The 144,179-nt window shown below is 35.3% G+C and overlaps 7 protein-coding genes and 1 long non-coding RNA gene across 10 annotated transcripts in view; 3 read left to right on the top strand and 5 right to left on the bottom strand.

The window, feature by feature from the left end:
* The first annotated feature begins 98,043 nt into the window (after positions 1-98,043).
* LOC135643450 (protein STAR1-like) lies at positions 98,044-100,999 on the top strand. Its single transcript, XM_065160426.1, has 4 exons — positions 98,044-98,371; positions 98,478-98,819; positions 100,242-100,429; positions 100,544-100,999. The coding sequence occupies exons 1-4, from the start codon at positions 98,356-98,358 to the stop codon at positions 100,793-100,795; spliced, it is 798 nt and encodes a 265-aa protein (XP_065016498.1). The 5' UTR covers positions 98,044-98,355; the 3' UTR covers positions 100,796-100,999.
* Positions 101,000-103,394: 2,395 nt separating this feature from the next.
* LOC135642296 (pentatricopeptide repeat-containing protein At2g35030, mitochondrial-like) lies at positions 103,395-108,661 on the bottom strand. 3 transcript variants are annotated; one of them, XM_065158315.1, is made up of 3 exons: positions 108,571-108,661; positions 104,770-108,483; positions 103,395-104,689 (listed from the first exon to the last, which is right to left on the bottom strand). In XM_065158315.1, the coding sequence occupies exons 1-2, from the start codon at positions 108,610-108,612 to the stop codon at positions 106,651-106,653; spliced, it is 1,875 nt and encodes a 624-aa protein (XP_065014387.1). In that variant the 5' UTR covers positions 108,613-108,661; the 3' UTR covers positions 103,395-104,689; positions 104,770-106,650. The 3 variants fall into 3 exon arrangements, with proteins under 3 accessions (XP_065014387.1, XP_065014385.1, XP_065014386.1); XM_065158313.1 differs by having other exon boundaries at positions 104,770-108,658; XM_065158314.1 differs by having other exon boundaries at positions 105,436-108,658.
* A 5,588-nt stretch (positions 108,662-114,249) lies between these two features.
* Positions 114,250-115,927, top strand: LOC135642477 (transcription factor MYB36-like). Its single transcript, XM_065158659.1, has 3 exons — positions 114,250-114,436; positions 114,868-114,997; positions 115,109-115,927. The coding sequence occupies exons 1-3, from the start codon at positions 114,301-114,303 to the stop codon at positions 115,866-115,868; spliced, it is 1,026 nt and encodes a 341-aa protein (XP_065014731.1). The 5' UTR covers positions 114,250-114,300; the 3' UTR covers positions 115,869-115,927.
* Positions 115,928-118,990: 3,063 nt separating this feature from the next.
* LOC135642581 (uncharacterized) lies at positions 118,991-123,800 on the bottom strand. The gene is made up of 7 exons (XM_065158837.1): positions 123,579-123,800; positions 123,333-123,453; positions 122,256-122,404; positions 120,833-120,940; positions 120,588-120,707; positions 119,580-119,753; positions 118,991-119,431 (listed from the first exon to the last, which is right to left on the bottom strand). The coding sequence occupies exons 1-7, from the start codon at positions 123,684-123,686 to the stop codon at positions 119,330-119,332; spliced, it is 882 nt and encodes a 293-aa protein (XP_065014909.1). The 5' UTR covers positions 123,687-123,800; the 3' UTR covers positions 118,991-119,329.
* A 3,372-nt stretch (positions 123,801-127,172) lies between these two features.
* On the bottom strand, positions 127,173-127,890 carry LOC135643206 (uncharacterized). Its single transcript, XR_010498173.1, has 2 exons — positions 127,752-127,890; positions 127,173-127,638 (listed from the first exon to the last, which is right to left on the bottom strand). It is a non-coding gene; the product is annotated as an uncharacterized LOC135643206 (long non-coding RNA).
* A 247-nt stretch (positions 127,891-128,137) lies between these two features.
* On the top strand, positions 128,138-130,976 carry LOC135643205 (probable xyloglucan glycosyltransferase 5). The gene is made up of 5 exons (XM_065159901.1): positions 128,138-128,878; positions 128,960-129,268; positions 129,348-129,638; positions 129,724-129,837; positions 129,917-130,976. The coding sequence occupies exons 1-5, from the start codon at positions 128,138-128,140 to the stop codon at positions 130,565-130,567; spliced, it is 2,106 nt and encodes a 701-aa protein (XP_065015973.1). The 3' UTR covers positions 130,568-130,976.
* A 9,881-nt stretch (positions 130,977-140,857) lies between these two features.
* Positions 140,858-142,109, bottom strand: LOC135642070 (uncharacterized). Its single transcript, XM_065157861.1, has one exon. The coding sequence runs from the start codon at positions 141,990-141,992 to the stop codon at positions 141,039-141,041; it is 954 nt and encodes a 317-aa protein (XP_065013933.1). The 5' UTR covers positions 141,993-142,109; the 3' UTR covers positions 140,858-141,038.
* A 1,992-nt stretch (positions 142,110-144,101) lies between these two features.
* The window catches only part of LOC135643434 (RING-H2 finger protein ATL13-like), a 1,695-nt gene continuing 1,617 nt past the window's right edge, over positions 144,102-144,179 (bottom strand). The window contains exon 1 of the mRNA XM_065160372.1: positions 144,102-144,179. This exon is cut by the window's right edge and continues 1,617 nt beyond it. The gene's annotated coding sequence lies outside the window, so the exon portion shown is untranslated.

The following is a 144,179-nucleotide window of genomic DNA, read 5'->3' as shown; positions in this document are numbered from 1 at the left end:
GCCAAAAGTGGAGTAGGTCAAGATTGACCGAACCACTTTAAATCTCGGTTTGCATTTACTTTGAAAATTTTATCTTTACTGCAAACCTCCTTAATAGCTTACTGCCCTCTGAGCTCTTAACGAACGAGTTTCTAAGTTCAGAGCTTTTCGAATCTGCGTTTAGACGTAAATCGACTTTTTCGTACGAGCATCATATTTCAGTTTACGTTTACGTTTAGACTTCAATCATAACTGCAAACTGCCTTCTGTGCATTTATAAAACATATCTCAAAGTTCAGTATCTTCAGAATCGGCATTTAGACGTAAATTGGTTTTATCGTACGAACATCGCATTTCAATTTGCGCTTGCATTCTGATTTCCATCATAAACTGCAAACTGCCTTCATAGATCTACTTTAACGTCATCTCGCTTAATCTTAAGTTAAAGTAATCTTAGAATCGGCTTTTACTTCGAAATCGTTTTTATGGAACGAACGCAGCTTTCGAAGTTTTAATCGTCGAAAGATTTCCGCTGCACTAATTCACCCGCCCCCTCTTAGTGCTCTTGATCCTAACAATTGGTATCAGAGCCCGATATTTCTCATTTCGGACTTACACCCGAGAGAAATGGCTCTTCATGGCTTTCAAGAGGGCTTTTCGGTTTTTTGTCCACCGTTGTTTAACGGATTGGACTACACCTATTGGAAGACCCGAATGAGGATCTTTCTTATTTCTATAGATGTTGAACTTTAGAATCTTGTCGAAAACAGTTTTTCAAAGTCTTCTCTTCCAATGATCGAATGGTCGGATTTAGAGAAGAAGCATTTTTCTTTAAACGCAAAGGCTATGAATGCCTTATTTTGCACTTTGGACAAAAATGAGTTCAATCGAGTTTCTTTGTGCGAAACGACTTTCGATATTTGGCGCACTCTTGAAATCACGCACGAGGGAACTAGTATAGTCAAAGACTCGAAAGTTAATATTTTACTGCATGATTTCGAGCTTTTTCAAATGAAGCCAAGCGAAACCATTGGTGACATGTACACCCGTTTTACGGATGTCGTCAATGGTTTAAGAGCTCTTGGCAAATGTTTTTTGAATTTTGAACTTGTGAATAAGATTTTGCATTCTCTATCTAAGAAGTGGGATTCAAAAGTAACGGCTTTACAAGAAACAAAAGATTTAAATATTTTTCCACTTGAAGAACTAATTGGTTTATTGATCACATATGAAATGACGTGCAATGCACGTGAAGAACATGAGAACCACCTTCCAAAGAACAGGAAGGATTTGGGACATAGAACATTTGAAGACCACTCGAGCATAAGCTTAAGTGATGGTGAACTTAAACTACAAATGAAACAAAAATTAAAAAGTAAAAAGAACGGAACTACTTGCTTTGAACGCAAGAAGAAGAACAAAAATTGGGATGAATCAAGCTCCTCCGAAGACGAGGAGAAAATCAACAAAGGCGAGGTGGCAAACTACGCCTTTACGCCTTTCGACGCTGAGGTAATCAAAATGCCTTTAATTTACTTTAAAATTACATGATGCTTTTCATAAAGCATTTTTCTTTTTTATTTAATTTTCTTGAAAATTGCATGTTTAATAATTTTATAATGAAAATACAAACAATTAGGAATCATGCTTATCAATCTAGTAATTTTGAAAATAATCATGAAAATTGCATGTTTATGATAAACAAAATGATTTTGATTAAAAATACCTTATGAAATCATGCTATATGTGGTTGAGAAGTAATAATGTGTATCATGTTGATTTCCATTGTTATTTCTCGATTTTGAGTATATGAAATCATGTTTAATTTGAAGTTACGATTAATGAGTATATATTTTTGAAATTATGTATGATGATTCTTGATATTTATGGATTATCGATTTTCATGATAATAACAGTGGCTTTAAAAAAATTGATGCATGTTTTCATAAATGAAAAAGCATGCTAACATGAAATCGACCACTTAAAATGAAACACCTAAAAAGGGGGAAAATATATTATCAATGAAATCATGAATCTATTTATGTTATAAATTTTGTGAGCCATAAAAATGATTTTGATGATTTAAATTTGAAATGAGTTTTATCAAAATCATGATCTTGATTTATCAAATTGAATGAATTGAAAATGAATGATGATTTTTCTCTTGAATGATTGTGACTTGTATGTATTCCTTGTATTCATGATATGATTTTTATGCAATTCTTTGTATTCATGAAATATTTATCTCATCACCCAATTATTTCTTTTCAATATTCCTCAAGTGATGATATGAATTCATGAGATATTCATGAATTTATTTTGATGTATGCAAATGAGAAGTTTCGATCATGCATGGTAGGATGCAATGTGACAAATTAATACCATGATGATTTGAAATATTTATGATTTGGAATGATGCATATGCTTTTTATTATGATAATGTATGATGTATATCATGAATGCTTAAAAAATTAAATAAATAAATGTTTATATCATGTTAGATGGTTTTACATATTATGCATGATAAGCTATAGTGATGAGTGAAACAATGATTGAAATAATATGAATGATGATTTGGAATCATGCATATAATAATGAGTTTATATGTTTTGAAAATGTGCATGTTTTAATTTGAAAATATATTGATGCACAAATGAGATTGATACTAACCTTTGTCATGATTTAAAAATTGATGTAAAGGGTTTTTCCCTTCTTTTTGACAATGACAAAAGGGGAGATAGCTAGCTTGCACAATTCAAGAAGAAAGCAAAAATTGTACTTCTCAAAAGAGAAGAAATTGCTATCTTGAACATCACCATGAAGTGCTATCTTGAAAATCTCAAGACACACAAATGCAATCATGCAAAATTTGTAATTTTGGACATCATTAAAATTTATGATGCTTTGGTGATTATGCATGTTCTAAAATGTTATAAAATTCACTAGCTTGCATGATGTAGAACTTAGCTATATTGAACATCACCAAGGAATGCTATCTTGCCTATCTCAAGAAGCAAAAAAGTTAACTTGCACATCTAGCAAAACTTATATTTCAAGAAGCAAGAGTTGCTTTCTTGAACATCTCAAAATTGCTAGCTTGCGGGCCTTAAAATGTAGAAATTTTTTGCTAGCTTGTATATGGTAAACTTGCTATCATACTACCATGATGATGAGCATGTCTTATCTTCATGATTATATTTGAAAAACTATGGTAAAAATATGTCTGAATGATTAAACGTGTTAAAATTATTTTTCGGACTTTTTTGATTGAATGATCAAATCACTTGATTGCCATAATGATTTTACACAATTACTTGCCATGATTACATGTTGGAAATTATGTGCTTGAATACAAAAAATTCCATGATAATAATCATGTTTTACCTTCATGATTGTAATTGAATATCTCTAGTAAAACCCTGTCCGAATGTATGAAAGTGTCAAATTTCATTTTCGAATTTTCTTGATCCTAACAATTGGATTTTCTTGATACATTATCCTCTTCCGAACTTAACAAGCATATGTCATATCAAGTTTAATTCACATCATTGATTTTTGACATATGGAATCATCTAGCAAATGCACTTATCATGTGAAAAATATTTTTCGAGAAACATATTTGATGATTCCCTCTTATAAAAGGAAGATATTTTTACATACAAAGATTTGACTCACTTACATATCTTAATCCTTGCAAAAATGAAGTGTGCTTTAATATCTTATCGATTTGAACTTCACATATAGCTTTCCTCCTTCATGTAAAAAGATAACAAATAAAAAGGAATAAGCAATAAAAGCTATCTCCATGTCATGTTTTCCTCGAGATGTTTGCATAATTGGTATCCTATCACTCACTATTGGAAAATGACATGAACCAACTTATGGCATCGCACTTATATTTAAAATTTGCTTATATCGTTCTCCTTGTTGTTGATGACAAAGGGGGAGAAATATATAAATTGATACTATGAGTGCCATATTTGAAGAATATGAATAGATGTTATGAATGTCATATTATGATGAGATATCAAAAGCAGCATTCATATGAATAGGTGCTATGAATGTCATATCATGTTAAGATATCAAGAACTTGAATCGTAATTTTACATATTGATATCTTACCATTTGATGATAGCAAACTTGCATGATGGCAACAATAGATATTATGTTTCTCATTCAATGAGTTAAACTTACATCACAAACACTTGATTATAGTACTTGTGATTATAATACATGAAGTGGTTGTCATCATCAAAAAGGGGGAGATTGTTGAATCTCGTATTTTGATGATGAAACCACTTCATGTATGTTTGTGATTTAATCTGCGTTTTAAGTGATGCAGGATACTTTGATCAGGATGAGACAATTAAAGTAGGAAAATCATGTTATGCCGGAGGAACATGTCAGAAGATTGGACGTCGAGCCGGTGGATCGGTCGACGTATCGACAGAAGGCTTCGGGTCGTGGACTCGAGCATCGGGCCAAGAAGAGCAGGTATTGTGCCAAGGATATCGGAGTTGCGGAGTCAATTGGCCGATTGGGCAATAGGCTGCAGGAAAGGACGATGCGCCGAAGAATCGGACGAAGCGTCGAGGGACCAATGACATGCCGAACAACTTGGTTAATTGCTTAGGATTAATTGTCTCGATCAAAGTTTTTGTTTTGAGTGTGCAGGATTAAATACGATGGAAGAAAGACATGCAGCAGGAGTTGCGCCGGAGTCAAGACAATGATCACGTTGGGAGTTCGAGAATTCTACGGAAGTTCGGACGGTCGTCGGAGGTTCTGCGGGAACAAATCCGAGAAGTCCTGGAGCTTGCCAAAGAAGCTCGTCGAAACTCACCAAGTGGATCGTCGCAAGTCCAGGAGTTTACCGGAAGTCCGTAGGAGCATCACCGAGGGTTCATCGGATGATTGACGGAAGTTCGCCGGAAGCTCGCCGGAAGAAGCGAATGACATACCAGAGCAAGTTGCAGTAAATATCTTAGGAAATAATCGTAGTTACCACAATGATTAAGTTAGAAATGGGAGGTGATCCCATTAACTTAATCTTGGGGCAATCGAGCCCCTGAAAGACCCAAATTGGGCCGAATGGATCAACCAATTCGGACCTGAAATAGTGCTAAGAGGTAGCACCGCCAAGCCAGGAGGTAGCACCGCCTGGGCTAAGTCTCCCATGGAGACTGGGCGGTGCAACCACCTGGGATCAGTCTCCAAGCGAGATTGGCCGGTGCAACCTCTCCTGACAGGAGGTAGCACCGCCTGAGCTCGATCTTCGAGCTCTGGCAGGCGGTGCAACCGCTTGAGCTCGATTTTCAAGCTCTGGCAGAGAGGTGCAACCACCCCTGACAGAGGTGGCACCGCCCAAAGGCTTAGTCTTCGAGCTCTGCCAGGCGGTCCAACAACCCCAGTCAGGAGGTGCAACCACCTGATCCCGGAATTCCGGGAATTGATAGTTTTGAGCTCCAAATTTGAACTGGGTTGGGGCTTATAAATACCCCACCCATTCAGCACTGAAAGAGCAAGAACTTACCCGAAATCTTGATCTTTTTCAGTGATTTTTAGAGCTCAAAATTGTTGTAAAGGCCAAAAGTTCTCCTCCCTCTTTTCTTCCAAGTTTTGAGTTGTAAAGAGAGGAGAGAAATTTCTGTAAGGGTTGTCTCCTAAGCCCGTCAAAAGGAGTGAAACTGTAAAAGGGTGGTTGGCCTTCGCCTATTGAAGGAAGGCCTCTAGTTGACGTCGGTGACCTCGTCGGTGGAGGAAGCCAAAAGTGGAGTAGGTCAAGATTGACCGAACCACTCTAAATCTCGGTTTTCATTTACTTTAAGCATTTTATCTTTACTGCAAACCTCCTTAATAGCTTACTGCCCTCTGCGCTCTTAACGAACGAGTTTCTAAGTTCAGAGCTTTCCGAATATGCGTTTAGACGTAAATCGGTTTTTTCGTACGAGCATCATATTTCAGTTTACATTTACGTTTAGACTTCAATCATAACTGCAAACTGCCGCTGTGCATTTATAAAACATATCTCAAAGTTCAGTATCTTCAGAATCGGCATTTAGATGTAAACTGGTTTTATCGTACGAACATCGCATTTCAGTTTGCGCTTGCATTCTGATTTCCATCATAAACTGCAAACCACCTTCATAGATCTACTTTAACATCATCTCGCTTAATCTTAAGTTAAAGTAATCTTAGAATCAGCTTTTACATCGAAATCGTTTTTATCGAACGAACGCAGCTTTCGAAGTTTAATCGTCGAAAGATTTCCGCTGCACTAATTCACCCGCCCCCTCTTAGTGCTCTTGATCCTAACAATTGGTATCAGAGCCCGGTATTTCTCATTTCGGACTTACACCCGAGAGAAATGGCTCTTCATGGCTTTCAAGAAGACTTGTTTAGCTTAGCAAATGTCTTAGAATTTCGTAGTTAGCACGTAATTGGGCTTGGATTTGGGCCAACCCAATTAGAGGCCAGCTTGGCCCATGTAAGAACTGTGTTGGACCCAATAAGAAGCCCAAACAGTGCTCCAAGGAGTCTCACCATCGTAGCACAGTCTTCTAGAGTTTATACACGCGATTAGACGACTTTCAAGTGATTCTTGGAATGGAGTTTATATACGCGACAAAGTTGGTGCCAATGTCGTTCCTAAACTCCCTATGTATGATAGGAGGTGATGACCCTTATGTGGTTCCCATCTCTCGGAGAGGAACTAGGAATCCCCAACATATATCGGCATTACAATTGAAGAAAGGGGTACGAAAAGTTGAATTAACATTCGTGGCTACTATGAAGCTAGAGTCACTCGATGAGAAGGCCATTCATGAACTTGCTGTGGTGGCAAATGTCTTGAAGGAGTTCATAGATGTTATGCCACCTGAGTTGTCGAAGACTCTACTACCACGCAGAGGCGTGGATTATCATATCGAATTGGGGCTAAGAGTGAAGCCTCCAGCAAGACCACCCTACCGCATACCCCTTTCAGAGTTGGTAGAGCTTAGAAAGCAGTTAGGTGAATTGTTAAGTGATGGTCTCATCCGTAGTTCTAAAGCACCATTCGGAGCTCCAATTCTCTTCCAAAAGAAACAAAATGGGAGCCTCTGACTATGCATCGATTATCAAGCCCTCAATAAAGTAACGGTGAAGAACAAGTATCCCACCCGGCTCATCTTGGGCTTGTTCCACCAATTGGACAAAGCCAAGTATTTCTCTAAACTTAATCTCTGGTTGGGGTACTGGTAAGTGCACATTGCTGAAGACGATGAAGCGAAGACTACCTGCGTGACCAGGTATGGAGCGTTTGAGTTCTTGGTGATGCCTTTCGGCTTAACCAACACTCCATCCACGTTCTGCACTATTAGGATCCAATTATTCAAAGAGTATTTGGATAAGTTTGTGGTCGTCTACTTGGACGATATCGTCGTCTTCAACCAAATGCTTGAGGAGCATGTCGAGCATCTTCGAACAATTTTCAAGATTCTCAGGGAGAACACTTTGTTCGTGAAAAGGGAGAAGTGATACTTTACTCAAATGGAGATCTTATTCTTAGGGCTTCGAATCGGTGATAGCTTCATTCGGATGGACAAATCAAAGGTGCAAGCTATTACGGAATAGTGAACTCCAAAGAAGGTGCTAGAGCTGTGATCCTTAGTTTTGTCAACTACTATCGACGCTTCATAGTAGGATATTCGAAGCGTGCAACTCCACTGATGGAGTTACTGAAGAAGGAGCAGCCTTGGAGGTGGTCTGATAAATGTGAAGCTACCTTCTAAGATCTAAAGGCTATTGTGTTGGAAGAATCGATGCTCAAATTGTTGGACTATGGGGAGCCCTTCGAAGTCCATACAGATACTTTAGACTTCGCTATTGGGGGAGTACTCATGTAGGAGGGTCATTTGGTGGCCTATAAGAGCCACAAGCTCAACAAGACCGAGCGATGGTATCCAATGCATGAGGAGGAGATGACAACGGTGGTCCACTGTCTATGAATTTGACGACACTACCTTCTTGGATTGCGATTTGTGCTGAGGACAAACAACATCGCTTTGAGCTATTTCCAAACTCAAAAGAAACTCTCCCCAAAGTAAGCATGATGGCAGGACTTCCTGGCTGAGCTTGATATGACATTGGAGTATAAGCTTGGAAAGATAAATGTCGTGGCTGATGCATTGAGTTAGAAAGTGGAGCATGTGAATATCGTACAATTGGAGGGCAGAGGCCAAGCAAGTAAGTTGGACTCCAACTTCCTTTCTAGGAACAAAGATGGACTGTACAGTGATCCTCAAGCAGTAACCTTGATGTAGCTCATCAGAAAAGGCAATACACAATGATTTTGGGTCCAGGAGGGACTCGTTTACATAAACGGGAATAGGGTTTATGTCCCTCGAGTGAACAATTTGAGGCGTGAGCTCTTAAGAGAGTGTCATGATTTCCCTTGGGCTGGACATCCGAGCATTCATAGAACCTTGGCTCTTGTAGAGAGAGCCTTCTACTATCCAAAGATGGGGACTAATGTGGAGGAATATGTTCGAACATGCTTCACTTGCTAATAAGACAAGGTAGAGCAACGGAAGCCGGTGGGATTTTTAGAGTCATTTCCCATACTAGAAAGGTCATGAGAGAGCATTTGCTTGGATTTCATATTAAGTTTACCAACAGTAGGGGGACTCGAATCGATATTCGTGGTGGTCGATCGATTTTCAAAATATGCAACTTTCATTGCTGCACCCCTACACTGTTCAACAAAGGCGGCCAAGCTAATAATGAAGAATGTGTCAAGTATTGGGGAGTCCCACACAATATCATTAGTGATCGAGACGCTCGGTTCCGAGGACGATTCTGGATCGAGCTATTCAAATTGTTGGGATCTAAGTTATACTACTCCACAAGCCTCCAACCCCAAATGGATGGCCAAATGGAAAGGATAAACTCACTCCTGGAGCAATATCTTCGGCACTACATGAGTGCCAACCAACGAAATTGGGTGAAGCTGTTAGACATTGCCCAATTCTCCTACAACTTGCAATAGAGCTCTACATCCAGTAAAAGCCCCTACGAGATCATTATAGGATAACAACCATTGACTCCTCATACCTTGGCTATCATATATACTAGGAGTAGTCCATCAGCATATCTCTTTACAAAAGAATGGCACCGAAATGCAGATATTGCATGGGCTTACTTGGAGAAGGTGGCCAAAAAGATGAAGAAGTGGGCTGACTTGGGAAGGTGACCACATGAGTTCAAAATCGGCGATTTGGTATTGGTGAAGCTCTAACCAGCAACACTCCAATTCTTTAAGAACAAGGTAAATAAAGGATTGGTGTGCAAGTATGAAGAACCCTTCCCAATTATCAGTAGGGTGGGCAATGTCTGCTACAGGTTGCAGTTGCCGGCGTGGTTCAAAAGTCATAATATTTTTTATGCCAGCAACTTGAAAGTCTACCACTTAGATCCACAAGATGCTTTCCGAAGTGTTCCAACTCGGTTACCCACCACCAAAGCCTCCTACGGGAAGCGAGTTGAAACCATTCTAGCAAATCGCAAGATAAAGCTATCTAATGGACCTGAGCAGACCGAGTACTTGGTGAAGTGGCGAAAGCTTTCCCGAACTGAAGCCAGTTGAGAGCCTGAAAAGCTTCCCTCTTTGCTCGACATCGGGACTTGTCCGTCGCTCATTTTCAATCTAATCAACTTTCTATTTTACAGGTCCTTCGAGACCTGGACAAGGTTGCAACTAGGCTGACCCTTTGCGAACGCGTATGTCGCAAGGGCGTCTCATGACTTAGGCAATCCCAACTAAGTTCGAGAAGTTGGCGCAAAGGTGCTTCGCGACTTAGGAAACCTAAGCTAAGTTCGTGTCTTGGCCGCAAGGGTGCCTTACGACTTAGACAATTCCAGCTAAGTTTGTGACAGTTTGGTGGAACGAAACAGAGATGGTGTCATTGGTGGGTTCATCGGGAAATTGTGCAAAAAATTACTATTTATCACTACATTAATTAAATAAGAAACATAGCTACAAAACTACCTGTCATTTAACCTTATATTTTCATAAATGCATCCAACAAGCTAAAGGTACTTTTGTGGGTTACAAGATTTGTGTGATACAAATGATCTCGTCGAGTTTGTATGGAGCTCTAATTCAGCCCAATAATTAGGTTCCAATTTGATCTAGTTGGAGCTCAAGCCTCACTCAAATTTGGCTCAAATTGAATTCCAATCAAAATCCAATTCAGCTCAGCTAGACTTTGGGTGCCGATTCAAATTCAATTTGGTCAAGCTCTAAGTCAAGTCCAATCTCAAGAAGTAATATCCGATCAGCTCCAACCTTCATCAAGCCCCAATTCTAGTTGGACTCGAATTGGAAGATGACTTTGGGTGCCAACTCTAACAACCAGCCTTCCTCAATCCGACTCTTAGGAGGAGATCGGCCCCCCAATTGAAGAGTCATGATGGCCAGCCAGTTTATAGCTAAGAGACCTTAAAACTTAGGACTCTACCCCATGCCTTATCTATTAAATCAAGGGATCTCAGCCACCTTGAAACCATCGAAGCATCAAGAAGAACACACAGTACCAAGGAAACCAACGCTGGTTGTTTGAATGTGTGATCTAAGAGAGTTTTATGTGGGACGGAGTTGGAAAGGTAAAAAAAAGGAGCTGGGATTTCATAGTTGCAATTATTTTGTTTCTTCGGATATAGATAATAGCATCATCCATGTATGATCCGGATCTAATAACTTCTGATTTGGATTAGATATTTGGATTCGTTCATGTCAAAATGTGAGTACTTGTTGTAAGAAATTTTAATGAAGCCAACTTGTTTTTCTAAATCATTGTAATAGAAACACAATAAAACTAATGCGGAAACGAAATAGCATATCTCCAGCCATTGTCGCCAAGAATTTCTACAGAGGTTTCTTCTTGAACTTTGGTTCTTCTCGGCTTAGAACTCTCGTTTTAGATGGTGTAGGAAAGCCTTTCGCTTCAAAGAGATGATTCAGCCAAGGGACCAAAATCCTCATGTATATATAGATGTTCTTCCATCAAGAACATTTATCATCACCAACTCATAACGTTCAAGAATTAATTCAAATTTGTAACGTTTGGACCATAATGAAGAACTTAATGATATTAAATATTTAATTTAATAATAACGGTTTCATGCATAAAGAATAAGAAACTGAAATCATTTAAACCATAATAAATGAAGAAATTCATGATAATGAATTATGAATCTTAATAAGAACGGTTACGTTATTATTAAATAAGATATTTAATAATAACCGTTACATTCTCCCACTTGGTCCATACGTTATCTTAATAATTTGAATTAATCTTTCTCGAACAACTTTCTTAAGAAATAAATACATGAATCATAGCGATAAGTCCTCTAAGAGCGAGTATTATCATCCATGTATCACGATGTATTTAGTTTCTTAATCTTAATGTGGTAATATTACTTTATGAATAAACCTTATGTTTATTCTTGGTCCAACAACAATATATTTTCTAAAAATAATGTGCACATAAATGAGAAAATTTCACAGTATATAAGAGTTTCAATATCATTACAAAGTGGAACTAAGTCCCATTTTCTTTACATGATCCTTGAATTTTAGAGGTGGCGTGCCTTTAGTCAAAGGATCAGCAATCATCAATTCAGTGCTAATGTGCTTAATGACCACTTTCTTTTCTTTTACACGTTCTCTTATGGCTAAATACTTAATGTCGATGTGTTTACTTCGACTTCCACTTTTATTGTTTTTAGCCATAAAGACAACAACTGAATTGTCATAGAAAATTCTTAATGACCTAGAAATAGAATCCATAATTTTAAGCCCAGAAATGAAACTCTTAAGCCATACACCATGTGAAGTAGCCTCAAAGCAGGAGACAAACTCAGCTTCCATGGTAGAAGTAGCAGTCAAGGTCTGCTTAGCGCTTCTCCAAGAAATAGCTCCACCGGTCATCATAAAAATATATCCTGATGTTGATTTACGAGAATCAACACAACCGGCGAAGTCTGAATCTGAGTAACCAATCACATCCAGATTGTTTGTATGTCTATACATAAGCATGTAATCTTTGGTTCCTTGTAGATACCTCATCACTTTCTTTGCAGCTCTCCAGTGGTCCATACCTGGATTACTCTGATATCGACCTAGCATCCCCATAATAAATGCAATATCAGGTCTAGTACAGACCTGAGCATACATAAGGCTTCCTATGACAGAAGCATATAGGATGTTTTTCATTGATTCCCTTTCAAAATTGTTCTTTGGGCATTGGTTCAAATTGAACCTATCACCTTTCACAATGGGAGCAACACTTGGTGAACAATCCTTCATCCGAAATCTTTCTAAAAGTTTATCAATATAGGTTTCTTGTGATAGACCTAAAATGCCTCGAGGTCTATCTCTATAGATCTTAATGCCAATGACATAAGATGCTTCACCCATATCCTTCATGTCAAAATTTTTAGAAAGAAATTGTTTCACCTCATGCAGCAAATCCTTATCATTGGTTGCAAGCAAAATATCATCCACGTATAAAACAAGGAAACATATTTTACTCCCACTAACCTTCTGGTATATGCATTAATCCATGAAATTTTCAACAAATCCGAATGAAGAAATCACTTCATGAAATTTAAAATACCATTGGCGGGAGGCTTGTTTTAAGTTGTATATAGACTTCCTAAGCTTGCAAACCAAGTACTCACCAACACTAGAGGAGAAACCTTCAGGTTGTTTCATATAAACCTCTTCCTCTAGATCTCTATTAAGAAATGCTGTTTTCACATCCATTTGTTGCAACTCAAGGTCAAAATGAGAAACTAATGCTAAAATAATACGCAGAGAATCTTTCTTAGATACAGGAGAAAATGTCTCCGTATAATCGATTCCCTCTTTTTGAGTAAATCCTTTTGCAACAAGTCTTGCCTTATATCTCTTAATGTTGCCTAACGAATCTTTCTTAGTTTTAAAGACCCATTTGCAACCAATGGCTTTTGCTTCATTAGGCAACTCTACAAGATCCCAGACTCCATTGCTCATCATAGAATTCATCTCTTATTTCATAGCATCATGCCACAAATTTGACTTTTTGCAACTCATGGCTTGTGAAAATGTTTCAAGATCATTTTTGGCTCCAATATTATAGTTAGATTCTTGTAGATATACAACATAATCACTAGGAATTGCTGATCTTTTATTTCTAGTATATCTTCTTAATGTTGTACCAATTGTTCCTTGAGGAACTTGTGGTTCAACTAGTTGTTCAGGAGCTTGTTGTAATTCCTGAACTACTTGATCTATTAGAATACTATCAACAACTTGTGGAATTTTAATAATCGGTTGTTCAGCACTAGTTTATACTTGAGGAGTGCTATGAACTATAACCAATCTATCATTTGATGTGGAAGGTTGAGATTCTATATGATCATGTACGAAAACTATGTTCCTGAAATGATCGCTCCCACTAATCACATCATCCTCAAGAAATTTAGCGTTTCTTGATTCCACAATCCTAGTTGTGTGAGATGGACAATAGAACCTGTAACCTTTGGACTTTTTGGCATATCCAATGAAATACCCACTAACAATCCTCGGGTCCAGTTTCTTCTCTTGTGGATTATATATCCTGACTTCAGACGGACATCCCCAAACGCGCATATGTCGCAAACTCGGTTTCCAACCTTTCCATAGTTCAAATGGTGTCTTTTGGACAGCCTTGGTTGGAATTCGGTTTAATATATACACAGCCGTTTTTAATGCTTCAGTCCACAAGAACTTAGGAAGATTGGAGTTGCTAAGCATACTCCGCACCATGTCCAATAATGTTCGGTTTCTTCTTTTTGCAACACCATTCTAGTCTGGAGAACCAGGCATAGTGTATTGGGCAATAATCCCATGTTCTTGAAGAAACTTAGCAAAAGGACCAGGTGCTTGTCCATTTTTAGTATATCTACCATAATATTCTCCACCCCTATCTGATCTCACAATTTTAATTTGCTTACCACATTGGTTCTCAACTTCAGCCTTAAAGACTTTGAAGGCATCCAATGCTTCATTTTTATTATGAAGCAAATATATATACATATATCGTTAGTAATCATCTATAAAGGAGATGAAGTATTTCTGACCATGTATGTCCATGTTTGGACAACATATATCAGTATGAATTATTTCTAATAAGTCTGAACTCCTATTAGCACCCCTTTTGGACTTATTGGTCTGTTTTCCTTTAATACAGTCCACACAAGTCTTAAAATTAGTAAAATCAAGAGTACTAAGTACCCCATCTTTAACTAATCTTTTAATTCTCTCTATGGAGATATGTCCTAATCTCCGATGCCATAATATAGAGGAGTCCTCATTAATATTACACCTCTTAATGCTAGCGTGAACATGCATTGAACCTTGAGTATTATCATTTTGTAATAAAATACGGTAAAGATCGTAAGACAAAATACCATTCCCAACACAATCAGATTTATATAATAAACGAAATGATGTGTCTTTAAAATTAAAGGAATATCCAAATGGTACGAGTCTGGAAACATAAATTAAGTTTCGTGAGAAACTTGGTACATAAAAGGTTCTTTCCAATTTTAAAACAAAACCACTACTTAAAGTTAAAATGCATGTTCTAATTGCTTCCACATGTGAGCCCATCTTATTTCCTGATAAGATGCTTTGCTCACTTCCCACTGGCTTCCTTAGGTTTTGCATACCCTGCAAAGAGTTTGCAATATGGATTGTTGATCCAGAGTCAATCCACCAGGTGTTAATATTAACATTGACCATATTAGATTCATAACATACATATGAGGTTGGTTTACCTTTCTTTTCAAGTCATTGTTGGAATTTCGTACATTCCTTCTTCATGTGTCCCTTTCTTTTACAAAAGAAACACATTACTTCTTTCTTGATATCAGCTTAGGGTGGTATTTTACCTTTTCCCTACTGATAAGCTTTTTGATTGGCTTGATGTTTGTCAGTTTTGTTCTTCCCTCGAGTGGTTACTACCAATGCACTCTCACCCAATTCCATCACTAGCCTCTCTTCTTCTTGAACACACATGGTCATTAATTCATTAATTGACCATTTGTCCTTATGTGTATTGTATGAAATTTTAAAAGGGTTATATTGAGGTGGAAGGATGTTCAGAATATAGTGCACTAAGAAGGATTCTGAAATATTAACCTCAAGTTTCTTAAGTTGAGCCGCAATATCTCGCATTTGCATTATGTGCTCACGCACACCCTTTATATTGGTGAGTCTAAGGGATGAAAATTTCATTATAAGGGTGCTTGCTAGTGCCTTATCCGAAGTGATGAATTGTTCATCGATAACTTTTAGCAAGTCTCGGACATTTTCATGCTGGTCAACAGAACCACGTATGCCAGCAGTTATCTTAGTTTTGATAAACATCACGTTGAGCCGATTGGATCGCTCCCATCGCTCATATAACGCGATCTCAGTTAGAGTGCTGGTATCAGTGACTATAGGTGGTTCGTCTTTTCTAATAGCATAATCAATATCCATCCACCCTAAATGGAGGAGAACCATCTCCTTCCATATCTTATAGTTATCACCACTAAGTTAGGGAATATCACATCGAATATCAGAGAAATTAACAGTTTGAGAAACTGCATAAAATCAAACATGCTTATGTCAAAATTTGAAGCTTAATAGACTAAATTACATATTTTACTAATGTGAAACATGTCAAAAATATAAATCTCATGACATAAAAATTGCCTGTGGGCTAAATTCTTAATTCAAATAGATTCATATGGTCTTTATGATAAAACTATCAAATTATATTCCAATTCATAATCCCTGTGGGTAAATTATGAAAATAATATGATATTTTATCCTGATTAATTATATTAAATATAATAAAAGATCCTGTGGGATAACAATTATTATACGAAATATAATCAATCACAATATGATATCTAATTACTTATGTGATCCTTATTTTAACTTTATATATAATTTTAATTAATTAAGGATGCTGTGGCTAATTCTTAATTAATTAAGATTATATGGATCACTAGACATTTTAAACATAAAAAATTTGCTCATAAGCATAATTTAATATAACTAAAAATGCATACATAATATGAGCATTTTACCAACTAAAATGTTGAAAATGATATTTCCTCATGATTTTCAACAAAATATATCAACAAGTTTCCAAGAAGAAACCAAAATCAAATCATTTTCATGGCATAAAAATGAAAACTTTTTTATATCAAGGTAGAGGTCATTCGGCTCTGATACCAAATATTAGAAATCAATGAAGCCAACTTGTGTTTCTAAATCATTGTAATAGAAACACAATAAAACTAATGCGGAAATGAAATAGTGTACCTCCAGCCATTGTCGCCAAGAATTTCTGGAGAGATTTCTTTTTGAACTTTGGTTCTTCTCAGCTCAGAATTCTCGCTTTAGATGGTGTAGGAAAGCCTTTCGCTTCAAAGAGATGATTCAGCCAAGGGACCAAAATCCTCATGTATATATAGATGTTCTCCCATCAAGAACATTTATCATCACCAACTCATAACGTTCAAGAATTAATTCAAATTTGTAACGTTTGGACCATAATGAAGAACTTAATGATATTAAATATTTAATTTAATAATAACGGTTTCATGCATAAAGAATAAGAAACTGAAATCATTTAAACCATAATAAATGAAGAAATTCATGATAATAAATTATGAATCTTAATAAGAAAGGTTACGTTATTATTATATAAGATATTTAATAATAACCATTACACTTGTATCAAAAATTTTGGGTCAGATTTAGGATGTTATCGGTCTATGTTGAAGCGAAACAAATGTATCCTGTTTTCGAGCTTGATCAATTAATGGATGAAGATACAAGTTAATCTTATGATTCTTGTGAATTACTTGATGAAGGGTACAAATCTTATATTCTCATAAACAAAGTTGAAAATAATCGGAAGATGAAACCGAGAAAGACACATGTTACGGCTACACCTTACAATCCCAACTTAGATCTCTTGGTGGATAAAGAATCCATCTAACAAAAAAAGTCAAATGTTTAGACAAATCGCTACACCTTACGGCTGTCATTAGCCAACAACCACACATTAGAATTATGTAGCTGAAATACGATTTGATTTCTACGAGACTCGTTTAAAGAAATGAACTAGACTCACATTCTTCTCTCTTTAAATCTTTTATAAGATAACTATCAATGATGGAATAGGGACTAAAGAAAAATAGAATAGATATAATCTCAATTGTGTTGTGTTGTGTGTAATTACTAGGAGATTCTGTCTATTTATCGGTGAGAATAAAATATTTAAGAAAAATGATTAGGAAAATCCCTTTCATCAAACATCATTTACTAAGGAATTCTATAGCATACTAAGTTCTGAGAATGAGAATGGCTAGTCCTCTTATCCCGCTTATGCTCATTATCCAGCTTAATCTGAGTTCTAGTAGACTTTTCGGTTTTCCTTTTTACATGGAATTAATTAACAATACACATATGTAACTAAACTGGTTTTCTGTGCTTTCCGCAATGTGGTCTAACTTGCTTTATGCAAATAAGTGACTTTCTATTTATTTAATCTAATTAAAATTATAATATATTATGTCTAATTAAATAAGATCACACAAGATAATATTTTATTAAGAATCTTCTCATAATTCCTTTAAAAAAAACAGAAAGTAAATATATGTAAGTTCCACAACAGTCAACATATGATGAAATTATTCTACACAATGTCAAAGTAGAAAATATTATAATAATACACCACATTCTACATTTGAACACTTCTATGAGCCAAAGATCCAACGGCTTTCCCTTGGAAAAGGAGAAAGAGATACGAAAGCTTCAGAGCACCTCTGCTCTCCTCCTCCTCTCGTCCCGATGTTCCTTCTCTCTGATGCTCGATCCTTTGTGCTTCATTGACAACTGCTGTAAGTTGTTAACTTGTTATGCAGAAGGTTTGAGCCGCTGGGCACGATGCACTCCTCGTGCTCGGCCGAGCTACCGTTCTTGCCCGACCCAGCGTGATATCCACATCTGCCAATCTTCTCCGACTTTCGTCTGCCGATACCGACCGTAATTACTTCCTCCGAGGGCTCCTTTGCCCATCTCTTCTCTCATGTTCCCTGCGATATCTTTTGCTTCCCGGTGACCCGTTGAGCGAAAACATGCGTGCTGATGCTGGAGATGACCAGAATCATGCATGCTTGAAAGATGCTTGAGCCCGTCTTCTCCTCACGGCCTACTGGAACACCGTCGCCAAGTGCTTCAAGAACTCCTACAGTGATTGGAGGCGGAAGATGACCGACCTCAAAAGAAGAAGAAGAGGGAACGGAAACTATGAGGAGTCGTGCAATGTTATTCTGCATCCCTCGATCGGCGACTCCACCAAACCAAATTAATGGTTCTACAATTCAGAGAGAGTATACGTACAGTGATCAAACAACATAAATTTTGAGGAAACACAAAACTCGTTGCTCAAGAGATATAGGAACAAGGCCAAGAGGCTTCACTCCTCCGTTTCCATTCCGTGGCATGTCGCTGATCTCTCTCTTATTGCAGCTGCTATGCACTTGCCGTGGCTGATGAGAACTGTTGGGATACAATCTGGATCTCAGTATTAGGAGATACCGAGACAGGGAGAAAGAGATGAGGAGGGTTTTGATTACAACGATGTCAACAAGGAGAAAAGCAGAGGAGAAGGGAATAGAAGTTAAGAGAGTTCGAGTCCAGTCAAAAGACACAAGTCCAAAGGAGGACAAGCGACTTCTCTGCTATAGTTTCTTCACTCCCTTGAGGGGGATACCGCATGCTTGCAGAGAACAACACCAAATCTAGCAACACTTGGATCACTTTTGCTTACAACCAACTCGTGCTATGTCGAACAGTATCTAAGAAGAATTACCAAAGTCAGTTTAAACACACCCATTTCATGATGAACAGAATTAGCTAAACCAAATTGGCCAAAGAAAGCAGCAGAAAAGGCATAAATAAGCGCTGAAAGCCATTCTGCACTTTATATTGTTTGCCAAATATGTGTGAAACTGCTGCTACAGGTACAGGTGATCTGAGCACAGTAAGTAAAATTAATCAGGAGCTGACCAAGGGATTGGAGAAAAAATTTGAAAAAAATAAAAAAATTATCTAGAGAGATCAATAATCAAAAGAGTATCAGAAAGTCGATCTATAATTAATATGATTTGACAAATCCTATCTACACAAAGAAAGCTAAATTTTTTAATATATAAGATTAACTATAAAACTCTTGGGTTATTCACATAAATCTAAATTTTTTTTTTCTAGATTCTTTCTAGAAACCAGAAATCACATTTAGAAATAACCAAAGTATCTTAAATCTTTCTATCACCAAAAATTTTAAGATTCAAGATGCATTTATAAGAACAAATCTTAATTCACTAAGAATTTTTAATTTAATTAGAATTTATCAATTAATTTGAATATAATTAAAACATCTAAAAATACTTATTAATCTTAAGACAAGATGTTTTTGTTTTACTATTGGACTGTTGGTGGTGTATGTGAAATGAGAGTGATAGATACAACAACCTTGCCTGTTGTAAGAAGGCTAACTTCCCTTTGGCACAAGGCAACTTATGAGACCATGACAGAGATCTCTCAATGACCTTCAAGTAATGCAGGCTTTTCATCATTTGGTTGTGTGATCCCTCGATACCCCACAGGGACCTTTAAGTAGGAAGGAGTTCGAACAGATAAAGGAAAGGGTAAAAAAAGCAGGGATTTCATAGTTGTGATTGTTTTGTTTCTTCTGATCTAGTGAATGGCATCATCGATGTAGAATCGACAACTTTTTGGATATGATATTTGGACTCATTTTTGTTGGGTCCAGCCCATATGTGGGCTTGGACAAATTTGGGTCATCAGCCCAAAATCAAAGAAATCAAGAGAGAAAGGGCAAAATTAAGCGAGAGGGCAACGTGCACAGTGAGGGTGCACAGTGAGCGTGCAGCGTGCACAGTGAGCGTGCAGCGGCGGCGTGCAGAGAAAAGAGAGAGGAATAAAGAGAGAAAGATTATGTTTCTGAGTTTTCTGCTTGACGATCGGTGGCCAAACGTTGTCAGTTTTAGCCCAAATTTTATGTGGAGAATCCTTGCAGCAAACTCTACAATCCTAACGGTGTTGATCTACAGTTTACCCTCTCTAAGGTATTTTCCTACGATATCCACTTCGTGAGACCTAGAATTCTTTTATGAGGAAATCCATCCTATGTGATGAAGATATGTTATTCTTGAGCCAAGATCTATGATCTTGATGTTATTCTGATCCTCTAGTTATTCTAGAGAAGACCTACTGTAAACCTGTTATCATTATTATTGATAGTGGAAGTTTGAGGTGGACTGCGGTCCCGTGGTTTTTCCCACATTGGGTTTTTCACGTTAAAAAGATTTGGTCTCACTGTGTGATTGATTTATTGCTCTATTGTTTATGCTGTGCTGATTGATATTAGCATTTTGATATCAAGTTGATATTTTGATGAGGAACCTATTTTGATACACAAAGAGGGAAAAGAATTATTCCGCATTAACAAGTTTCTTCCCAACAAGTGGTATCAAAGCATCAGGTTGTTTGGTGCTAGTTTTCTTGTGTGATTGAAATGGAGTCAGATGGTATGATTAAATTGAACTCATCAAATTATTCCACTTGGAGGCGTCTGATGGAAGATTTGCTCTATTGCAAAGATTTATATAAGCCTATCAAGGTTAAAGATAAACATTCTACTATGGACGATGAAGAATGGGAAGTTCAACATAGAAAAGCTATTGCCTATATTAGAAGATGGATGGATATAAACTTGCATGAGCATATTTCAGATGAAATCAGAGCTGATGTTGTTTGGTAAAGGTTAGAAAATCTCTTTGCGAAAAAGACAGTGGGAAATAGAATTTCTCTCCTCAAAAGGCTTGTAAATTTGAAGTATAAAGATGGTGGTGGTAACATTGTTGAGCACATAAGCCTATTTCAGAGTCTTGCAAACAAGTTGGTTGCTATGAAAATGAATATAGATGATGAGATGTAGGGATTATTACTTCTCAGCTCTTTACCAGAAAGTTGGGAAACGTATGTGGTGACTATTTGTAACTCCACGCCAGAGGGGACTCTAACCATAGATATGGTTAAAGATAGTTTGCTAAATGAAGATGCAAGAAGGAAAGAACAGGGTGAATCTTCTTCTGGTGCATTTGTTACTGAAAAACAAGAAAGACGTGGAAGAAGTCATAGCAGAAATCCATATGGTTATAGAGGAAGATCCAAGTCTAGAAGCGATATCAAATGTTTTCACTATAATAGGCCAGGTCACATGAAGAAAGAGTGTAGGTTTTGGAAGCGAGAACAGAATGAAATGAAGAAAAATGAAAAAGAGATCAATACAGTTACTGCTGAAGGTAATATCACTATTGTCTGTGATGAAGGTTATGTTAGCCTTGTAGCTCAGGACAGTAATTGGGTAATTGACTCTGGTGCTTCATTTCATGTCACTTCTCATGGTGATTTCTTTAGATCTTACACTGCTGGTGATTATGGTAATGTCAAAATGGGAAATAGTGATACATCTAAGATTGTGGGTATTGGAGATATTTGCTTGGAGACCAGTATTGGAAGCAAATTGATACTCAAAGATGTAAGGCATGTTCCAGATATTCGTCTTAACTTGATATATACAAGTAGACTTGATGATGAGGGCTTTGCACATTATTTTGGTGAAAGTAAATGGAAACTCACTAAAGGTTCTCTAATTGTGGCAAAAGGAAAGAAGATTAACTCTTTTTATGTCATGGAAGCTAAGCTACACAAAGGAGAGATTAATGCAATTCGAAAAGGTGAAAGTATAGATCTTTGGCATAAGAGGCTTGGACATATCAGCGAGAAGGGACTTCAAACTCTTGCTAGAAAGCAGTTCTTACCAGAGTTGCAAGGTACATCTCTTAAATCTTGTAATCATTGCTTAGCTGGAAAAACACATAGAGTTGCATTTCAGACATATCCATCATCTAGAAGATATGATGTTATTGATTTAGTTCATACTGATGTCTATACTATGCAAACTAGAACTCTTGGAGGTGCTCTTTATTTTGTTACTTTTATTGATGACCATTCTAGAAAAGTGTGGGCTTTTGCTTTGAAATCTAAAGACCAAGTACTCGATGCTTTCAAGGAGTTTCATGTCAATGTTGAAAGAGAAACTGATAGAAAGCTAAAGTGTGTTCGATCAGATAATGGTGGCGAGTACAGGGGTCCTTTTGAGAATTATTGCAGGTTCCATGATATCAGGCTTGAGAAAACAGTTCCTAAAACTCCTCAGTAGAACGGTGTGGCAGAAAGGATGAACAGAACCATTGAAGAAAGGATTAGGTGTATGCTTTCTCACGCCAAGTTACCGAAGTCATTTTGGGGGGAGGCTATGAGAACTATAGTTGACCTGATAAATCTTTCTCCATCAGTTCCTCTGCAAGGTGATGTTCCAGAGAGAGTATGGAGAGGAAAAGATATATCTTATAATCATTTGAGAGTCTTTGGGTGTAAAGCATTTGTTCATATTCCCAAAGATGAGAGGTCCAAGCTTGATAATAAGGCAAAAGCATGTATCTTCTTGGGATATGGTCATGAAGAGTTTGGGTACAGATTATGGGATCCAGTGAACAAGAAGATTATTAGAAGCAAAGATGTTGTGTTTCTTGAAGACCAATTGTTTGATGATGGTGATAATGTTGAGAAGCCAGAAACCTCTGTTTATATTCCTTGGAGTTTGGGTCCAGTTCCTTCACCTGTAGTTCATGATGATCATGGGGGAGATGAACAAGAAGATTGTGGTGAGAATACTAGTGATGGTACACCTACAGTTGATAATTCTGAACCAACTGAACAGCTACCTCCACCACCAGTTGAGATTTCATTGAGAAGATCCACTAGAGAGCGACAACCCTCTACCAGATATCCTCCACATGAGTATGTTATGCTTACTGACGGGGGAGAGCCAGAAACTTACCAAGAAGCTATTCTACATGAGAATAAGAGTGAGTGGGTTAAAGCCATGCAAGAAGAGATGAGATCCTTGCTTGAGAACCACACCTATGACTTGGTAAAGCTGCCGAAAGAGAAGAAAGCTCTCAAGAATAAGTGGGTTTATAAATTGAAGACTGAAAATAATAGCTCACAACAAAGATACAAGGCACGACTAGTTGTGAAAGGATTCAGTCAGAAGAAAGGTATTGACTTTGAAGAAATATTTTCTCCGGTTGTAAAAATGTCCTCTATCCGAGTTGTTCTTGGTTTGGCTGCCCGCTTGAATTTAGAAGTTGAGCAACTTGATGTAAAAACAGCATTTCTTCATGGTGACTTAGAAGAAGAAATTTACATGGAGCAACCAGAAGGTTTCAAAGTCAAGGGAAAAGAAAATCTGGTATGTAAGTTTAGGAAAAGCTTATATGGACTCAAACAGGCACCTAGACAGTGGTACAAGAAGTTTGATTCCTTTATGATGAGCTAAGGGTATGATAGAACCACATCTGATCATTGTGTGTTTATGAAGAAATTTTCAGATGATGATTTTATTATTTTACTGCTATATGTTGATGATATGCTGATTGTTGGCCATGATGTTGGAAAAATTGGAAAGCTTAAAAGAGAGCTAAGTAAGTCTTTTGCCATGAAAGACTTAGGATCGGTGAAACAAATACTTGGCATGAAGATTCTTCGTGATAGGAAGAAAATGAAGATTTGGCTATCTCAGGAGACTTACATTGAAAAGGTTCTTGAAAGATTCAATATGAGTAAAGCCAAAGCAGTTTGTTCTCCACTTGCAGGTCATTTCAAACTAAGTTCGAAACAATGTCCTACAAGTGAGAAAGAAAAAGAAAAAATGTCCAAAGTGCCTTACTCATCTGCAGTAGGTAGTTTGATGTATGCTATGGTTTGTACTAGGCCAAATATAGCTCATGCAGTTGGAGTTGTCAGCCGATTTCTCTCTAATCCTGGAAAGGAACATTGGGCAGCAGTGAAATTGATATTAAGATATCTAAGAGGTACTTCCAGGTTGTGTTTATGTTTTGGCAGTGATGAACCTGTGTTAGAAGGCTACACAGATGCAGACATGGCAGGTGATACTGATTCTAGGAAGTCCACTTCAGGATTCTTGATGACATTTGCAGGAGGTGCAGTCTCTTGGCAGTCTAAGTTACAGAAGTGTGTTGCTCTATCAACCACAGAAGCAGAATACATAGCAGTTACTGAAGCCTGTAAGGAAACTTTATGGATGAAAAAGTTTCTACAGGAATTGGGCTTGAAACAGGAAGTATATACTATTTACTGTGACAGTCAGAGCGTCATTCACCTCTCCAAGAATTCAACATACCATTCTAGATCCAAGCATATTGATGTGAGATATCACTGGATTCGTGATGTGCTTGAGATGAAAGAATTACAGTTGGAAAAGGTGCATACCAATGATAATGGTTCAGATATGTTGACAAAGTCTTTGCCTAAGGAGAAGCTTGAAGCATGTAGGCGAAGAGCGGGCTTGGTACAGCCCACCATATGAGCTGGAGGGGGAGAATTGTTGGGTCCAACCCATATGTGGGCTTGGACAAATTTGGGCCATCAACCCAAAATCAAAGAAATCAAGAGAGAAAGGGCAAAATTGAGTGAGAGGGCAGCGTGCACAGTGAGCGTGCACAGTGAGCGTGCAGCGTGCACAGTGAGCATGCAGCGGCGGCGTGCAGAGAAAAGAGAGAGAAATAGAGAGAGAAAGATTAGGTTTCTGAGTTTTCTGCTTGACGATCGGTGGCCAAACGTTATCAGTTTCGGCCCAAATTTTATGTGGAGAATCCATGCAGCAAACTCTACAATCCTAACGGTGTTGATCTACAGTTTACCCTCTCTAAGGTACTTTCCTATGATATCCACTCCGTGAGACCTAGAATTCTTTTTTGAGGAGATCCATCCTATGTGATGAAGATATGCTATTCTTGAGCCAAGATCTATGATCTTGATGTTATTCTGATCCTCTAGTTATTCTAGAGAAGACCTACTGTAAACCTGTTATCATTATTATTGATAGTGGAAGTTTGAGGTGGACTGCGGTCCCGTGGTTTTTCCCACATTGGGTTTTCCACGTTAAAAAGATTTGGTCTCACTGTGTGATTGATTTATTGCTCTATTGTTTATGCTGTGCTGATTGATATTAGCATTTGATATCAAGTTGATATTTTGATGAGGAACCAATTTTGATATACAAAGAGGGAAAAGAATTATTCCGCATTAACAGGTTTCTTCCCAACAATTTTTGATGTGATGGCTCATTAGCTCAAAAGTGAGGACTTGTATTCAGATTTTGTAGGTTATGGAGCTCCATTGAATATACCCTTATCTCTACTCTATTTCGGAGGTTGCTCAATTGATGAATGAAGACACAAGCCGACCCTATGGTTCTTGTGAATCATAATATTTATTTATTTGCATGCATGTTTCTTAGATTTGGCAGTCTAAACTAGTTATAGCAAGTTAAAATGTAAACATTAGGTTTTAGATATGTGAAAACTAGACATGGTGATTGGTTTGAATTAGATCAAATAAATTGATTTGGGGTAAGTTGGCCATTCATGTTAATCTGACATTGGTTTCCTGTGGCCAACACCATCTATTGTTCCACATCTCTATGCATAGAGACAATGCTATTTTAAGTGTCTGAACCCCGCATTTGAAATTAAAAAAAATCCAATAATGGTATTATAAAATTAATACAAATTCTAAGAAAGGCATCATGCTTGGTAAATTATTAATCTTCCTTCCTAATACATCCTCATTGTTTCCATTTCATATCAACATAAATATAATAAAATTAGATCAAAATTGAAATTTGACCATCCATTATGCATTAAAAGGAATTAATTTATATACTATGCATTTTGCATGTTCATATCAACTCATTTAGGTGAAATATGAGTCTCTCTTTATATAGAGTTGGTGCACTATAATATGTTTCTCAAGTCTAATTAAAAAAAAATTATTACATGATACAAGGGTTCGAAGCTACTCTTTATCTTATCATCATTTGTATAACAAATTCACTAATCAGCAAAAAGTCTCAACAGAGACCTTTATTTGAGCCTAATATCTAAATAAATTGGTCATTACAGGTTACCCTGAACAGATTTTGGATTTCAGTTATATGAAAATCAACCTAAAGTAGTGTTCAGGTTAACTCATACAACTCATTTTCCCACAATTAGAGTTTAAACCAAACATTTAAGTTAAGTTAGCTATGCCAATCTGAGAAAGAAAATACTACTAGAAAGAACAACAAATTAAGGTTTAGTCCTCAAATCTAACTTTAGATACTAATACAAAATTGGTTGGCATGGAGTTGATCCATAATGGTCCTTGTCACAATCGAAGTTTTTTTTTTTTTCATGTGAGCCATCAAAATTATTTCCTTACAAAAATATTATATTGCATAGATGAAAACAACCGATGCGACAATTTAAATCATTAAAGGGACAAAACTAGTCATCACAAAAAAAAAAGAAATGAATTCTAGTTGAAAATTATGGTTGTACTAATAGGACAAGTTGTTGAAAAAAAAAACTCTCTTGGGGTATTTCTGAGATGTGCCTCAGTTATTAAAATTCTATTATAGCCTCAAGTTTGTATCTAATACCTAGAACATCCTTTTCCTCTCCTTTTTCTAAGGACTGGTCTATTGGGTGAATCCATATAGTTAATATATTTTTACACAATAGGAGTTTTTTTTTTTCATGTGAGCCATCAAAATTATTTCCCTGCAAAAATACTATATAGCATAGATGAAACCAACTGATGTGATAATTTATTTCATTAAAGGGACAAAACCAATCATCACAAAAAAAAAAAAGAAATGAATTCTAGTTGAAAATTATGGCTGTAATAATAGGACAAATTGTTGAAAAAAAAACTCTCTTTGGGTATTTCTGAGAAGTGCTTTAGTTATTAAAATTTTATTATAGCCTCAAGTTTGTATCTAATACCTAGAATATCCCTTTCCTCTCCTTTTTCTAAGGACTGATCTATTGGGTGAATCCATATAGTTATTATATTTTTACATCGTGTTATAGTATTTTTTATGATACCATAAAAATACTATAACACAATATAAAAATACTATTAAATTTTATTAAAAAATTATGTTTATATTATTTTTACGCTATGTAACAATGTTTTTATAATAATAGATAAAATATTGTAATGTAGTGCAAAAATATTATGATATATTTTTTATTACATTAAAATATTTTATGGTATTATTAAAAATACTGTAATATAATGTAAAAACATTATAATGTAATCAATTCACTGTATGGATTGATCCAGAGGCAGAAAAAAAGATACGAGAGAGAATAAAGTTATACGACTGGAAGTATTCCATATGCTTTTTTCTGTCCCTATTACACCTTCTAATATTAGATTTTACTAATTTGGTATAGTTACAATAAACCATATTGAAAGGATGTTCCTTGGAATAGTACTATGAAAGGTGTCTTTTAAGATATTTTTAGGCTCTATAAATATATACATAAAGAACCCTTCATATATACACATAAATATTTCTCTTTATATTTTCAATTATACTATTGAATTCTATTTAGTTGCTCGGTTCTCTAAAAGATGATATCTCAATAGTTAGTACTCCCAAGAGAAGTAATTCTGATTGAAAATCATGCTTAGTTTCCACACACAGGTATTAGATTTTTCCTTAAGAATATGTTTATGCATCTTCTAAAATATTATCTTTCAATTTAATATTTAAATATTCATGATTTTTTTAATCATATCCATGTACTTTTATTTATTTTAAGATGAAATCTCAATAGATTTTGATTAAGGAATTAATGAAGAATTTTTCTAAATAAATTATTTTCATTTGGTTGCATTATTAAACCATATTCTTTCATAATTGTAACTTCGCATTTGATGTATATAGGGATTAACATCACAATATTTACAAATCATACTCTTCATTTGTTAATTAAAACTAAATTAGGATAAAACCAAAGTTGGATATTGAACCATTTCTTCCCATGATGAAATAGGGACATTGCTTTAGTGTTCAATTGATTAGAATGTCCTAAGAAATATTTGAAAGTAAAATGTCAACTTTCAAGCTTTTTTTTTCGTCCTATATGATTAGTTGAGAGCCTAAATTGAAAATTTTAAAATGCATATGTTTGATAGTAGATTTCCTTATGTCTTGTATTTTATATATCTTATATTGTAATCATTTATAAAGGATTTTAACTTTTATAATATTTATCATTGTATAATTCATCATTGTAATGTAAATGGTTCTTTCTATAAATTAAAAAAAAAGAAAAGAAGAAAAGAAGAAATGTCTTCAAATGTAGGAGCTACGAACAAATATGTTAGAATTGAGAGTCATGGTGATAAGCTTTGGTCCATAAGATCATATCAAAAATTCTAAAATCAAATTCTCGATAGATTTAGTTCATAAATTATGTTTTTAATATTTAATTCATTTCCCAAGTTATTTAAACTTGTTCATTGTAAAGTCTTTCTATGAGGAAAAAATTATTATGTTCATTATTTTATCTAGGGAAAATTATGCTTCGCTTCAAATAATTTTCTTTTGCTATATTATAAAAATTATTTCTATGATATCATTAATATAGTTTATATCTTAAATATAATAAAATTATAATTTACTTTTTAAAATAAAAAAATAAACTCATGAGGTAACCGAGTGACCTATGGTTCAAGAAATAGTGCAACAACATTGAGACCCATTGACATGAGGAGATTGTAGTGAGTTATGACTTACTATCTTTTGTCATTAATTTGGTGTCCAACTTCTTTTCTTTATGACTGTGTGCTAAATTGATTCAATAGTTCAAGTATGAAGCAAAAGAATCTAATATTTGATTTGGGTTCTTTTTTCATATATTTTGGGCAGATTTTTCGTATAATTTTTATTATAAAAATATTTTTAACCTGTAAATATGGATTTATTATAAAATGTTAGGATCTCCCTCCCATATTTGATGTGTCAGTTTGGTGTAAGCATAAATTAGGTAACCAAGAACATTTAAATGTAGATTAATTATAATTTAATATAGGTTTGAGAATACATGACAATATGCTCAGGTCCAATCTAATACAAGTGAAATATGTGAAACCTAATCTAGTGGATCCTAGTATCAATGGGGTTATAGATCCATGAACTTGATATGGGCAAAAAATATATCACTCGGGAAAACACAAAGGTAAATCAATAATATAAAATAATGTAGCTCTATGTTCCTTCATAATGATCCTCCCATTAACACTAAATCAAAAAATAAAATAGATAATAAAAAATATTATCCTTACTATAAACACTATATAAAGGATTGGATAAGAAGTTTAGAGTCACTCTTTACTCTAGTTTTTCTCTCTCGTGTCTTTCAAAGGAACAATGAGGTTTACTGTTCTTTCACTATGTTGCAACTATTTATTTGATCACATGCTGATGACATTTCAGTGCTTCGTTTTTATGTTTGTTCATCTTTTTCTTAGTGTATAACTTGTAAAACAAAACATCAAGATCGGATTCGATGAGGTTAGATTAGTTCGAGTTGGTTCATAGCTTTTGATTTATAATTTATTGGATTAACTTGAGTAATTAGTTTCTTATTCATGGTTTATAACTTCTAATTTATAATTTATTGGACTAACTCAAGTAATACGTTTCCTCTTCATTCTTTAAATGTTTGATGGTATTTTCCTTTGTTCTCTTATCTTTGATCTTGTACTTATTTTCCAGAATATTTTATCTTATATTCTGGAAATCCTCCCAAGGCTTCCTTATGATTCCCTCCTTAGGCTCAAATTCGTTTGCAAGAGCTGGCTTCAATTCATCACCCATGACCTTTTACTTGCACGACAACACTTAAGTTGCAATGGGACACCTGGCTTCATGTATGCATATAATAATTGTACAATTGAATTTCAACCTACCAATATTTTTGAAAAATTCAACATTTGCAAACCTGTGTCATTCCCGGATTCCAATGGCTTAGAGAAGGCAATTATTATTACCTCCACCAATGGACTCATTTTGTTGAAGTATTATGAAAGAGATTCTAATCAAAGAATCTATTATGTTTGGAATCTAATGACTAATGAGGTTCATGTCATCCCTATTAGCTTAAATCATCATAGATGGCGTGTTTCTGCTGGACTGGCTTTTGAACCATCAGCTTCTTCGACTAGTTACAAAGTAGTGGAACTCATAGAAGAAAATCAATATGAGGTCTATGAGTATAAATTCAAGATATACTCCTCAGTCACAAGGAAGTGGATAATGTCCAATCAGAAATTTATCATCCCAACTAAAAGATTCTTTTCCAATCAATGGAATGTTTTGTACAAAGGAGGTGTCATATATTGGAATTCTTTTCCTCATATATTATGGTTTAACCTCAGTAAAAATATCTCAGGCTACATATTACCACCGATGAAACAAAATATAACTAAGCATTCGATTGGGATGACAGATGAAGGAATTTTGACAATCTCTCAACTAGGCAAGAATTACCATTTGGTATGGATATTGAATAATGATGGAGTATGGGTCAACAGATATTTCGTATATAAAAATTACCTTTCAGATGACTACTTTTACTGGCACCTACCATACATAGGAGGAAATAGGTTATAAATGGTGGCATGTGTGGGTTTGAAGAATATATAGTATTACGAGGACATGACAACCGGAGAGCTTATAATGGTTCGTGAGATCAAATTTTGTGATATACCACCTATATATACATGGTTAAACTACGATATCTTAACCAGGATAGGCAGCTTGGAAAGCTGAATTTAGTGAGCCTTTACGGTTTGTAAGTGATGCAAATACAGTTTTATATTACCATAGTGTGTATCTACCTAAATATTGATACATTCAAATTTATTTGTTCATCATCCTTATTCGATGTCATATTTGCTTCTTTCTTTTCGAGTCTATCATTTTGTATATGTATATAAGAGGACGATCTTATTTTGAATGGTGATTCTACATCATGGGTTAGATCCTCATGATCAAATTTTAATGTATGTAGTCCAAAATTAAGATGTAATAGGTTTTTATTTGAATGTAATATGTGTTGAATCTACGTATTTTGATGATGAAACCAATTGATAATTGTGTTTATATTTTAATCTATATTTTGAGTGACGCATGATGCTTCGATCAGGATGAGACAATTAAAACAGGAAAAATCATGTTGGGTTGGAGGAACATGTCAGAAGATTAGACGTCGGGCCGGTGGATCGGTCGACATATCGATAGAAGGCTTCGGGCCATAGATTCGGGTATCGAGCCATGAAGATTGGACATTGCGCCAAGGATATCAGAGTTGCGGAGTCAACTGGTCGATTGGACAATAGGCCGTAGGAGAGGACAATGCGTCGAAGAATCGGACGAAGCATCAAGGGACCAATGACATACCGGACAACTTGATTAATGCTTAGTATTAATTGTCTAGATTGAAGTATGTTTTACATATGCAGGATTAACTACAATGGCAAGGCATGGAGCAAAATGAAGTCCCGGAGTCAAAGACACGATCACGTTGGGAGTTCGAGAGTTCGTCGGAAGTCCGGACGTTAGTCGGAAGTTCTGGAGGAACCAGCCGAGAAGTCTCGGAGCTTGCCAGAGAAGCTCATCAGAACTCGCTAAGAAGATCGTCGTGAAGTCTAGGAGCTTTCCGGGAGTCCGTCGGAAGTTTGCCGAAAGATCGCCGGAAGAATAGACATAGGGACTTGTTTAGCTTAGCAAATATCTTAGGATTTCGTAGTTAGCACGTAATTAGGCTTGGATTTGGGCCAACCCAATTAGGGCCTAGTTAGGCCCATGTAAGAATTGTGTTAGGCCTAATAAGAAGCTCAAACAATGCCCCAAGGAGTCTCACCGTCATGGCACAGTCTTCGAGACTATGTCAGGTGGTGGTACCGCCAGTCTGGGCGGTTGTACCACCCCTGGCAGGGTGCTAGGTAATGGTATAGCCAGTCTATGTGGTGGTACCACCCAGCACTGGCCCCCAGGTGGTGGTACTGCCAGACCTAGCCAGTGGTACCTCCTAGGACAGTGTCAGTCAAACTAACACTAGGCGGTGGTACGGCCCGTGCCTAGAGAACCCGGGATGAGATGTTTTTAGGCTCCAAGTTTGAATCAACTTGAAGCCTATAAATACCCCCCACATCCTTGGTTAAAGCACACAAATATAGAGTATTCAAAAGTGAGAAAACACTATTGTAATCTCTTTAGAATTCCCACATCTATTCTAAGTGTTAGATTTCCGTACGAGAGGAGTGTGAGCGTTTGTAAGGGTTGTCTCCTAAACCCGGTAAAATGAGAAGAGGGGTGTAAAGGTGATTGACCTTCGCCTATTGAAGAAAGGTCTCTAGTGGATGCCGGTGACCTCGTCATAGGAGGAAGCCGAAGGTGGATATAGATCACATTGACTTAACCACTCTAAAATCTCTGGTTTGTATTTCCTTTGTGCTATTTATCTTAACTGCAAACTGCTTTCCTTACTTTAAATCAAATACTTCTTCGTATGCTTCAAAGTTAAGATCTTTACGAAAAGGTTTTCGTCGAAAATGACTTTTATCGAACGAAGTTTTAATAGAGATGTAATCTTTTCGCTACACTAATTCATGCCCCCTCCCCCCCCCCCCCCCCCCTCTTAGTGCCGACCTTGATCCTAACAATTGGTATTAAAGCCCATGTTTTCTAATTTGGTTTAACACCCAAATAGAAATGACTCTTTTCAGCTTTCAAGAGGGTCATTCTCTCATTCGTCCTCCTTTTTTCAATGGGACAGACCACTTATTGGAAAACTCGAATGAGATTTTTCTTACTTTCTTTGGATTTGAATTTATGGCACATTGTCGAATCCGGCTTTAAAAGGTCTTTTCTTCTAATGAAAGATTGGAATAATTTGGAGAAGAAGACTTTTTCTTTAAATGCTAGAGCTATGAATGCTCTATTTTGTGCCTTAGATAAAACAGAGTTTAATCATGTTTTCTTATGCGAAACGACTTTTGATATTTGGCGTACTCTTGAAATCACACACGAAGGCACAATTAGTGTAAAAGATTCTTAAGTAAATTTTTTGATGCATGATTTTGAGATGTTTTATATGAAACCAAGAGAAACTATTGGAGACATGTACACCCATTTTATGGATGTCGTTAATAATCTAAAAGCACTTGGTAAAAGTTTTTCAAACTTTAAACTCGTGAACAAGATCTTGCGTTCTCTTTCTAAGAAGTGGGATTCAAAAGTAGCGACTTTACAAGAAATAAAAGATTTAAATATTTTTTCACTTAAAGAATTTATCAGTACATTGATGATATATGAAATGGTGCATAATGCACTTGATGAACATGATGAACAAAACCACCTTCCAAAGAACAGGAAGGATTTGGGACATAGAACATTCGAAGTTCACTTGAGCATAAGCTCAAATGACGGTGAACTTGAACTCACTAAGATATTTAAGAACAAAAAGAACGGAACTACTTACTTTGAATGCAAGAAGAAGAACAAAAATTGGGATGAATTGAGCTCCTTCGAAGACGAGGAGAAAATCAAGAAAGGTGAGGTGGCAAACTACTCCTTAACCGCTTTCAATGATGAGGTAATTGAAATCCCCCTAATTTACTTCGAAATTACATGATGCTTTTCATGATGCTTTTCATGATGCATTTTTTTAAATTTAGTTTTGAATTAATTTTCTTAAAAATTAAATGTTTAAAAATGAAAATGTAAAAATATGATCATGCTCATAATATTGAAAATGATAATGAAAATTGCATGTCTTAAGTTAATGCAATAAAATGTTAAATATAAATCTAATGATTCTATACCTAGTAAGATTAATCTTATGTATGTGCTTGAGAAGCAAGAATGTGTATTTTGATGATTTCTATATTGCTTTTCAATGACGATGCATGGCTTTTGTAAGGAAGGCTTGATATTTTTTATGAACCTTATCTTTATTTCTAAAACATGATGTATGGTTTTGACATAAGAACAAAAATTTGAGCATGCTAATATAAAGTCAATCATATAAATTAAAACTAAATAAGTTCTAGGTATCAATAAGAATCATTCAAAATTATGTTCAATGAAACCTTGTTTGATGTTGTAATGAAAATATTGAAGTTTTGATACCATGATTTGATGATTTTATGCATGAGATTTTAAAGTTATATATGATGATTTTTGTGATTTATTGGACTTAATGGTTTTTATGACGAAATTCATTTTTCGGTCCTAAACGTTGATGCATATTTTGATTTGGCATAAATGAAATAAATCACATGAATTTAAACAACTAAAAAGAGAAAAGCATTGTTCTTGAAAATTCTTTTCCTCTATCTTATTGATTTGTATGAATCTCTTGAAAATGATTTTAATTTGACGATTTGAATTTGAATGAGTTTTATTCAAATCATGACCTTAATCTCTTGAAATTATTTGAGATTTTTTTTAATCATGATCTCTTCTTTGTACTCCTATGTTTCTTTTTACCATTTAATAAAGAGGAGATCTATAAAACTAACCATGATCTTGATAATTATGTTTTGAAACTTTATGTAAATCAAGATCGTTCACCATGACTTCTTGTATTTTATTAAAAAATTTATTTATGAATCATGTCTTTTGGTATTCACGTAGTCTTATCTTTCATAACATGATTTCCTTGTATTTATGGCTTGTATGGCTTGAAATGTTTTGGAATGATGCATGCAATATTTATGCTTTTATTGTGATGATATGTGTGATGCATATGATGTGTATCATGATCAAAATGTTGATAAATGGTTAATGTTTTAGTATCAAGTATGATATGCTCATAATGATGAATGATTTATTTTTCGATATCATGTATGAAAAATGAAATGTAAGGTTTTGAAATTATGCATGTCTTAATTTGAAAATGTGATGTTGCATAAATAAGATTGATACTTACCTTTGTCATGATTTTGAAATTGATGTAAAGGGTCTTCCCTTCTTTTTGACAATGACAAAGGGGGAGAAATGTTGTTAGCTAGCTTACACAAGTCAAGAGAAGATGCAAACGTACTTCATGTAGTTTGCTTCATGTAAAACATTGTCTCTTGCTAGCTTGTTATCTTGCTAGCTTGCACTTTGTAAGAGAAGCAAAATACAAAATAAAAAATAAAAAAATGGTACTTCTCAAAAGAGAAGAAAGAACTTGCTATCTTGAAACATCACTACTTGCTAATCTCAAGAAGTAAAACTTACAACTTGCACATTGCAATAGGAAGCAAGAATCGCTAGCTTGCACACTTCAACAAGAAGCTATCATGCATTTAATCTCAAAATTGGCTAGCTTGTATGTTGTAGAAATTACTATCTTACTACCTTGCATATCTATGATGATAGCAAAATTGTATAATGTTAAAACTAGGAGATTATGTTAATTATGCAATGTGTTGAACTTGGATATTTCAAACACTTGCTAGCTTGAACATTGCAAAACAAACATGCTGAGCTTGCATATCTAGCAAAATTTACAAACATGTAAAACTCAAATTTTTGCTAGCTAGCACGAAGATAAAATTTGATGTTTATTATGCAACGATTTGAACTCCTACTTCTAAACACATGAGAATTGTACTTTTCCTTTTTGTTGATGACAAAGGGGGAGAAGTATGTTGATGACATGCATGATTTGATCATGACATGTTGCTTGGATTTTTGAATCCGAGAGTTTCTATCAATATGGTATATTGATAGGGGGAGTTTGTTTAAACTCCGGGAGTTCAGTTTAACTTCATCATCAATTAGTTGTCATCATCAAAAAGGGGGGGATTGTTGAATCTCATATTTTGATAATAAAACCAATTGATAATTGTGTTTATATTTTAATCTATGTTTTGAGTGACACAGGATGCTTCGATCAGGATGAGACAATTAAAGCAAAAAAAATCGTGTTGAGCCAGAGGAACATGTCAGAAGATTGGATGTCGGGCAGGTGGATCGGTCGACGTATCAATAGAAGGCTTCGGGCCGTGGATTCGGGCATCGGGCCAAGAAGAGCGGACATTGCACCAAAGATATTGGAGTTGCGGGGTCAATTGACTGATTGGGCAATAGGTCGCAGGAGAGGACGATGCGCCGAAGAATCGGACGAAGCCTCGAGGGTCCAATGACATGCCGGACAACTTGATTAATGCTTAGTATTAATTGTCTAGATCAAAGTATATTTTACATGTGCAAGATTAACTACGATGGCAAGGCATGGAGCAAAATGAAGTCCTGGAGTCAAGGATGTGATCACGTTGGGAGTTTGAGAGTTCGTCGGAAGTCCGGACATTCGTCGGAAGTTCTGGAGGAACCAGTCGAGAAATCTCGGAGCTTGCCAGAGAAGCTTGTCAGAACTCGCCAAGAAGATCGTCGTGAAGTCCAGGAGCTTGTCAGGAGTCCGTCGGAAGTTCGCCGGAAGATCGCCGGAAGCTCGCCGGAAGAATAGACATAGGGACTTGTTTAGCTTAGCAAATGTCTTAGGATTTCGTAGTTAGCATGTAATTGGGCTTGGATTTGGGCCAACCCATTTAGAGGCTAGCTAGGCCCATGTAAGAACTGTGTTAGACCCAATAAGAAGCCCAAACAGTGCTCCAAGGAGTCTTACCATCGTGGCACAGTCTTCAAGAGTTTATACACGCGATTAGACGACTTCCAAGTGATTCTTGGAATGGAGTTTATACACGTGATGAAGTTGGTGCCATCGTTTCTAAACTCCCTATGTATGATAGGAGGTGATGACCCTTATGTGGTTCCCATCTCTCGGGGAGGAACTAGGGACCCCCAACATATATCGGCATTACAATTGAAGAAAGGGGTACGAAAAGGTGAATTAACATTCATGGCTATTATGAAGTTAGAGTCACTCGACGAGAAGGTCGTTCATGAACCTGCTATGGTGGCAAACGTCTTGAAGGAGTTCATAGATGTTATACCACTCGAGTTGTCGAAGACTCTACTGCCACGCAGAGGCGTGGATCATCATATCGAATTAGGGCCAAGAGTGAAGCCTCCAGTGAGACCACCCTACTGCATACCCCCTTCAGAGTTGGTAGAGCTTAGAAAGCAGTTAGGTGAATTATTAAGCGGTGGTCTAATCCGTAGTTCTAAAGCACTATTCGGAGCTCTAATTCTCTTCCAAAAGAAACAAGATGGGAGCCTCCGACTATGCATTGACCATCGAGTCCTCAATAAAGTAATGGTGAAGAACAAGTATCCTATCCAGCTTGTCATGGGCTTGTTCCACCAATTGGACAAAGTCAAGTATTTCTCTAAACTTAATCTCTGGTCGGGGTACTAGTAAGTGCGCATTGCTGAAGGCGATGAAGCAAAGACTACTTGCATGACTAGGTATGGAGCGTTTGAGTTCTTGGTGATGCCTTTCAGCTTAACCAATACTCCATCCACGTTCTGCACTCTTAGGATCCAACTATTCAAAGAGTATTTGGATAATTTTGTGGTCGTCTACTTGGACGATATCGTCATCTACAACCAAATGCTCGAGGAGCATGCCGAGCATCTTCGAACAATTTTCAAGGTTCTCAGGAAGAACGCTTTGTTCATGAAAAGAGAGAAGTGATACTTTACTCAAACGAATATCTTATTCTTAGGGCTTCGAATCAGTGATAGCTCCATTCGGATGGACAAATCGAAGGTATAAGCTATTACGGAATGGTGAACTCCAAAGAAGGTGGCAGAGTTGTAATCTTTGGTTTCATCAACTACTATCGACGCTTCATAGTGGGTATTCGAAGCGTGCAACTCCACTGATGGAGTTACTGGAGAAGTAGTAGCCTTGGAGGTGGTCTGATAAATGTGAAGCTACCTTCCAAGATCTAAAGACTGTTGTGTTGGAAGAATCGGTGCTCAAATTGTCGGACTATGGGGAGCCCTTCGAAGTCCATACAGATACTTCAGACTTCGCTATTGAGGGAGTACTCATGCAGGAGGGTCATCTGGTGGCCTATGAGAGCCACAAGCTCAACAAGACCGATCGATGGTATCCGGTGCATGAAGAGGAGATGACAACGGTGGTCCACTATCTATGAGTTTGGCGACACTACCTTCTTGGATTGCGATTTGTGCTGAGGACAAACAACATCGCTTTGAGCTATTTCCAAACTCAAAAGAGACTCTCCCCAAAGTAAGCATGATGGCAAGAGTTCCTGGCTGAGCTTGATATGGCATTGGAGTATAAGCCCAGAAAGATAAATGTCGTGGCTGATGCATTGAGTTAGAAAGTGGAGCATGTGAATATCGTACAATTGGAGGGCAGAGGCCAAGTAAGTAAGTTGGACTCCAACTTCCTTTCTAGGAAAAGGGATGGATTGTACAGTGATCCTCAAGTAGTAACCTTGATGTAGCTCATTAAAAAAGGTAAGACACAATGATTTTGGGTCCAGGAGGGGCTCGTTTACATAAACGGGAATAGGGTTTATGTCCCTCGAGTGAATAATTTGAGGCGTGATCTCTTAAGAGAGTGTCATGATTCCCCTTGGGCTAGACATCCGAGCATTCATAGAACCTTGGCTCTCGTAGAGAGGGCCTTCTACTATCCAAAGAAGGGGACTAATATGGAGGAATATGTTCGAACGTGCCTCACTTGCTAACAAGACAAGGTAGAGCAGTGGAAGCCGGTGGGACTTTTGGAGTCGTTTCCTATACTAGAAAGGTCGTGAGAGAGCATTTGCTTGGATTTTATATTAAGCTTGCCAGCAATAGGGGGACTCGAATCGATATTCGTAGTGGTCGATCGATTTTCAAAGTATGCAACTTTCATTGCTGCACCCCTACACTATTCAATAGAGGAGGCAGCTAAGCTAATGATGAAGAATGTAGTGAAGTATCGGGGAGTCCCGCACAATATCATTAGTGATCGAGATGCTCGGTTCCGAGGACGATTCTGGAACGAGCTATTCAAATTGTTGGGGTATAAGTTATACTACTCCACAAGCCTCCAATCCCAGATGGATGGCCAAACCGAAAGGATAAACTCGCTCCTGGAGCAATATCTTTAGCACTACGAGAGTGCCAACCAACGAGATTGGGTGAAGCTATTATACATTGCCCAATTCTCCTACAACTTACAACGGAGCTCTACATCCAATAAAAGCCCCTTCGAGATCATTACAGGATAACAACCATTGACTCCTCATACCTTGGCTATCGGATATACTAGGAGTAGTCCGTCAGCATATCTCTTTGCAAAAGAATGGCACCAAAATGCATATATTGCATGGGCTTACTTGGAGAAGGCGACCAAAAAAGATGAAGAAGTGGGCCGACTTGGGAAGGTGACCACAGGAGTTCAAAGTCGACGATTTGGTATTGGTGAAGCTCTACCCAGTATCACTCAAATTCTTTAGGAACAAGGTATATAAAGGATTGGTGTGCAAGTATGAAGGACCCATTCCAATTATCAGTAGGGTGGGTAACGTTTGCTATAGGTTGCAATTATCGGCGTGGCTCAAAATTTATAATGTTTTTTATGCCAGCAACTTGAAAGTCTATCACTTAGATCCACAAGATGCTTTCTAAAGTGTTCCAACTCGGCTACCCACGACCAAAGCCTCCTACGGGAAGCGAGTTGAAACCATTCTAGCGAATCGCAAGATAAAGCTACCCAATAGAGCTGAGCGGACCGAGTACTTAGTGAAGTGGTGAAAGCTTTCCCAACTAAAGCCAGTTGGGAGCCTGAAGATACCGTACAACATGAAGAAGCAATCATCAACAACTACCAATAAGCATCGATGAGAGTATTAATAGTTTAAGTGGGGGAGAATGTCATGAACGGTCATCGCACACTCACAATAACTTCGTTCAACGAACCGTTTGTCGTTTTTGCATGCTTGTATAAAGACATGACAACCTGTTTTACCTTGGTTTTGTGTGTTTTTCTTGTAAAAATATATGTTCGAATAGGTTGCAATGCTACAGTGTGATCGCTCACCGCACCGAGCCAAAAAGCCTTAAAATGGCTTCGTTTTCGCATGTCGCGATCTGTTTTCTAAAGCCCGCTGCAGCACCTAAAAAGTCAATCATCTTAGCACCCTGAAACCCCCTGGGTGGCACAGGGCTAGATGGGGCTTTGGTATATTATCGGACGTTGAAAAATTCTTCATAAGTTTGAATGTTAACTTGACGAGAACTTACTTTTGCACCCGGCACCCGGTGAGCAGTTGTTTGTGGACTTGCAACTATTCATTCTATATTCTAAAGTCCTTGTTTTCATCCTTCCTCTCTTTTCTCCTGTGCACATAAGGTGCTTCCTGAATTTTTTGTAAAGCTTCCCTCTTTGCTCAACGTCGGGACTTGTCCGTCGCTCATTTTCAATCTAATCAACTTTCTGTTTTACAGGTCCTTCGAGACCTGTACAAGGTTGCAACTAAGCTGACCCTTTGCGAACGTGTATGTCACAAGGGCGCCTCATGACTTAGGCAATCCCAACTAAATCCAAGAAGTTAGCACAAGGGTGCTTCGCGACTTAAGCAACCTAAGCTAAGTTCGTGTCTTGGCCGCAAGGGTGCCTCACGACTTAGACAATTCCAGCTAAGTCTGTGACAGTCTAGTGGAACGAAGCAGAGATGGTGTCATTGGTGGGTTCATCGGGAAATTGTGCAAAAAATTACTATTTGTCACTACATTAATTAAATAAGAAACATAGCTACAAAACTACCTGTCATTTAACCTTATATTTTCATAAATGCATCCAACAAGCTAAAGGTACTTTTGTGGGTTACAAGATTTGTGTGATACAAATGATCTCGTCGAGTTTGTATCGAGCTCTAATTCAGCCCAATAATTAGGTTCCAATTTGATCTAGTTGGAGCTCAAGCCTCACTCAAATTTGGCTCAAATTGAATTCCAATCAAAATCCAATTCAGCTCAGCTAGACTTTGGGTGCCGACTCAAATTCAATTTGGCCAAGCTCTAAGTCAAGTCCAATCTCAAGAAGTAATATCCGATCAGCTCCAACCTTCATCAAGTCCCAATTCTAGTTGGACTCGAATTGGAAGATGACTTTGGATGCCAACTCTAACAACCATCCTTCCTCAATCCGACTCTTAGGAGGAGATCGGCCCCCCAATTGAAGAGTAGATGATGGCCAGCCGGTTTATAGCTAAGAGACCTTAAAACTTAGGACTCTGCCCCATTCCTTATCTATTAAATCAAGGGATCTCAGCCACCTTGAAACCATCGAAGCATCAAGAAGAACACACAGTACCAAAGAAACCAGAGTTGGATAGGTAAAAAAAAAGGAGCTGGGATTTCATAGTTGCAATTATTTTGTTTCTTCGGATATAGAGAATAGCATCATCCATGTATGATCCGGATCTAATAACTTCTTGATTTGGATTAGATATTTGGATTCGTTCATGTCAAAATGTGAGTACTTGTATAAAAAATTTTGGGTCGGATTTTGGATGTTATCGGTCTATGTTGAAACGAACCAAATGTATCCTGTTTTCGAGTTCGATCAATTAATGGATGAAGATACAAGTTAATCTTATGATTCTTGTGAATTACTTGATGAAGGGTACAAATCTTATATTTTCAGAAACAAAGTTGAAAATAATCGGAAGATGAAACCGAGAAAGACACTTTCTTGCAATCCCGACTTAGATCTCTTAGTGGATAAAGAATCCATCTAACAAAAAAAGTCAAATGTTTAGACAAATCGCTACACCTTATGGCTATCATTAGCCAACAACCACACATTAGAATTATTTAGCTGAAATACGATTTGATTTCTACGAGACTCATTTAAAGAAATGAACTAGATTTACATTCTTCTCTCTTTATATCCTTTATAAGATAACTATGAGCGATGGAATAGGGACTAAAGAAAAATAGAATAGATATAATCTCAATTGTGTTGTGTTGTATGTAATTATTAGGAGATTCTGTCTATTTATCGGTGAGAATAAAAAATTTAAGAAAAATAATTAGGAAAATCCCTTTCATCATAGGTCATTTAGTAAGGAATTCTATTGCATACTAAGTTCTTTTGTTGTCTATGAGAATGGCCTAGTCCTCTTATCTCGCTTATGCTCATTAGGCTTAATCTAAGTTGTTGTAGACTTTTCGGCTTTCCTTTTACATAGAACTAATTAACAATACACATATGTAACTAAACTGGTTTTCTATGCTATGCGCACTGTGATCTAACTTGCTTTATGCAAATAAGTGACTTTCTTTTTATTGAATATAATTAAAATTATAATATATTATCTAATTAAATAAGATCACACAAGATAATATTTTATTAAGAATCTTCTCATAATTATTCTATACAATGTCAAAGTAGAAAATATTATAATAATACACCACATTCTACATTTGAACCCTTCTATGAGCCAAAGATCCAACGGCTTTCCCTTGGAAAAGGAGAAAGAGATACGAAAGCTTCAGAGCACCTCTGCTCTCCTCCTCTCGTCCCGATGTTCCTTCTCTCTGATGCTCGATCCTTTGTGCTTCATTGACAACTGCTGTAAGTTGTTAACTTGTTATGCAGAAGGTTTGAGCCGCTGGGCACGATGCGCTCCTCGTGCTCGGCTGACCTACCGTTCTTGCCCGACCCAGCGTGATATCCACATCTGCCAATCTTCTCCGACTTTCGTCTGCCGATACCGACCGTAATGACTTCCTCCGAGGGCTCCTTTGCCCATCTCTTCTCTCATGTTCCCTGCGATATCTTTTGCTTCCCGTTGACCCGTCGAGCGAAAACATGCGTGCTGATGCTGGAGATGACCAGAATCATGCATGCTTGAAAGATGCTTGAGCCCGTCTTCTCCTCACGGCCTACTGGAACACCGTCGCCAAGTGCTTCAAGAACTCCTACAGTGATTGGAGGCGGAAGATGACCGACCTCAAAGGAAGAAGAAGAGGGAACGGAAACTAAGAGGAGTCGTGCAATGTTACTCTGCATCCCTCGATCGGCGACTCCACCAAACCACATTAATGGTTCTTCAATTCAGAGATAGTATACGTACAGTGATCAAACAACATAAATTTTGAGGAAACACATAACTCATTGCTCAAGAGATAGAGGACTTGGATCGAGGCCAAGAGGCTTCACTCCTCCGTTTCCATTCCATGGCATGTCGCTGATCTCTCTCTTATTGCAGCGGCTATGCACTTGCCATGCCTGATGAGAACTGTTGGGATACAATCTGGATCTCAGTATTAGGAGATACCGAGACAGGGAGAGAGAGATGAGGAGGGTTTTGATTACTAGGATGTCAACAAGGAGAAAAGCAGAGGAGAAGGGAATAGAAGTTAAGAGAGTTCGAGTCCAGTCGAAAGACACAAGTCCAAAGGAGGACAAGCGACTTCTCTGCTATAGTTTCTTCTCTCCCTTGAGGGGGATACTGCATGCTTGCAGAGAACAGCACCAAATCCAGCAACACTTGGATCACTTTTGCTTACAACCAACTCGTGCTATGTCGAACAGTATCTAAGAAGAATTACCAAAGTTAGCTAAACCAAATTGGCCAAAGAAAGCAGTAGAAAAGGCATAAATAAGCGCTAAAAGCCATTCTGCACTTTATATTGTTTGCCAAATATGAGTGAAACTGTTGCTACAGGTACAGGTGATCTGAGCACCGCAAGTAAAATTAATCAGTAGCTGACCAAGGGATTGGAGAAAACAATTGAAAAAAATATATCTAGAGAGATCAATAATCAAAGGAGTATCAGAAAGTCGATCTATAATTAATATGATTTGACAAATCCTATCTACACAAAGAAAACTAAATTCTTTAATATATAAGATTAACTATAAAACTCTTGGGTTATCCTCATCCAAGTATAACTGTATTTGTATATCTCTCACATTAATCTAAAAAAATTTTCTCTATTCTTTCTAGAAACCAGAAATCACTAACAAGTTTTAATTTAATTAGAATTAATTAATTAATTTGAATATAATTAAAACATCTAAAAATACTTATTAATCTTAAGACAATATGTTTTTGTTTTACTATTGGACTATTGGTGGTGCATGTGAAATGAGACTGACAGATACAACAACCTCGCCAATAAGAAGGCTAACTTCCCTTTGGCACAAGGTAACTTATGAGACCGTAGGAGAGATCTCTCAATGACCTTCAAGTAATGCTGGCTTTTCATCATTTGGTTGTGTGATCCCTTGATACCCCACAGAGAACTTTAAGTAGGAAGGAGTTCGAACAGATAAAGGAAAGGGTAAAAAAAGTAGGGATTTCATAGTTGTAATTGTTTTGTTTCTTCTGATCTAGTGAATGGCATCATCGATGTAGAATCGACAACTTTTTGGATCAGATATTTGGACTCATTTTTTATGTGATGGCTCATCGGCTCAAAAAGTGAGGACTTGTATTCAGATTTTGTAGGTTATGGAGCTCCATTGAATATACCCTTATCTCTACTCTATTTCGGAGGTTGCTCAATTGATGAACGAAGACACAAGCCGACCCTATGGTTCTTGTGAATTATAATATTTATTTATTTGCATGCATGTTTCTTAGATTTGGCACTTAGGTTTTAGATATGTGAAAATTAGACATGGTGATTGGTTTGAATTAGATCAAATAATTTGATTTAGGGTAAGTTGGCCATTCATGTTAATCTGACATTGGTTTCCTTGTGGCCAACACCATCTATTGTTCCACACCTCTATGCATGGAGACAAGACTATTTTAAGCGTCTGAACCACATATTTAAAATTAAAAAAATCCAATAGTGGTATTGTAAAATTAATACAAATTCTAAGAAAGGCATCATGCTTGGTAAATTATTAATCTCCCTTCCTAATACATGCTCATTGTTTCCATTACATATCAAAATAAATATAATAAAATTAGATCAAAATTGAAAATTGACCATCCATTATGCATTAATAAAAAATTATAATGAATTAATTTATATACTATGCATTTTGCATGTACTTGGAATTAATTGATCGAGAGAAGTCAAACCCGATAGCCTTGAATCTGATCTGGTTCATATCAACTCATTTAGGTGAAATTTGAGTCTCTCTTTATATAGAATTGGTGCACTATAATATGTTTTTCAAGTCTAATTAAAAAAAAGTATTACATGATATAAGGGTTCGAAGCTACTCTTTATCTTATCATCATTTGTATAACAAATTCACTAATCAGCAAAAAGTCTCAAAAGAGACATTTATTTGAGCCTAATATCTAAATAAATTGGTCATTACAGGTTGCCCTGAATAGATTTTGGATTTCAGTTATATGAAAATCAACCTAAAGTAGTGTTCAGGTTAACTCATATAACTCATTTTCCCACAATTAGAGTTTAAACCAAACATTTAAATTAAGTTAGCTATGCTAATGTGAAAAAGAAAACACTACAAGGAAGAACAACAAATTAAGGTTTAGTCCTCAAATCTAAGTTTAGATACAAATACAAAATTAGTTGGCATGGAGTTGATCCATGATGGTCCTTGTCACAATCGGAGTTTTTTTTTTTTTCATGTGAGCCATCAAAATTATTTCCCTGCAAAAATATTATATAGCATAGACGAAAACAACCAATGTGATAATTTAATTCATTAAAGGGATAAAACCATTCATCACAAAAAAAAAGAAATGAATTCTAGTTGAAAATTATGGTTGTAATAATAGGACAAATTGTTGAAAAAAAAAACTCTCTTTGGGTATTTCTGAGAAGTGTCTTAGTTATTAAAATTTTATTATAGCCTCAAGTTTGTATCTAATACCTAGAACATCCCTTTCCTCTCCTTTTTCTAAGGATTGATCTATTGGGTGAATCCATATAGTTATTATATTTTTACACTGTGTTATAGTATTTTTTATGATACCATAAAAATACTATAACATAATATAAAAATACTATTAAATTTTATTAAAAAATTATGTTTATATATTTTTTACACTATGTAACAGTGTTTTTATAATAATAGATAAAATATTGTAATGTAGTGCAAAAATATTATGATATATTTTTTATTATATTAAAATATTTTATGGTATTATTAAAAATAATGTAATATAATGTAAAAGCATTATAACTTAATCAATTCACTGTATGGATTGATCCAGAGGAAAAAAAAAAAGATACGAGAGAGAAAAAAGGTATACAACTGGGAGTATTCCATATGTTTTTTTCTTTCCCTATTACACCTTCTAATATTATATTTTACTAATTTGGTATAGTTACAATAAACCATATTTAAAGGATGTTCCTTGGAATAATACTATGAAAGGTGCCTTTTAAGATATTTTAAGGCTCTATAAATATATACATAAAGAACCCTTCATATATGCACATAAAGATTTCTCTTTATATTTTCAATTATACTGTTGAATTCTATTTAGTTGCTCAGTTCTCTAAAAGATGAAATCTCGATAGTGCTCCCAAGAGAAGTAATTCTGATTGAAAATCATGCTTAGTTCCCACACACAGGTATTAGATTTTTCCTTAAGAATATGTTTATGCATCTTCTAAAATAATATTATCTTTCAATTTAATATTTAAATATTCATGATTTTCTTAATCATATACATGTACTTTTATTTATTTTAAGATGAAATCTCAATAGATTTTGATTAAGGAATTAATGAAGAATTTTTCTAAATAAATTATTTTCATTTGGTTGCATTATTAAACCATATTCTTTCATAATTGTAACTTTGCATTTGATGTATATAGGGATTAACATCACAATATTTACAAATCATACTCTTTATTTGTTAATTAAAACTAAATTAGGATAAAACCAAAGCTGGATATTGAACCATTTCTTCCCATGATGAAATAGGGACATTGCTTTACTGTTCAATTGATTAGAATGTCCTAAGAAATATTTGAAAGTAAAATGTCAACTTTCAAGATTTTTTTTTTCATCCTATATGATTAGTTGAGAGCCTAAATTGAAAATTTTAAAATGCATATATTTGATAGTAGATTTCATTTTGTCTTGTATTTTATATATCTTATATTGTAATCATTTATAAAGGATTTTAACTTTTATAATATTTATAATTGTATAATTCAACATTGTAATATAAAAGGTTCTCTCTATAAATATAAAAGAAGAGGAAAAGAAGAAAGATCTTGAAACGTAGGAGCTACGAACAAATCTGTTAGAATTGCGAGTCGTTGTGATAAGCTTTGGTTCATAAGATCATATCAAAAATTCTAAAATCAAATTCTCGATAGATTTAGTTCATAAATTATGTTTTTAATATTTGATTCATTTCCCAAGTTATTTAAACTTGTTCATCTTGAAGTCTTCCAATGAGAAAAAAATTATTATGTTTATTATTTTATCTAGGGAGAATTATGCTTCGCTTCAAATAATTTCCTTTCGCTATATTATAAAAATTATTTCAATGATATTATTAATATAGTTTATATCTTAAATATAATAAAATTATAATTTATTTTTTAAAATAAAAAATAAACTTGTGAGGTAACCGAGTGACCTATGGTTCAAGAAATAGTGCAACAACATTGAGACCCATTGACATGAGGAGATTGTAGGGAGTTATGATTTACTATCTTTTGTCATTAATTTGGTGTCCAAAGTCTTTTTTGTCAAGCTTTATGATTATGTGTGCTAAATTGATTCAATAGTTCATGTATGAAGCGAAAGAATTTAATATTTGATTTGGGTTATTTTTTCATATATTTTGGGCAGATTTTTGGTATAATTTTTATTATAAAAATACTTTTAACCTGCAAATTTGGATTTATTATAAAATGTTAGGATCTCCCATATTTGATGTGTTAATTTGGTGTAAGCATAAATTAGGTGACTAAGAACATTTAAATGTAGATTAATTATAATTTAGCATAGGTTTGAGGATACGTGACAATATGCTCAGGGCCAATCTAATACAAGTGAAATATGTGAAACCTAATCTAGTGGATCCAAGTATCAGTGGGGTTATAGATCCATGAACTTGATAGGGGCAAAAAGTATATCACTCGGGAAAACACAAAGGTAAATCAATAATATAAAATCATGTAACTCTATGTTCGTTCATAATGATCCTCCCATTAACACTAAATCAAAAAATAAAATAGATAATAAAAAATATTATCCTTACTATAAACTCTATATAAAGGATTGGATAAGAAGTTTAGAGTCACTCTTTACTCTAGTTTTTCTCTCTCGTGTCTTTCAAAGGAACAATGAGGTTTACTGTTCTTTCACTATGTTGCAACTATTTATTTGATCACATGCTGATGACATTTCAGTGCTTCGTTTTTATGTTTGTTCATCATTTTCTTAGTGTATAACTTGTAAAACAAAACATCAAGATCGGATTAGATGAGGTTAGATTAGTTCGAGTTGGTTCATAGCTTTTGATTTATAATTTATTGGATTAACTTGAGTAATTAGTTTCTTATTCATGGTTTATAACTTCTAATTTATAATTTATTGGACTAACTCAAGTAATACGTTTCCTCTTCATTCTTTAAATGTTTGATGGTATTTTTCTTTGTTCTCTTTTCTTTGATCTTGTACTTATTTTATCTTATATTTCTACTTGATAGAGAATTAATATAATTGTTGGAAAGAAGATAACTTTTATGGCAAGAATACCTGAAGACATCTTTCTTCTGGAAATCCTCCCAAGGCTTCCTTATGATTCCCTCTTTAGGCTCAAATTCGTTTGCAAGAGCTGGCTTCGTTTCATCACCCATCACCTTTTATTTGCACGACAACACTTAAGTTACAATGGGACACCTGGCTTCATGTATATATATAATAAGTGTACAATTAAATTTCAACCTATCAATATTTTTGGGAAATTCAACATTTGCAAACCAGTGTCACTCCTGGATTCCAATGATTTAGAGAAGGCAATTATTATTACCTCTACCAATGGACTCATTTTGTTGAAGGATTATGAAAGAGATTATCATAAAAGTATCTATTATGTTTGGAATCTAATGACTAACGAGGTTCATGTCATCCCTATTGACATAATTCATCATAGATGCCGTGTTGCTGCTGGACTGGCTTTTGAACCATCAGCTACTCCGACTAGTTACAAAATAGTGGAACTCATAGAAGAAATTTGTTATGAGTTCTGCGAGTATAGATTCAAAATATACTCCTCAGACACAAGGAAGTGGATAATGTTCAATGAGAAATTTATCATCCCATATAAAATATGCTCTTCTGATCCGTGGAATGTTTTGTACAAAGGAGGTGTCATATATTGGAATTCTTTTCCTCATATATTATGGTTTAACATCAGTAAAAATATCTCAGGCTATATATTACCACCGATGATACAAAATATAACTAAGCATTCGATTGGGATGACAGATGAAGGATTTTTGACAATCTCTCAACTAGGCAAGTATTACCATTTAGTATGGATATTGAATAATGATGGAGTATGGGTCAATAGATATTTCGTATACAAAAATTACCTTTCAGATGACTGCTTTTATTGGCATCTACCATACATGGGAGGAAATAGGTTATATATGGTGTTATGTGTGAGTTCCAAGAATATATTGTATTACGAGGACATGACGACCGGAGAGCTGATAATGGTTCGGGAGATCAAATTTTGTGTTATGCCACCTATACATACATGGTTCAACTATGATATCTTAACCAGGATAGGCAGCTTGGAAAGCTGAATTTAGTGAGCCTTTACGATTTGTAAGTGATGCAAATACAGTTTTATATTACCATAGAGTGTATCTACCTACATATTGATACCTCAAAATTTAATTGTTCATCATCTTTATTTGATGTCATATTTGTTTCTTTCTTTTCGAGTCTATCGTTGTGTATAAGAGGACGATCTTATTTTGATCGGTGATTTTGCATAGTGGGTTAGATCCTCAGGATCAAATTTTAATGTATGTAGTCCAAAATTAAGATGTAATAGGTGTTTATTTGAATGGAATATGTGACGTTGTTTTTGTTTATGCATGCTTTGAATGTATATATATAATTATTTTACATTGTACACACTAAAAAGACTTTTAGAATGAGTCTTGAGAAAGTCATATATTAACCAAAGGCAGACCTACTATTCTAGAATGAGTCTTGAGTAAGTAATTAAATTATCAATACCAAACAGGATTTGTCTCTTAGCACAATGACAAAACACTTTGAAAGGAACATTATGAACAAGTTGGCGCTAACGTGACTTCAAATAGAAAAAATATCATGGCATTGTAAGTAGAAATCTTCATAGTTAATGTTATGAACATATTAGGATCATGCTTAAGGGGAACAACTCTTAACAAATCAATTCTAGAAATTAAATCTTGGATAGAAAGCCCAGAAATATAATTGTGAACTAGAATCAACAAGAAAGTCCATGAGGGTTAAATGATGATTTTAGCATCAATAATAACCTATGCTTCTCATATTCTTAATAAAAAAATGAAAAAAGCCTAATAGAAAATGATAACATCATCCAAGCTGGATTTTATCGTAAAAGATCGAAGAGCAGTAGAGTATCAAAGAAATTACAGTGCCAATTGATTGTTAGCCGGAAGAAGCAGTCCAATATCATTCGAGTTGATAAGATGAGAGAGAGAGAGAGAGGATTTGGAACTGATGATTTCAATTATGAGATGGATGTGAAACAAGTGAGATAGGCAGCATCTGGTCGAACGACGCAGAGATGGTGTCGTTGGTGAGTTCATGGGGAAAAATAAATTGTGCAAAAAATTACTATTTGTCACTACATTAATTAAATAAGAAACATAGCTACAAAACTACTTATCTATCATTTAACCTCAAATTTTCATAAATGCATCCAACAAGCTGAAGGTACTTTTGTGGGTTACAAGATTTGTGTGATACAAATGATCTCGTCGAGTTTTTATCGAGCTCCAATTCAGCCCAATTATTGGGTTCCAATTTGATCTAGTTCGAGCTCAAGCCTCACTCAAATTTGGCTCAAATCAAATTCCAATCAAAGTCCAATTCAGCTCAGCACAAAGAAAATGACCTCCAAATAGACATATCAACCTAAGGGACTTATCGAAACCAAAATATCTGACACCAATATCGAATGGGATTAAATATTTATAATTTTACTTAATTTTATATCAATTTTTTGGTTATATCATTACACATTTATACTCATTAAATCATTATGGATGTACATCAATTTTTAAAAATTTAAAAACAAAATTATGATTAGACGAAAATCTTATGGTTCTTGTGAATCACCTGATAGAGGGTACAAATCTTATATTTCCATAAACAAAGTCGAAAATAACTAGAAGATGAAACTGAGAAAGACACACTATCCTGCAATCCCGACTTAGATCTCTTGGCGGATAAAGAATTCATCCAACAAAAAAAGTCGAATGTTTAGATGAATCGCTACACCTTATGGTTGTCATTTAGCCAACAGCTACATATAAGAATTATGTGGATGAAGTACGATTTGATTTCTACGAGACTCCTTTAAAGAAATAAACTAGACTCATATTCTTCTCTCTTTATATCCTTTATAGGATAACTATCAGAGATGGAATAGGGACTAAAGGAAGATAAAATAGATATAATCTCGATTGCGTCGTGTTGTATGTAATTACTAGGAGGTTCTATCTATTTATAAGATTTAAGATAAGGTTTATTTGCTAAGGTTATTTGCTAAGGTTTAAGATAAATGATTAGGAGAATCTCTTTAGGTTATTTGCTAAGGTTTATGACCGTCCTCATATCCCGTTTATGCTCATTATCAGATTGGTTATTGGCTTAATCTGAGTTGTAGTAGACTTTTCTGTTTTCCTTTTTACGTAGAACTAATTAACAAGACACATCTATAACTAAACTGGTTTTCTGTGCTTTCTGCAATGTGCTCTTATTTGCTTTATGAAAATAAGTGACTTTCTTTTTATTGAATCTAATTAAAATTATAATATATTATGTCTAATAAAATAAGAACACACAAGATAATATTTTATTAAGAATCTTCTCATAATTCCTTTAAAAAAAACAGGAAGTAAATATATGTAAGTTCCACAACAGTCAACATATGATGAAATTATTCTACACAATGTCAAAGTAGAAAATATTATAATAATACACCACATTCTACATTTGAACACTTCTATGAGCCAAAGATCCAACGGCTTTCCCTTGGAAAAGGAGAAAGAGATACGAAAGCTTCAGAGCACCTCTGCTCTCCTCCTCCTCTCGTCCCGATGTTCCTTCTCTCTGATGCTCGATCCTTTGTGCTTCATTGACAACTGCTGTAAGTTGTTAAATTGTTATGCAGATGGTTTGAGCCGCTGGGCACGATGCGTTCTTGGCCGACCCAGCGTGATATCCACATCTGCCAATCTTCTCCGACTTTCGTCTGCCGATACCGACCGTAATGACTTCCTCCGAGGGCTCCTTTGCCCATCTCTTCTCTCATGTTCCCTGCGATATCTTTTGCTTCCCGTTGACCCGTCGAGCGAAAACATGCGTGCTGATGCTGGAGATGACCAGAATCATGCATGCTTGAAAGATGCTTGAGCCCGTCTTCTCCTCACGGCCTACTGGAACACCGTCGCCAAGTGCTTCAAGAACTCCTACAGTGATTGGAGGCGGAAGATGACCGACCTCAAAGGAAGAAGAAGAGGGAACGGAAACTATGAGGAGTCGTGCAATGTTATTCTGCATCCCTCGATCGGCGACTCCACCAACCAAATTAATGGTTCTTCAATTCAGAGAGAGTATACGTACAGTGATCAAACAACATGAATTTTGAGGAAACACATAACTCATTGCTCAAGAGACATAGGCATTGGAACGAGGCCAAGAGCCTTCACTCCGTTTCCATTCCATGGCATGTCTCTGATCTCTCTCTTATTGCCGCTGCTATGCACTTGCCATGGCTGATGAGAACTGTTGGGATACAATCTGGATCTCAGTATTAGGAGATACCGAGACAGGGAGAAAGAGATGAGGAGGGTTTTGATTACAACGATGTCAACAAGGAGAAAAGCAGAGGAGAAGGGAATAGAAGTTAAGAGAGTTCGAGTCCAGTCAAAAGACACAAGTCCAAAGGAGGACAAGCGACTTCTCTGCTATAGTTTCTTCACTCCCTTGAGGGGGATACCGCATGCTTGCAGAGAACAACACCAAATCTAGCAACACTTGGATCACTTTTGCTTACAACCAACTCGTGCTATGTCGAACAGTATCTAAGAAGAATTACCAAAGTCAGTTTAAACACACCCATTTCATGATGAACAGAATTAGCTAAACCAAATTGGCCAAAGAAAGCAGCAGAAAAGGCATAAATAAGCGCTGAAAGCCATTCTGCACTTTATATTGTTTGCCAAATATGTGTGAAACTGTTGCTACAGGTACAGGTGATCTGAGCACAGTAAGTAAAATTAATCAGGAGCTGACCAAGGGATTGGAGAAAAAATTTGAAAAAAATAAAAAAATTATCTAGAGAGATCAATAATCAAAGGAGTATCAGAAAGTCGATCTATAATTAATATGATTTGACAAATCCTATCTACACAAAGAAAGCTAAATTTTTTAATATATAAGATTTAACTATAAAACTCTTGGGTTATTCCCATCCAAGTACAACTGTATTTGTATATCTCTCACATAAATCTAAATTTTTTTTTTCTAGATTCTTTCTAGAAACCAGAAATCACATTTAGAAATAACCAAAGTATCTTAAATCTTTCTATCACCAAAAATTTTAAGATTCAAGATGCATTTATAAGAACAAATCTTAATTCACTAAGAATTTTTAATTTAATTAGAATTTATCAATTAATTTGAATATAATTAAAACATCTAAAAATACTTATTAATCTTAAGACAAGATGTTTTTGTTTTACTATTGGACTGTTGGTGGTGTATGTGAAATGAGAGTGATAGATACAACAACCTTGCCTGTTGTAAGAAGGCTAACTTCCCTTTGGCACAAGGCAACTTATGAGACCATGACAGAGATCTCTCAATGACCTTCAAGTAATGCAGGCTTTTCATCATTTGGTTGTGTGATCCCTCGATACCCCACAGAGAGCTTTAAGTAGGAAGGAGTTCGAACAGATAAAGGAAAGGGTAAAAAAAGCAGGGATTTCATAGTTGTGATTGTTTTGTTTCTTCTGATCTAGTGAATGGCATCATCGATGTAGAATCGACAACTTTTTGGATATGATATTTGGACTCATTTTTATTGGGTCCAGCCCTGGGCTTTGACAAATTTGGGCCATCAGCCCAAAATCAAAAGAGAAAGAGCAAAATTAAGTGAGAGGGCAGCGTGCACAGTGAGCGTGCAGCGGCGGCGTGCAGAGAAAAAAGAGAGAGAAATAGAAAAAGAAAGATTATGTTTCTGAGTTTTCTGCTTGATGATCGGTGGCCAAACATTGTCAGTTTTGGCCCAAATTTTATGTGGAGAATCCTTGCAGCAAACTCTACAATCCTAACGGTGTTGATCTACAGTTTACCCTCTCTAAGGTACTTTCCTATGATATCTACTTCGTGAGACCTAGAATTCTTTTTTGAGGAGATCCGTGACGAAGATATGCTATTCTTGAACCAAGATCTATGATCTTGATGTTATTCTGATCCTCTAGTTATTCTAGAGAAGACCTACTGTAAACCCGTTATCATTATTATTGATAGTGGAAGTTTGAGGTGGACTGCGGTCCCGTGGTTTTTCCCACATTGGGTTTTCCACGTTAAAAAGATTTGGTCTCACTGTGTGATTGATTTATTGCTCTATTGTTTATGCTGTGCTGATTGATATTAGCATTTTGATATCAAGTTGATATTTTGATGAGGAACCTATTTTGATACACAAAGAGGGAAAAGAATTATTCCGCATTAACAAGTTTCTTCCCAACAAGTGGTATCAAAGCATCAGGTTGTTTGGTGCTAGTTTTCTTGTGTGATTGAAATGGAGTCAGATGGTATGATTAAATTGAACTCATCAAATTATTCCACTTGGAGGCGTTTGATGGAAGATTTGCTCTATTGCAAAGATTTATATAAGCCTATCAAGGTTAAAGATAAACATTCTACTATGGACGATGAAGAATGGGAAGTTCAACATAGAAAAGCTATTGCCTATATTAGAAGATGGATGGATATAAACTTGCATGAGCATATTTCAGATGAAATCAGAGCTGATGTTGTTTGGCAAAGGTTAGAAAATCTCTTTGCGAAAAAGACAGTGGGAAATAGAATTTCTCTCCTCAGAAGGCTTGTAAATTTGAAGTATAAAGATGGTGGTGGTAACATTGTTGAGCACATAAGCCTATTTCAAAGTCTTGCAAACAAGTTGGTTGCTATGAAAATGAATATAGATGATGAGATGCAGGGATTATTACTTCTCAGCTCTTTACCAGAAAGTTGGGAAACGTATGTGGTGACTATTTGTAACTCCGCGTCAGAGGGGACTCTAACCATAGATATGGTTAAAGATAGTTTACTAAATGAAGATGCAAGAAGGAAAGAACAGGGTGAATCTTCTTCTGGTGCATTTGTTACTGAAAAACAAGAAAAACGTGGAAGAAGTCATAGCAGAAATCTATATGGTTATAGAGGAAGATCCAAGTCTAGAAGAGATATCAAATGTTTTCACTATAATAGGCCAGGTCACATGAAGAAAGAGTGTAGGTTTTGGAAGCGAGAACAGAATGAAATGAAGAAAAATGAAAAAGAGATCAATACAGTTGCTGCTGAAATATTTGAAAGTAAAATGTCCTAAGAAATATTTGAAAGTAAAATGTCAACTTTCAAGAATTTTTTTTTATCCTATATGATTAGTTGAGAGCGTAAAAATTTTAAAATGCATATGTTTGATAGTAGACTTCATTATGTCTTGTATTTTATATATCTTATATTGTAATCATTTATAAAGGATTTTAACTTTTATAATATTTATCATTGTATAATTCAACATTGTAATGTAAAATGTTCTCTCTATAAATATAAAAAAAGAAGAAAAGAAGAAAGGTCTTCAGGAGCTACGAACAAATATGTTAGAATTGAGAGTTGTGGTGATAAACTTTGGTCCATAAGATCATATCAAAAATTCTAAAATCAAATTCTCGATAGATTTATTTCATAAATTATGTTTTTAATATTTAATTCATTTCCCAAGTTATTTAAATTTGTTCATCTTGAAGTCTTTCAATGAGAAAAAAATTATTATGTTTATTATTTTATCTAAGGAGAATTATGCTTTGCTTCAAATAATTTCCTTTCGCTATATTATAAAAATTATTTCTATGATATTATTTATATAGTTTATATCTTAAATATAATAAAATTATAATTTACTTTTAAAAATAAAAAATAAACTTATGAGGGAACTGAGTGACCTATGGTTCAGGAAATAGTGCAACAACATTGAGACCCATTGACATGAGGAGATCGTAGTAAGTTGTGATTTACTATTTTTTGTCATTAATTTGGTGTCGAGCTTTACGACTATGTGTGCTAAATTGATTCAATAGTTCAAAAGAATCTAATATTTGATTTGAGTTCTTTTTTTATATATTTTGGGCAGATTTTTGGTATAATTTTTATTATAAAATTATTTTTAACCTGCAAATATGGATTTATTATAAAATGTTAGGATCTCCCATATTTGATGTGTAAGTTTGGTGTAAGCATAAATTATGTGACCAAGAACATTTAAATTTAGATTAATTATAATTTAATATAGGTTTGAGGATACATGACAATATGCTCAGTTCCAATCTAATACAAGTGAAATATGTGAAACCTAATCTAGTGAATCCTAGTATCAAAGGGGTTATAGATCCATGAACTTGATATGGGCAAAAAGTATATCACTCTGAGAAAACATAAAAGTAAACCAATAATATAAAATCATGTAGCTCTATGTTCGTTCATAATGATCCTCCCATTAACACTAAATCAAAAAATAAAAAATATAATAAAAAATATTATCCTTACTATAAACGCTATATAAAGGATTGGATAAGAAGTTTAGATTCACCTGAAACTCTTTACTCTAGTTTTTCTCTCTCTTGTGTCTTGCAAAGGAACAATGAGGTTTACTGTTCTTTCACTATATTGCAACTATTTATTCGATCACATGCTGATGACATTTCAGTGCTTCGTTTTTATGTTTGTTCATCTTTTTCTTAGTGTATAACTTGTAAAACAAAACATCAAGATCGAATTAGATTAGTTCGAGTTGGTTCATAGCTTCTGATTTATAATTTATTGGATTAACTTGAGTAATAAGTTTCTTATTCATGGTTTATAGCTTCTAATTTATAATTTATTGGAGTAACTCAAGTAATATGTTTCCTCTTCATTCTTTAAATGTTTGATGGTATTTTCCTTTGTTCTCTTTTCTTTGATCTTGTACTTATTTTATCTTATATTTCTACTTGATAGAGAATTAATATAATTGTTGGAAAGAAGATAACTTTTATGGCAAGAATACCTGAAGACATCATTCGTATGGAAATCCTCCCAAGGCTTCCTTATGATTCCCTCTTTAGGCTCAAATTTGTTTGCAAGAGCTGGCTTCATTTCATCACCCATGACCTTTTATTTGCACGACAACACTTAAGTTACAATGGGACACCTGGCTTCATGTATATATATAATCATTGTACAATTAAATTTCAACCTATCAATATTTTTGAGAAATTCAACATTTGCAAACCGGTGTCATTCCCGGATTCAAATGGCTTAGAGAAGGCAATTATTATTACCTCTACCAATGGACTCATTTTGTTGAAGTATTATGAAAGAGATTCTCATAAAAATATCTATTATGTTTGGAATCTAATGACTAACGAGGTTCATGTCATCCCTATTAACATAATTCATCATAGATGTCGTGTTTCTGCTGGACTGGCTTTTGAACCATCAGCTACTCCGACTAGTTACAAAGTAGTGGAACTCATAGAAGAAGTTCTATATGAGTTCTGCGAGTACAGATTCAAGATATACTCCTCAGACACAAGAAAGTGGATAATGTTCCATCAGAAATTTATCATCTCATATAAAAGATGCTCTTCCGATCCATGGAATATTTTGTACAAAGGAGATGTCATATATTGGAATTCTTTTCCTCATATATTATGGTTTAACGTCAGTAAAAATATCTCAGGCTACATATTACCACCGATGATACAAAATATAACTACGCATTCGATTGGGATGACATATGAAGGATTTTTGACAATCTCTCAACTAGGTAAGTATTATCATTTGGTATGGATATTGAATAATGATGGAGTATGGGTCAACAGATATTTCGTATACAAAAATTACAATTCAAATGACTGGAGGATATATTGTATGGGAGGAAATAGGTTATATATGGTGTCATCTAAGGGTTTGAAGAATATATTGTATTACGAGGACATGACGACCGGAGAGCTGATAATGGTTCGGGAGATGAAATTTTGTGTTATGCCACCTATACATACATGGTTCAACTATGATATCTTAACCAGGATAGGCAGCTTGGAAAGCTGAATTTAGTGAGCCTTTACGATTTGTAAGTGATGCAAATACAGTTTTATATTATCATAGTGTGTATCTACCTACATATTGATACCTTCAAATTTATTTGTTCATCATCCTTATTTGACGTCATATTTGCTTCTTTCTTTTGGAGTCTATCGTTGTGTATAAGAGGACGATCTTATTTTGAATGGTGATTTTGCATAGTGGGTTAGATCTTTGGGATCAAATTTTAATGTATGTAGTCCAAAATTAAGATGTAATAGGTGTTTATTTGAATGTAATATATGACGTTGTTGTTGTTTATGCATGCTTGGAATGTTAATATATAATTACTTTACATTATACACACTATAAAGACTTTTAGAATGAGTCTTGAGAAAGTAATTAAATTATCAATACCAAACAGGATTTGTCTCTTGGCACAATGACAAAATACTTTGAAAGTAATATTATTGTCGTAAATCCATGTGATCATAGGTGACAAGTTGGTGCTAACGTAAATTCAAACACCGAAAATATCATGGCCAAAAGATTGGAAGTAAAAATCATCATAGTTAATGTTATGAACATATTAGGATCATGCTTAAGGGGAACAACTCTTAACAAATCAATCCTGGAAATTAAATCTTGGATAGAAAGCCCAGAAATATAATTGTGAACTAGAATCAACAAGAAAGTCCATGAGGGTTAAATGATGATTAAGCCACAAATATAGTCCCGAATCTTGTGATTTTAGCATCAATAATAATCTATACTTCTCATATTCTTAATAAGAAAATGAAAAAAAGCCTAATAGAAAATGATAACATCATCCAAGCTGGATTTTATCATAAAATATCAAAGAGGAGTAGAGTACCAAAGAAATTACAGTGCCAATTGCTTGTTAGGCGGAAGAAGCCGTCCAATATCGTTCGAGTTGATAAGATGAGAGAGAGAGAGAGAGAGAGAGAGAGAGAGAGAGAGGATTTGGAACTGATGATTTCAATTACGAGATGGATGTGAAACAAGTGAGATAGGCAGCATCTGGTCGAACGACGCAGAGATGGTGTCGTTGGTGAGTTCATGGGGAAAAATAAATTGTGCAAAAACTACCTATCTGTCATTTAACCTCAAATTTTCATAAATGCATCCTACAAGCCAAAGGTACTTTTGTGGGTTACAAGATTTTGTGTGATACAAATGATCTCGTCGAGTTTTTATCGAGCTCCAATTCAGCCCAATTATTGGGTTCCAATTTGATCTAGTTCGAGCCCAAGCCTCACTCAAATTTGGCTCAAATCGATTCCAATCAAAGTCCAATTCAGCTCAGCGCAAAGAAAATGACCTCCAATTAGACATATCAACCTAAGGGGCTTATCGAAACCAAAATGTCCGACACCAATAACGAATGGGATTAAATATTTATAATTTTACTTTATTTTATATCAAATTTTTTAGTTATATCATTACACATTTATACTCATTAAATCATTATGGATGTACATCAATTTTTAAAAATTTAAAAACAAAATTATGATTAGATGAAAATCTTATGGTTCTTGTGAATCACGAGGGTACAAATCTTATATTTCCAGAAACAAAGTCGAAAACAACCGGAAGATGAAACTGAGAAAGACACACTCTCCTGCAATCCGGACTTAGATCTTTTGGCGGATAAAGAATCCATCCAACAAAAAAAGTCGAATGTTTAGACGAATCGCTACACCTTATGGCTGTCATTTAGCCAATAGCCACATATAAGAATTATGTAGCTGAAGTACGATTTGATTTCTACGAGACTCCTTTAAAGAAATAAATTAGACTCACGTTTTTCTCTCTTTGTATTTTTGATAGGATAACTATTAGAGATGAAATAGGGACTAAAGGAAGATAGAATAGATATAATCTCGATTGCGTCATGTTGTGTGTAATTACTAGGAGGTTCTATCTATTTAAGATAAATGATTAGGAGAAAATCTTTCATCAAGGTTATTTGCTTAGGTTTATAGTCTAATCCTCTTATCCCGCTTATGCTCATTATCCAGCTTAATCTGAGTTGTAGTAGACTTTTCGACTTTCCTTTTTACGTGAAATTAATTAACAATACTAAACTGGTTTTCTGTGCTTTCCGCAATGTGGTCTAACTTGCTTTATGCAAATAAGTGACTTTCTATTTATTTAATCTAATTAAAATTATAATATATTATGTCTAATTAAATAAGATCACACAAGATAATATTTTATTAAGAATCTTCTCATAATTCCTTTAAAAAAAACAGAAAGTAAACATATGTAAGTTCCACAACAGTCAACATATGATGAAATTATTCTACACAATGTCGAAGTAGAAAATATTATAATAATACACCACATTCTACATTTGAACACTTCTATGAGCCAAATATCCAACGGCTTTCCCTTGGAAAAGGAGAAAGAGATACGAAAGCTTCAGAGCACCTCTGCTCTCCTCCTCCTCTCGTCCCGATGTTCCTTCTCTCTGATGCTCGATCCTTTGTGCTTCATTGACAACTGCTGTAAGTTGTTAACTTGTTATGCAGAAGGATTGAGCCGCTGGGCACGATGCGCTCCTCGTGCTCGGACGAGCTACCGTTCTTGGCCGACCTAGCGTGATATCCACATCTGCCAATCTTCTCCGACTTTCGTCTGCCGATACCGACCGTAATTACTTCCTCCGAGGGCTCCTTTGCCCATCTCTTCTCTCATGTTCCCTGCGATATCTTTTGCTTCCCGTTGACCCGTCGAGCGAAAACATGCGTGCTGATGCTGGAGATGACCAGAATCATGCATGCTTGAAAGATGGTTGAGCCCGTCTTCTCCTCACGGCCTACTGGAACACCGTCGCCAAGTGCTTCAAGAACTCCTACAGTGATTGGAGGCGGAAGATGACCGACCTCAAAGGAAGAAGAAGAGGGAACGGAAACTAAGAGGAGTCGTGCAATGTTGCTCTGCATCCCTCGATCGGCGACTCCACCAAACCACATTAATGGTTCTTCAATTCAGAGAGAGTATACGTACAGTGATCAAACAACATAAATTTTGAGGAGATACATAACTCATTGCTCAAGAGACATAGGCATTGGAACGAGGCCAAGAGCCTTCACACCTCCGTTTCCATTCCATGGCATGTCGCTGATCTCTCTCTTATTGCAGCTGCTATGCACTTGCCACGGCTGATGAGAACTGTTGGGATACAATCTGGATCTCAGTATTAGGAGATACCGAGACAGGGAGAAAGAGATGAGGAGGGTTTTGATTACAACGATGTCAACAAGGAGAAAAGCAGAGGAGAAGGGAATAGAAGTAAAGAGAGTTCGAGTCCAGTCAAAAGACACAAGTCCAAAGGAGGACAAGCGACTTCTCTGCTATATTTTCTTCACTCCCTTGAGGGGGATACTGCATGCTTGCAGAGAACAACACCAAATCCAGCAACACTTGGATCACTTTTGCTTACAACCAACTCGTGCTAAAAAAAATTTCTCGATTCTTTCTAAAAACCAGAAATCACCTTAAGAAATAACCAAAGTATCTTAACTCTTTCTATCACCAAAAATTTTAAGATTCAAGATGCATTTATAAGAACAAATCTTAATTCACTAAGAATTTTTAATTTAATTAGAATTTATCAATTAATTTGAATATAATTAAAACATCTAAAAATACTTATTAATCTTAAGACAAGATGTTTTTGTTTTACTATTGGACCATTGGTGGTGCATGTGAAATGAGACTAACAGATACAGCAACCTCGCCTGCTGTAAGAAGGCTAACTTCTCTTTGGCACAAAGCAATTTATGAGACCGTGGCAGAGATCTCTCAATGGCCTTTAAGTAATGCTGACTTCTCATCATTTGGTTGTGATCCCTCGATACCCTGAAGAGAGCTTGAAGTAGGAAGGAGTTCGAAACAGGCAAAGGAAAGGTTAAAAAGAGCAGGGATTTCATAGTTGCGATTGTTTTGCTTCTTTGAATGGCATCATCGATGTAGAATCGATAACTTTTTGGATCAGATATTTGGACCCATTTTTGATGTGATGGCTCATCGACTCAAAAAGTGAGGACTTGTATTCAGATTTTGTAGGTTATGGAGCTCCGTTGAATGGACCCTTATCTCTACTCTGTTTCGGAGGTTGTTCAATTGATGAATGAAGATACAAGCCGATCCTATGGTTCTGGTCAATCATAATATTTATTTATTTGCATGCATGTTTCTTAGATTTTGCAGTGTAAACTAGTTTGAGCAAGTTAACATGTAGACATTGGGTTTTAGATGCGTGAAAACTAGACATGGTGATTGGTTTAAATTAGATCAAATAAATTGATTTGGGGTAAGCTGGTCATTCATGTTAATCTGACATTGGTTTCCTATCGCCAACACCATTCGTTGTTCCAGATCTCTTATGCATAGAGATAATGCTATTTTAAGCGTCTGAAACATGTATTTGAAATTAAAAAAAAATCTAATAATGGTATTGTAAAATTAATACAAATTCTAAGAAAGGCATCATGCTTGGTAAATTATTAATCTTCCTTCCTAATACATCCTTATTGTTTCCATTTCATATCAAAATAAATATAATAAAATTAGATCCAAATTGAAATTTGACCATCCATTATGCATTAATAAAAAATTATAAGGAATTAATTTATATACTATGCATTTTGCATGTACTTGGAATTAATCGATCCAGAGAGAAGTCAAACCCGATAGCCTTGAATCTGATTTGGTTCATATCAACCCATTTCGGTGGAATTCGACTCTCTCTATATAGAATTGGTGCACTATAATATGTTTCTCAAGTCTAATTAAAAGAAAATTATTACATGAAAACTTATAGGAAACTCGTATAAATTCAAATTTACTACTTATCATCATTTGTATAACAAATGCATTAATCAGTAGAAAGTCTCAACAGAGACTTTTATTTGAGCCTAATATCTAAATAAATTGGTCATTACAGGTTAACCTGAACAGATTTTAGATTTCAGGTTAACTCATAACTCATTTGCCCACAATTAGAGCTTAAACCAAACATTTAAGTTAGATATGCCCATGTGAGAAAGAAAACACTACTAGGAAGAACAACAAATCAGAGTTTAGTCCTCAAATCTAAGTTTATATACAAATACAAAATTGGTTGGCATGGAGTTGATACATGATGATCCTTGTCACAATCGTTTTTTTTTTTTTTTTCATGTGAGCCATCAAAATTATTTTCCTGCAAAAATATTATATAACATAGATGAAAACAACTGGTTGAACAATTTAAATCATTAAAGGGACAAAACTGGTCATCACAAAAAAAAAAAAAAACAGAAATGAATTCTAGTTGAAAATTATGGTTGTAATAATATGACAAATTGTTGAAAAAAAACTCTCTTTGGTTTATTTCTGAAAGATGACCCAGTTTTTAAAATTCTATTATAGCCTCAAGTTTGTATCTAATACCTAGAACACCCTTTTCCTCTCCTTTTTCTAAGGACTGATCTATTGGGTGAATCCATCTAGTTATTATATTTTTACACTATGTTATAATATTTTTGAGGATACCATAAAAATACTATAACACAATATAAAAATACTATTAAATTTTATTAGAAAATATGTTAATATTATTTTTACGCTACGTAACAGTGGTTTTAGTAATAATAGATAAAATATTGTAATGTAGTGCAAAAATATTGTGACATATTTTTTTATTACATTAAAATATTTTATGGTATGATTAAAAATACTGCAACATAATGTAAAAAGATGATAAGAAAGAGAAAAAAGGTATACGATTGGGAGTATTCCATATGCTTTTTTTTTCCCTATTACACCTTCTAATATTAGATTTGACTAATTTGGTATAGTTATAATAGTAAACCTATTGAAAGGATGTTTATTATTCTATATTATGAAAGATGTCTTTTAAGATATTTTTGGGTTCTATAAATAGGTACATAAAGAATCCTCCATATATGCACATAAAGATTTCTCTTTATATTTTCAATTGTGCTGTTAAATTCTATTTAGTTGCTCGGTTCTCTAAAAGATGCTAACTCTCTCCTAGGTAGTGCTCCCAAGAGAAGTAATTCTGATCATGCTTAGTTCTCACACATAGGTATTAGATTTTGCCTTAAGAATATGTTTATGTATCTTCTAAAATATTATCTTTTAATTTAATATTTAAATATTCATGATTTTCTTAATCATATCCATGTACTTTTATTTATTTTAAGATGAAATCTCAATATATTTTGATTAAGGAATTAATGAAGAATTTTTCAAAATAAATTATTTTCATTTGGTTGCATTATTATGCCATATTCTTTCATAATTGTAACTTTGCATTTGATGTATATAGGGATTAACATCACAATATTTACAAATCATACTCTTCATTTGTTAACTAAAAATAAATTAGGATAAAACCAAATTTGGATATTCAACTATTTATTCCCATGATGAAATAGGGACATTGCCTTCGTGTTCAATTGATTAGAATGTCCTACGAAATATTTGAAAATAAAATATCAACTTTCAAGATTTTTTTTTCATCCTATACGATTAGTTGAAAGCCTAAGTTGAAAATTTTAAAATGCATATGTTTGATAGTAGATTTCATTCTATCTTGTATTTTATATATCTTATATTGTAATCATTTATAATAGATTTTAACTTTTATAATATTTATCATTGTATAATTCAACATTGTAACGTAAACGATTCTCTCTATGAATATAAAAGAAGAAAAATAGAAGAAAGGTCTTCAAATGTAGGAGCTATGAACAAATCAGTTAGAATTGAGAGTTGTGGTGATAAGCTTTGGTCATAAGATCATAACAAAAATTCTAAAATCAAATTCTCAATAGATTTAGTTCATCAATTATGTTTTTAATATTTAATTCATTTCCCAAGTTATTTAAACTTATTCATCTTGAAGTCTTTCAATGAGGAAAAAATTATTATGTTTATTATATTATCTAGGGAGAATTATGCTTCGCTTCAAATAATTTCCTTTCGCTATATTATAAAAATTATTTCTATGATATTATTTATACAGTTTATATCTTAAATATAATAAAATTATAATTTACTTTTTAAAAAAAATAATAATAAACTTGTGAGGTAATTGAGTGACCTATGGTTCAAGAAATAATGCAACAACATTGAGACCCATTGACATGAGGAGATTGTAGTAAGTTGTGATTTACTATCTTTTGTCATTAATTTGGTATCCAACGTCTTTTCTATCGAGCTTTATGACTATGTATGCTAAATTGATTCAATAGTTCATTTATGAAGCGAAAGAATCTAATATTTGATTTGAGTTCTTTTTTTATATATTTTGGGCAGATTTTTGGTATAATTTTTATTATAAAAATATTTTTAACATGTAAATATGGCTTTATTATAAAATGTTAGGATCTCCCACATTTGATGTGTTAGTTTGGTGTAAGCATAAATTAGGTGACCAAGAACATTTAAATATAGATTAATTATAATTTAACATAGGTTTGAGGATACGTCCAATCCAATACAAGTAAAATATGTAAAACCTAGTCTAATGGATCCTAGTATCCATGGGATTATAGATCTATGAACTTGATATTGGCAAAATATATATCACTCGAGAAAACACAAAAGTAAATTAATAATATAAAATCATGTAGCCCTATGTTCCTTCGTAATGTTCTTGCCATTGACACTAAATCAAAAAATAAAATAGATAATAAAAAATATTATCTTTACTATAAATACTATATAAAGGATTGTACAAGAAGGTTAGAGTCACATGAAATTCTTTCATCTTATTTTTCTCTCTCTTGTGTCTTTCGAAGGAACAATGAGGTTTTTCGTTCTTTTACTATATCGCAACTATTTATTTGATCACATGCTGATGACATTTTAGTGCTTCGTTTTTATGTTTATTCATCTTGTTCTTAGTGTATAACTTGTAAAACAAAACATCAAGATCTGATTATATGAGATCAAATTAGTTGGTGTTGGTTCATCGCTTCTGATTTATAATTTATTGGAGTAACTTGAGTAATAAGTTTCTTATTCATGGTTTGTAGCTTCTAATTTATAATTTATTGGAGTAACTCAAGTAATTCGTCTTCTCTTCATTCTTTGAATGTTCAATGGTATTTCCTTGGTTCTCTTTTCTTTGATCTTGTACTTATTTTATCTTCTATTTATACTTGATAGAGAATTAATATAATTATTGGAAATAAGACAACTTTTATGGCAAGAATACCTGAAGACATCTTTCTTATGGAAATCCTCCCAAGGCTTCCTTATGATTCTCTCTTTAGGCACAAATTTGTTTGCAAGAACTGGCTTCACTTCATCACCCATGACCTTTTATTTGCATGACAACACTTAAGCTGCAATGGGACATCTGGCTTCATATAGATACATGATTATTGTACAATTGAATTTCAACCTACCAATATTTTTGAAAAATTCAACATTTGCAAGCCAGTGTCATTCCCAGATTCCAATGGCTTAGAGAAGGCAATTATTCTTATGTCCACCAATGGACTCATTTTGTTGGAGTATTATGAAAGAGGTTCTCATCAAAGAATCTATTATGTTTGGAATCTAATGACTAACGAGGTTCATGTCATCCCTATTAGCTTTAATCATCATAGATGGCGTGTTTCTGCTGGACTGGCTTTTGAACCATCAGCTACTCCGACTAATTACAAAGTAGTGGAACTCATAGAAGAAAATCAGTATGAGTTCTATGAGTATAAATTCAAGATATACTCCTCAGACACAAGGAAGTGAATAATGTCCAATCAGAAAATTATCATCTCATATAAAAGATTATATTCCGATCCGGGAAATGTTTTGTACAAAGGAGGTGTCATATATTGGAATTCTTTTCCTTATATAATATGGTTTAACCTCATTAAAAATATCTCAGGCTACATATTACCACCGATGATAGAAAATATAAGTGAGCATTTGATTGGGATGACAGATGAAGGATTTTTGACAATCTTTCAACTAGGCAAGTATTACCATTTGGTATCGATATTGAATAATGATGGAGTATGGGTCAACAGATATTTCGTATACAAAAATTACAATTCAAATGACTGCATTTACTGGAACTTACCATACATGGGAGGAAATAGGTTATACATGGTGTCATCTAAGGGTTTGAGGAATATATTGTGTTACGAGGACATGACGACCGGAGAGATGATAATGGTTCGAGAGATCAAATTTTGTATTATGCCACCTATACAAACATGGTTCAACTATGATATCTTAACCAGGATAGGCAGCTTGGAAAGCTGAATTTAGTGAGCCTTTACGATTTGTAAGTGATGCAAATACAGTTTTATATTACCATAGTGTGTATCTACCTACATATTGATACCTTCAAATTTATTTGTTCATCATCCTTATTTGACGTCATATTTGCTTCTTTCTTTTCGAGTCTATCGTTGTGTTGTGTATAAGAGGACGATCTTATTTTGAATGGTGATTCTGCATAGTGGGTTAGATCCTCAGGATCAAATTTTAATGTATGTAGTCCAAAATTAAGATGTAATAGGTGTTTCTTTGAATGTAATATATGACGTTTTTGTTTATGCATGCTTGGAATGTTAATATATAATTACTTTACATTATACACACTATAAAGACTTTTAGAATGAGTCTTGAGAAAGTAATTAAATTATCAATACCAAACAGGATTTGTCTCTTGGCACAATGACAAAATACTTTGAAAGTAATATTATTGTCGTAAATCCATGTGATCATAGATGACAAGTTGGTGCTAACGTGAATTCAAACCGCGAAGATATCATGACCAAAAGATTGGAAGTAGAAATCTTCATTGTTATGTTATGAACATATTAGGATCATATTTAAGGGGAACAACTCTTAACAAATCAATCTTGGAAATTAAATTTTAGATAGAAAGCCCAGAAATATAATTGTGAACTAGAATCAACAAGAAAGTCCATGAGGGTTAAATGATGATTAAGCCACAAATATAGTCCCTAGCCTTGTGATTTTGGCATCAATAATAACCCATACTTCTCATATTCTTAATAAGAAAATGAAAAAAACCTAATAGAAAATGATAACATCATCCAAGCTTTATTTTATCGTAAAAGATCAAATTGGAGTAGAGTACCAAAGAAATTACAGTGCCAATTGCTTGTTAGCCGGAAGAAGCGATCCGTTCGAGTTGATAAGATGAGAGAGAGAGAGTATTTGGAATTGATGACTGCAATCATGAGATGGATGTGAAACAAGTGAGATCGGCATTGTCTTGTCACGACGATCGATGCACACTCATAATAATTTCGTTCAACGAATCGTTCGTCAGTTTTGCATGTTTGTATAGAGATATAGTAGTATGTTTTGCCTTGATTTTATATGTTTTGCTTGTAAAAATATATGTTCAAACAGGTTGCAGCGCTATAGTGTGACCACTCATCACGCCGGGCCAAAAAACCACAAAATAGCTCCATTTTCGTGTACCGCGAGCTGTTTTCTGCAGCTCACTACAGTACCCAAAACATTAGCCATCTCAGGACCCTGTAACTCCCTAGGTGGCACAGGGCTAGATGGGGTTTTGGTATATTGTCACGCATTGAAAAACTCTTCACAAGTTCGCACGTTAACTTAACGGGAACTTGCTTTCACGCCTAGCACCCAGTGAGCAGTTATTTATGGATTTGCAGTTGCTCATTCTACCTTCTAAAGTCCTTGTTTTTGTTCTTCCTCCCTTTTCTCCTATGCACACAAGGTGCTTGCTAAATTACGTGTAAAGCTTCCCTCTTTGCAAGACGTTGGGACTTGTCCGTCGCTCATTTTCAATCTAATCAACTTTCTATTTTACAGGTCCTTCGAGACCTATACGAGATTACAATTAGGTTGATCCTTTGCGGATGCATATGTCGCTAGGGCACCTTATGACTTATGCAAACTCAGCTAAGTCTGAAAAGTTGGAGCAAGGGTGTTTCGCGATTTAGGTAACTCAAGTTAAGTTTGTGTCTTGGCTGTAAGAGTGCCTCACAACTTAGGCAATTCCAGTTAAGTCCATGACATTGTGGTATCAACCTTATGCTCGTGGGAAGGTGCCTGGGGTCGAACAAAGGAATAAGAGTTCCCACAAAGGACCAAGCTAAAAAGGCAAAGTCTCGAAACCGGACGGATGTTTCTTATGCGGAGGGCTACACATGGTGAGGGAGTGCCCATAGAAACAAGCACTCAATGCTTTAACATCTTCCATCCATCCCATCAAATCAGACAAGGGCAAAGTTGTCGCCCTCAATTCAAGCAGTTCAGAATCTAGCAGCGACTATGAGGAGTTGCAAGGTCCTCGAATGGGAGCAATGCATTTGTTAAATGCATTGCGGGGTCAAGTCGGGGACAACACGAAGGCAAAGCCATTGAAAGTAGGGAGTAGCGAGATATTATACATGGACATTAAGCTCAATGGCCAAACAAACCGTGCAATGATGGACACAGGTGCTACCTATAACTTTATTACTGATCGAAAAGCAAAGTGACTTGGGCTGATCTTGGAGAAGATCCTAAGTCGGATGAAGGTAGTAAACTCGGAGGCCAAGCGGATCTCCGGGTTAGCAAAGGGAGTCCCCATCAAGATTGAAACATGGAGCGGGAGCACGAACATGATGGCGATGTCATTGGACGAGTTCCAAGTGATTCTTGGAATGGAGTTTATGCACATGGCAAAGTTGGTGCCAATGTCATTCCTAAACTTCCTATATATAATGGGAGGTGATGACCCCTGTGTGGTTCCCATCTCTCGAGGAGGAACCAGGGACCTCCAATAGATATTGGTATTATAATTGAAGAAAGGGGTATGAAAAGATAAATTAATATTCGTGGCTGCTATGAAGCTAAAGCCACTCGACGAGAAGGCCAATCACGAACCTACTATAGTGGCAAATGTCTTGAAGGAGTTCATAGACATTATGTCACCTGAGTTGCCGAAGACTCTACTGCCATGCAGAGGAGTGGATCATCATATCGAATTGGAGCCAGGAGTGAAATCTCTAGTGAGATCACCCTACCGTATGCCCCCTCCAAAGTTGATAGTGCTCAAAAAGCAGTTAATGAATTACTAAGCAGTGATCTCATCTGCAGTTCTAAAGCAACATTCAGAGCTCCAGTTCTCTTCTAAAATAAATAAGATGGGAGTCTCTGACTATGAGTCGATTATCGAGCCCTCAACAAAATAATAGTGAAGAACAAGTATCCCATCCCGCTCATCATGGACTTATTCAACCAATTGGGCAAAGGCAAGTATTTCTCTAAACTTGATCTCTGGTCGGGAGACTAGCAAGTGTGCATTATTGAAGGCGATGAAGCGAAGACTACCTGTGTGACTAGGTATAGAGCATTTGAGTTCTTGGTGATGCCTTTCGGCTTAACCAATGCTCCGACCATATTATGCATTCTAAGGAACCAACTATTCAAAGAGTATTTAGATAAATTTGTGGTCATCTATTTAGACAATATCATTATCTATAGCCAAACACTCAAGGAGCTCGTCGAGCATCTTCAAACAATTTTTAAGGTTCTTAGGGAGAACACTTTGTTCGTGAAAAGGGAAAAGTGCTACTTTGCTCAAACAAAGATCTTATTCTTGGGGCATCAAATCGGTGATGGCTCCATTGGAATGGACAAATCAAATGTGCATGTTGTTGCAGAATAACGAACTCCAAAGAAGGTGCTAGAGCTGAGATCCTTCCTTGGTTTTGTCAACTACTATCAATGCTTCATAGTAGGGTATTCAAAGCATGCAACTCCACTAATAGAGTTGCTGAAGAAGGAGCAGCCTTGGAGGTGGTCTGATAAATGTGAAGCTGCCTTCCAAGATTTGAAGGCTGTTGTGTTGGAAGAACCGGTGCTCAAATTACTAGACTATGGGGAGCCCTTCGAAGTCTATACAGATACTTCAGACTTCGCTATTGGGGGAGTACTCATGTAGGAGGCTCATTTGGTGGCCTACGAGAGCCACAAGCTCAACGAGACCGAGCAGCGGTATCCGGTGCATGAAAAAGAGATGGCAGCGGTGGTCCACTATCTACGAGTTTGGCGACACTACCTTCTTGGATCGCGATTTGTGCTGAGGACAAATAACATCACTTGAAGATATTTTCAAACTCATAAGAAACTCTCCCTAAAGCAAGCACGATGGCAGGACTTTCTGACTGAGTTTGATATAGAATTGGAGTACAAGCCTAAAAAGAAAAATGTCACAACCGATGCATTGAGTCAAAAAGTGGAGCATGTAAATGTCGTACAATTGGAGGGCAGAGGCCAAGAAAGTCAGTTGTACTCCAACTTTCTTTCCAGGATTAGGGATGGATTGTATAGTGATCCTTAAGTAGTAACCCTGATGTAGTTCATTAAAGAAGGCAAGGCACGATGATTTTGGGTCCAGGAGGGACTCGTTTACATAAAAGGGAATAGAATTTATATCCCTCGAGTGGATAATTTGAGGCGTGAGCTCTTAAGAGAGTGTCACAATTTCCTTTGGGTTGGACATCCAAGCATTTACAGAACCTTGGCTCTCATGGAGAGGGTCTTCTACTGGCCGAAGATGGAGACTGATATGGAGGAATATGTTCGAATATGCCTCACTTGCCAACAAGACAAGGTGGAGCAACGGAAGTCAGTGGGACTTTTGGAGCCGTTGTTCATACCAGAAAGGTCGTGGGAGAGCATTTGCTTAGATTTCATATCAAGCTTGCCAACAGTAGGGGGACTCGGATCGATACTCATGGTGGTCAATCGATTTTCAAAATATGCAACTTTCTTTGCTGCACCCCTACACTATTTGGCAGAGGAGGCGACCAAGCTGATGATGAAGAATGTGGTGAAGTATTAGGGAGTCCCACACAATATCATTAGTGATTGAGATGCTCGGTTCCGAGGATGATTCTGGACCGAGCTATTCAAATTATTGGGGTCTAAGTTATACTTCTCCATAAGCCTCCACCCCTAGATGGATGGCCAAACCGAAAGGATAAACTCACTCCTAGAGCAATATCTTCGACACTACGTGAGTGCCAACCAACTAGATTGGGTGAAGGTATTGGATATTGCCCAATTCTCCTACAACTTACAGTGAAGCTCTCAACAAGAGCCCCTTCAAGATTATTACAGGACAACAACCATCGACTCCTCACACCTTGGTTATCAGATATACTGAGAGTAGTCTGTCAACATATCACTTTGTAAAAGAATGGCACCAAAATGCTGATATTGCATGTGCTTACTTGGAGAATACGGCAAAAAAGATGAAGAAGTGGGCCGACTTGTGAAGGTGACCACAAGAGTTCAAAGTCGGCGATTTGGTATTGGTGAAGCTCCAACCAACATCACTCTAATTCTTTAGGAACAAGGTACATAAAAGATTGGTGTGTAAGTATGAAGGGTCATTCCCAATTATCAGTAGGGTGGGCAACGTCTCATACATGTTGCACCTAGTGGCATGGCTCAAAATTCATAATATTTTTTTTGCCAGTAACTTGAAAGCCTACCACTCAGATATGTAAGATGCTTCTTGAAGTGTTCTAACTCAGCTACCCCCCACTAGAGCGTCCTATGAGAAGTGAGTTGAAACCATTCCGGCGGATCGCAAGATAAAGCTACCCAATGAAGTTGAGCAGATCGAGTACTTGGTGAAGTGACAAAAGCTTCCCCAAACTAAAGCCAATTGGAAGCCCGAAGATGCCCTAAAACATGAATAAGTAATCATCAACAATTACTAACAAGTATCGATGAGAGCATTGATAGTTTAAGTGGGGCAGAATGACATGAACGATCGTCGTGCACTCGCAACAACTTCATTCAACAAACTGTTCGTCGCTTTTATATGCTTGTACAAAGACATAACAGTCTGTTTTACCTTAGTTTTCTATGTTTTGTGAGTAATAATATATGTTCGAATAGGTTGTAGAGCTATAGTGCGATCGCTCACCGTGTCGAGCCAAAAAGCCCCAAAAATGGCTTCGTTTTCGTGTGCCACGGGTTGTTTTCTATAACCCACTGCAGCACCCAAAGCGTTAGCCATCTCAGCACCCTAGAACCTCCTGGGTGGCATAGAGCTGGATGAGGCTTTGGTATATTATCGGGTGTTGAAAAACTCTTCACAAGTTTGCATGTTAACTTGACAGGAATTTGCTTTCGCACCCAGCACCCAATGAGCAGTTGTTTGTGGACTTGTAATTGTTCGTTCTACTTTCTAAAGTCCTTGATTTCGTCCTTCCTCTCTTTTCTCCTATGCATACAAGGTGTTTGCTAAATTGTTTGTAAAGCTTCCCTATTTGTAAGACGTCAGGACTTATGCATCGCTCGTTTTTAATCTAATCAACTTTCTATTTTACATGCCCTATAGGACTTGTACGAGGTTACAACTAGGCTGACCATTTGCAGAGACGAGTATGTTGCAAGAGCACTTCATGACTTAAGCAATCTCAGCTAAGTTCGAGAAGTTGGTACAAGGGTGCTTGACGACTTAGACAACTCAAACTAAGTTCGTATTTTAACTGCAAGAGTGCCTCACGACTTAGACAATTCTAGCTAAGTCCAATACAGTATGGTGGAATGGAGCAAAGATGGTGTCATTGGTGAGTTCATCGAGAAAAATAAATTGTGCAAAAAATTGCTATTTGTGACTACATTAATTAAATAAGAAACATAGCTACAAAACTACCTATCTGTCATTTAACCTCAAATTTTCATAAATACATCCAAAAAGCTAAAGGTACTTTTGTGGGTTACAAGTTTTGTGTGGTATAAATGATCTCGTCGAGTTTGTATCGAGCTCTAATTCAGCCCAATAATTAGGTTCCAATTTGATCTAGTTGGAGCTCAAGCCTCACTCAAACTTGGCTCAAATTGAATTCCAATCAAAATCCAATTCAGCTCAGCTAGACTTTGGGTGCCCATTCAAATTCAATTTGGCCAAGCTCTAAGTCAAGTCCAATCTCAAGAAGTAATATTCGATCAGCTCCAACCTTCATCAAGCCCCAATTCTAGTTGGACTCGAATTGGAAGATGACTTTGGGTGCCAACTCGAACAACCAGCCTTCCTCAATCCGACTCCTAGGAGGAGAACGGCCCCCCAATTGAAGAGTAGATGATGGCCAGCCGGTTTATAGCTAAGAGACCTTAAAACTTAGGACTCTGCCCCATGCCTTACTTATTAAATCAAGGGATCTCAGCCACCTTGAAACCATCGAAGCATCAAGAAGAACACACAGTACCAAAGAAACCAACGCTGGTTGTTTGAATGTGTGATCTAAGAGAGTTTTGTGTGGGACGGAGTTGGAAAGGTAAAAAAAAGGAGCTGGGATTTCATAGTTGCAATTATTTTGTTTCTTCGATATAGAGAATTGCATCATGCATGTATGATCCGGATCTAATAACTTTTTGATTTGGATTAGATATTTGGATTCGTTCATGTCAAAATGTGAGTACTTGTATCAAAAATTTTGGGTCGGATTTTGGATGTTAACTTGTTGAAACGAACCAAATGTATCCTGTTTTCGAGCTCGATCAATTAATGGATGAAGATACAAGTTCATCTTATGATTCTTGTGAATCACTTGATGGAGGGTACAAATCTTATATTTTCAGAAACAAAGTTGAAAATAATCGGAAGATGAAACCGAGAAAGAGATACTGTCCTGCAATCCCGACTTAGATCTCTTGGTGGATAAAGATTCAATCTAACAAAAAAAAAGTCAAATGTTTAGACAAATCACTACACCTTATGGCTGTCATTAGCCAACAACTACACATTAGAATGATGTAGCTGAAATAAGATTTGATTTCTATGAGACTCATTTAAAGAAATGAACTAGACTCACATTCTTCTCTCTTTATATTCTTTATAGGATAACTATCAGCGATGGAATAAGGACTGAAGAAAGATAGAATAGATATAATCTCAATTGTGTCGTGTTGTGTGTAATTAGTAGGAGGTTCTGTCTATTTATCAAGATCAGTTGAGAATGAAAGGTTTAAGAAAAATGATTAGGAGAATCCTTTTCATCAAGATCATTTGCTGAGGAATTCTATTGCATACTAAGTTCTTTTGTTGTCTACGAGAATGGCCTAGTCCTCTTATCTTGCTTATGCTCATTAGGCTTAATCTAAGTTATAGTAGACTTTCCGGCTTTCCTTTTACGTAAACGAATTAACAATACACATCTGTAACTAAATTGGTATTTTGTGCTTTGCGTACTATGGTCTAACTTGCTTTAAGCAAATAAGTGACTTTCTTTTTATTGAATCTAATTAAAATTATAATATATTATGCCTAATTAAATAAGATCACATAAGATAATATTTTATTAAGAATCTTCTCATAATTCCTTTAAAAAAACTGGAAGTAAATATATGTAAGTTCCACAACAGTCAACATATGATGAATTATTCTACACAATGTCAAAGTAGAAAATATTATAATAGTACACCACATTCTACATTTGAACACTTCTATGAGCCAAAGATCCAGCGGCTTTCCCTCGGAAAAGGAGAAAGAGATACGAAAGCTTCAGAGCACTTCTGCTCTCCTCCTATCGTCCCGATGTTTCTTCTCTCTGATGCTCGATCCTTTGTGCTTCATTGACTACCGCAGCCCTATTGCCTTATTGCGTAGCCGCTGCACCCCCAACTGCTGCTTTTACCGAGGGATCACCTAGCCGTGACATCAGAATGGTGCCCTCGCCTGTCGCACCCACTTGTTGCATAGAGCATTGTTGTTGGTCGCCTACATCGCCCTCCACAAAGCCACTACATGTAGTAGCAGCCTCTAACCAATTCGGTTCTGTGCTGCTTAGGGCAGCAACCATGGGTCATAGCAGCCACCTCCGAGGGCTCCTTTGCCCGTCTCCTCTCATGTTCCCTGTGATATCTTTTGCTTCCCGTTGACCCGTCGATCGAAAACATGCGTGCTGATGCTGGAGATGACAAGAATCGTGCATGCTATGAAAGACGCTCGAGCCCGTCTCCTCCTCACGGCCTACTGGAACACCGTCGCCAAGTGCTTCAAGAACTCCTACAGTGATTGGAGGAGGAAGATGACCGAGCTCAAAGGAAGAAGAGGGAACGGAAACTAAGAGGAGTCGTGCAATGTTACTCTGCATCCCATGATCGGCGACTCCACCAAACCACATTAATGGTTCTTCAATTCAGAGAGAGTATACGTACAGTGATCAAACAACATTAACGGTTCTCATTGCTCAAGAGATATAGGAATTGGAACGAGGCCAAGAGGCTTCACTCCTCCGTTTCCATTCCATGGCATGTCGCTGATCTCTCTCTTATTGCAGCTGCTATGCACTTGCCATGGCTGATGAGAACTGTTGGGAGACAATCTGGATCTCAGTATTAGGAGATACCGAGACAGGGAGAAAGAGATGAGGAGGGTTTTGATTACAACGATGTCAACAAGGAGAAAAGTAGAGGAGAAGGGAATAGAAGTTAAGAGAGTTCGAGTCCAGTCAAAAGACACAAGTCCAAAGGAGGACAAGCGACTTCTCTGCTATAGTTTCATCTCTCCCTTGAGGGGGATACTGCATGCTTGCAGAGAACAGCACCAAATCCAGCAACACTTGGATCACTTTTGCTTACAACCAACTCGAGTTATGTCGAACAGTATCTAAGAAGAATTACCAAAGTCAGTTTAAACCCACCCATTTCATGATGAACAGAATTAGCTAAACCAAATTGGCCAAAGAAAGCAGTAGAAAAGGCATAAATAAGCACTAAAAGCCATTCTGCACTTTATATTGTTTGCCAAATATGTGTGAAACTGCTACAGGTACAGGTGATCTGAGCACAGCAAGTAAAATTAATCAGGAGCTGACCAAGGGATTGGAGAAAAAAATTGAAAAAATATTATCTAGAGAGATCAATAATCAAAGGAGTATCAGAAAATCGATCTATAATTAATATGATTTGACAAATCCTATCTACACAAAAAAAGCTAAATTCTTTAATATATAAGATTAACTATAAAACTCTTGGGTTATCTCCATCTAAGTACAACTGTATTTGTATATCTCTCACATAAATCTAAAAAAAAATTTCTCGATTCTTTCTAGAAACCAGAAATCACCTTTCCAAATAACCAAAGTATCTTAACTCTTTCTATCACCAAAATTTTAAGATTCAAGATACATTTATAAGAACAAATCTTAATTCACTAAGAAGTTTTAATTTAATTAGAATTTATCAATTAATTTGAATATAATTAAAACATGTAAAATTATTTATTAATCCTAAGATAAGATGTTTTTGTTCTACTATTGGATTGTTGGTGGTGCATGTGAAATGAGACTGACAGATACAGCAACCTCGCCTGCTGTAAGAAGGCTAACTTCCTTTTGGCACAAGACAACTTATGAGACCTGTGGTAGAGATCTCTCAATGACCTTCAAGTAATGCTGACTTCTCATCATTTGGTTGTGTGATCTATCGATACCCTGAAGAAAGCTTTAAGTAGGAAGGAGTTGGAATAGACAAAGGAAAGACTTAAAAAGAGCAGGGATTTCATAGTTGCTATTGTTTTGCTTCTTCTGATCTAGTGAATGGCATCATCGATGTAGAATCGTCAACTTTTTGGATAAGATATTTGGACCCAATTTTGATGTGTTGGCTCATCGGCTCAAAAAGTGAGGACTTGCATTCAGATTTTATTGGTCATAGAGCTCCGTTGAATGGACCCTTATCTCTACTCTATTTGGGAGGTTGATCAATTGATGAATGAAGATACAAGTCGATCCTATGGTTCTTGTGAATCATAATATTTATTCATTTGCATGCATGTTTCTTAGATTTTGTAGTCTAAACTAGTTTGAGCAAGTTAAAATGTAGACATTAGGTTTTAGATACGTGAAAACTAGACATGGTGATTGGTTTGAATTAGATCAAATAAATTGATTTGGGGTAAGTTGGCCATTCATGTTAATCTGACATTGGTTTCCTATGGCCAACACCATCTATTGTTCCACATCTCTATGTATAGAGAGAGACAAGGCTATTTTAAGGGTCTAAACCACATATTTGAAATTAAAAAAATCTAATAATGGTATTGTAAAATTAATACAAATTTTAAGAAAGGCATCATGCTTGGTAAATTATTAATCTTCCTTCCTAATACATCTTCATTGTTTCCGTTTCATATCAAAATAAATATAATAAATTAGATCCAAATTGAAACTTGACCATCCATTTATGCATTAATAAAAAATTATAAGGAATTAATTTATATACTATGCATTTTGCATGTACTTGGAATTAATCGATCGAAGTTCATATCAACTTATTTAGGTGAAATTGGAGTCTCTCAATATAGAATTGGTGTATTATAATATGTTTCTCGAGTCTAATTAAAAATAAATTATTACATGATATAAGGGTTCGAAGCTACTCTTTATCTTATCATCATTTGTATAATAAATTCACTAATCAGCAAAAAGTCTCAACAGAGACATTTATTTGAGCCTAATATCTAAATAAATTAGTCATTATAGGTTACCCTCAACAGATTTTGGATTTCAGTTATATGAAAACCAACCTAAAGTAGTGTTCAGGTTAACTCATATAACTCATTTTCCCACGATTAGAGTTTAAACCAAACATTTAAGTTAAGTTAGCTATGCCAATGTGAAAAAGAAAACACTACTAGGAAGAACAACAAATTAAGGTTTAGTCCTCAAATCTAAGTTTAGATACAAATACAAAATTGATTGGCATGGAGTTGATCCATGATGGTCCTTGTCACAATCGGAGTTTTTTTTTTTTCATGTGAGCAATCAAAATTATTTCCCTACAAAAATATTATATAGCATAGATGAAAACAACTGATGTGACAATTTAAATCAATAAAGGGACAAAACTATTCATCACAAAAAAAAAGAAATGAATTCTAGTTGAAAATTATGGTTGTAATAATAGGACAAATTGTTGAAAAAAAAAACTCTATTTGGGTATTTCTGAGAAGTGCCTTAGTTATTAAAATTTTATTATAGCCTCAAGTTTGTATCTAATACCTAAAATATCCCTTTCCTCTCTTTTTTCTAAGGACTGATCTATTGGGTGAATCCATATAGTTATTATATATTTACACTATGTTATAGTATTTTGTATGATACCATAAAAATACTATAACACAATATAAAAATACTATTAAATTTTATTAAAAATTATGTTTATATTATTTTTACGCTACGTAATAGTGTTTTTATAATAATAGATAAAATATTGTAATGTAGTGCAAAAATATTATGATATATTTTTTATTACATTAAAATATTTTTATGGTATTATTAAAAATACTATAATATAATGTAAAAACATTATAACTTAATCAATTCACGGTATGGATTGATCCAGAGGAAAAAAAAAGATACGAGAGAGAAAAAAGGTATAGGACGGGGAGTATTCCATATGCTTTTTTCTTTCCCTATTACACCTTCTAAAATTAGATTTTACTAATTTGGTATAGTTACAATAAATCATATTGAAAGGATGTTCCTTGGAATAATACTATGAAAGGTGTCTTTTAAGATATTTTTAGTCTCTATAAATATATACATAAAGAACCCTTTGCACATAAAGATTTTCTCTTTATATTTTCAATTGTAAATTCTATTTAGTTGCTTAGTTCATATGAAATCTCAATAGTGCTCCCAAGAGAAGTAATTCTGATTGAAAATCATGCTTAGTTCCCAACACATGTATTAGATTTTTCCTTAAGAATATGTTTATGCATCTTCTAAAATATTATCTTTCAATTTAAAATTTAAATATTCATGATTTTCTTAATCATATCCATGTACTTTTATTTATTTTAAGATGAAATCTCAATAGATTTTGATTAAGGAATTAATGAAGAATTTTTTAAAATAAATTATTTCCATTTGGTTGCATTATTAAACCATATTCTTTCTTTGCATTTGATGTATATAGGGATTAACATCACAATATTTACAAATCATACTCTTCATTTGTTAATTAAAACTAAATTAGGATAAAACCAAAGCTGGATATTGAACCATTTCTTCCCATGATGAAATATGGACATTGCTTTGGTGTTCAATTGATTAGAATGTCCTAAGAAATATTTGAAAGTAAAATGTCAACTTTCAAGATTTTTTTTTTCCGTCCTATATGATTAGTTGAGAGCCTAAATTGAAAATTTTAAAATGCATATGTTTGATAGTAGATTTATAATTGAGAGTCGTGGTGATAAGCTTTGGTCCATAAGATCATATCAAAAATTCTAAAATCAAATTCTCGATAGATTTAGTTCATCAATTATGTTTTTAATATTTAATTCACTTCCCAAGTTATTTAAACTTAGGAGCTACGAATGTAGGAGCTACGAACAAATCTGTTAGATTTAGTTCATAAATTATGTTTTTAATATTTAATTCATTTCCCAAGTTATTTAAACTTGTTCATCTTGAAGTCTTTCAATGAGAAAAAAATTATTATGTTTATTATTTTATCTAAGGAGAATTATGCTTCGCTTCAAATAATTTCCTTTTTCTATATTATAAAAATTATTTCTATGATATTATTAATATAGTTTATATCTTAAATATAATAAAATTATAATTTACATTTTAAAATAAAAAAATAAACTTGTGAGGTAACCGAGTGACCGATGGTTCAAGAAATAGTGTAACAACATCGAGACCCATTAACAGGAGGAGATTGTAGTAAGTTCTGATTTACTATCTTTTGTCATTAATTTGGTGTCCAATGTCTTTTTTGTCGAGCTTTATGACTATGTGTGCTAAATTGATTCAATAGTTCATGTATGAAGCGAAAGAATTTAATATTTGATTTGGGTTCTTTTTTCATATATTTTGGGCAGATTTTTGGTATAATTTTTATTATAAAAATATTTTTAACCTACAAATATGGATTTATTATAAAATGATGTGTCAGTTTGGTGTAGGCATAAATTAGGTGACCAAGAACATTTAAATGTAGATTAATTATAATTTAACATAGGTTTGAGGATACGTGACAATATGCTCAGGGCCAATCTAATACAAGTGAAATATGTGAAACCTAATCTAGTGGATCCATGAACTTAATAGGGGCAAAAAGTATATCACTCGGGAATACACAAAGGTAAATCAATAATATAAAATCATGTAATTCTATGTTCCTTCGTAATGATCCTCCCATTAACACTAAAGAAACAAATAAAATAGATAATAAAAAATATTATCCTTACTATAAACGCTATATAAAGGATTGGACAAGAAGTTTAGAGTCACCTGAAACTCTTTACTCTAGTTTTTCTCTCTCTTGTGTCTTTCAAAGGAACAACGAGGTTTACCGTTCTTTCACTATATTGCAACTATTTATTTGATCACATGCTGATGACATTTCAGTGCTTCGTTTTTATGTTTGTTCATCTTTTTCTTAGTGTATAACTTGTAAACCAAAACATCAAGATCTGATTAGATGAGATTAGATTAGTTCGTGTTGGTTCATAACTTTTGATTTATAATTTATTGGATTAACTTGAGTAATTAGTTTCTTATTCATGGTTTATAACTTCTAATTTATAATTTATTGGACTAACTCAAGTAATACGTTTCCTCTTCATTCTTTAAATGTTTGATGGTATTTTTCTTTGATCTTGTACTTATTTTATCTTATATTTCTACTTGATAGAGAATTAATATAATTGTCGGAAAGAAGACAACTTTTATGGCAAGAATACCTGAAGACATCTTTCTTATGGAAATCCTCCCAAGGCTTCCTTATGATTCCCTCTTTAGGCTCAAATTCGTTTGCAAGAGCTGGCTTCATTTCATCACCCATCACCTTTTATTTGCACGACAACACTTGAGTTACAATGGGACACCTGGCTTCATGTATATATATAATCATTGTACAATTAAATTTCAACCTATCGATATTTTTTGGAAATTCAACATTTGCAAACCGGTGTCATTCCCGGATTCCAATGGCTTAGAGAAGGCAATTATTATTACCTCTACCAATGGACTCATTTTGTTGAAGGATTATGAAAGAGATTCTCATCAAAGTATCTATTATGTTTGGAATCTAATGACTAACGAGGTTCATGTCATCCCTATTAGCTTAAATCATCATAGATGCCGTGTTTCTGCTGGACTGGCTTTTGAACCATCAGCTACTCCGACTAGTTACAAAGTAGTGGAACTCATAGAAGAAGTTATATATGAGTTCTGCGAGTGTAGATTCAAGATATACTCCTCAGAGACAAGGAAGTGGATAATGTTCAATCAGAAATTTATCATCCCATATAAAAGATGCTCTTCCGATCCGTGGAATGTTTTGTACAAAGGAGGTGTCATATATTGGAATTCTTTTCCTCATATATTATGGTTTAACGTCAGTAAAAATATCTCAGGCTACATATTACCACCGATGGTACAAAATATAACTAAGCATTCGATTGGGATGACAGATGAAGGATTTTTGACAATCTCTCAACTAGGCAAGTATTACCATTTAGTATGGATATTGAATAATGATGGAGTCTGGGTCAACAGATATTTCGTATACAAAAATTACCTTTCAGATGACTGCCTTCATTGGCATCTACCATACATGGGAGGAAATAGGTTATATATGGTGTCATGTGTGGGTTTGAAGAATATATTGTATTACGAGGACATGACGACCGGAGAGCTGATAATGGTTCGTGAGATTAAATTATGTGGTATGCCACCTATATATACATGGTTAAACTATGATATCTTAACCATGATAGGTAGCTTAGAAAGCTGAATTTAGCGAGCCTCTACAGTTAAAGTGATGTAAATACAGTTTTATATTACCATAGTGTGTATCTACCTACATATTGATACCTCAAAATGTAATTGTTCATCATCCTTATTTGATATCATATTTGTTTCTTTCTTTTCGAGTCTATCGTTGTGTATAAGAGGACAATCTTATTTTGATTGGTGATTTTGCATAGTGGGTTAGATCCTCGATCAAATTTTAATGTATGTAGTCGAAAATTAAGATGTAATAGGTGTTTATTTGAATGGAATATGTGACGTTGTTTTTGTTTATGCATGCTTCGAATGTATATATATAATTATTTTACATTGTACACACTAAAAAGACTTTTAAAATGAGTCTTGAGAAAGTCATATATTAACCAAAGGCAGACCTAATATTTTAGAATGAGTTTTGATAATCCCGTCTCTTGGCACAATGACAAAACACTTTGAAAGGAACATTATTGTCGCAAATCCATGTGATTATAGAGGACAAGTTGGCGCTAACGAGAATTCAAATAGAAAAAATATCATGGCATTGTAAGTAGAAATCTTTATAGTTAATGTTATGAATATATTAGGATCATGCTAAGGGGAACCGATGGAAAGAATAGAAGATAAGAACAATTATTGAAGAAGTTTTATTGAAAAAGTTTTATTGAAGAAGTGAAGAAGCTTAAAACATTAACATGTTCCCTCTTCTATTTATACATATTAAGAGGAAGGATTTTCCTCAACAGAATAGTTAGAGAAATCTTATCTTCTATCAAGAACAACTCTTAATAAATCAATCTTGAAAATTAAATCTTAGATAGAAAGCCCAGAAATATAATTGTGAACTAGAATCAACAAGAAAGTCTATGAGGGTTAAATGATGATTAAGCCACAAATATAGTCCCTTACCCTGAGACTTTGGCATCAATAATAACCTATACTTCTCATATTCTTAATAAGAAAATAAAAAAAGCCTAATAGAAAATGATAACATCATCCAAGCTTTATTTTATCGTAAAAGATCAAAGCGGAGTAGAGTACCAAAGAAATTACAGTGCCAATTGCTTGTTAGGCAGAAGAAGTGGTCCAATATCGTTCGAGTTGATAAGATGAGAGAGAGAGGATTTGAAACTGATGATTGCAATCATGAGATGGACGTGAAACAAGTGAGATAGTCTGGTCGAACGAAGTAGAGATGGTGTCGTTGGTGAGTTCATGGGGAAAAATAAATTGTGCAAAAAATTACTATTTGTCACTACATTAATTAAATAAGAAACATAGCTACAAAACTACCTATCTGTCATTTAACCTCAAATTTTCATAAATGCATCCAACAAGCTGAAGGTACTTTTGTGATACAAATGATCTCGTCGAGTTTTTATCGAGCTCTAATTCAGCCCAATAATTGGGTTCCAATTTGATTTAGTTCGAGCTCAAGCCTCACTCAAATTTGGCTCAAATCAAATTCCAATCAAAGTCCAATTCAGCTCAGCGCAAAGAAAATGACCTCCAAATAGACATATCAACCTAAGGGACTTAGCGACACCGATAACGAATGGGATTAAATATTTATAATTTTACTTAATTTTATATCAAAATTTTTGGTTATATCATTACACATTTATACTCATTAAATCATTATGGATGTACATCAATTTTTAAAAATTTAAAAACAAAATTATGATTTTATATGATAAATTATTTTAAAATATTATCGGTTCAAACCAAAATTGAAACCGGTCGAACCTGAATCGGAATCGAAACTGAAATCATTGATTCTAATTCTGGTTCCAAATTCAGCCCTTTTCAGTTCAATTTTGCTTCTAGTTTTTACCATATCAAATCAGAAATTTTAGAACCGAAATCAATAGTTTTCTTTGAATATAGAGAATGGCATCATCGACGTATGATCCCGATCCTATAACTTGCAGATTTTGATGGGATATTTGAACTCATTCTGGATGCGATGGCTCGCGTTAATTTTATGCATATAGTAATTGATGGATGAAGATAAGGATCATGTGAATCATAATATTTATTTTTTTGCATGCATGTTTGTTAGATTTTGCGAGTCAACCAAGTTAACATGAAGACTTTGGGTTTTAGATATGTAAAAACTAGATATGGTGATTGGTTTGAATTAGATCAAATAAATTGAATTGGGGTAGTAGGTTGGTCATTCATGTTAATTTGACATTGGTTTCCTATTGTCGATACCATCCGTTGTTCCACATTTCTATGCATATACTAATTGCCCATTATTACCATTAGTATTAGGATATGATTTATACTGTTATGCATCCATTTCACCTATCTTGATGAGGCTATTTTAAGTGTCTGAACCACGTATTTGAAAAAAGAAAAAAATCATGGTATTACAAAATTATTTAAGAAGAAGTATAATGGCTAATGTTCTTTGAAATTTGATTCCTATTATGCATTAATACAAATTCTAAGGAAGGCGTCATGCTTGATAAATTATTAATTATCCTTCCTCATGCATCCTCATCATTTCCATTTCAAATCAAAATAAATATATAATAAAATTAGATCCAAATTGAAATTTGACCACCCATTATGCATTATGATATATTTACACTATATTATAGTATTTTCAACAATACCATAAAAAACCTATAACATAGTATAAAAATACTATTAAATTTTATAAAAATATTTTGTTTATACTATTTTTACGCTATGTTATGCTGATTTTAGTAATAACAGACAAAATATTATAACATAGCACAAAAATATTATGACAGTATTTTTCTATTATATTAAAGTAATTAAAAACACTATAGCATAGTGTAAAAATATTATAACTTGATTAATTCACCATATAAATTGACCCACAGGAAAAGAAATGACGAGAGAAAGTGAAAAAGGTATACAATTAGGAGTATTCCATATGCTTTCTTTCTATTTATATTGTATATTTCTATACCTGATTTGACTAATTTGGTGTAGTCACAAAAATAAATCTATTGAAAGGATGTCCGTTGGAATAATACTATGAAATGTATCTTTTAAGATATTTTTATGCTCTATATATACATCCATAAGTATCCTTGATATATGCACATAAAGATTTATCTTTATATTTTAAATTGTATTGTTTAACTCTGTTTAGTTGTTCAGTTCTCTAAAAGAGGTTAAGTCCATTCACTCATGTACAGTGCTCGTATAATTCTCACACATAGGTATTATATTTCACCTTAAGAATATGTTTTTGTATCTTATGAAATATTACATTTTAATATTCATGAGTTTTCTTAATCATATCTATGTACTTTTAATTATTTTATAAAAATTTAAGGTGAAATATCAATAGATTTTGATTAAGGAATTAATGAAGAATTTTTTTTAAAATAAATTATTTTCATTTGGTTGCATTATTATGCCATATTCTTTTATAATCGTAACTCTGCATTTGATGTATATAGGGATTAACATCACAATATTTACCAATCATACTCTTTGTTTGTTAATTAAAAAGGAAGGTAGGATAATGCAAATTTGGATATTGAACTATTCAAGAATTTTTTTTGGTCCTATATGATTATGTGTTCCTTCTATATTTCAATCTTTACTTTGTTTCTTCTACTATCAGTTTTGATGAACTAAAGTAATAAATTTGTTTATTAATTATATTGGAAAGGAACAATTTCTTTTAACAAAATTCTTATTTATTTATTCTTTTGTGATTCATATGTTAACGGTAACTTCATTTCACAAATACTCATTTGTGATTCTTACTCATTTGTGTAAAGAAGGATTCAACATATTTTTGTCTATAATATATCAATATTATCATTTCTCTTAAGGTGGTGTATATTAAAAAGTACTTTTCACATTACTATCAAAGGTCTATAAAAACATTATCATATGGATTTGTATTTCAATTTTTATTTTATAATTTATTTAATTATTTTAGGAACTTATTGAATATTATAGTCTGAGTATTGCTGAGGTTATACATGCTTAAATATCTAATGTTGAATGTTAAAATTATTTAACAATTTTAGTTATCTATGAAAATATTTTTTGTATAATTTGAACATGTTATTATTTAGCATAAGTGTAGTTGGTTATAAACTAATTCATATTATAAAAATAAACCATGATTAGTTGAGAGCCTAAGTTGCAAATTTTAGAATGCATATGTTTGATGGCAGTTTTCATTTTGTCTTGTATTATATATCTTATATTGTAATCATTTATAAATGATTTTGACTTTTATAATATTTATCAATATATAATTCAACATTGTAATGTAAAAGATTCTCTTTTATGTATGAATATAAAAGAAGGGAAAGAAGAGAGGTCTTAAAACGTAGGAGCTATGAACAAATCAACTAGAATTGAGAGTTGCAGTGATATGCTTTGGTCCATAAAATCATATCAAAATATCTAAAATCAAATTCTCGAAGGATTTAGTTCATCAATTATGTTTTTAATTCATTTCCCATATTATTTAAACTTGTTAATCTTGAAGTATTTCAATGAGAAAAGAATTATTATGTTTATTATTTTGTCTAGGGAGAATTCTGCTTAGCTTCAAATAATTTCCTTTCACTTGATTATAAAAATTAATTCTATGATATTATTTATATAGTTTATATCTTAAATATAATAAAATTATAATTTATTTTTAAAATATTAAACTTGTGATGTAACTGAGTAGCCCATGGTTTAAGAAACAATGCAACAGCATTGAGACTCATAACATAAATGATTTTGAGGGGATTATAGTAAGTTGTGATTTACTATATTTTGCCATTAATTTGATGTCTATCATCTCTTTTGATGAGCTTTATGACCATATGTGCTAGATTGATTCAACGGTTAATGTATGTACGAAGTGAAAGAATCTAATATTTGGTTTGTGTTCCTTTTTTTGTGTCTTTTTTCAGCAGATTTTTGGTATACTTTTCATGATAAAAATATTTTTAACAAACAAATATGGCTTTATTATAAAATGTTAGGACCTCCTTTATTGAGATATTTGATTTGTTATTTTGTTGTAAGCATAAATTAGGTGACTAAGAACATGTAAATATAGATTAATTATAATATAACATAGGTTTGAGGATACATGACAATATGCTCACATCCAATCTAATACAAGTGAAATATGTGAAACCTAATCTAGTGGATCATAGTATGTTACTTAATTATGTGGTTAATACATCCATGAACTCGATATTGGCAACAAGTATATCACTCAAAAAAATACAAAAGTAAATGATATAAGATCATGCAGCCCTATATACCTTCATAATGATCCTCCCATTGACACTAAATCAGGAATGAAACAAATAATAATAAAAATATGATCCTTATTCGTTTTAAGAAAACTCAATATAAACACTTGTTATATACATATGACAAATCCTAAAACTAGTATGATTGGGACTTCACTAATCTTGTCAAATCTTAGAACCCATATAATATGCTATATGAAGGATTGAACAAAGAAGTTTCATGCCATAGAGTAACCTCAAACTCTTTCCTCTTGTTTTTCTCTCTTCGTGTCTTTCAAAGGAACAATGAGGTTTACTGATCTTTCACTATATTGCAACTATTTATTTAATCTCACTCATGCTGATGACATTTCAGTGCTTCGTTTGTATGTTCATTCATCTTTTTCTTAGTGTACAACTTGTAAAACAAAACATCACGATATGATTAGATGAGATCAGATCAATCGGTGTTGGTTTAGAGCTTCTAATTTATTAGAGTAACTCCAGTTTCTTTGAATGTTCATTGGTATTTTTTCTTTAGTCTTGTACTTATTTTATCTTATATTTCTACTTGATAGAGAATTAATATAATTGTTCGAAACAAGGCAACTTTTATGGCAAGAATACCTGAAGATATCTTTTATTTGGAAATCCTCCCAAAGCTTCCCTACGATTCCCTCTTCAGATTCAAATTTGTTTGCAAGAGCTGGCTTCACTTCATTACCCAAGACCCTTCATTTGCACGACAACACTTGAGTTACAATGGATCACCTGGCTTCATTTATGTATAGTGATATGACAAATTATGGACCCTAGGCATGTCACCACGTCCCACACGTAAAGTCAGAACCCGTACCAAAATGTCACACGTCATGACATCCCACACACCTCATTCCGATAGATCCAAGACATCATCACTCTCGCACGCAAGGTCAGAGCCCATGCATGCTGAGACGCTGTCCGACACATCCATCACCTCAAACCGCGTACGATCCACCCTCATGCCATAATATAAGAATCCTTCGTGGATACCCACAGAGGGGAGGAAAAAAGATTCAACTAACTTACTCGTCGGAGGGGCCACGTTCAGGGATCACCTAGCGAAAGCCTTTTTCTGCAGGAAAGTGGCCACCCACGATTCACGAGCGCCCTAACATCGAAAGTCGCCGATCGACGGCTTCACAAGCGAGCCATCGACTGTTCAACTCCTAGGCCGAGAAGCGTTGACCAAGAACTCGACATCGAGGGTCGGTCGACGTCTCGACGTCCAGCTCAGCCAACGGGACACTCTCGACATTGATCCGTGGACCAGGCCATGATGACCAACGAGCCATGGCACATTCATTCACAAACATACAGTTTTGTCGGACAATTGAATTTCAACCTATCAACATCTTTGGAAAACTCAACATTTGCAAACCTGTGTCATTCTCTATTTTTGATGGCTTAGAGAATGCAAGTATTATTACCTCCACCAATGGACTCATTTTGTTTAAGCTGCATGAAGGGAGTCCTTATGAAAATATCTATTACGTTTGGAATCTAATGACTAACAAGGTTCAACGCATCCCTATTAGCTATAGACATCATAGGGAGCGTGTGCTTGTTGGATTGGCTTTTGAACCATCGGCTACTCTGATTAGTTATAAAATAGTGGAAATCATAGAAGAACGTCAAGAAGAATTCTACGAGTATAAATTCAAGATATACTCCTCTGACATATGGATGTGGGTGATGTCCAATCAGAAACTTATCATGGAACGTATAGATTACTCTTCAAATATAAGGAATGTTTTGTACAAAGAGGGTGTCATATATTGGAATTTTTTTCCTTATATATTGTGGTTTGACCTCAATAAAATATATCAAACTACATATTGACACCAACAATAGAAAATGTGAGAAATCATTTGATTGGGATGACGGATGATGGATTTTTGACACTCGTTCAATTAGGCAAGCATTACCATTTGGTATGGATGATGAAGAACGATGGAGAATGGGTCAACAGGTATGTGGTATACAAAAATAACATCGTTGATAAACATAATTGCTGGCACCTACCATACATGGGAGGAGATAGGTTATATTTAGTGTCAAAGGCTATGGGCTGCAAGAATATATTGTATTATGAGGACATGACGACCGGAGAGTTGATGATGGATGGTGAGATGAAGGATTGTGATATGCCACCTGTGTATACATTTTTTAACCACAGTATCTTAACCAGGATAGGTAGTTTACAAGGTTGAATTTAGCAAGCCTACAGTTTGTAAGTGATGCAGATGCAGTTTTATGTTGCCATAGTGTGTGTCTATATTTTGATGAGTTTTGCAAACCTACCTTCAATTTTTTTTGTTCATCGTCCTCATTTGATGTTATATTTGCTTCGTTCTTTTTTAGTCAATCAATGTGTATAAGAAGAGGATACTGCATAGTGGATTAGACGATCAGGATTAAATTTTAATGTATATACGACAAAATTAAGCTGTAATTGGTGTTTATTTGAATGTAATATATGACGTTATTTTGTAATGGATGTAATATGTGACGTTTTTGTTCATGCATGCTTCGAATGTTAATATATAATTATTTTACATAATACACACTATAAAGACTGACCAAATAAGATTTGTCTCAAATCTTGTTTTAGAATGAGTCTTGAGAAAGTAATATGTTAACCAAAGGCAGACCCAATATTTTAGAATGAGTCTTGAGAAAGTAATTAAATTATCAATATCAAACAAGATTTGTCTCTTGGCACAATGACAAAATACTTTGAAAGAAACATTATTATTGCAAATCCATGTGATCATAGATGACAAGTTGGTGCTAACGTGAATTCAAACATATTACGAACATATTACGATCATGTTGAGGGGAACAATTCTTGACAAATCAATCCTGTAATTTAATCTTGGATAGAAAACCTAGAAATATAATTGTTAATGTTATGAACATATTGTTACGAAATCTTCATAGTTAATGTTACGAACATATTACGATCATGTTGAGGGGAACAATTCTTGACAAATCAATCCTGTAATTTAATCTTGGATAGAAAACCTAGAAATATAATTGTGAACTAGAATCAACAAGAAAGTTCATGAGGGTTACATGATGATTAAGCCACAAATATTGTCGCTTATCTTATGGTTTTGGCATCAATAATAACCTATACTTCTCATATTCTGTAATAAGAAAATGAAAAAAGTCTAATAGATTATGATAATTGTAAGCATAAAAATCACAATATGTTATTATCATGCAAAAAATTTTGATGTCAAATATAAAATCAAATAATAATATATCTAAATTTACTATATATACATTTCGATGCTATTCAGAAAGCTTTTATTTGAGTTGTAGATGCACCATCGTTGAATACGGAAGCTATAGCAATGTCAATCTATAAAAAAAACTAGAGTTACCTTCTCCTCTCTTCCTATCCTTTACCGAACCGTTATAAGTGATGGATTTAAGGATAAATAATGAGAGAATATCTATAAACTCTTATTGATTGGTTCATATCATTAAAGTGAGATAAGAGAATATATGTAATTTCTCAATCATGTCATGTATCTATGTATTTTTCACGTATCTAATTATTTGCACTAAGTTCCTAGGATGTCTTATTCTTTTATAAGCAAAGGTAGAGGGTATAAGATAACTAATTAAGGGAGTCTCTCTCATCAAAATCATCTCCTAAAGAATTATACAATTAACTAGATTACCTATTTGTTGGCTGATAACCGTAATCAAAATTTAATTATATCCATAATATATCTTACCTAATTAGATAAAGCTGCATAATCTAACATCCTCCTATTTGACTTATTAATTAGCAAGATACAAAAGAGTTCAAAATCAAAAATACATAAAATAAAATATATTTAAGAGTAATTTTATCCAAATGAATTCTAAATTATTTTAAAAATTATCTATTAGTACGAGAAATAAATAACTTTAAGTGTATAAGAAAAAATATTAATCATAATATCCACTCAAATATGCATCATTATATCTTTTGTGATTTGCTCATAAACCTCAATCATAAGAATATATTCTTTCTAATACCTTAGGTTGTAAATGAATGGATCAACAATCAATATAGTAAAAATTAAATTATTAATTGACTTTAGTTATTTTTGTACTCTTTTCTCTAACAATCAAGTATTTTATATCGTAATTTATAGAGTTGTAATCAAGGTTCGTCGTATCATACCGTACCGGCATTTCAACCTGAGCTTGGTACGGTACGGTACTGGTGTACCGGGCGGTACATCAGGGCATACCGAGCGGTACACCCTAGTGTATCGAATAATTTTATACTTTTGCATACTATAGTAGTGCTACAGTATAGTATTGTAGCATTGTAGCAGTGCTATAGTATAATACTATAGCACTATAGTGGTACTGGGCGGTCCACGTACCGGTAACCTGTCGGACCAGTACGTACCGTCCGATACGAGCGGTATGCTTCGGTATGACAAACCTTGGTTGTAATAGTACTTATCATTCTTAGAGAAGAAAGTAATTATAATATGTCACGAAGTATCTTCAGTGACTTAGCAAATTGAGTTTGATCATATTAAGTTCTAAGATAAAACTTTACAATCATAAAGCTTGATTAGTGGCCTTAAATATATTGTTTTATATTTTTTCCTGTAAATTGTCCCTTCAACTGATATAGATATAAAATATAGAGTAGACTTCCTATTATTAATGTAATTTTCAAAATCAATACCTAAAAAATACCAATCATTTTAAGCTAATCTAATTTTATATATGTGAGCATATATTTATTTGTCCCTTTCAGATATCTTATTATTTTCTTTGTAATTTTTTTTATATTTTCACTTATAGGTAATTTTAATATCTATCAAGTATTATAATTACAAAAATGATATATAATCTGGCATAGGCTTTAGTATATAATAGACTTATAAATGTGCATATATAAAAAATATTTTTTATCTGATTCTTTACTAAGTCATTAAAAAAATACTTGTTTTGATTGAATTTTTTATTTTTATTATTTGTTGAATAAAGTTGTATACTAAATCTCTCTAAGACTTGATCAATATATCTTTTCTGAGATAATTCTAGTAATCATTGAGATTTATCCCTGAATATCTTATTGTTAATAATATAATATGTCTTATACATATCAATCATTTTAAAATTTTTGGTGAAAATTTTCTTAGCTCAATACAATAAACTAAGATCACTACTAGCAAGAAAAAAATTATTCATATATAAGATCAATATAATAAACTTCTTCTTATTGATCTAATCAATAATATTTTTCTTAAGGTCATAAATGAATTTTTTAAATTTACATACAAAATTTTATATTTATTTTATTTTCTCTACAAATCATTTAGGTTCATACATATAAATCTTAATCCCCAATCAAAAAACTTGCTTTCACATCCTTGTGACGTAACTCAAAATTTTGATAACCCACTAATGTCATGATGATTTTTAACGAGTTTATTTAGAAAAAAAAGATAAAACGTCTCATTATAGTAAATACATTCTTTATGTGTAAAAATCTTTAACCATAAGTTTGATTGTCATATCATTTGATATTATCTTTTGAAGGATGTTTATATAACAAACTCTTTTATAGTTATTGGGCAATTCAATGAATTCTCAAACATCATTCAGATTATTAATTTGAACTCTTTCTTTATTGTATCATATCATTTTTTAGAATCACTACTTTTAATAATTTTATGAAAATAATGCAGGATCTTTTGATTCTTGTAAATATATCATATAATAATCAAAAATGATAGGTCTCCTTTCATTATCAAAACTATCAATTATAGTTATTCTATAAGATCATTAGCGGCAATATCAATATTATGTAAGAGTTCATTAACATTATTTTATTATTAATATTTATCAAATTATTTAATAATTTAAATAATAATAATCTCTCAAATAATAAAGGAGTATCAATCTGTATCTCCTCAATATCAAGATGAAATTTTAAGATTTTCACTCCTATTGATTCGCTATTTTATACGAATCTTATATTATCATATTCAACTATTTTTATATTATGATTAGAGCAATAAAATATATACCTCTTTGATTTTTTTAAATAAATAATAAATTATTTAAAAATAATTCTTGAATCCAATTCAGCTCCACTCAAAATCCAAGTTAGCTTAGTTAGACTTTAACTTAGCATTTGATTCAAATTTGATTTAGCCAAGCTCTAGTCAAGTTCAGTCTCAACGAAAGGAGTAACATCCGATCAACTCCAAACTTCATCAAACCCCAATCCTAATTAGACTTGAATTTGGAGAAGACTTTGCACACTAACACAAACAACCAACCCTCCTCAATCTCACTCCTAGTAGGAGATCGACGCCCCAATCGAAGAGGAAATAAGGGTCAGTCAACTATTCACTAGGAGTCCTTAAAACATAGGACACTACCCCATGCCTTATCTATTAATCAAGGGATCTCAGCACCCTTGAAACCATCGAAGAATCAAGAAGAAAATGTAGCACCAAGAAACCAACTCTGGTTGTTTGTTTGTGTGATCTAATAGAGTTTTACGTGGGATGGAGTTGGAAAGATAAAAAAAAAAAAAAGAGCAGGGATTTCATAGTTGTAATTGTTTTGCTTCTTCGGATCTAGAGAATAACATCATCCATGTATGATCCGGATCCAATAACTTCTAGATTTGGATCGAATATTTGAATTCATTCATTTCAAAATGTGAGGACTAATATCAAAAATCTCGGGTAGGATTTTGTAGATTATCGGGCTCCATTGAATGGACTCGATAGTTGAGCTTGTAGTATCACATAAGGAAAGTCAAAAAAAATATGAGCATAAATGTGTTGTATCTGACTTTAGTAGTGTCTTCTTCTGAAACTTGTCATGATTCCATGTTAATTCCTTCATCATCTTCGATTAAAATTTGGTTTTAGATCTTAAATCAAACATTTAAGTAAAGCTAGCTATGCACCCGTGGGAATGAGAGTTACAAATGGAAAATTGGTTGGTTTGAATTTGAAACCTGATGGTACTTGATACAATAGGAGAGGTCCTTGATGTGAATTATCAAAGGTATTTTACTGCCATAGGTATGAGAATCATTAAAGGGACAAAAGAAGTATAATGAAAACATGAAGTTTGGTTGAGAAATTAGGTTATAATGATATATAGATTGCAAGCACGTAGAGTTACAACAGTTAGTAATCTAAATGATAATTCTGAGTATAGTCAACTTACAATCCATTTTATGATCACATTGGTCTCGAAGGTATCTATCACGACCCGGGTCTGATAAGCTAACTAGCCAATAACTCTATTTTGGTCCTCAACGCCAGACTAAAATGCTTAAGCAGGAGATAACGTAGTACACTCATCAGACCCTTATAAGCTAATCATACACATTCCCCACTTCCGATGTGGGACTAATGGGATATTACAGTATCAGACTTTGAACCTCATGATGAAGTGAGGTAAATATTTGAGATGCAAAGATCTAAGGTGATTGATAATTTTGGAGGGACTCTAATATGCATTTTGCATGAACTTAGGATTAGTTGAATGAGAGAAGACAAACCCGATGGCCTTGAATCTGATCCGGTTCATATCAACCCATTTGAGTCTGTCTAGATAAAATCCGTGCACTAAAATACATCAGAAATACAATAAACGATCATTACAGGTTAACCTGAACAGATTTTGGATTTCAGTGATATGGAAATTAACCAAAAGGAAAGGTTTGGATCAGCTGAAACAACTTGAGTTAGGTTGGGTTGGCAATTCCAAATTGCTTACTACCATGCTTATTTTATGTTAGTGAATTAAGTGCTTCAATTTGATGTGAATTAATTATTTAAGATTCCTAATGAGTTCCCTAATATATATAAAGCTTAATTACAAATAACCATAGTTCACCTGTGGGTTAGGTTTGCCATACAATATGAAATAACAGGTTAATAGAATATGCATTGGCAAAATTTTGTGTTTTGGAATATGATGTTTATGGATCCAAATCTCCATTTAGGTTTTACCATTTCTTTTTTTCAAACGTGGGAATGGATCCCGGGGTAAAGCTGATCTGATAATATGTACAAAGTGAAGAAAGAATAAAAAATAAGAACAATTATTGAAGAAACTTTATTGAAGAAGTGAAGAAGCTTCAATACATTAACATGTTCTCTCTCTTATTTATATAGATTAGGAAGAAGAATTTTCCTCAACAAAATAGAGACCTCATATAGTTGAGGAAATCTTATCTTCTATCATGTCCCCGCAAGATGGTGTTCCTCAATAGGAGTAAATCTTCTTGAAAGAAGAATCACAATCGTCAAGTCCTTCCCCGTACAAATCATTATATGAGTCATTGATTGAAATTGCTGATATGTTGGTTGAGATTTGAGAAGGTATCAATGGAGTGGAGGTGACCTATCAAGTAATGCTGTCGATAATCTTCCATGTATTATCCTTCAGCATCAGTTAGAATATATATATAGCTAATGACTAGTTTGTTAAGAACTATCTAAGAGGTGTCATTTATGACTTTTTAATATGTGAGATTTTTTTAAGGTGCCTTATCTCTTGATAGGATTTTTTTTTCATTTCCTATATATTAATATAAGATTTTGATATGTCTATTATGACTTTTGTGATACAAAAGTAGAGGTCACTTGTGTCAACATTAAGTTATCAAGAGAACAACAATAGAGGCATTGTAATCAAGCTTTTTTTTATTATAATTTTTTGTTTATATTTTAAGTTATTTTAGTTCTCCTATTATTATTGTGTTCGCAATATAGTTTGCCTTCCTGTTATAATATAACGTGATGATTCATCTTCCTGCCATCGTCGATCTCTCCTGAGTCCAAAACAACCGGCTATATATATTGTTTGATAAGGCCAGAAAGCCAAGATCGCGTTCGTAGTTGGGGAAGGCACCACCTGAGGCAGTGCCGCAGGAATCTCTCCTCCTTTCGTTCCTTCCACTGTGACGTACGTCCCATCGTACTCGTAATAACAACGGATGCCGTCCTTTCTTTATCACCATCTGGGGCGGCCCATCTTACTCCATCCAGCTATCAACCAGACAAGGCACGGTGCTCATTGCTCCACTTGCGTTGGCGACTCTGCCGAGTCTTTGTGTGGTTCCTTTCTCTTTCTTTCTTCTGTTCCTTTTTTTTTTCTTTTTCTCTTTCAGAGCATATGCATGCAAGTCTTCATCTTCCGGTGCTCAACTTGGAGAGGCACTAAGTGGGGTGGGCGAGCATCTTCTCGTGGTTGACTTTTCCACCACCACTTTGCCTTCTGCAGTAAGCATTAGTAAAGGATGATGAGACAATAGTATGTGTTACATGGAGGAACATAAAAGTAGTGACACTTGTGTGAGCCTCGCTCGGTTCCTCCTCCCAAACGCTGGTAGTAACGCCATGTAACCTATTTAATCATGTATTTTATGATCATGACTCGATCTCAATCCCACCTCCATGGACAAAAGGGCCATTTTATCTTTCCATTCCATGACTCCCTCAGACCTCTCCAAAGCACATCATATCCCTGCATTTCACTTATATAAACCTACATAGCAGATCACATCAAGTCATCTCTCTCTCTCTCTCTCTCTCTCTCTCTCTCTCTCTCTCTACAATTTCTTCTGCTCTTTTGTTTGCATCCTGAGCCAAAATCCCATCTTTGGCATGGGCTCAGCGGAAGGTAATTTTCAACCATTAACTAGGGATATGATCTGCTATCTTCTAGAGATGTGTATATCCATTTTCTTCTTTTTCTAATATTGCACATATACTTCCCATCTCAACAGAAGAGGTTAGGGAGCACCTGTTAGTGAACGTAGATGGTGCACGCGGCCTGGACTCGCCGGCGAAGAAGGCGAAGCTTCAGGTCCGGGACCTGACGAAGCAGTCGGAGGCGACAGGCGAGATGATACTGTCGAAAGTGAACCTGGACGTGCCGGAAGGGGTGATCGTGGGGATCATCGGCCCCAGCGGTAGCGGCAAGTCGACGCTCCTCCGCGCCCTGAACCGGCTCTGGGAGCCGCCTTCCGGCTCGGTGCTCCTCGACGGACAAGATATCTGTAAGCTCGATGTCCTCACGCTCCGACGCAGGGTCGGCATGCTCTTCCAGCTGCCCGCTCTCTTCGACGGTAAGTGCTCAGCTTCTTCTTTCAGCCTATGGTCGGGTTTGTTCTTCGCTGATGGTGGTTGCAAGCATTGATTGATCAATTGAATTCCACGATCATTGGTCGGGCAAATCATATCATATCATATCATATCTAATTTAATTTGGTTAAATGGATGAAAAATAAGTTTCTTTTTTATTCCCCAATAATAATGCATTATTGTATGATCATATTCTATAAGATAAAATCGCATGTAGCATGGCCGATCAAGCCATGATATGTTAGCTTGGTTTGACGCTGCTACTTTATCATTAATTCTCTTAAGATTAGTAATTTTAGTACAAAGAATTATGTATATTAGATGCGGAGGTGACACATAGCATAGCATGATAGGTGAGGTGAGGTAAAGTTGACATAATTGATACGACCGAATGACAACCACATATAAGATTCCCACCAACCATGATAAATCCAACCACCCATCGTAAATGGAATCCCTGTGATGCACACAGATCCCCAACTGAAGTGAGAACATGAACCCCAATAAATGAGGGTTGGGTGCTGCTTGTGGTGGCTGCGCTAGCTTTTGGTTATGAGGGACAAGTAAACAGATGGTAAGGTGACTCTATTGCTTATGCTGAAACTAATTCACATATCAGGGCGGGTATATAAAACCTATATGCCAGTTGTTATAATGCCATTGACTTTAGTTTCTTCTTCAGACTGTCTGTCTGTTCTGCAATATCAAATGAGCATGAGGTGACATGCATGTCATTAGCCATGAAACTAGAATTCGTCAAGATCGTTGTTTTGTGACGACTTAGAAGAAGAAAACCACGGCAATGCGAAGTCGACGGCATAACCGGTGATGAAAAGGAAGAACTAGGTAGGAAGAGATTGTCACAGGCTGCATATGCGAGATACAGTGCACAGGATTTACCCTCTTCAACTCTTGCATGAACCTAGTACAAGTCAGGTTGTGTGGATGAGCAGTTAAGCCATGGAGATTTGACAGTTTCAATCAACAAGTGTAAAGGTGAGAAGAACAACGAATCAGCTGGTGCAGGTAGAACTGCTGCCAGCATAGATGTAGGAAGACCCAGTGCAGGGCTTATCCCATTCGTGTTCCATGGCACCGTCGATTGAGGGTGTAGCTCAAGTGTCGTGCCCGAGAATGGAACGTACTTCTCCTTCTCAGAAGCATGATGAGTCCCTCACCACTGTGCTGTGTCAAGAAGGAGACCTCGCTTGGGGGCGGAGATGAGAGGGTACTTTGTGCTCCCTGTTTGGGCCCAAAATGTGGCGTGGACTGGGAGTAAAGAAAGGACCAGTGGGGACTAAAACGAGAAAAGCGAGATGTTAGAAAAGCTAAAGGAGAAGAAAACTCCTTTAATTTCCTCGAGATTTATCTGGTAGTTCATAAGGATAACATCATTTTTGAAACAGGAAGTGTGGCAGAAAACGTGAGATACGGACCTCAACTGAAAGGGAAGAAGCTGACGGAAGAGGAGGTGAAGAAGTTGCTGAGCTTGGCGGATCTGGACCCTGCCTTCGCCTCCAAGGCGTCCTCCCAACTCTCCGTCGGCCAGGCCCAGCGCGTCGCGCTCGCCCGAACCCTCGCCAACGACCCCGAGGTGTGCTCAGCTCCTCCTCCTCCTCCTCCTCCTCCTCCTCCTTCGCATCTCGAGTCGCAGCAGTCAGAGCTGAGACGTGAACATGGTATTGTTTGAATTGATCGCCCTCTCAAGGTGCTGCTGCTGGACGAGCCCACCAGCGCGCTGGACCCGATTTCGACTCAGAACATCGAGGAGGTGATCGTGCGGCTCAAGGAGTCGCGGCGGATGACGACAGTGATGGTGTCCCACAGCGTCAAACAGATTCAGCGCATTGCCGATCTGGTGTGCCTCCTCGTGGCCGGCGAGATGGTGGAGGTACTGGAGCCCGCTCGCCTGTCGGAGGCCCAGCATCCGATGGCCCGCCGCTTCTTGCAACTCAGCTAGCCAACGATCAAGATTTTACCGATATATCTATCTATTTGCTTCCTTTTATGTGGTTGTAGCCGGCGCCTGACTTTGTTCATCTCCCATTGTTGCAGTGTTAGTAGTTAGCTGCTGTAATATCCGCACTCCCATGGTACTCCTATTAAGAGTTGGTAGTTTCGGAGCTTCCATGGCAATAAAGAGGTTACATGCTGCTCATTTTCAGGGTTGACTCAGTTTCGGAGCTTCACTCCTCCATTTCCATTCCATGGCATGTCGCTGATCTCTCTTATTGGCAACTGTTGGAATACAATGTGGGATCTCGGTAGTAGGCAATACAGAGAGAGAGAGAGAGAGAGAGAGAGAGATGAAAAGGGTTTTGATTGCAGAGGAGGTCAAGGGATTAGGATTTAAGAGTTAAAAGAGTCCAGTCAAAAGACTCAAGGCCAAAGGAGGACAAGCGACTTCTCTGATTTATTTACTTCTCTTAAGGAGGATACTGCATGCTTGCAGAAAACAACCGCAAATCTTAAGGAGGATTGTTGCTGTCGATTTACAGATATGTACTTTGTTCATTGCCAAAGTACAGAGCCACACACAAAGAGGATAAAAAGAAAGGGATCAAGTTATAACACAAGGTGTTCTTGGTTCCTCTGTCGATGGTGCATGTGAAATGAGACCGACAGATGCAGCAGGCGAGCTTAATCCCTATCATAGCAAATATAATTAGAAATAATTTATTATAACGATCAATAGCCGTCTTGCCCAATGGATGTGCAACATCGATACCAAAAACATATCCCATATATAATATAAACTTGTAAGGCAAGTTATGAAAGTTCAAAATATTCTTTGAAGATGATTTTCCGATGAAATTAACATTTGAATTTGAGTCTCATAGTCATGCGAGTTTCAACTTTCTTAGAAATAATCTTATTAAGTATAAGCTCTCAAGCAACATCAGTCTTCTTATATAACACAACTCTAAATTGTTTTGAATATCGACAATAATCATGTTTGGAACATAATCAATATTTATCATAACTTGATTTTCGATTTGATTTGCAATAAAAAAATGACTGTATTCCTTATGATCTTCATTTAATCTTGAATTTTGGACAATGCACCAGACTGGTGTAAAGAAACAAGAAGAAAATATTCTTTTAAATTGACATTGTTTAAGTTGCTTTGATGTTTAAGTCTATAAAAATTTAAATGATTCCATCTAGTACCAAGTTAGAAAACATCCAATGAGAAAAGGTCCCTTAAAAATGCATCTAAAATATCTTTTTATAGAGTATTGTGCAATCACTAGGTTAAGACTGATAAATATCGGATATGATTGCACACATCATTTGGCCATTAATGATCCGTAAAAATTATGCATCAATTAATGAGGTAATGTCTTTCTCGAGCCAACTTCTTTATTAACATTACGTCACTAATTCTATGAGACTAGATCTTGTCTGACATGTCCATTCAATAAGTGTGACATCTATAGGTGTGTCTTATAAGAGACATAATACTTCGCTAATCGTTCACCTTTTTATATTTTTTTTATCTAGTAGGCCCTCATGGTTTTAACCGGTGTGGCAACTAATCTTTTGTGAATATATATTAAACTATATCATTTATAATTTTGAGTAAATAGAAGTGCTAATGCTAAGAAGGATCTAAGTTAAATTATATAGTTAATAAAACCTTTCAAGGTCTAAGGATCTAAGTTAAATATTGGGAGAAACATTTCAACTCAAACTTTGAGATCAAGTTGGGAATTTATATAGTTATTGTGGTTTGGTGATGAGATAACTTATCTTAACTAGCCAATTTATCCACCGTTGGCAATCTTGGAACGAACGGTTGATCTCCATAGACCATTATATTTTTACGAGAGTTGCACGAAGGCCCAACTTTTACACTTTTGGGCCGGCCCAAAGGTTACGAAATATCCTCCATTCTTCTAACCTCGAAATCTCCAACATTCTTTAACATGTTCTACAAAAGAACAGAGAGATCTTTCATGTGTACACTATGGGTGACTGCAGGTATGAATACTTGTCCAATTATTGAGTTTACGATTCTTGTAATTATTAAGCATGCAAATTTGGTTGGTTAGTGCTATTGACAGATAGTTTTTGTGTTGTTGATAGTAGATTTGGTTAAAGTCAATTCAAATTCTCGCTCACTTTCCACACAAAAATAAACCATGAAGGTTATAGTATGAAATCATAATTCTCATTGTAATTTCAACCAATAGAAACTTGACATGTGAAATTCAATCAGTATTGTGATAATTAAAATGATATGAAATTTGTTTGATATGCCAATATTTTCTTAATGGTCTTCTTAAATATATATTTTTTTGGAACTTAGGAAACAAATACATACTCAACAACCTTTCCCTCTTTTTTGGTTTTTTGGATGTGATAGTAATCCAAAAAATGGGGAAAGTTAGATCAATCTCGCTATGTTGAATTGATGATCAAATTTAACTTTATTACCCTTTGAATATGTTTGGGCTCATATCTATTTATAGATAGTGAATGTTTGTTTTGAAAACAAAAAACAAAAATAAATGCCATGCCTTCTCCATAGGTTGGTTATATTGAGTCAAACGTGGTGACTTAAGGCCCTTATAAAAAATATTTGACAAGTTCAAAGTGGCTGTTTCTTGGAAAGTCAGCTAATTTCTTTTGCACCATATGATGTCTTTTTATGGAAGCAAAGGAAGAAGAACAAAACAAAACAAAAAGAGACCATTTTGACTGACAGTACCAGAATAAATGATGAGAAGAGAACTTCATCATCTATGCATCAGATCACTTGTGGCAGTTCCTGTGCTAGTTGAACTTTCCAGGATACCAATTACCCATGGAGCTGGACTTGAAAGATGTGATGGAAGATACTGAAATGGGCCCGAAGACATGGAGATCTCCTCTTCCTCCTCGAGCTTTCTTACCACACTGTTCATGGAACGTCTCGCCTGCGGGTGATACTAAACACACGACAGCACTACTTTGTACATTGTCCTAGATATCTCGCCCTTGGGTTCTCCTCATTCAAGCCTCTCTCCTCATCTTACATCAAGCTTCTTTCCCAGAACCACCCCAAAGCTGTAGACATAGCAGTTCTGAGTCATAGGCAATGGCATCCACAGCTCTGGATCAGCATATCCGGGATTTCCCCTGGTTCCTGTGAGTGTTGCATGAGCATTCACGCGGTCGCAGTCTTTCCAATCCGAAGTCAGAAATCTTCGGCGTGAGGTTCCAATCAAGGAGTATACCGGGCTTGATGTCGTAGTGTACTATCTTCTGCTGGCACTACTCATGCAGGTGTCTGATTCCCTTGGCTATCCCAATTGCATTCTCTCGTAGCCTTCCCCAGTCGGTCCTGTTGTTCTGATGAAGAAGATAGAGATCAAGCGACCCATTCTCCATGAACTCATAAACTAGTGCTTTCACAAAGTTGTCAAAGCAGAACCGATAGAGCCTGACCAGATTGGTATGACAAGCTCTGCTGATTGAATCAACTGCCATAACTGCTCGTCGGCTCTCTTGTCCAAGGTCAATCCATGGAGGACCTTGACTGCCACCTTCTGTCCATCGGGAAGCTGACCTTTGTAGACTACTCCGAAGCCACCTGATCCGAGTATCTCTGTCTAATTGTCAGCAAAGTGCATCAGATGCCAAGGTGTAAATCTCATGGGCATCTCTTTCTCGGTGTTTTCAACAAATTGATAGATGGTATCCATTTCAATGCTCAAATCCTTTCGCAAGGCAGAGCTATGAGAACTAGTTGCAGTGTCATTGGTTGAATGCTCTTGCGCAGAGACTGACTGCAATTTGGTCTTCCAGACACATTTTATGTTCAAAATAGCTATCACAATGAGCATTGCACCCCCTTAGATGATTCCCGCTGCAAAATTTGAAACAATGTTGTTAGTGGGAGGATTCAAGAGTTAAAAGTTGGCATGAAGAGCAGGAACATTGGCTTACTGGTGGCAACAATGGTGGCCCCAGGAGAGACTTTGATAAAGGTTGATGACTCTGAATTTGGCATCTGATAGCACCACAACATATCATAGATAAAGAGGGGGAATGTATGAGAAGAAATTCAAAGTATGCATGGTACCTTGTACTTTTAGTCTTCTCATATTCTCCATGTTTTCATCTAATTACTCTTGATGTCTTCGTTTCCGATGATGTTAGAACTTAGGAAATGAGAGTACTCAATATGTTATAGTTTGATGAACAAATAGCCAGAAGTGCTTTGAGAACAAATGGTTCATATACTGAAATCACGAACTTTATTTTCATGTCAGTATTAGGAACCTGTGCCCAAATGCAGTTGAGCATTATCAAGCTTCTCAGCTGACTACCAAAGAAAAGAGGAATAAAAAAAATAATATCTTTTAATAAATCCTATATAATTTCTACATAATATTCCTAAACCCTCTAACAGGATTCTAAACTTAAATGCAAGGCTAGGAATTATTAGCTCTATAAACCACCAGCCACCTCATTGGGCAATGTTTTGCCGTAAGTAAAGCCATCAGATCACAAATGGGAACCCAACTCTAAAATGAGAAAAGCCATCAATCTCACGAATTAACATCATGCCATAACAGGAGAGAAAGTAAATGGTGAGAAGGTTATGCTTACCTCTTCTGTTCCAAAGCTGAGGTTTATCTGGTTCTGATACCTCCTCTTCTTTCTTGGACATCCAAAGACTGATGCCAAACTACATGGACTTCCATCAGCAAGCTCAATGAAGAAGCATTCAAGAGGTGAATCAGTCATTGTTTGGAATTAGTTGAGACGTGAAAGCCACAGAAAAGACCATCTCATAGCTGCATTCTGACTGGACCTTCTATGGATGGCGGCAGCACTACCAAGTCAACTATCCTTTTCTCAAAGCCCAAAACTTGCATCAGAGCATACTATATATATGGATCTTATAGAAGTTGCTGTCATCGTCTCTCTCACTTGATGAGCACAATAATAAGGTCATGGAAGCAGTACCTCTTGGCTGATATAATAATAGAGGTGAAAGTTAAAGAGAGCAGCTTTTGTTGCAAATCACATGGCTACAGACCTTATACAAAATTATGGTTGACCTTGTCATAGTGGTTAAAGAACACTAAACTTATGGTCAATTAATGTAGGTGGTGTGCCCTGAAAGATTACAGCATTAAACAAATGCCTGAAGGGCTAGCATTTCTCCAGTAGATCTATTATATATGCACTGTTTCTTATATCTGAATATAAGCACTCCACAATTTTTTTGAGGATTCAGCAGGCGCCCTCAGAAATGGATGGCACAACTATTATTTTGAGATTAGTCAAAGCTGATACTACATAGGACATAAATAAGCCATAGGTGGCTTTTGACTTTTTCTGATATCAAAAAGAGTTGGATGAGGTACACGAACCTACGACACTGTTTTTCCTAACACTTAGCCACATTCTAAAGAAATTGATCTTCTTTTGGACAGAAGAGAATCATCCTGTTAACTGAGCTAATGTTGTTGCAGTCTTCATTTTTCTTTGTTCACAAGCTCAACTTTAGCAGGGATGTAGAACAAGTCAGCAGATGAACATGATCCTTCTCTTACCTTTCACTTGACCTTCTGACAGTAGGCAACATCAGAATGATATACAATCAATCTGCAGTGTGTTGTCAAAGCAACAAGTGTGAACGGATAAGCCTGTTTTTGGCTTGAGATTAACCTGGTATGAGGTTGTTCTTTACTCAAGTAAGGAAAGAGACCTAATTTCAAGGGCCATTCGCATACTAATGAGCCACACAATAGATCCACAGTGCAACCTCTTCTCCACTTACCGATGGTTATTCTCCAATCTAAAAGGAAGCACAACTTACATGGCCATCAACTCATCCTCAACTAGAGAATGATTTGTAGCAGGCACATATCCAGTTCTCTTCATTTTGTCATGAAGATCATGCAACAGAGTGTAAATCCTCTGAGAGTCAATGTGAGATTTATCACGTACCACAAACACATGGACTCTATTGCCCACCTCAATCCAACTGCATCCAGGTTGTTTCTTTAGTCCTTTACCTTTCATCTTTAACCTTATCTTTGCTGCTTCCTTCCATCTACCAGCTGAAGCATAAATGTTTGATAACAGCATGTAAGACCCTGCATTATTGGGCTCTGCCTCCATGAGCTTCTTGGCTGCTAAGTTCCCAATTTGCATGTCCCCGTGGATATTAGAACCACCAAGAAGTGCCCCCCAGACACAGGTTGCTGAAGGGCGAATCTTTAGCCCTTTAATAAAGCTTGCAGCCTCCTGAAGTCGGCCAGCTCGGCCACAAAGGTCTACCAAGCAAGCATAATGGTCTTCTCGCACTTCAACTGATGGATCCTTCATTATAGACTTGAAAATATTAAGCCCCTCATCAAACAAACCCGAATGACTACATGCTGAGAGCAATCCCACATATGTCACATCATTAGGTTTGAATCCGTTCTGATGCATCTCTCTAAATAGGCTTATTGCCTCTTGCCCATTCCCATGATGAGCGTATGCTGCAATCATTCCGTTCCAAGATACCAAATCCTTCTGGTCTGATAAGTCAAACACTTTCCTAGCTGTTCCAATCTCACCACACTTGGAGTACATGTTCATTATAGCAGAACTCACAAAAGTATCAAACTGGAAGACGGTTTTGCTAACAATCTGATGAATCTGCTGCCCTTCAAGGAAAGCTGCTAAATTGCTAACAGCAGCCAAGACATTGACAAATGTTCCTTGATTTGGCTTAACACCATCCATTAACATCTCTAAGAACATCTTCAAAGCCACCTCATTCTGCTCATCTTCCACATATCCTGTGATCATTGTAGTCCAAGTGATCACATTTTTCTCGTTCATATTGTCGTACAACTCTCGAGCCCTCTTCAAATTTCTATTCTGTATAAACCCGGTGATCATCATGTTCCAGGATATGATATCCCTCTCAGGCATCTTGACGAAAAGATCCAATGCTTCCTCCAGCCTTGAATTCTGGGCATAACCCGAAACCATAGCGTTCCAGGAAACCACATTTCGCTCCGGCATCCTATCAAAGACAGCACGAGCCTCATCGACCCTCCCATTCTGTGACAAGCCTGTGACCATCGAAGTCCACGATATCACATCCCTCTGCGGTATTCTTTCAAAGAGACAGTAAGCTTCATCAACCCGACCAGACTGAGCCAAGGCGGTCACAATTGTGTTCCAGGACACGATATTCCTCTCTGGCATCCGTCGGAACAACTCACAGGCCTCATCAACCAAGCCGTTCTCAGCATACCCAGAGATCATCGTGTTCCATGATACGACATTCTTTTCAGGCATCCGACCGAACAGCTCCTCGGCCTCCCTGATATGCCTCGAACGGATGTAGCCAGAGAGCAAAGCGGTCCAGGTAACGACGTTCTTCTCCGAGTCGGAGCGTTCGAAGAGCGCTCGGGCCTCGCGGAGCATACCGCATCTTACATAGCCGGAGATCATTGAGGTCCAGGAGATGACGTCCTTGTGGGGCGTTTCGTCGAACAGCTGTCGGGCGTCCGCCATCTTGCCCTGGCGACTGAGTTGGGTGATGCCATAGTTGGCTCGTGCGACGCGCGGATCGACGCTGTGGTCAGGGCGTGAAGTGGAGATCCCCGGCGGTCCATTAATGGAGCGCGAGCACGGCGGTGGTCGCTGAGGATGAGAGGAGATGTGGCGTAAGGCGGAGACGGGGATCAGCTTTCGGGCGCGGAAAGAGAAAAAGAGCGATGGTAAGGCTACCTGTGGTATCCTGATACGAAGGTAAACCACCGCCACGAACATTTCATTTCATGGAGGAGTTTCGTGCGGCAGCCGTGCGCATACATATACGACATCCCAAAAACGGTGCCACAAGAAAGAAGCATAAATTGATCCAAGATTGTGCATTAAGAATATTATTTACATTAATTTAGCATATAAATATAAAATAAATATTCCTTTTATTTTTTTAAATTAAAATTGATATATATATATATATATATATATATCACATATTTTGTTTTATAAATTTAATAACTATTTTAAAAAATTATTGTTGAATAAAATTTCTCTTTTTCTTTTTATTTCATTCATAATTATCTATTTTATTCCATGTAAGGTTTAATAATTTTTTAAAAATTAATTATTGTATCCAGAAAGGTAAATTCATGGGCTCTTTGGGCCTAATGGATGAGTCGCCTAACTTTTAATCGGGCAATTATGGCTTCGAGTTTCAATTGATATGTTTTATTTTTTTTATTTGATTTTTTTTTTTTTGGGTTAACATGTTAGTAGAATATAAATGAGTTAATTATGTATTATCTCCTATAATTAACTATTTTTAGCATCTTAGTTTTTATATTTTTAAAAATTATATTAGATCCATATATTTACGAAAGTAAAACATTTAACCTTATTTCTTTTTGACTCCGTTGACGAAAATACCACATATGTTCCACAGAGTTAGCATATACTTAGTGATAAACTCTATTATATTTTCGTAAATAAAATTAACGATACGAAGATAAACGAAGTTAAATATTTTACTTTCATAAGATCCCAATATAACTTTTGAAAATATAAAAATCAATATATTAAAAATAATTAATTATAAAAATAATCTATAATTAACTCAGAATTAGGACAGCCACAGATTTACTGAGATAAGAATACCCATCATAATCATCTGAATCAAGGCAATGTAACATTCCAAATCACAACTGCTGACTGCATCTCTTCATTCTCTAGTATCACTTTTGTCATTTCAGGTATATGATGATCAAAACTTTATCTTTCTTCAATACTACTTTACATCTTAAAAAAAACATCAATGATCACTGAAGCAATCCTATATCCGCTTTTAATTTTTGCTACATTGTGTCAGGCTTTGACCATCCGGGAATGTTATTCTATATCAGAAACCCTCAGACTTCATCATTCTTGTGGGAGGAACAGACAGCAGCAGTTCAGTGTATGCACTTCTAGACACTCATTTGATAAGGACAAAGCAGAGCAGTTCATGTCCATGAAACCACTCCCCATCACAACTCAAGCTGAACTAAACTAATCAGCTCCGCATAAATCTAAAAGGTTTCACAACAAGACCTAAAGGCAACCCATTCTTCAAGGAATGGCCTGAGTGCCTTAAAGATTGATGGAGAGGTTGTTTAGGTGATTTCTACTCCATTGAGCTGGAACTGACAGAAGTAGCAGGTCTGCTTACTTCTTGCTTCCAAGACTTAGGGTTAATAATGTTAAGCAGGAGCTTCAAGCGTTTTAGCTTGTTGACTTTTGAATCTTTCTTTTTATAACACTGAATACAAGAGGAGGTGATCTCCTTGTGAGCCCAGACTTAGATAAGAACATATTGAAGAAGTAACTGATCACCTACTCACACTATCAACATCTTTGTTATCTTAGTGAAGTTTGTGTGTGTTAGTCAAACATATTAATGGCCAAAATTTTGATCCTTATCATTTGCTATGCCAATGTATTTTTTTCATTAACAGCATCTGAAAATTGAATGTGATTGAAAGGGATATACTTCATTAAAAGCTAAAGAACACCATTAAAGTGAACAGGAAATTGCACATGAAATGAAGTTGATTACGCTCTTCTTTGATCCACTTCCAAGTCCTCTGCAAGTCACAATTCTATCTCAAAGTCATGATCAGAAAGTAATCATCAAGCAAGGAGTAAGGAGATTCAAATGGGAAATGTGAATACAGGTCTCCTCGGTAATATTCTCCGGCTCATAATTATCACTAACATGATGAAGAGAGACTCTTACGTAGCAGAAGGATGAATGCAATGCTAGTACAATTTAGCTAAATGTTGGTGTCTTTGATACCATATTAAGGATCATTTACAACTATTCTTTAGTTACTGATCTGACCACCATGGAAGCTAAATTTTGCTATTGTGTTCCATTACCTCTTCATCAATCTCTCAATCTGAGATTTCCATCTAACGAATGGAGATAAAATAGCTCATCTTTGATGCTACTTGGTGAGATTTTGAAGTGCCTTATCTCTAGCAACTTCACCTGCCCCATAGACAGCATGAAAGAGAGCTTGTTTGCAGAGAATCCACGAGGTCAAAAGGTTGTCAACTAAACAGGTGAGGATAAAAATGAGGCAGGAAAAGATGGGTCAAATTGGAGTTGAATGCCGTGGATGAGTGACGTAGTGGTTGACAAATCGACACGGTGCTTCAAAGGGAAGTAATGGCCTGTTTGAGCATCTTAGTTTGGATTCTTCTACCAACTAAAGTAGGAAGACAAGAGTTAACCCAAATCATATTATTATGGTATTTAAATATATAATGAATTCAACTGTCGAACTTTTGTTACATATATGAGTATTTCTTTTTGCTAGTCTTAACTTGAATTATTATGTTACACTTGGATACCCATATAACGAATAAAATGAATTCTTTTGTTAGATATATACGGATATGTTTCTAGCATTGTTTTAGATGAGCTAGTTACAAATTATTCTTTAGAATTAGTTACCCTTAGTATCTCGATTTCTATATCTTCAAAAGTTAAATTGAGATCTCTATACTTACGGAAGTGAAATATTTAATCTTGTTTCTTCTTATGCTATTGACTTTGTTGATGAAAATACTATATGATTTATCCCTAAGTATATATTGATTTTACTTAACTTTGGTTTATCACTGAGTACGTACAGTATTTTTATCAATAAAGTTGATAACGTGAGAAGAAATGAGATTAAATATGTCATTTTCATAAATATAGGAATCCTAATGTAACATTTAAAAATATAAAGATCGAGATACTAAATATAGTTAATTATATAAGATAATATATAATTAACCTATTTTAGGCGAAAATAAGACTTTTATAACAAATGAATTCTTCGAAACTATATAAGACTTCTTCAACAAATGAATTTTTTCCAAGTTTAACTTAAGTTAGTTAGAATAAATCCCACTCGATTAAATTAATTTTTTATAGCTTCTCACTCGAAACAAAGAGAATACATCATTTTCTTTTGAATAGTATCATACCATGAGATCATAGTCATCTTTTATTTTTCATGAATAATATCACTTATTTTTTACGAATACCATGCATTTGAAGTGTTAGCTCAAAATTCTCTATCTTTCCTTCTTAACAAGAGCTCAAAATTCAATATTAACCATTACTAATGGCTATGAAGAGAGACGAAATCATTAGCATTGGAGCAAAAATAAAATTCTAGATCCAAAGGATAAAAGTCTCTCCAAATATAAAAAGCTTTATTGAATATTGCATAGGTAGCCAACCAATAGATGATACAATTTTTTTCACCGAATAAATGCATTATCTAAAGCATACGATCCTATAAAATGACATGTAATACAATATACTTCTGAGGTATAGACTTCCGGTGAAGAATATCAACCAATAACTTGTAACCATTAAGATATACTCTAAAATCTGCAAGCACAACAAGTCTCAGCTCTTGTATATAGGTATAATGGTGGAGGTATCTATCTTGTATCTTAGTTGGAAAAAAAATTCAAAACCATCAACATTCCGGATGCTAAAATCCAATTACGTTCATCAAAATAACAATTGATTCCCAAATGCTTCCCCCTTTCCCATTTCCCTCCTCACTATAATATAATCCTTGTATTTATCTCCTTAGACTAAGACAAGTCTTGTTGCTGATGCCATGATACTCCCCACGAGATTCCAAGTCCTAGGCAAGGACAAGGGAAAGATCACCTACATCTTTTCCCTTTCCTTTGTTTACTTATTTCTAGGTCTTCATGCTTTTTGTAATTAATTCTATCATTGCGGCAATGAGGGCCGCCTTTCCGGCTGTTCTACACCTATCTTTTAAAAGGTGGAAGTGCCTCAACACCAAGGTCAAATGCAAACGGTTTATTCTAACAAGTGTTGTTTATGTAGAAGCTTTATCAATCACAAGTTCAAATCAGTGAGAGGTTCCCATCCACATGTCCAAGAAAGAGAAGGCATATGTTACCTAAGTAGACTTAGGTCCCTTTGTTCTTTAATGTAATTTGGATCCTTACAAAATCAATTATTTTTGTTCATCTAAAAGTTTGAATTTAGCATGTGTATATCCCTTGTAAGGACTCATTATGACATTAGAAACAATATAATTGGTACCAATATTTGATGTTTTAAAACAGTTCTTTCACTTAAATAAACTAATGTTAAACATGATGAGAAGTAAACTTTGCAAGGATATCTATGCAAGAACCCCTATTGCTTAAAAGTATATATGATAGACTTTAAAGTGGTCGAGATATAAATGGGTCATAGGATGGTTGGATTACTGGTTAATCATGATGTTTGTTGTAATAGGGTTGTTGGGTTTCATCAAGAGTTAGGAAAATTTCTTGTTAATTCTATTAGGTTAGTTAATAAAAAAAAAAGTAGAGTGGGGTTGTGGATAGAGCATATAAGCTTAGCCAGCCCCTCAGCATATTCTCCATCCATCTTTCAGGTCTTAGTCTTCCAAGAATATCCATATGATTCAACAATTCTAGAGTAATTAATCCATGTAGAAGTGAGCTTAGTATACCTTGTAATAGTGTAATTGTCCTATGCATGATGAATGCTCTTTGTTCTAGTTAAAGCTCAAGGACTGACTTGAGCTTTTCATAATGGAGTTCTTCAGATGAAGGTCATGGAGCTTTAGACATTCAGCTTTTTCTGTTACCATGTCTCCATGCCTAATGTGATTTGATATGATTGATCAATTATATCTCACTGAAAAGATTTGCTACATCAAATGGGTTATATTTCTTGTGAAAATTTGATGTCGAGTTTCCGTAGAATTGCTGAGAATGCCATTTGATGTTTGGTAGATGGTAGAAGAGGAGTATAGTCTTCTCCATTACTTGTGTAGAAAAATAAGTGTAGAATACTTAGTTCCATAGGCTACAAGCCCAAGCACAGATCTCAAAGATGCCAGTCATCTGAAAGCATGATGAATGCAGATAACAGTGGATTTGTTCTGTGCATGCAATGCATGAAGAATGAGGTCAATAATGCACTTGTCCCTAATCTTATTATAAACTAGTAGCTTAATTAAGACAGTTTTAAGGAAAGAAATACAATGGATTATCTATATAATATCTTCAGTTCAGCACTATGATACTATTCTTGGCTATTGTAGATTATAATGTAGCTCTCCAATTATTATAATTAGTGCACGCAGTTGTCTCTGAAAGCATATCCCTGTGGACTTTGCAAATCTCATGAGATTTAGAATCTTAAGGTTTTAATATTGTAAAGGTGACAGGGAGCAGTGACTAATTAAAACAAACCCTAATCAGTTTTACCAGCAGCTTTGTCGTATGCAGCATGCATCACATCACATCGTCTACCTCTCTCCAAGTCTCTTCCTATATAGCTTGGCCTCACCTTCTTTGGTTATTCTCCACCAAAGGCTGACATCAAATTCCCTTTAGGCTGTCAGGCGCAGAGAGAGAGAGAGAGAGAGAGAGATGGGTAGAGCTCCATGTTGTGACAAGGCTAACGTGAAGAAGGGGCCATGGTCTGCTGAGGAGGATGCTGAGCTTAAGGCTTACATTGAAGAGCATGGAACTGGTGGAAATTGGATTGCACTGCCTCACAAGATTGGTTAGTGATTACTTCCAAACCTTTGTCAGCTTTGTCTTTGGCTTTTGATGAATGTACTTCTCTAGGAAAAGATCCATCATGACCAACAGATATATTGATCCGTCCGAAGAGAGTTGTTAATCCCAGCTAACAGATAAATAATATTGTTTTCTTGGAATTAGAAGATAACTCATCCTAAATTGGCAGAAGAGAGTTGAAAGACAACTGTTCAACCAAGAGATGATCAAAGTTGTGATCACATGGAGATGGAGAAAGATCTTCTAATCATCAATAAGATTTTGAGAATTCGTGTTCTAATTTAGGGTTCTATTCTCTTTCTTTTCTGATCTCAAGAAACATCACAGGAAATTATGAGAATAAACTTAGCTAGAACCCATTTTTTTCCATCCAGACAAGTGTTTATCTATATGAAGTTTGGTGATTGTTTGCAGGATTGAAGAGGTGTGGCAAAAGCTGCAGACTGAGGTGGCTAAATTATCTAAGGCCAAACATCAAACATGGTGGTTTTACAGAAGAAGAAGACCAGATCATCTGTAGCCTCTACATAAGTATAGGGAGCAGGTGAATCATACAACTTCCTCTCCTCTTTTTCCATGCCCAGGTTAAAGTCTCTCCACACCATCAAATGCTATCTGTAACGAATCTAATCCCCAACTTCATGTATTATTGCAGGTGGTCAATAATCGCCGCCCAGCTACCAGGAAGAACAGATAACGATATCAAGAATTACTGGAACACAAAGCTGAAGAAGAGGCTACTCGGCAAGCGAAAGGAATCGTCCCGATCGCACCGCCTCCACCTTAAACAAGCTCTTGATGAGGAAGGCGATGGGACGAACCATGACACGCATTCTCAGGCCCTAAGTGCATCAGCTCTTGAGAGAATGCAACTCCAGATGCAGCTCCAAGGCCTCTGCAACGTTCCCTTCTCGTTCTACAACCCCCCTGCTCTGTGGCCCAAGTACCATCCACTAGGAGATAGGGTTTTCCAAACCCAGCTGACGGATGCCAGTGTTGCCACCCATGAGACTGCGATCGACTCGGCACAACAGGTTGTTTTCCCGATGAAGCCTGAGACACCAAAGTCGATCGGTGCAAACATGCAACGAGAACTGGACTGCTCAGCACTAGGGTTTCAGTCACCTTCGAGTGGGGGTACTCTCAGCATGCAAGCTTGTGTCGCCGCAGGTGTTCAAGCCGATCTCCACAGCTTGCTCTACTGCAAGAGCACATCCAGTGTAGGCGATGTGGAGCATCAACAGCTTCCAGACTTAGACTGTTACAAAGAAATATATGGCGAAAAGGAGAGTTCAGATTGGTGGACGACGACTGGCTTCGAGGATAAGTTGCTGATGGGACCTTGGGACTCAGCTTCTGCTCTCCATTCCGATCCAATGATTCCAGACTATGCACCACGCTACGAAGATCTATAAACATTGTCGGTGTTGTTATTGTTGTAATTTTAGAGTTACGTTCATGTGTTTCCACATGATCATGTATGTATTAAAGTTCTATCAATATAAATTATTGTTAATGATAACGTAATGGCCGTCCAACGATAATTATTATTAAGAAAAATATTTTTGACCTTTATTTGAAATAATTTAAAATTTTTAAGACATGAATAGACAAAAAGTATCCTTATAACTTCAAGTCTAATCAAATTTTTGGTCATTAATCTAGTCTTATTTCAAACTATTACACATTATTTATCTTGCTTATTCCTAAAAATATATTTAGTATCAATCACAAGACGATCACTAGGTTTAAGAACAAGCATCTAAACTTTAATTTTTTTAAATTGATTTAGCTTTTTATGTATTGTCAAGACACATGAGTTATCTTTAAGAGTATCAAGCTCAATTTAAGATAAAAAGATCATATTTATAAAATATTTTTTAATGAAGAATCAGTTTAAATACCTTTTAATTTATCTCCAATAATTAGTTCCTTAGTATATACATCTATATACTTCCTTTTTGTTTGGAAGTAGTTGTATTCGAGTTACTTTGGAGTGTTGAATCTCTATTCAAATTTAAAATTATTACAAAAATTATTTTTCTTAATTTCGAAATATTTATAAAAAATAACATGAATAGATTCTTCATCAAAAATATCTATTGTTAAAAACTCAATAAGCTTTAGAGATAAACGAATATCTAAGAAAAATATTTTCATCAAATTTTACATCAAATTTTTCTAAGACATTATTATCATTTAAAATAAAATAATTATAACCAAAACTTTTAAATATGAGATGTTGAGTATTTTATTGTTTCATAATTCATAAAATGTTTTAGATAGATAAGGTCTTATAAGAACCTAGTTCATGACATAGCATATTATATTAACGACCTTATCCCAAAAGTATTTATATAGGTTATATTTATTAAGCATGATCATTATCATCTCTTGTAAGCTCTTATTCTTTCTCTTAGCAACTTTATTTTGTTATAGATTTATTTAAGTGGAGAAAGTATGATCATACCTATTCATATCATAAAATTTTTAAAAATTAAGATTTTTAAATTCACCACCTAGTCATTACGAACAGAAGAAATCATCATAACTTTTTTAGTTTGAACTTATTGATACAACTTATTAAGATATTTGATGTACTCATTTTTATGTGTCTAGAAATATGTTTATGTATATCTACTATAGCCATCAATAATCACAAATGTATATTTACTATCTCTTAGACTTGTAATATCAATAGATCTAAATAAAACCATATGAATTATTTATAATGGTCTAGATGTGCCTACTTAATTTTTGGGTTTGAAGCTACCTTTTATATATTTTCCTAATTAATGTGTATCAAAAATTTTATCTTTAACAAATTTAATTTTAGGCATTACTCTTATAAGTTTTTTAGTTCTAATTTATGAAATTAATTTCATACTAGTATATCCTAATCTCATATATAAAATTCATGCATTATCATTCAAAATTAAAAAATAAGTTGCATTATGAAAATCAAACATCAATAGTATAAATATTATCACTTCTTAAAGTTATCACTGATTTATACTTAGTATTTTTATGATACAAGCATTAGATTTAAATTTAATATTATATCCCTTATCAAAAAGTTGATTAATGCTTATTAAGTTGTATTTCAAACAATATATGAAAAGCACATCTTGAAATTTATTTTATTACCAATATTTTTAATACCAATCATTATTCCTTTGTTATTGTTTCTAAAAGTAACATATCCTTCATCTCAACCAGTGAGCTATGAGAAGTTTATAGAATCTTCGATCATATATCTTGAGCATTTGCTATAAAAATATTATCTTTTGCTTATTATTTTTGAAGATAAACCTACAAGAAAAATAGTTTATTTTAGGTACTCATTTAACTTTGGGTCCTTCGTACATATACATTTTAGCGTTAAATTCGTTCCTTTAGAAACGGAAACTAATTTAAGATAACTATTTTTTTAAGAGAGCATGTGCAAGTAGCTAGTAGCCAAACTTTTTATAAAAAATATATTTAACTTTAGGAAATATATGTAGTGTAGGTCATTTTATAAATTTGGTTGGCTTTCAATATGTGCTACTATTTATAAATCCAATGCTTTCTTTTCTAAATACACAATCTTGTTTAGCAAAAATCATATCAAGTGATTTATTTTTAATTTTAAATTTTATTAATATTTATCATAAAACTTATTATTTTTTTAAAAGATTCTATTATATTATTTATAACATCCCATTAATCCCACATCAGAAATATACAATGTGTATGATTATTTTATATGAGTCTGATGAGTGTATTACATTAACTTTTGGTTAAGTATTTTGATGTGTTAGTTATTACATGTCATTGTTTATTTATTTCCTCATCTGAACCACTTGATTGTAATTAATAATGGCATATGTCTCTCGATCCTTGTAAAAGTGAAATATTTAATTTTATAAAAATAAAATATTTAATTTTGTTTTTCCTCATATTATCATCACGTTGATAGAATTTACTATTAAGCATATGTTAGCTCTACTACGCTTCAATTCGTTGATAGAATTTACTATTGAACACATGTTAGCTCTACTACACTTCAATTTATTACATGTTTCATCTTACTAAAATATTTCACCTTCACAAGTATTGAGATCCTTATATAATTTTTAAAAATATAAAAATTAATATACTAAAAATAACTAATTACATAGAATAATATATAATTAACTATATTTGATGTGTCAGTGATTGCATATCAATTTGCCTCTTGGTACATTCAAAATACTCCTAGTCAGTCGAGTACCAATAGAATAAGCCATCAGCACTTGTCATGTCTTCTAATCCTATTACGAACGTATACGGAATCATTTTTTATATCAAAATATTTATGCCAACTACATGTAATTTGGAATACTACACCATTAAAGATAATTAATTCCATGCCCTAAAAAGCTAAGCTCATGTCAATAAGAAAATAATTCCACCGCATCGTTCACATCCATGACGATAAGAAAATAATCTATGTGAGGAGGTTGCTACCATGTTTCAATCAGTGTAATCACTCATAGCAGAGTTAACTCATCACTAACAAACCAAAAAATACCCTCATTCTACATCAATAATGTGGAAATAACAGCAGCAGTTTACAAAGTAAATCACTTCTTATCTACCAACCATTAGGCATCTACAACAAGCTTAAACCCATCTCGGAAGTCTCAAGCTAACCTAGCACACACATATGGCAGGTCAAGTTCGTTTTGCTAAGCCAGCTTGACAATGTGTATGGTGACAGTACAGCAGACTAGGCAAGTCGAAAGTAAAAAATTTAAGAACAATTTAACTGACACCCTGTCAGCCACGGTTTATTTCATCCATAAAATTCCTGCAATGGTTACATGAAGTTCCTTCTCTAATTGGTATTGCATCAGCGGTTAATGGGTGTATGCATCCGCTCAACGATCCTGTTAACAGCATCTTGAGTCATCACGAGCACGTCATGCAACAAGATGCTATAGACATTCAGTCCCTGAATAACCATGAAATAGATACAAAATGTTGAGACAAACATATAAAAACAAACTACAGTGCACAAGTAGTGCAGTTAATCATGATTGCAACACTGTCCACTCATTTTAACCCAGATGCCAGAGAGAAGAAATTAAATCATCACTTACAATTGAAGGCAGTACATTCACATAATGCAGGTTTCTTGTCGCCAACTTCAGCTTGTCATCTATAGGACCACCATCCACCAACAAAACCTTCTTCGTGTTTTCCATCTGGGTAACATAATTGACAATATTCTTTGTCTTGTGGCTAGGTAATGCCAAGTCTTCGAAAACTATAAGCTGTGGAGTATTATCATTAGACTAGTTCCTTGTAGCAAAATATAGGGAACAGACATAACAACAAGAAAGCTCAAGGTACATTACTTAATATTGATGCATGTTAGTTAAAATACTCATTTTAAAAAACACTGCATTAAATCTTCTAAATTATACTGGTAAATCTAACTTCAATATTTCTGTAGATAAAATATAGGTATTTCAAATCAATAATCTAAAGGAAATAATAATAATAATAATAATAATAGTAATAATAATAAACAATATATTTGCAGCCATATTTGTTGATATCCTTCTTATGATTCATCTGCCTTTAACAAGTTCAATATATGGACAAATATAATGCAGGAAAGCTTTTATATGAAAAGCTTTAACCTATTTAGAAGTTACTGCCAACGACAACTTGAATAGTAAACCAGTTTAATGATGACTATAATTCCCACATCCGAGTCCTGATTAATAAAAATGATGGGATTTTTTAATTCCACATCTTCGTGTATTCACTTTCACAAAAGATGTCAGTCCTGTTAGCTAGATAATTAACAATTCCAGAAGAGGTTAGATCATTGAAACCTTTGTCTCATACCACATGGTCCTGATAGATTAAAAATAATGAGATTTTCTAATTTCACATCTTCACAAATTCTCTTTCACAAAAGATGTCAGTCCTGTCAGCAGGTAATTTCAATTCCAGAAGAGGTTAGATCTTTGAGACCTTTTATCTCACACGACACAGAAAAAGCAAGAAATTCAAGGAAAAGAAAAGAAATAACATAACCATCAGAATAAGGTCAAAAGGTAAAGGAAAGATGGATAGATCATTAAGAAACGACTTACCTTGCCTTCAGCTGTTCGAGCCGACAATGCAATTTTCAATCCCAAGCGCCGAACCTTCTTTTGCAGCTTAATTGCATGACTTCGTGGCTTAGGCCCATGCATGATGGCACCATGCCTAAACTGTTAATGTGCACTTGGTTAGGTAAAACATTGCTCTTAGAGAAACAAAAAAACCAGACAATTCTAAATCATGCCACATACAGTGGGATGCTAAAATTTTATCCTAAAAGAAAAGTTTAAATAACCTGAGGTCCACGCAAAGTCCCATGCCTAGCTCTTCCAGTTCCTTTTTGCCTGTATGGTTTCCTACCAGTCCCACTTACTTCACTGATAGTCTTTGTCGAATGTGTACCCTGTGAAACACATTATATGCAGTGATGTGAAGAAACAAATGGTTGAATAAGTTAGTACCAAAAATGAGAACGTAAGATGTAACCGAGAATAATTATCTCAGTTTTGATGGTACAAGTCATGCTGCAAATCTTCATGCAGATGATGTGCATGATTCATTTCAGTCATCCACAAAAAGTATACATCCACATGCAAATAAACAGAGACATATCTGAAGCCACTTGGTGGGGCCAAGGTATCAGAAAGAAGCCAATTCACCTTGGTGTGACCCATTCATAACCCCTAAAGCTTATTCAGAAGTTTGATTGATAAGCTTGGGCGTTTCTTATGGTGAGCTATGATGGAACCCAAGCTTCCATGGAACTCCAGCATGTTTCTGATGTTTAAACACACCCAATCCAGCTTTGAAATCCTATCTATTGTTGTTTTAATCTAACAAAAAAAATGCCAAGTATAAACTTGAAGCCATGGAAGAAAACAAGCTTCAATGTCCAATGGAAAGCTGAGGGAGCAAGTGTCCTAATCAAGATAGGAGCTATCATATGCCTATCTGACTCAGGACAAAGGTGCTGAAAGCCCTTTTGGGTAACAAATCATCCCCCAAACATACCAACAATTATAGGAAATGCACTTGGGAAATTTGTGAAAAGAAAAATAAGAGGAACAAGTATTTTAAGGATATTTTGCTGCCTTTTCCATATATCGTTAGTATAGTAAAAAAACAACATAAGAGCTAAGAGTATTATAAGCATCTTGGACATAATTGAGACTTCATTATTTCAGTTCTAGCATTAAGAGATCTTATCATTTTCCTCCCCGACCTTCTTTCTCTTCTCTCTGCCACTCTTGCTCTTCTTGAGGCACTAATCTCCCTTGAAAAAGAGTAGCTCTCCTGTAGAGGTGGTTGTTTCTATCTTGAAACAAAAGCAACTAGAACTAAGGGCATGTTATAACCAGTGGATCCAGTATGACAAGGAACAAACAGTTCAGATCTCTACAGTCAATTGTAAAGTGACAGCCCATATTGTCCTTTTATCATGATACAACATTGAATTGTATGATAATTACGAAATATCTTTTGCATGCCAAAAAAGATCATCCACCTATTAGCAGAGAATTTAAATATAAAATTTACATCATTGGTCAATAATGTTAGTAGTTCTACTTACAAAGAAAAATATTTTCAGATGACAGATTAGATCCACGATAATCAAGTATTAAAATGAGTAATACTAAGCTTATATACAAGCACCGGTATCAAGACCAATGAGGAATGTAATGTGCAGCTGATTTAAAAATTTGAATGCTGTAGATTACCTGTTGTCGTTTAGCAAGCTGCCACCTTACAACACGGTGGATAATATCCTTCCTAATAGGCACATCGAAAACATCACCAGCCAAAACCATGAAGCCCTTATCCTCACCATGAAAATTTGTCACTCTAGTAACTAAGTCTGCATATTGCCCTACAGGACAAATTCATATTTCACAGGAGATGTAAAACAGAAAAATAAGGAGAAGAAACCTCCATCCGAAACTAAGCACATTTAGGTCAAAAGACTATGAAAATTACTGCTAACAGGTGGCTAAAAAAAATGACACTTGAGATCCCAAAGGAAGATACAACAGTTAAATGATTATTGCTGATGCTAAATACAACATGTAAATGATTATTGATGATGCTGAATACAAGTGACTCTTTTTATTGATTATAACAGACGAGCAATAACTGTAGAACATGTCTAAACTGAAGAGACTTTTTCACGAAAATCAATGATATAGCTACACAATACAATATAACTTGTTTCATGAGAAATCCGACTTATCAAAGTTCTTTGACCTATTTAGGTGGAGATAACTAGGGACAAGAGAATGAAATTGGGCAGATGATGTATCCTTTGAAATAAATTCTTCCTTATATACACTTGATTCACGCCAAACTAAACGAGATAAAATATTGCATTTCATTTCTCTAATCTCCTCACATCAAAACAAACAGAGGTCCCTCTACTCTCCTCTTCTCTCCATAAGTTATCGTATTTAATATCAGCAATAGAATATTTCTCTAACTTACCCTGTGGCTTATACCCCATTTATTAGAAATTTCAAGTATCCGATGAAGATGTATGGTTTTGGCATATAAAATTTATTGATAAGTCTAATTCTAAGTCATCAGATGTACGATCAAATGCAACTGGTTTCATTGACAACACTAAAAACTGATATCCTTGATGATAACTGCTACGCATGCAGGATTATCAGAATTGAAGAAAATGGATTCTTTTGGCAATTGCAATGATATGCTAAAGTATCACAACAAATGTAAAGTACGATAATGCAGCAATATAAGTACCAAAGCACGACACCACCACAACAAGGGAAAAAAGATGTTACCTATATCACGATCTGGCCTAAGAACACTCTTCTTTGTTAGTAACTCCGACGGAATCAGGCCTCCACTTTCTTGAGTCTCGAGGGTGGAAAAACCTTTACATGTGGTCAAAGGCAAACCCCGCTGCAAAAGAACACTCATTCATTCCATAAACACAATGCATGATCATCTCAGCCTTAAACCTTACAAGTAAAATCCTAAACAAAAACCGTCACGAATCGATGCAACAGAGAAAGACAAAGAAGAACCTTAAAGAACGACGGATCGATTTGAGTGGCAGAGATGGAAGGCGGAATCGCAAAGGACAGTCTCCGAGACTGCCGCAGATTCCACGCTACACGGGCCAAATTCCACATTCTGTCTGCTCCACTCTCGTCCTCGATCGAAGGATAGAGCCTCGGAGGCTCCGCTTCGCCACTGCCGAGCTCGGAGGAAGGCGGCCGTGCGGAAACCCCTGTGCGGGCGCTCGCGGTTTTGGTGTCAAAATTAGGGCCCGAAGATGGTCGTTAGCGGGTTTCGGATCACCAAACTCGTTCAAAATAACCCGGGTTCGAAACCGCAACGATGCTGCAGGAGTCGGATCCTTATAAGCGGGTACGGGCCGCAGGAAGTGACTCCGAAAATTATTGAACGGTTCGGACGGGTTGCACCAACGGGAGATTATGGACCCAAATCCGATTGATGGAACCAATTCGATCACAAAAACAAATCCTTGATTTTTCTTTTTTTTTTATTTTCTTATGAAGAACATGATTGATGAAAATGATAGATGGAGATACTGACTTACTATAGGATATAAGTAAAAGATATATGTGAAATCGAAATATTATTTTATAGATTTTATAAGTATTTCTGGCATAATATTAAGAATGCATAAATGTATACTCATATAATATTAAGACTATCGCGTGGTATGTATGCATTAGGTTAGCTATGATATTTCTCTCACAAACATCTTGAGATGTAAGGAAGCTATTAGGCTCCTATTAAGTCACTGTTTTGGGGGGGGGAAAATGATATTATAGTTTGTATTAGCAGCATGATTTGAAAGGTTTAAGATTAATCATAAATATAAAATTTCGTGCTTCATTTTTGGATTAAAGTAAGTAATTTTAAGACTAAGGTATCATTCCACCCAATAACTTAATTACTAAGGTATTTTAAGACTAATGAATCATTCCACCCAACTAATACTTCATTACTACTATTTAAGAAATAGTTCAATGTTATAGTCATCACAAGCTATATATATGAATTTTTATACATAAAATAACAGTCAAGTGGATGGAGACTTATTGGACTTTGCTACAATCCATTGTAGTTGTTATTATATATAAGAAAGATAAATAACATTCCCAAATTATCATTATTATTATTATTATTATAGAAATTCCAACATCCATAATTTTTTGAGAGAATTATGCACAGTAAAAATTATTGAGCTGGTTAACAACAGGTCTCTAATTTCTTAAGCTACAAGGACACAATCCAGCTAATGGGTCAATCCTAATCACCCTAGTTTTTCTTCTTTTTCCTCAAGGAAAAAAAAAATCATTGAGAGAAGACTTGAATGAGATCAAGGAGTCCCCATCATCTAAAGCCTAGTTTAAGGTGAATGCAGCTCTATAATTGAAAGAGTCTTGTATCACATCTGAGTTAAAGTACCTTTCTTCACACTTTTATCTACATGCAACAAAGCATAAATAATCAGGTTGTTGGTTGTCCAAGAATCATAAAAACATTAAAAATCTCTATGTTAGATTATGATGATTTTTTTTCCCCTTGGGAATAGCTGACTGTTAAGGTCAAACATCATTTCCATTAGACAACAGTTGGTGAAGGATAGATGTCAGTGATGTCTTCTGAAATGTTTCTTCTTGGGAACAGAATACTGTCCATGATTTGAGATGTTCATTAGACACCAAGTGAATGGCTCCAAATATTCCTGTTTGCCTTGTGGCTGCCAAGAAATATGCTGATCTGAGAAACACTAATCTGATAAAAAAATGTATCAGCTAATTGCATATTTCTGCATTATGATCTATTGGAGCTCACAAAGTACCAATTTTTATGACTTGGAAAAGACCAGAAAGATCATTGCAAATCTGCAAGCATATATTGCAATCTTGATACAAGAAGTTTCTTCTAGTCATAAACCTCATACCTTGATCCTCTATGAATAAAGTAATCCTATTAAGGTACAACCACATCCTTCAACTATGAGTAGTATAATAAAAAATTGTTTCCCCTTTGTAGATTTCTTCATTTAACAATAATAATCTTCTTGTAGAAGTTAATTATGTGGCAGTTTACTTAACAAATATGGAAATTTTGGTGTATATTACATTATCTACTTGGAGTTTTTTTCCTACTTTTTATCTGGTTTTTTATCCTTTTACAATATTCTGGTTAATGAAGTAACACAAGAACAGAAATAGCCTTTTTGCTTTCCTTTTTTTGTTTTTTTTGTCATTAAGCTGATCAACTTCAGTTCAACCATGAAAAAAAAAAATCTACAAAAGAGATTTATGCAATATGGAAATATAGAAGAAAACAAAAAAATGAATCATGAAGGTTCAATTACTGCTGTTGCAATAAATGAGCCATGAACATCTAAGACAAAGGAATTATGTCCTTCAGTTAGCATGTAGTTGAGCTGTCTTTTCATGGTGCCCTATAAAAAATCAGAATTAAATAAATAGATAATACCAATCTTTTTTTAAGATTTATGTTTGGTGATGATTTGGAAGAACAACATTGTTTCCATTCCAATTAATAGTGGCTTAGGTGGTGGTGGTTTCTTGGTCACTGTCGGAAAGTAACTTTGATGCTCAACACAATATGAACAAAAACCAGTTGACCATGTAGGTTTGATTCTTCATTATTAATTCTAGATTTGCAGTGTTCTTTCCTTTGTTAAAATATTATTATGTATGATGAAAATTTTAGTTATTTGAAGACTACATATTAGAATAATTCATAGGGGTATAATTATTTTTATTTTTTCAATTTATAAAATCATATTGATTTTTATTATAATTTTAATCAACTTAACTGATGTAATAGTTTGATTAGTTTCTATGGTACAGTTTGCACACAACCACAATTAGGATTAGGGGTGTAAGTAAATCAATTGTTCATGAGAAGCTCCATGTTTTTCTAATTAATTCATCTAATTTAAAAGTTCTATACTTAAGTAAATTATATAATCTCATGAACAATTCAATAGTAAGTTCATAGATAATCTCATTCATAAACTCATGAAAAGTTATAAGCTTGTGAATTATTTCACAAATAGATGACACTCATCGATAGAGTTGTCATAAAATTAGTTCATAAACTCATATGTATTTATCAATTAATAAAATGTGTGCTTAGTAATTAAAATCATTTTTTTAATCTTATTTTACAGATAGATTAGACTCATATAAAATAATATCTTCCAAAATTTTTCTTATGTAAACTCCATAAGCTGGCTTTTGGAGGAATTTTATTAATACATTATATTTTATTATGTGATGGAGATTAAATCCTGAAGCTACAGAACCAAATTTCCAATGTGTTTATTGTTGCTTTAAAATGTAATGGTGTTGTCTTCCTAGATAAGATTAAGATGTTTCTCCTAACACAAAAGAACAAGAAACTGTCTAACAAATCCAAGCAGTCCTAATTGTCATCAAAATCCGACTTCTCTTTTGCAAGAAAAGCCACACATTTTCTTTACCATGTAAGATTGCCATGTTGTTCATTGAGATATGCTTTCATATTTTATCTGGGTTGGTGTCACCATTTCGAATCAAAGCTAAAGCTTCCAATAAATTATCTGGAAAAAGGAAAAAAAAAGCTAAAGTCCAAGTATATTAATCAGGGGAGAGGAGGCTGTCCTCCATCTTTCTAATTCAAAGAGAGAGAGAGAGAGAGAGAGAGAGAAATGGTGATACTTGTCTTGCTAAAAGACCTCTCACCAAACTTCCTACTTGTGTTACTGCCATCCGCTGGTGCCCTGTCCTTGTCTCTTTCAGCAAGCAAGGAGATGCAACACTGGAGGCTGTGCTGCCATCTTTAACTTGCCTCCCCCAAATCACTAAAAGATGAGCTTGGAGTGTAGTCTCTGTAAAGCATCCCACCTCTCTCACCGCTCTCCATTTGCTAGTCATTAAACATCGCCAGCTGTTGCCTGATTTATTCAGTTCCCCTTTAGCTGATACAGTTCATGTTGGGAGATCACTACGGCGTTGTTGAGCTACTTGTACTGAGGTGATCGTCCTCTCACCATTTCCTGAGGCTTCTTAGAAGTCGCCTGCGATCCTGATATGTTGGGAGTACAATCTGTGAGTTGTCATCTCTCTTTTTTATCTCTTTTACGCAGATATATATATGAGTGACATGTATTTGGTACGGGAAATTGGCGGAGTAAATACCGTCACATTCCGCCCATGGATGCATCAGGAAAGTTGAAAGGAATGGAGCGTTTGCTTGTTCGAGACAATGAATAACACCCACATGCATTCGAGCTTTACAACTGCAGATAACCTTCTCCTGTATGTTGTTGCCTTGTGGGAGGGGAGGAAGAAGACATTTAAACCTGGCTCCTCTTGCTGTCTGCTCTCCAGTTCTCACTTGCATTCGATGTGGAATGCAGGAAGCTGTGCTGAATTCTTTGTTTCTTGCTTCAAAATCAAATTTTGATGTTAGAATTTGACGGGATGCTCCATTTCTAGATTTTGGTCTGTCAAGGTGTCTTCTGGTCCACTGTTTTTTCTCCACTTTCTTGGGCTGGGTTGGGTTACCCTTCAGGAAGGTGGCAATGGCTCCAAGGTCGGATTTTTCTGACTGGTGGGTAAAGGATTCGCGGAAAGGCACCCCAGTGGTGGTGACGATGGAGAATCCTAACTATTCGGTGCTCCAGATCGATGGCCCCGATGATGAACAAGAATCATTCCGATCCATGGACAAGGACCGAGGGAAGAACGCCAAGCAGTTCACCTGGGTGCTGCTCCTCAAGGCTCACCGCGCCGTGGGTTGCGTCGCTTGGGTGGCGGCGGCACTCTGGACTTTGCTTGGCGTCATCAAGAGAAGGCTGGTCTCGCGGCAAGGAGCGGAGGCGCAGAGCGACAAGCCTCGCAAAGCCAGGCTGCTGTTGAAGCTCTTGAGGATGTTCTTGGCGTTGTCTCTAATAGCTTTTACCTTTGAGCTTGTTGCTTACAGAAATGGATGGCACTTCCCGAAGCCAAATTTGCATCTCCCAGAAAACTTGCACATGCCAAAGAAGATCGAGGTTCAAGGATGGCTGCACTTGGCGTATCTCTCGTGGCTCTCGTTCCGAGCTGACTACATCGCCTACCCGATTCAGATACTGTCCTACATCTGCATAATTCTGTTCATCATACAGTCTGCAGATAGGATGATCTTGTGCCTGGGTTGCTTCTGGATCAAGTTGAACAAGATAAAACCAAGGATAGATGAGGATCCATTCAAGTCAGGTGATGGTCCCGAGTACCAGTATCCCATGGTCCTCGTTCAGATTCCTATGTGCAATGAGAGGGAGGTAATGAGCCAAATTCCAGTTTTCAGCTCCATATCTATGCGATGTCTTCAGTTGATGTTCCTAAGTTTTTGGATTTGTCAGGTGTACGAGCAATCGATTTCTGCTGTCTGCCAAATCGACTGGCCTAAAGACCGATTGCTGGTTCAAGTGCTGGATGATTCCGATGACGAATCCATCCAGTTCTTGATCAGAGCAGAGGTTTCCAAGTGGAGTCAGCGAGGCGTAAACATCGTCTATCGGCACCGAATGGTTAGGACTGGTTACAAAGCTGGGAATCTGAAATCAGCAATGAGCTGCCACTATGTCCGGAACTACGAGTTCGTCGCGATATTCGATGCAGACTTCCAACCAGACCCTGATTTCCTCAAGCTCACCATCCCACATTTTAAGGTAAACACATCCAGTAGTTCTTGATTGGTGTGAAGGGCGAGTTCGAGTGATGCTAGCTGTGCATTAATTTGTGTTCCAGGGAAATCCTGAGCTCGGATTAGTCCAGGCACGGTGGAGCTTCGTGAACAGGGATGAGAACCTGTTGACTCGTCTCCAGTACATCAACCTCTGCTTCCATTTCGAGGTGGAGCAGCAGGTGAATGGAGTCTTCTGCAACTTCTTCGGGTTTAATGGGACTGCGGGCGTTTGGAGGATCAAAGCATTGGAGGAGTCCGGAGGTTGGCTCGAGAGGACAACCGTAGAGGACATGGACATTGCTGTTCGTGCCCACCTCAAGGGTTGGAAGTTCATGTTCTTGAACGATGTCAAGGTAGCCAAACCAAATCGATCTCGTAGTGTCATGTTTCTTCCATCATTCCATGAAATCATTCAGCTATCTCTGTGTGAGGAGGCAGGTCCTGTGTGAAATCCCAGAATCCTACGAGGCTTACCGGAAGCAGCAGCACCGATGGCATTCCGGCCCGATGCAGCTCTTTCGTCTATGCCTTCCGGACATCATCGCTTCAAAGGTTGGCGTTTCCCTGAAATTGAACCAGCTTAATGTGTCTGCAATGCATGTCTAAGAGATCAGAATGACGACTTCTGCAGATATCTATATGGAAGAAAGCAAATTTGATCCTGTTGTTCTTCCTGCTGAGGAAGCTGATCCTTCCATTCTATTCTTTCACATTGTTCTGCGTAATTCTCCCCTTCTCCATGTTCGTCCCCGAGGCTGAGCTACCCGTTTGGGTAATCTGCTACGTGCCTGTCCTCATGTCCATCCTCAATATCCTCCCTGCCCTGAGATCTTTCCCTTTCATTGTGCCTTACCTTCTCTTCGAGAACACAATGTCCGTCACGAAGTTCAATGCCATGGTCTCGGGCCTGTGCCAGCTGGGGAGTTCGTATGAGTGGGTGGTCACCAAGAAAACAGGCAGGTCATCGGAGTCGGACTTGTTGGAGGCAGCGGAGAGGGAGTCGAAGAGCTTCGCTCTTCCGACGCTCTACAGAGGAGCATCAGAGGGCGGACTCGGTGAGCTGAACAGATTGAAGGAACAAGAACAGAGAGCTGCTGCTACCCCTGCTGTCAAGAAGACGAACAAGATCTACAAGAAGGAGTTAGCTCTTGCGCTCCTCCTCCTGGTGGCCGCAGCTCGCAGCCTGTTGTCTGCTCAGGGAATTCACTTCTACTTCCTTCTCTTCCAAGGTGTGTCGTTCCTTCTCGTGGGGCTCGATCTCATCGGGGAGCAGATCAACTGAGAAGGTGAAGAATGGTTGTGGTCAACCATACAGAAGAGAAACACGAAGGCATGCAAACTATTATACCATATGCAAGTATCAGTCAAGAGATTCCAATCTAAATACTAGTTCGTCATCTTTGACACACTACACTGCAAATTGCCGTCTCACATTGGAGCAATAAGACCATATATAAGATTCTTGTCGACCTCGTCATCTCAGATCTTTCTGCTACATTCTTTTTTCTCAATCAATATGTAACTTCTGTAAGGCCATTTGTACTTGATGACTGAAAATTTTGGCTCCTGCAGTTCTTTTCAAATGCTGACAGAGTTTGAATGTTTTCAGATCATGTAATTCTGATGTGTATATTTGAGTTCATTCAGTTTATTCTACAGCCAAAGACAGAGTCACTTCTCAGTTGCCTTCATGGCCCTTTTTACTGCTGCTTTTTCCACACTTTGTTTCCTGTTAGTAGTTGCTGTGCCCTTTTCGTTCCTTTTGGTGATGATGACTGGCCATTGGAACTTAGCCTTGGACAGTGTCGGCAGATTAATCAACGGCTTAAACAATAGGCACAATTACCTTTAAGATATACTTATTTTTCTACCTTTAGGATTGAAGAAAGAACAAAATGCAGGTGAAGGTGAAGTAATAGCCTGCAACTTGCTTCATTAATTTACTGTCACGATGCACCTACCATTCGCCAGCATCTGCGTAAGCTCCGGCGAGGATCAAGGAGCAGACACGGACCGCTCAAACGACAAACATACGAGTGACACTGGTGAACGACTGCGAGTCCGTCCATTGTTATAGGCCCACGTCGAGGAAGCGCGACGGTCGTCTTCGTGGCCATGCGCGAGTAAATCGCCAGTGACCCACTAATCATGCCGACGGCGACAAATAGTGTTTTGTGGTCGTCTGGTGCTTCATGCGAACTTCTACCTCCGGAATCCTACTTCGCTCTTAGCCGAGCTCAGTAGGCCATGGATGGCGAAGGCATGCTCGTGTTGGGGGACTGAGACATGGAGGCAGCAAGCTGTTGCATTCACCACGTGATTTCTTCTTCAGGTGGACCAGAGTTACCGGGGATGGATAGCTGAGAGACAAATGGAGCCGGAGTCTGAGCCTCCAGACCCTTTCCCTCCGACGAATCCTTCCTCCCGTGCACCGCGACCTCCTCCCTCCCCCGTTGATGGAACTCTCTCCCAGCCTCCCACCCACACCCCTGTCTCCAGCACCTCATCCGCGGCCCCTATGCCTCCCCCGTGACTCTCTGATCCTGAGGCCTCCCCTTATGGTCCCCCTCCTCTCTGAGCAACTCTGCAAAACCGAGGTGGTCATGGCGTGGGAGCGTGGAGACTTGAGATTGCCCTTGAAGTTAAATAGCTGAAAATACAGTCTCTATCGTCTTTAACTATAGAACTCGACCCGACGGAGCTCATCCCTGCCTGGGAGGAACAGAGAAACTCCCTCTATGGTAAATTCCACACGAAACATTTCCCCTCGAGTTTCTCAGAACTTTCCCATAGGACAGACCACTACTCTTCCCCTTCCTTGTCAGAACCTTCTCAACCACTTGCAATAGCTTCTTCCAGGTTTCCTGAAGACCAACGAGAGGTAGGAGACGACCCGTGGGTCAGACTCCAGAAGCAGCCCAACTGGAGGTGTAACAAACAACCCAATCACGCCACCCCTCAATCCAATCAATCCGTTGATTCTGAAACTGCTGTGCATAATTGGATTTGACCCGATGGGGTGCCCTCCAAGATCCGAAAGTCGCCTCAGGAGAGGAGTTTGCCAATAAACCCGAATCCGATCCATTAACATCCCCATCTCATCTATCACACTGTACCTCCAATTATTGTCCCTCGAAATGGACTTGCTCCTGTCAACTCCAAACCCACTAACCCCTCTTCCCTCGGTAAGGGTGGCGGCAACGTCATCGAAGGTCCGCAAACTTCTATCGTCCTCAGCCTGCTACAGTGACTTCCCATAGGGTTAGAGGCAATTGGTCACTGTCTCCGTCCCTCCCCATGCTCGTCGCTTCCCCTTCAATAGTCGTCCCCCTCCTGCTCCTAGCCTTAGCATGGCAATAGGGACCATTCTTGTAGGCGTTGGGTTCCCAACAAGGAGCTCTTCCAATACTCTGATGTGGCTTGGTGGAGGAACTACTGAAGCTTCCAACCCTCTGATAGCAGAAGCTTTGGCAATGCTGGTGAGACTCAACACTGCTGCTACTCTACATCTTACTCATAACTGGATTAAGTCTGACCCATTACAAGTTGTAAATTTCGTTAAGGAAGATGATGGTAAGCTAAGGTCTGCTGGGTTCTGAGAGAGGTTGAAGGAGAGAAGACGGGCCGAAACAAGCTTTGTGCAGCATTCTGGACTCTTGAGTATTTTCCCGTCTCATGTCAAATCCTCTTACCATAGATGCGAACTTCCAACCCCATGGCTCTGAAGCAGCAAAGCAAACTCCACATCATGAACTTTAGCAGACAGAAACCATCATCTTCATATGTCCAGAAAATGTCAAACACCTAAATGCCACTTCAACTTCAACTTGGAGTGAAAAATAATAGACCATCAGTGCTCCCATGGCACTGTTTTCACTGATCTAAATGAAGCCACGAGACAGCTAATTGTTTCTTTCATCACCTTCCTCATCCTTGCACTCCCACTTTTGCAAGGCCATGCGCGATAACTGCATCTTGTTCCATCATGATCTTCCAATGATCAGCAAATTTCGTTCTCAAGCCAGTTTCCACCGAAAGAAGAGGCCGCAAGATCATAAATCTTTTTATTATTTTTCCATATGCATTTCCAAGTCTTATGATATCATAATTCTTTAACACACGATATTCTGATTATTCAAATTCTTAATATTATGACAATAGGAGATTTTATTACTACGAAAATATCAAATATAGCCATGCATCTGTATTGCTAACTAGCTAGAAAATATTTTAGATCACAAAAGATAGACCTAAAGACTGCACTATAATTGCCAGGTTTATAAGATAATGCTGTAAGCACCAACTATGATAATTGCAATAAACATGTTTATAGTGTTCAAAAAAAGTAGCAGCCAAGTGTTTAGATTAGAATTGTGTACATGAAAAGTAAAATGACATTTGTTTTTTAATCACTCAAAAGTATCACTTCTAAACACCAATTTGTCCAGTAAACACATTACTAAGTTCAGCCCAAAACCAAATAAATATGGACACCTTTAATACTGAAATATTTGCTAGCAGATGAACAAGGGAGATTACAAGAGAACTTTGAGAGTAGGAAGGAAAAGTAAATAAACGCATTACCCCAGTTAGCAATAAATTAGAACTTTCCATGAGTTCATGCATATTTATCATGCTCACACAAATTTCTGACAAGGCCTTCAGTAAATCCAACTCTGCCTGCAATTCCATTATCACTTGTAAGTTGTTTAATTGCTGCTCCACAAATAATTCATGCATCATTTGGCAGTGAAGACAACTGATGTGGCTTTTTTGTGGAAAAAACTATGTAATTAGAAGATGAGGACTCCTGCATTAATTAAATCTGATTGTATTTGTTTACTAAAAGAAAGATCTGATTCCTTTTAAGAGATACCTATATTCTGTCAATAGATCATTTTGTTTTCTTAATTTCAGAACAAAGTGAGACATTTGGCTGCTTGATTGCTTGTGCTTACATGTAAGCATGATGTCTTCAAAGGAAGTGATTACAAGAGATTGTTTCCTCGACAATTTAAGGATGGGAAACAAAAAATGGAGGCAGCCAAGGTCATGTGCAGAATATGTACAGTATTTGGCATAAATTTATTTCTGAGTTTGTAATGGAAAATTTACTACATAACAGCATTTACCTTTCATATTGTTCACAAACATAGTAAATTCATCTTTAATAATAAAATGGTCTATATATATATATATATATGTATGTATGTATGTATGTATGTATGTAAATTTATGTGTGTGTATATGTATATATGTGTGTATATATATGTATATATGTATACATATATATATACACATATATGTATATATATACATATATGTGTATATATTTATATATATATGAATGTATGTTTGTATGTATGTATATAAGATTGTAAGATTACTCTCACTAAGCCAATTAAGGATTTGCATGCTCTGTGATTTTGCTATTCTTTGTTTTGCTAGTTTTCTTCTTGGTTTGTAATAACCTAGAAGCTAAAATTCTATATGATGCACAAGAATGAAATAATAATCACAAATATTTTTATCACAGAGAAAATATGATTCATACTAAAAGACCATCAATAATATCTTTATGGCAGACAGGATTTTTCTCTCTAAATAATTACTCCAATTTTAAATTCAAATGACCCAAAATTCTTTCTGTCATATTTGAATATATATGCTATTTAAGACCGAATAAACTAAAGGAAAATCCAATTTATTTATTTATTTCAAAAGGACTTAAAATTTTGGATTCGAGTCTTTTCTCAATGAGCTCGCAAATCGTATTTGAAGCTTCTTAACTTTTCTATATTTTTTTTTCCTCAAGACTCCCTTTTTCTATGGACTTCCTCGTGAACTCTTTCTGTATGTCGATATATTAATAATTATCGAAGTCCATTTTGAATTCCTTAAATCTTTTTTCATCTATTGATACAGTAATAATAATATCCCTTCAAGAGCTACAATTCTTGATTTTGCCTACAAGTTCAGCAAAGGGATGAGCATGGATTGCGAGGTAGAAAACAGAGGGATGGACATGGATTGATAGGTGGTAGATTATGCCATCTGATTGTACTAAACTGTAACTCCATCAACATTTACTGAATGTAATCTGAAGTAACACTGAAGCCCAAAAGTAGGTGGGGAATTCAATTTTTGCTGCTGGGTGAAGTCAGAACCACCTCTTTACTCGATGCCAATTCACTACTGCAGGGTGGAGTAGGTTGTCACAGTAACACAACATAAACTGTTATGAATTGTTCAAATAAAAAAAAAGTTCTTTTGAAGAAAGTTATTTGAAAAGATGATTTTCTTTATAATTATTTTGATAGTTATTTTTCAAAAGATTATGTTTTTAATGAAAACATCTATAAATAGATACTTAGAGTAAATTATGAATAATATCTTTTTTAGATTCTTCTTCTTTTTTATAACTCTGCAAGTATTGAATTAGATATCCTTTATTTTTTTGAAAAAATGTTTATATATGCTTCAAAGCTTAAATATATTTTCTATAGTATTCTTAATCTTATGTTTGTTATTGGTTTCCATAGTGTTTATTATCCTCTTCTTTATTATATTTTTTAATAATCTAAAATTGATATTTTGTGAGTTTAGACAAATTCAAATTCATGCCATAAATACCATCGAATTATTGAATAAAGATTTTATTTATTTAGATCATTTAGATGGAACAAATTTTAGGTGTTGGTAAGACAAAATGAAGTTTATATTGATTGTTTTAAAGATCTTCTATATACTTTGATCCAAATCTTCAACCAATTTCTAATCCAACCAACAATCACACAGATAAAGGAACAAAAGAACATAAATGAAAATAAAGTTATATGTAGATGACATATTCTCAATATTTTTTTGGATCGACTTTATGATCTTTATATAGTAGAATCATCTAAAAAAGTATTTTGAAATATTTTGGAATTCAAATATAATACCGAGGAACCTTTTCAAATAGAGGCTATAATAGTCCAGTTGCCTTTATCTTGGAAAGGGTATAGGAATAGGATTTTGCATGACTATATCACTTTAGAGCAAATTCAAAAATCTTAGAATTAAGGATAAATCGAAGATGATAGACAAGAGTGATAACTCTTTTGACAATATGAAAGCAAATGCTGTAAATCAGCCTAATAATTCCAATAAAGACAAGCAAAATAAGGAGAATCATTTTGGCCCCAAAAGAGATCAAGAAAATTTTAAGAAGTAAAAGGGTAAAGGTTGTTTTCTTTATAAAAAACTTAGTCATTTTGTTAGGGATTGTAAATTTTAAAAAAACAAAAAATCGGAAGTCAACTCCGTTGAAGGAGATGATAATACAATCACTATGGTGAGCAAAGTGAATGTCATATTTGGTAAGGTTTATGGTTGGTGGTATGATATTTATATTATCATCCATGTTTGTTATGATAAGATACTCTTCAAGACTTACAAAGAAGTCATATATGAGCAAGAGATTCAAATGGAAAATGAAGTTCATTCGAAGGTGATTGACAAGAAAATGTGGAACTCACTTTCACTTCGGAAAAGAAAGTCACTCTTACTAATGTGGTAAACTTAGAATTAAATCTGTATTTGAATCCGAAAAGTTAATTCTATCTTATAATAGAACAAAAGGCTATTCCGCTAAGAAAATAGTCAAATTATCTAAATTTAATAAAGATATTATTTTTAGTTATATTGTTGATTTTTATTTATTATTACATGATATATCAGCACATATTGGAACTAGCTCCATTAAAAGAATGGTTATGTGTGGCTTAATAAATTATTATTTTGATGATCTTAATAAATATAAAATTTGTGTTAAATTAAAAATGATGAAGAAACTCTTTAAAAATGTTGAAAAGTATACTAATTTGTTAAACTTAATACATTCTAATATATATAAATTAAATGACATATTAACAAGAGGAAGTAATAGATATTTCATTACTTTTATAGATGCTATGTCTATGTTCACATATGTTTACTTATTGAAATATAAAAATAATATTTTTAATGCTTTTAAGGTATATAAAGCATAAGTTAAAAATCAATTAGGGAAGAAAATTAAAGTTTTAAGAAGTGATAGAGGAGGAGAATACTTTCATAATGAATTTAACTTATTTTGTAAACAACGACATAATTTATAAATGTTCAATACCTAAAACACCCGAGCAAAATGGATTAGCAAAAAGAAAAATATAACTTATAATTAATGTTATGTTGTTGCATGCTAAATTATCTTATAATTTGTGGAGAGAAGCTTTATTGGATCTATGTTATATTTCAAATAGAATTCCCTCTGAAAAAATAAGATCTCTCCCTATGAGTTATAGAAAGGAAGATAATATAATATTAGTTATTTTAAAGTGTGAGAGTGTCTCCATTTTGCAAGAATAATGATCATCAAAGTACAAAGTTCAGACCTAGAAGAATCAAATGTGTTTTTTGTAGGCTATACCTCAAATAGCAAAGCTTATAGACTTCTTAATTTAGAGTTTAATATCATAATAGAATATCGAGATGTAGAGTTCTTTGAACATTTATTAACTTCAAGTAATAATATTCATCCTTCAACTAGTGAAGAGTCATCTCAAAAGGTTGGTAACATAATATTCCTTTGATTGGATATCAATCAAGTTCACAAGAGGTTGGAGAGCAATCTCATCAATTAAGGAGAATCACTTATATACATAAAGTAAAAATATTAAGATCATATGAGAATGATTCTCAAATGATTTTCTTTTACCTTGTAAAAGGAACTAATTAGAGTTTTAATAATAATTTCTCTTGTTTTATAAGTGGAAGATGATCCTAAAACGTTAAAGAAGTTATGGTCTCTCGTGATACTACTTTCTGGAAAGATGTTATTAATGATGAGATGGATTCTATTATGTCAAACCATACTTGGGAACTTATCGACTTACATTTTTCCTCTAAACCTATTAGTTATAAATGGATATTTTATAGGAAGTATCATACACATATACTCTCTAAATATTTAAAGCAATATTAGTTGCTAAAATATTTCGACAAAAGGAAGGAATATATTATTTTGACACATGCTCATGTGGCTTGGATCATATCTACTAGAATTATTTTTTCTTTAGCATCAATTTTTGATCCTTATGTTTATCAAATGGATGTCAAGATGATATTTCTAAATGAAGATCTTGATGAGGAGATATATTTGGAATAACCTGAAGGTTTTATTCTACCAAAAAATGAATATAAAGTGTGTAAACTTATTAAGTCATTGTATGGTTTAAAGTAGACTCCAAAACAATGGTATAAGAAATTTGATACAATAATTCTTTCTAATATATTTGTTCACAATGTTACAAATAAATGTGTTTATCTCAAAACTTATAATGACTATACGATGATAGTTTATCTTTATGACGATGATATGCTAATAGTGAGCAACATCATCAAAGGTATTATAGAAATAAAGAGATTTTTATCTTCAACATTTAAAATGAAATATCTTGGGCAAGTTAATACTATACTAGGTATCAAGGTTAAAAAAATAATATGGGATATGTTTTGAGTCAAACTTATTACGTAGAGAAAGTACTAGAGAAATTCAGTTACTTAAAAATCAAAAAACCAAATACCTCATTTGATCCAAGTATCAAATTAGTTAAGAATATTAGAAGAATGGTGGCTTAATTAGAATATTTAAGTACTATATGAAGTCTTATTTATGCAACATAGTATACAAGACCTGATACAGCATTTGCAATTAGTAAATTGAGTAGATTTACTAGCAATCCAAATGTAGAGTATTGGAAGACTCTTTGAAAGAGTTCTTGGGTACCTTAAATGGACCAAAGATTATGACCTAGTAATACTCAAAATTTCTTTCTATTTTAGAATGATATATTGACATAAATCCACTATTGGTTGGGTGTTCGCCTTAGGAGGTGGTATTGTTTCTTAGAAGAATAAGAAACAAATGTGTATAACTTACTTAATTATGGAATCGAAATTTATTACTTTAATAGAAGCAGAAAATGAGGCTGAATGTTTGAGGGATTTTTTTATTAAAAATTTCATTAACTTCTAAGAGTGTGAACTCAATTTCTATACTTTGTGATACTCAAGCTATTTTAACTCACGTATATAGTGAAATATATAATGAAAATTTAAGACACATAAGTCTTAGACTCTTACAAGACTTATGTGTCTTGAATTTAGTTGATCCGTTCACCAAACCTCTTACAAGAGAAGTTATAAGATCAACACCAAAATGGACAAGGCTGAAACTCCTTGAATAAAAGATCCACTAATGATAGCAATCCTATTCAACATTATGAAATGAGTAATGAAGAATTCAAAGAGCAAGAACAAGTCATTAATATACGAAGTGGTTCAGTATTTTGAAATATTTTACTAGTCCTATCTAAAGTTGTTAAAGTGCTAATTGTCATTGATTGAGTTAATTATATTCTTAATGAAGTTCAGTCTAGTTAAGATAAGTATCTCAAAAGAGTGATAAAGATACTATAAGAACTTCACCTACATGAACTTAGAAGTGATGCCATTTCGATTGAGAGTTGGAGTTTTTCTTATAAAAGTTCATAAACTTGGTTGAGCCTAAGGCCATATTAAGATTAAGTGAGAATTTATGAGAAATATAATATTATTATATTTATATGTGTGGCACCATCGATGTTGTCATTTAGAATAATAAATTCAAAACCTTTATACTATTTATGATTTCGGCTTCAATTTGTGATGTTTACGCTAAGGTAATATTCAAATTAAAAATTATATTACTTTATTCATAAATATTATTTAATCATTTGAAAAACAAATTCAAATTTGAACCTGTGAAGGATTGTTATAAATTGGTCAAATTAAAAAAAAGGTTTCTTTTCAAAATAAGTTATTTAAAAAGGTGATTTCTTTTCTAGTTATTTTGATAGTTACTTTTTAAAAATTATATTTTTATAAAAATATTTATAAATAAGTATTTAAGAGTAAATTATGATTATTTATATATTCTCTAATTTTTCTTTGAAATTTTTTTATTATTTACTCAATACATATCTTCTAAAGGTTTACCATATCCATTAAAACTATTTATATCAAACTTATAGTAATTCTTGTTGAGAAGAGGACATAAATATTATTTTTAAGAAAGCATTTATACACGTTTCAAACCTAAATATATTTTCTATAATATTTTTTATCTTATTTCGATAGCCTTTATCATCCTCTTCTTTATTATATTTTCCAGCATAAACAAGGCCAGATTTCTATCAAGTTTATCTCAGTTTTTTGTGGCTCTGATGGTACATACGGATGATGTTGAACCATGGTTTGATAGGCATCACAAAACAAATGATACAAATGTACAAAAGTGATAATAGTTAGCAATTCGGTGGACATAACCTAAAGATCTGACAGAGACTTTATTATCTCTTTTCCATTCGAAAAGAAAGAAATAAAATTAGAAGCATAAAAAATAAATGCTACCAAAGACAATTAAGCTGAAAGCATGCAGGACCAACCAGCATAAGAAAAAATATTAAGCCGCAATAGTTGGTCAGTTGATGATATAGAACAGCAAAAGTGCAGCAACAATCCAAATCCAGCAGTAGATCTCATTTCATTGATGTATGAACACTTGATACTCCAAAACTGGTGCATGTCCATTTACTTATTTGACACAATAAGATTGTAATATGACACTATAACAACAAGATCAAGGCACAATGGACACACACGAAAAGCGTCTTGTAGTAGCCCGGATCTCATTGCATTGCGTTGACTGTCACAGGAGCAACAGAGAAGCCAGCGCAGTCCAATCCATGGCTCTTCCTGCACTCGTAGTAGAACACGGTGTACACGGCCATGGAGTACAGGTCCCACAACCCGTTCACGGCCGCGATGATGCATCCGATCCCCATTGGCGTCTCCTTGGACCGAGGTGGCCATGAAGCCATGATGACCGCAGCAAATGCGCCGTAGATCGCCACCTTGACGACCAACAGCATGAGGGTGAGAACCATCCCTCGCTTCTTGTTGCCTATGTAGAGCTCCACGGACCAGGACAACGCGCCGATCCCCCACGTCTCCTCCACGGCGGTGATCGCCAGACTCATCGACCATCGGGTCGACAGATAAAGATACAGAAGAAATGAGAGGATCGCCAAGCTCACGCCAAATCTGAAGACAGGTCTTGAGACATCGGCCTCCAACAAGACGGTGGCAACACCGAGCGAAGACAGGATCCCGATGCCGATGGCGAGGAGGACTATATAGAGCCTTGTGATCATAGTTTGGTACCAGCGGCGAGAGATCCGGAGGAGGAGGTCATTAGGCGTCAAGTCAATGTCGATGTGAGCCATGGCAAAGGTGTACAGGGTGGCCAGCTCAAGGAACAAGTAGCAGAAGAAGAAGAAGAGAGTGATCACAGATGCCAGGCCAGCGAAGTCTTTGAGGTCCCTCTCGATGTCAAGGAGGAGGCTGGGAGGGCGGTGCTTTGTTTCCTTGATGAGGATTGAGATCTTGGAGACTAAATCGAGGGGGATTGGGGCGATGGAGTAGAAGCAGTAAAAGAAGAGGGAAGAGGAGAGGAGGGAGAAGAGGATGAGGGGAAAGAGGAGTTGACCAGACTTGATGGGGAGGTGGAGGGACTCCCAGAGGATTCGGGAGACGCTAAGGGGGGCGGAGGAGACTGCCATGGCCTTGGAGCTGAAGCCCATGGTGGTGAGCAGTGGGAGATCTGGAATTCTTGGGGAGCTGTGAAGTTGCAGATAAACACAGGGTTGGATGTGGCTATGGATTCTTTGGTTTCGTGCAGTGAGAAGAGGGAGGCTATGTGGGAAAGATGAGCTCGAATTATTGAGCTGGTTTGGCCTGGGGTGAACACGACAAGAATAAGCATTATTGGAATTGGAATGAGAGGAAAAATAATAATTTGATGTATTAATCTGAGAGACTGAGACAATTTAAAACATGATTAAAAACGTTATAATTAGATTTTTAAGAACAAAATATGTATTTCATCATTTGTCTTATCCTATAGAGAAATCTATGATTAAAAATTATATTTATATATTACTAATCTTTAATATTTTTATTTTTATATTTTTAAAAATTATATTAAAATATTTATACTTATGAAACTGAAATATGCTTATATAAAATTAAAAAGATAATTTTATAAGATAAAAAATAAAAAAAAATATTAAGATAACGAAATTAAATATTTTACTTTCATAAAGATAAGAATTTAATCTTGACTGTTAAAAATAATTAATTATATGAGATAATATATAATTAATCTAACATATTTATAATCTTTAGATCTTGCAATGTATATCTTTGAGTGGATCCAACTTGGAGGCCCAAAAGATAATTGTATCATAAATTTTGATCGTTTTAAAACATATTACATATATTAGATAATTATTCTTTTATCAACTAACGATAAGACTTAATTAAAAAATTAATTCAACTTCAATTGGTGCCATAATTCATGGACTAACTAATGGCATAATTTACCCTTTTCTATTTAAATATTAGGAAGTTGTGTCAATCATGTTGGAAAAGACAAACTGAAGTGTTTCTTTCGCATATAATATATTGTGTAAGACACTTATAATAAGATTCAAATCTTTGATTATTTATCCTCTATTCCCCGTCTCATACGATAACTAATTCATTAACTTTTGACTCTCGATTATTTTTTTAAAATATTTAATTCCATATTATTATTAATAGATTGATCAAACTCTCATGAGTTAATCTAAATCTTTATTTATTTTTAATAAATATAGTCTTAATATTTTCGTCAAACATATCCTAAAATCATTCGAAATGCATGTATGAATAATCTTTTTTTTACTTAGAATTTATTAGACATTAATTGTCATAATCTATTATGACTAACTCAATAACTTGTCAAGTAAATGATCAAACTGAAGCTAATCATAGTACATTTGCTATGATATTATAATTTATGCTGGTCATTGGGATATCTCCTCATATGGGTAGCATTTGTTTCCTCAACCCACCCCAGGGTGTGATGAACCCTAATTGCAGGACATCCTACTTGCTTCAGAAACAGGGGGCTGATCTTTATGAGGCAATGAGCCAAATCTTTAAGCACCAGAGTTTCATAGAAGTTTCTCTTTGATGTTCTTTGAGCTTTGCCAGCATAAATGAATGCTTAGGCTCTTTGTTGGGTTTGGTACCCAATGCATGGTTCTCTGCTTTAGAATCAATGAGAATCCTTGGCACCGCCTTAGGATGGTCCAAAGTTAAGGAAGAAAGCAGCAGGAAGAAGACACACCATGAGCTGGGGAAGAAGGTGGGTCTAAGGTATTCAAGTGTGACCCTGCACCCACCCCACCGCCATAGTTCAACTGCTCCTGTGACCCTCACCAATGCCAGGTATAAATTTCCAAGCTGTTCTCGTTGAAGAATCTAAGCTTTCTGTGCCAAGTAGCGCTAAATCCACAGCCTGTAACCTGGCCTCTTTAGCTTGGCAAACCCCAGCAGCAGATGCATGCTGGTGAATGCATGACTCCACAGCTAAGCAGATGTGGATTATTGCCTCTGCGTCCAGTGTAACTTTGACTTACGGTGATAGGAAGAAGAAAGTAGAAGTCAGAGGTACATTGATGGAGAAGTTGAATTTTATAGCACAGTAGGAGTGAAATCTTTCACGAGGCAGTACATTATTCTTCCTGGAAATACAATGACATGTGAGCATGGACATGAAGTTTCCTTCTCTTCTCAACTTCTCTCAAACACTTGAAAGGGGAGGGAAATAGAAGACACTCATGATACTATAACTACATGAAAGAACATTGATGAATCTCTAAATAAATTCCAACAGGAATAATCACAAAAACCATATAGAAATGGTCTATCTTTAGCTTCTT

This window comes from Musa acuminata, chromosome BXJ3-7 (genome assembly GCF_036884655.1).
Source record: "Musa acuminata AAA Group cultivar baxijiao chromosome BXJ3-7, Cavendish_Baxijiao_AAA, whole genome shotgun sequence".
Taxonomy (NCBI): domain Eukaryota; kingdom Viridiplantae; phylum Streptophyta; class Magnoliopsida; order Zingiberales; family Musaceae; genus Musa; species Musa acuminata.
This window is presented reverse-complemented; position numbering and strand designations above follow the sequence as displayed.

What these genes read in the sequence shown, in the direction of transcription:
- LOC135643450 (XM_065160426.1), top strand. An exon ending in GCTGCCCGCTCTCTTCGACG is followed by an intron (nt 98,820 to 100,241) that starts GTAAGTGCTCAG and finishes TTTTTGAAACAG; the next exon opens with GAAGTGTGGCAGAAAACGTG. An exon ending in CCCTCGCCAACGACCCCGAG is followed by an intron (nt 100,430 to 100,543) that starts GTGTGCTCAGCT and finishes CGCCCTCTCAAG; the next exon opens with GTGCTGCTGCTGGACGAGCC.
- LOC135642296 (XM_065158313.1), bottom strand. Translation starts at nt 108,612, where the DNA reads ATGTTCGTGGCGGTGGTTTACCTTCGTATCAGGATACCACAGGTAGCC.
- LOC135642581 (XM_065158837.1), bottom strand. Translation starts at nt 123,686, where the DNA reads ATGTGGAATTTGGCCCGTGTAGCGTGGAATCTGCGGCAGTCTCGGAGA. An exon ending in TAGGCCAGATCGTGATATAG is followed by an intron (nt 122,405 to 123,332) that starts GTAACATCTTTT and finishes TTTGTCCTGTAG; the next exon opens with GGCAATATGCAGACTTAGTT. An exon ending in TGAATGTACTGCCTTCAATT is followed by an intron (nt 119,432 to 119,579) that starts GTAAGTGATGAT and finishes ATGGTTATTCAG; the next exon opens with GGACTGAATGTCTATAGCAT.
- LOC135643205 (XM_065159901.1), top strand. Translation starts at nt 128,138, where the DNA reads ATGGCTCCAAGGTCGGATTTTTCTGACTGGTGGGTAAAGGATTCGCGG. An exon ending in TGTTCTTGAACGATGTCAAG is followed by an intron (nt 129,639 to 129,723) that starts GTAGCCAAACCA and finishes GTGAGGAGGCAG; the next exon opens with GTCCTGTGTGAAATCCCAGA. An exon ending in CGGACATCATCGCTTCAAAG is followed by an intron (nt 129,838 to 129,916) that starts GTTGGCGTTTCC and finishes CGACTTCTGCAG; the next exon opens with ATATCTATATGGAAGAAAGC.
- LOC135642477 (XM_065158659.1), top strand. Translation starts at nt 114,301, where the DNA reads ATGGGTAGAGCTCCATGTTGTGACAAGGCTAACGTGAAGAAGGGGCCA. An exon ending in TGCACTGCCTCACAAGATTG is followed by an intron (nt 114,437 to 114,867) that starts GTTAGTGATTAC and finishes GATTGTTTGCAG; the next exon opens with GATTGAAGAGGTGTGGCAAA. An exon ending in TACATAAGTATAGGGAGCAG is followed by an intron (nt 114,998 to 115,108) that starts GTGAATCATACA and finishes GTATTATTGCAG; the next exon opens with GTGGTCAATAATCGCCGCCC.
- LOC135642070 (XM_065157861.1), bottom strand. Translation starts at nt 141,992, where the DNA reads ATGGGCTTCAGCTCCAAGGCCATGGCAGTCTCCTCCGCCCCCCTTAGC.